This window comes from Hordeum vulgare, chromosome 7H, assembly GCF_904849725.1.
Source record: "Hordeum vulgare subsp. vulgare chromosome 7H, MorexV3_pseudomolecules_assembly, whole genome shotgun sequence".
Classification (NCBI taxonomy): Eukaryota; Viridiplantae; Streptophyta; class Magnoliopsida; order Poales; family Poaceae; genus Hordeum; species Hordeum vulgare.
This window is the reverse complement of record NC_058524.1, coordinates 444953757-445097935: the sequence shown is the minus strand read 5'-3', so window position 1 is coordinate 445097935 and position 144179 is coordinate 444953757.

Here is a 144179-nt window from a genome sequence, read left to right as displayed (position 1 = left end):
ATGTTGTTTTATATCATTTTTTAGAACTAACCTATTAACCTAGTGCCAGTTTTTCATTTTTGCGTGTTTTAGCGTTTGAGGAAATCAGTACTAAATGGATTCCAAATGCAACAAAACTTTTTGATAAAACATTTAGGAGAAAAATTAAGACATGTAAGCTTCATAAGAAGACTGGAGGTCACACGGGGTAGCGTTGAGCCATCAGGGCGCGCCGAGGGGGTGGCCATGCCCTGATCGCTTGGGACCACCTTCTCGGCCTCCTAACCTTATTCCACTCCTATAAATTATATTTTGATGGGAAGACACCATAGAGCCACCCGAAATACTTTTACTGCCGCCACAAGCTTCTGTTTTGCCTTGATCCCATCTCGAGCCCTATTTTGGTGCCCTGTTGGAGGGGGGGTTGATCATGGAGGGACTCTAAATCAAACCTTGCTGCTCCCATGGTGATCTGTGAGTAGTCTACGATAGACCTACACGTCCGTAGTTAGTACCTAGATGTATCTCTCTCTCTCTCTATGATCTTCAATGCAAAGATCACCACGATTCCCACGGTGATCTATCCTATATAATCCTGTTTGTCGTGTGCTCGTTGGGATACGACGAATTTTGCGTTTATGTTCATATTATTCATGAGAATATATTGAGTCTTTGCTGGCATTTCATATATTCATGATTAAGATAGCTTTATATTTCTCTTCGATCTATCGGATTGGTTTGTCCAACTAGACTGATGTATCTTCAGTGAGAGTGGTACATTGTGATGGGTTCAATCTTGCGGTTCTCGATCCGAGTGGCAGATGGGGACATGACACGTATTGTATTCGTGCCATTAAGGGTAATACGTTGGGGTTTATTCATATTGTGTCTGTTCCTATTGCTATTAGCCATGATAGGATCACAAGCCGACGAGATAGACTAGGACAGCATGACGAACAAGTAGCTCCATGATAAATTTCAACAAAATGATGGGCGAACAGGTGCAAGACTTGGAGACCAATCTTGGAGAGGCCATGTGTAGGATCGAAAGTATGTCTATAAGGGGGTGATTAGACTACTTGACAAGATAAAAACTTAGCCTTTTCCAATTTGTAGTGTGGCCCAATTTTAGCAATTATGACCAGTCAAGTACACCCTACACATGCATAACTAAGAGTATTGCAGCGGAAAGTAAAACATGCGAGTATAAAGTAGAGGATAAGGTAGGATCAAACGCAAAGGTTGACATGACGATTTTTGGCATGGTTCTGATAGGTGGCGCTATTGTACGTTCATGTTAGTGGAGAATTCCACCCACGGAGGGTAACGGCTGCGGGAGTCCACGGAGGGCTCCACCCACAAGGGGTCCATGAAGAAGCGGACTTGTCTATTCCACCACGGATTCCGTCCACACACGACTAGCCCCACTCATGGTAGATCTTCACGAAGTAGGCGATATGCTTGCCCTTACAAACATCTTGGTTCAACTCCACAACACAAACAGGAGGCTCCCAAGTGACACCTAACTAATCTAGGAGGCACCACCCTCCAAAAGGTAATAGATGTGGTAGAACGATGAACTCCTTGCTCCTGTGCTTCAAAAGATAGTCTCCTCAACACTCAATCAATCTCAGATGGAGCATGTGCAGGAGAGATTGATTTCGTGGAAAGCAACTTAGGGAGGCTAGAAATCAAGGTTCAAATTGTTGGAATGGAATCTCTTGATCTCAACACATGAGTAGGTGGCTCTCTCTCAGAAAAAATGGATCTCGCAAGTGTAAGTGTACTCCGAGTGCTTCCTCTACAAGTGAGAGGTAGGTGGAGGGGTATATATAGGCATCCCGCAAAATCCAACCATTACAACATTATTGCTCAACTTGGTGACACCGAACTAAATCTTAGTGGTATCGAGTTTCACTAAATGTGGCAACTTTTGAATTCTCGGTCAGACTGATATAGGAATCTCTGTGGTACCGATACAATGACCTAGATTGGTTTGCAAAACTCGGTGAGACCGATTTCAAACTCGGTGGCACCGATAGGAATGTTGGTTGTACCGAGATGGTGGGTTTGGCATAGGATATGTCTAAGTGTAAAATCGGTATGGCCAAGTAGGAAATGTTTGTGGCACCGATTTTGCATATGTGGCTTGGGACATTTATAATTTGTGGGAAGTGGCTGAGTATTTTTGGTGGCTATCTCTAAGCACTTCAGCAACCAATTCATCACAATACCTCACACCCTTTTAATAGAATTGGCTTTCCTATGGACTCAAAGTGATTTCTCACAAAGTATAAAATGAAGTGTCTTCTTGCTTGAAGCTTTAGCCAATCCTATTCCTTCCTTGCATCAAAGGGACATCTCCACACAATCCTATAGCCAAAGCATCTCTGAAATTTTCTGAAATATACTTGGATAAGATCATTAGTCCAATGATGCATATGTTGTGATTAATTACCAAAACCAAGTTAGGGAACAATTGTGCTTTCAGTCTCCCCCTTTTTGATAATTGATGAAAACATATAGACTAAAGCTTCGATGAAAGATATAATCAATGATTAGCATTGACGCTTTGAGATGTATGTGAAATTCCAGAGCTCCCCCTAAATTTGTGCATATTTTAAATTTGCGTTTGAATGCAAATGCACAATCGATTAGGATCATGGGTTACTCTTCCATGCCACATACAACTTGGTGGTGCGCATAAATGATATGAATGAATAGTAATGCACATAACACATGTCTTGTTTGGTGTTATAAGTGAATGATCATCATGTAGATAGTTCAAAGGTAATAACATGGTAGCATCAAAGAATCAAAGTGTATGATCAAACACATCTCTCAACGGATAAAGTCATCCAAAAGACCAAAAGTTTTTAAAAACCAAACGAGGGCAAATAAAGTCAACAACTCTCTCTCTCTTGAGCCCCATTGAATATACACTTCTCCCCCTTTGGCAACAAGTGCCAAAAAGTTCAAAGGTCTTGTCTAAGCATCTCTCTAGGCACGATCTCCTCTGGTAGTCGAAGGTGGAGTAGACAAGAGAGCATTGACGAATGCTTTTGCAGATGTCGTTGGAGCTGGAGATGGAGGTGTAGACACTGGAGGTGCTGGAGTAGGAGATGAAGCTCGAGTTGATGAAGATGATCTTGCTTCCGGTACTGGCACATATCCTCACCCAGTCTAGGTCTTGAACCTAGTGGTAGTATGCAGAGGCGAATCATCACCATCATTGTCATCATCATCCCTAGAGCATGGAATCAAGACCGAGTCAACTTCATGCTAAAGTTGCTCAAAAGTGCTGGTCAACTCCGTCACCTTCACATCGAGGTCATGGAATTTTGCTCCACAATCCTCTCTAGACTTTTCTGGTTCAGAAAGATCTCTGAAACTTTCTTCTCCGTCCCTTGGATGGTGCTGACCAAGAAATACATCTTCTCTCCTTTGGTTCTGAGCTAGGGTGGTTGAACTAGAGCATCTCTAGTAGCCTCTGCAGGTGTTGCCTCTACTGCCTCTCTAGAAGTAGCTGAGTTGGGATGGGTGTCATCCATGACAACTACATTGTTCTCAAATTCAGGCTGAAGTGCCAAATGAGGACGATCAAGCTAATTGCATGCTTGCCAATGTTGGCATTGATGAGCATCTGAATGTATGGTGCATATCCACATGATCTCTTCTGATCTGCAACAGTACCTGACAGTCTCAACAATCAAATCCATCACCTTGAAGCGAGTGTGGGTGTATAGATGATGCAACATATTGATGGAATAACCTCTAATCATTTTGTCATCAACTGATTTGGGCATCACGGTATGTCTCAAGATAGTGTTTGTAGTGGTTATCCCTGATTGCAAGAAAATGATAGAGCCAAGCTTGTGAGACGGCAAATAGTTATTTGGGACTGGCTTGTACATGTTATACATGGAGTTGTGATTCATCTTAGGATATGAATACACATACAAGTCTTCTCACATGCTTTGGGAGCACCAATGATACTGGCCCATTCTTCAATTATGGCTTCATATCTATGACCATCAGTCATCCACACAATTGTGCCATCTACATAGAAATGAACTGTTGAGTAGAATTGCATAATCATCTCATCATTCCATGAAGTGATCTCTCTGCCAACAAAATCTTTAATGTCAACAAGATTGAAGTTTTCTGTCGCATGGGGAAATAAATCTTCATTGGCTTTGATGTATTCCCAGTCGACATATCTCATGTCGCTGACTGCTAGACTCTTGTCAAACAAAATATTCTCATAGAAATCACGTTGTTCCCTTTTGTGAAAGCGAGGATAAACAGCAGTTCATCTCCTCACATCATATGGATCTACAGATCTCCACTTCCTCAACCCTGCATCTCTCGTCTTCTTCATATCCTCAACAATTAGCATCATGATAATGGGTGCACCCTCTTCTTCTTCCTCCGCAGCAAAGGCTCTGGAAGCAGTGCCTTTCTCTTTGACAGCTGCATGTATGTCCTATGTAGTCCTCTTGGGAGCTACATGCTTCTTAGGAGCTAAAGACTTTGGTGCAGATTTCTTGGGCATGGAATCAACCATAAGCTTCTTCTTCTTTGGAGGAGGGACCTCAGCTGGTGTTTCTTACTCCTCTTGAAACTTTCCCTTGCCCTTGTGGTCTTGTGGTAGAAGTCCATCTTGAGAGCATGTTCCCTTGGGAGCAGTAGGATAATACTTCTCCTCTTGAGGAACAAACTTGGGAATGATATATGGACCTTCTTCCCAAACATCTCTCTTGACATTGAAGTAGCCAACACCTTGCTTCTTCCGATGTCCTCCTAGCTTGCACACAATTTCTTCGAATTGCCTACTTCTGACAAGACTCTTGAAGACACCTCTCCCTATAATCCCTTTCAATAAATCGTTTTCTTGCTCAAGTGTAACTTAGCTAAGAGAATGATTAGTGGAATCAAGATATCTACTAGCAACAACATCATTTGATTTAACTTTAGAATTGTTGATACTAGATGAATAAAATTTCTTGCCTTTGTTACAAGTGTTCTTAGGTTTAACACATGGAACAAAATTAGACAAGAGTAATTGTTTGACTAGATAATAGGCACTCTTCTTTCGAAGATCATCATTGATTGCTTTTAGGGACTCATGCTCTTGCTCTAAATTTAGATTCTCGAAGTGTAGCTTCTCATGAGTTCTTACAAGTTTTCTATGATCTTCTAGAATAGTTTCATGAGCTAACTTAAGAGTGTTTAATTCTTTAGTTAGTCGTTCAATCTCTCTCTTATCATCATCATTCGATATCTCTTGATTAGTGTGATTATTAGCAAGTTCATATTCAATGTTATTACTAGTCTTATAAAAGAGCAAGTCATCTTCTCCTAAAAATTCATCCTTATCACTATCAAAGTCAAAATACTAGGGGTGTTCATACCTTGGGGCCTTTTTCCATGAAGCAGTTTCCAATCCCTTCATTTGGTGAATCAAATAAGGCGTAGGAGTTGGAGGAAACGAGTGCTATGTCGGCAACAACATCATCTTGACTATAGTCAGAGTTGGAGTGATAACTTCTCTCAGAGTGGTTGTAATTGTCCTTCTTCTCTGATTCCTTGCCTCTCTAGGAGTGCCTTCAATATTAATGATCTTATCTGCTCCTTCTATCACCGCGAGGTGACTCATCTCTTGAGATTTGTCTTCTAGGTGACTCTTCTATTCGTTTCTGGGGAGCCGTTCACTCTTTTGAAAAGTGTACGGGCTTTCCATAGTTGTAACAGTGTCAGTTAGGACTAGATGAACATTTCTCATCATGTATTGAGCTTGAGCTTCTTTCTTTGCCTCTACTCTTGTAGAACTTGTTGAATTTTCTGACCATGAGGCTCGCATCTTCATTGGTAACAAGGTTGTCATTTGAAGTAGAGGGGGCATCGCTTGAAGCTTTGTAAGCACCGCTTGACTTGTTGTGCAACTCATCTTTGTCCTTGATTAACATTTTATGAGCAACAATCCTTCCAATGACTTAAGTAGGCTTGAGATCCTTGTAGTTGGGCATCACTTGGACCAATGTGCACACGGTGTCGTATCTCCCATCCAAAGATCTATGTATCTTCTTGATGATGAATTTGTCGGTCATGTCTTCATGTACTAAGCCGGCAATCTCATTTATGATGAGAGCTAGCCTAGAATACATCTTAGCGAATCGTTCACCATCCTTCATCTTGAACTTGTCAGCCAGACTTTGAAGCACATCCAACTTATATTCTCGGATAGAATAAGTACCTTCGTGCATATCAATCAACGTATTTCCAAATTTCTTTGCATTCTCAAGCCGACTGATGTCACAGGCTTGAGCATTGAATTGCACCATCTTCAGTTCGTCTCCCTTGGCATCACGATCCGGTTCTCTTCCTTCTCCGAAGAAATCACCTTGCACACCAACACGAACGACAACCCAAACGATAGGATTATGACCAAAAATATGCATTTTCATTTTATGTTCCCAACTAGCGAAATTAGTGCCATTGAAATATGGACCTCTACGGTGATAATTTCCCTCACTCGACGCCATACTACCCTAGGTTGTGAAACCAATGCAATGGAGACCAAAGCTCTCATACCACTTGTAGGATCGAAAGTATGTCTAGATGGGGGGTGATTAGACTACTTGACAAGATAAAAACTTAGCCTTTTCCAATTTTAAGTGTGGGCCAATTTTAGCAATTATGACTAGTCAAGTACACCGTAAACATGCATAACTAAGAGTATTGCAGCGGAAAGTAAAACATGTGAGTGTAAAGTAGAGGATAAGGTAAGGGATCAAACGCAAAGGTTGACTCGGCGATTGTTGGCGTGGTTCCAATAGGTGGCGCTATCGTATGTCCATGATAGTGGAGACTTTAACCCATGGAGGGTAACGACTGCACGAGTCCACGATGGGCTCCACCAACAAGGGGTCCACGAAGAAGCGTCATTGTCTCTTCCACCACGGCTTCCGTCCACACAAGACTAGCCTCTCTGCCGGTAGATCTTCACGAAGTAGGCGATCTCCTTGCCCTTACAAACATCTTGGTTCAACCCCACAACACGAAGTAGGAGGCTCCCAAGCGACACCTAACCAATCTAAGAGGCACCGCCCTCCAAAAGGTAATAGATGTGGTAGAACGAGGAATTCCTTGCTCTTGTGTTTCAAAAAATAGTCTCCTCAACACTCAATCACTCTCTCTCAGATTTGGCATGGGTAGGAGAGATGGATTTTGTGGAAAGCAACTTGGGGAGGTTACAAATCAAGGTTCAAATGGTTGGAATGGAATCTCTTGATCTCAACACATGAGTAGGTAGATCTCTCTTAGAAAAAATGGATCTGGCAAGTGAAAGTGTGCTCTGAGTGCTTCCTCTACGAGTGAGAGGTAGGTGGAGGGGTATATATAGGCATCCCCCAAAATCCAACCGTTATAACATTATTGCTCAACTCGGTGACACCGAAATGAAACTGAGTGGTACTGAGTTTCACTAAATGCGGCAACTTTTGAATTCTCGGTGAGACCGATATAGGAATCTTGGTGGTACCGATATGATGACCTAGAATGGTTTCCAAAACTTGGCGAGACCGACTTCAAACTCGGAAACTCCAAAATTTGAAATCATCTCAACAGAATGTTGGTGACCCAATATCAGTGGCACCGATAGGAATATTGGTTGTACCGAGATAGTGGGTTGACATAGGATATCTCTAAGTATAAAATCGGTTTGGCCGAGTAGGAAATGTTGGTGGCACAGATTTTGCATATGTGGCTGGGGACAGAAATATTTTGTGGGAAAGTCACTAAGTATTTTTGCTCGCTATCTCTAAGCACTTGAGCAACCAATTCATCACAATACCTCACCCCCTTTTAATAGTATTGGCTTTCCTATCGACTCAAAGTGATTTCTCACAAAGTATAAAATGAAGAGTCTTCTTGCTTGAAGCTTTAGCCAATCCTATAGCCAAAGCATCTTTGAACTTTTCTGAAATATACTTGCATAAGATCAATAGTCGAATGATGCATATGCTGTGATTAATTACCAAAACCACCTTAGGGAGCAATTGTGCTCTCAATCTCCCCCTTTTTGGTAATTCATGACAACATATAGATCAAAGCTTTGATGAAAGATATAATCAAGGATTAACATCGACGCTTTGAGAAGTATGTGAAAAGCAAGAGCTTCCCCTATATTAGTGCATTATTTTAAATTTGCTTTGAGAAGGATCACGGGTTACTATTCCATGTCACATACAACTTGGTGGTGCGCTTAAATGATATGAATGAATAGTAATGCACATAACACATGTCTTGTTTGGTGTTATAAGTGAATGATCATCATGTAGATAGCTCAAAGTTAATAACATGGTAGCATGAAACAATCAAAGTGTATGATCAAACATATCTCGAAACGGATAAAGTCATCCAAAAGACCAAAAGTTTTGGAAAACCAAACGAGGGCAAATAAGGTCAACAACTCTCTCTCTTGAAGCCCTATTGATCTATACACTTCTCCCCCTTTGACAACATGTGCCGAAAAATTCAAAGGTCTTGTCTAAGAATATCTCTAGGTGCGATCTCCTCTGGTAGTCGAAGTTGGAGTAAACAAGAGAGCATCGACGGATGCTTTTGCAGATGTCGCTGGAGTTGGAGCTGGAGGTGTAGACACTGGAGGTGCTGGAGCAGGAGCTGAAGCTTGATTTGATGAAGATGGTCTTGCTTCCTGTATTGGCACATCTACTCACCTGGTCTAGGTCGTGAACCGAGTGGTAGTACGAAGAGGCGAATCATCATCATCATCGTCATCATCATCACTAGAGCATGGAAACTCCATCGAGTCAACTTCATGCTAAAGCTCCTCAACAGTGGTGATCAACTCCATCAGCTTCACATCCAGGACATGGAATATTGTCTCCACAATCCTCTCTCGGCTCTCCTGGTTCTGCAAGATCTCTGGAACTTTCTTCTCCATCCCTTGGATGGTTCTATCCAAGAAAGACATCTGCTCTTGTTGGTTTTGAGCTAGGGTGGTGTAGCTAGAGCATCTCTAGCAGCCTCTGCAGGTGCTGCCTCTGCTGCCTCTCTAGCAGTAGCTGAGTTGGGATGGGTGTCATCCATCACATCTTCATTGTTCTCAAATTCAGGCTGAAGTGGAAAATGAGGATGATCAAGCTGATATGCATGCTTGCTAATGTTGGCATTGCTGAGCATCTGAATGTATGGTGCATATCCACATGATCTCTTGTGATCTGCAGAAGTTCTCCTGACAGTCTCAGGAATCAAATCCATCACCTTGAAGCGAGTGTGGGTGTCTAGATGATGCAACATATTGATCGAATGATCTCTGTGTATGTCTCAAGATAGTGTATGTAGTGGTTATCCCTGCTTGCAAGAAATAGACAAAACCAAGCTTGTGAGACGGCAAATAGTCATTTGGCACTAGCTTTTACATGTTACCCATGGATTTTTGATTCATCTTAGGACCTGAATACACATCCAAGTCTTCTTCATATACTTTTGGAGCACCAACGATAGTGGCCCATTCTTCAATTATGGAAAAACAACAAAAACAACAACAACAACAACAACTTGGCTAGCATGAAGATGGTGGAGAAGCTGTCCGTCACCATCACACCACATCCTCAACCTTATTACATCCAATGGTTCAACAATAGTGGCAAGGTTAAGCTAACACGTACTGTTCGTGTGCATTTTAGCATTGCTACCTATGCTGATTATGTTGATTGTGATGTGGTACCCATGTACGCATGCTCCGTTTTTCTTGGTAGACCATGGCTATTTGATAAAAATTCTATACACCATGGTAGGAAAAATCTGTATATTGTTCTTCATGAGGATAAAAAATATTACTTTGCTTCCTCCGTCTCCTGAACATATTATGAAAGATGACATTGCTAGAGATAGTAAAGAAAAACATCAGCAAAGTAAGAGTGGAGTCAGATTGTGGCAAAGGAATTTGAGCAACACAAAAAACCTAATAAACAATTATCTATTGTTGCATATGAAATAAATTTCAAAAGTGGATGTTTACTTGCCACCAAATCTGATATTACTGATCTATATTTTACTAAATCTATTTGTTATGCTTTTCTGCGTAGGGATGTATTATTTTCATTTGAGGACATGCCTCCCTCATTGCCTCCTGCTATCACTAACATTTTGCAGGAGTTCACCGATGTCTTTTGTCAAGACGTGCCACTAGGATTACCACCTCTTAGTGGGATTGGCCATCAGATTGACTTAATTCCTGATGCATCGCTACCCTACCATGCACCATACAGTACCAATCCAGCAGAGATGAAGGAGATTATGCATCAAGTACATGAGCTGCTCGACAAAGGTTATATACGTGAATCCCTTAGTCATGTACTATTCCTATTATTCTCGTGCCGAAAAAGGATGGTACATTGTGTATGTGTGTTGATTGTAGAAGCATTAATAATATTACTATTCGTTATTGTCATCATATTCCTAGGCTCGATGTTATGCTTAATGAATTAAGTGGCTTTACCATTTTCCCTAAAGTTGATTTGTGTAGTTGATACAATCAAATTCGTATGAAATTGGGATATGAATGGAAAACAACATTTAAAACTAAGATGGATTATATGAGTGGTTAGTCATGTCTTTTGGGTTAACTAATTCACCAAGAACTTTCATGAGATTAATGAACGAGGTTTTATGTGCTTTCATTGGACGATTTGTGTTAGCCTATTTTGCTGATATAATGATTTATAGGAGATCTTTGGAGGAACACTTGGAACATTTACGTGTTGTTTTTATTGCTCTACGTGATGCACAATTGTTTTGTAACCTTGTGAAGTGCACCTTTTGCACCGATCGAGTATCTTTTCTCGGCTATGTTTCTATAGGCGTTTTGCACCTTGGTAACCCCGGGAAGTGCACTCCACGAGGATTTGAAGTTGATAAAGCCAAGATGGAAGCTATTGAGAGTAGGCCGAAACCCAAAACGACACACAAGTGGAGAGTTTTCTTGGCCTTGTTAGTTTCTATAGGCGTTTTGTGGGAGATTGCAGCACCATTGTTGCACCTCTTAATGAGTTTACAAAGAAGGATGTGCCTTTTTCTTGGGGTCTGCACAGGAATAAGCCTTCACGGTATTGAAAGATAAGTTAACACACGCTCCCTTACTCTAACTTCCTGATTTTGATAAGACTTTCGAGCTTGAACGTGATGCTAGTGGGATTGGATTAGGAGGTGTGTTATTACAAGATGGTACACCTGTTGCATATTTTTCTCAAAAATTGAGTGAGCTTAGTGTGAATTATTTGACTTATAATATGGAATTACTTGCACTTGTTCGGACTATGGAAACATGGCAACATTATTTATGGCCCAAAGAATTTGTTATACATTCTGATCATGAATTTCTGAAACATATTAAAAGCCAAGCAAAACTGAACCGTGGACATGCTAAATGGGTTGAATTCATTGAGTCTTTCCCTTATGTCATTAAACACAAGAAGGGTAAAGAAAATATTATTGTTGATGCATTGTCTCGTTGTTATACTATGCTTTCACAACTTGACTTTAAAATATTCGGCTTGGAGACCATCAAATATCAATATGTGCATGATGTTGAATTTGAGAGTGAATAGCATAAAACTACCACTTTTCGCGTTAGGGTTCCAAAAAACTACCGAAAATTTGTTTGCGACTTATACCTACCACTTTTCTCGTCAATTGTCTTAATAAACCCAAATTGCCAATTGCTAGCAATTTATACTATTTTCTAACCAAAAGGACCCGTCTGTCAGGATATGTCATCACTTCAAGTGACGGCGAGGCCGTTAACGGACGTTACCAGACCGGTGCGGTCGGACCGCACTTGCTGGACCTGTTAATTCATTGCCCCTCCCTCTAACTCACCTCCCCTGTTCACACTCCTCTCTCATCTCACTCTATGTCTCCCCTCTGGTCTTCGACGCCGGCGACAACTAGCACCATGGAAGCTCCATCGCCACCATGCCTTCCTGGAATGACAGATAAACGAGCTTAGAGGACGAATGCTCAGTGCTGCAATGATGTGCTATACAAACAGTTTTAACCCCTTTCTGTGATGGCATTTTAAACCATAGCCTAGTGAGTGTGGGCGATAGGGTTCTCGCCTTGGGATGAAACTAACCTCGGCGGAAAATTCTGGCCACTCCCGTTGTTGTCCTGCATAAGTAGTGGAAAGGCATGATAAGTACAACAACCTTAACATCAAACAAATATAGACAAGGTAAACAACATCATATCCAAATGATAAAGATAATATACTACAACAGGCTTAACAGCCACCAAATATTGTAATTCAAACTGGTATTGTTGAAAATGATTAGAACATAGCTCATGCTTAAACATTACACTGGATAAATGTGTAAAACTGAAATAAATAACATGTGTAGTATATGGTTGAAAACTGGACAAACGCTTTGTGCGAATATAGCAGGAACCAAATATAGTCAGTTGACTGGTATTGATGAAATCAAACTACACAGTTCTGACTTGCACATAATGAACATCACATTGTGAATAACTAAAATAAACAAGGCATATATGATCAGTATGAAAACCAAATATAGCCATTGAAAATTAGACAGAGGCTCACTTCAACCAACCCAACAAGCAAATACAGATAAACAGGGCATATACTTGAAAACTAGACAAATGCTCACTAGAACCAGCCTAACAAGCAAATTTATATAAAAAAGGTAGTTTCTTGAAAACTGGAGAAATGATCACTTGAACCAGCCTAACAAGCAAATACAGATAAGAGAGGCATCTGCCTGCAAACTAGATAAATGCTCACTTCAGCCAACCTAACAACTAAATACACACAAACAAGGCATCAACTCACTATAAACAAGCAAATATAGCCATTCATGAAACTGAAATGGACAATTCATAGTTAAACATTACATAGCCCTACCGAACATTACATTTTTGCATAACTAAAATAATTAAACATGGCACAGTTAAAACACTTCATGGAAAAATGTAATACAACAAAGGGTACAATTTGGCTAGTTAGAGAAAGTAAGATTTGCTGATAGGATGTTGCCTCACTTGTCATGGACGGGATCCTTCCAGTTGGAAGAGCATAGACCCATGGTGCGCTCTCTGATGCCGATGATGCACCGTTTCACCTTGGAAGACCCTTTTTGGGTGCCCTCCTCGTGGTCGTGGTCGATGAGATCTTACTTGGCAATTGGGGATCCCAAGCCGCCACCGCACAACGTGTACTTTAGAAATGACAAAATGGGCTTGATGGCGCACAAGGATTGCAAATCCTTGACCGTGTGATGGAGGATATCAGTGGCAGGGCCTTCAAAGAGATCGACGGTGGTTGAACCAGAGGGGTTGGGGATGGACCACTTAACCTGTGACATGGCCCACATGAAGTCGTCGTTGTCGATGAGCTTAATGTCGTAGCCAGTTTTCTAGAGATATAGTAATATGCTAACCTGCTGACGTGAAGCCTTCAGCATGGTAACCTAGTCAACGTCCTCGCCGTATTCCACGATGAGGTGTTGCTCCGGGATCGACATGTCGGGGCGAATGGTGGTCAGCTCGCCAACGTCCACTTGAGAGGCCATGATAAACCTCTTTTTGTCCGAACGCTCGTCAGGCTCCCTGGGATACATGGTCAGGCTTAGGCTGCGACTCTCTGGAGTAGGGGATGTGGATCTGACAGGGAGGGACACCACATGCCTCATCCAAAAACTTAGGGGGTGACAATATGGGAATCGTTGAGTAACCTAAACTTTATTATCTAAGCTCGGAGGCACATGCAGACCGACAGGGGTTGTAGGCGCTGATGATGGCGGTTCCGGTGATCTAGGGATCGAGTGGGAGGGGGTGGAACTGTCGGAGGGGCTGGGGGACTGTGAAGTAGGGGACGTGGGGTGTTGTTTCAAGATAAGACGTGACTACTAAAAATTTAAGTAATGGTGGGTGGAGATGGTGGTGGGCGAGGGAGGGCGACGGTTTAAATGCCTCAGTTATTGGAATTTTACTATATGAGCATTGACGGTGGCTCTAGGAAACCGATGGGAGAAGATGTGGGAAACCGATGGGAGGAGTGGCTGGAAACAGTACCGTGTTTGGATATATATAAAACCAATAATATGGAAAACTTAGTAAAGAAGGAAGCGCAAGCTAGCACGAAGCATGCGCACAGTGCTTACCCACGGGTGCCAGACAGCTGACCAGAACCACTCAAAGTATTCACGGTTCGTTTGGCCTTTTTTGTACATTATAATTAAGTTTTCTAAGCATTAATTTAATGTGCATAAAGCAAATTTTAACTACAAATACATGCTCCAGTGCACCAAGATGGTTACAAAAATCGTACATGTGTCCTTCGATGCTTGTTTAGGTCCCATGCGAACAATGGGAACGAAATACAACCGTCTCGGCGTCTAGCTCGGCCGCAAACATCGAGAATATCTAATTTTAAATCCCCATAAATCCAAAACTCATCTGAAAATCGTGAAACTTGGCTTGGTGTCACGACATGGCACATATCTGTCGTGGAAAAAAATTGTCCATTTTGGGACAAGCTTTATTACATGCCTCTTACAAACCGTAGTTTCTCTCTCAAGAAGCCTCGTGGTTCCGATAGGGAAACGTGTCCACCTTTTGGGTGAAACGATAACCGCTGCCTCTTCTCGCCTTGTACTTTTTCTAGAGGCAACATGGGACAACATGAGATTCGTGCTGAAATTTGAAATTATTCACAATTCGTTCAACCTTTTTTATACATTAATTGAGTTTTCTAGGCATTTAATGTCCATAATTCAAATTTGAACTATAAATACATGCTATGGTGCATTAAAATGTCTAGAAAAATCATATATGTGCCCTTAGGTTCATGTTTAAGTCCCATGCAAGGAATGAGAATGGATTACAACCATATCGGTGTCCTGGCTCGGCCTCAAATACTAACAATCTCGGTTTTTATGTCCTCGTAAATCCAAAACTCACCAGAAAAGCATGAAACTTGGTATGGTGTCACAACATGGCACATATTTGTTGTCGTAAAAGAATTGTCTAATTTGGGTCAATCTTTAATACAAACCTCTTATAAACCGGAGCTTATCGCAAGAACCCTCGGTTCTGATATGGAAATGAGACACCCTTCTCGGCGAAACGACAATTGTTGCCTCTTCTCGCATTGTATTTTTCTACACGCAACATGGGACAACATGAGATTCGTGCTGAAATTTGAAATTATGCAGGGTTCATTTGGATATTTTACACTAATTAAGTTTTCTAGGCATTTATTGCCAATAATTCAAATTTGAACTACACATACATGCTCGAGTGCATTAAAATGTCTAAAAAATGTACATGTGTCCCTGGGTGCATGTTTGGGTCCCATGCGAAGAATGAGAATGAAATAGAACCGTCTAGGTGTCTGGCTTGGCCTCGAACACTTAGAATCTCGGCTTTTGAATCCCATAAATCCAATACTCATCCTAAAATCATGAAACTTGACATTGTGTCACGACAGGACACCTATGTGTCATGAAAAAAATTGTCCATTTTGGGGCAAGATTTATGGCAAGCCTCTTGCAAGCTCACCCAAAAATCATGACACTTGGCATGGTTTCATGACATGGAGCATATATGACGTTTTAAAAAAAATCGTCCAATTTAAGATAAGGCGCACACATTAATACGCAACGTAGTCCTTTGGAACAAATAGCTCACACGATACTATCGTAAACGGTTGAATTTTGTGAACTATGTGTGTTTCTGTACCGATTTAAGTGCGGCCACGCATCCCTCTTTTTATTGGAGAGTACTACCTCAGTCCTGGTTCATTGGTCCTCTTTGTATTTTGTGCAAAAATTTAACCATAGTCTATGGCGTGCACGCATCTGTTTGATTTGAAGGGACGAGCGTGAGCAGTCCACCGCCCAGGCTCGACGGGACACGTGCGAGCAACCCGAGCCGCTGTTTAACATGCGTTTAATTAAAGCACCTGGACAAAGGGTGTTCGCTTGCGATCCCATGGCCCCGATCAACATTAAGTAGTTGCTTTTTTCGTGCCTCACTTAGAACATGATTTTAGCCTGTTTCCAACTCGTATTCTGGATAATTTAAAATTCCACATGCGGCAACGCATAATACGATGACAAAATAAAATGGCAATGGATAATACAAGGAAAAATTTACCATGTCACACATAATAATTGTATTACATATTCCTGACAATTTTAAATGCCACACACGACAAGGCACGAAAGACACACGGACAAGAGAGGAAGGAAATAACACACAACAATCTGGGTCGCTACTGTATCTACTCCTCGATGTATCCCCGCGCGACGAGTTCCTCTAGCTCCTTCTTAAAATCATCACGACTTTCCTTGACAGAAGCCATGGATTCCTCCAACTCCTGGTCGTGCTCGATGTGAGCTTCCTCAAGTCATCCATAAGTTCCTTGACAACCACTTTCATTGTCATCCCCGAGGCACTTCTCTCCTCATGCAGCTTCTTCCAGCCGGCGGCCTCCTCCTTCTACTTGGAAAGCTCCTTGAGGAGCTTTGCATTGTCATCCATGAGTCGCACAACGAGGCTAGTTGCCTTCTCAGCTGAGGCATCGCTAATCTTGGGCTTCTTCACCAATCCGTCGACCGCCTCCTCATGCCTAATTAGGCGAGCGACACTAGCATAGTGGATGGCCAAGAAATTCAGCACCGCCATTTTTTCACGTTCGTCGAAGCGGAGAGTGTGCTTGCGAGATCCCTCGCCTGCCGGTGAGACCTCGTTCTAGGGCTCCATGGCCCACCAGGACATCTTTGTTGCATCTGTCACACAGCAGCGAGACCTCTCTATTGCTTCTATAGCTTTGGTCTTTGCTCCCTAGTTATATGTACACCCGAAACTCCTCCGACCGGTCATGGTGGAACAACTTGATAGGAAAGCTATGTATAATGGGTGACAAGGAGAGGAAATGAGAAGTAATTTTCGAGTGGGTAGTTTTTATATCCCAGTGCTAAGTGTGAAGAAGTTTAGGTTTGATCGGTGTGGACAGATTTGCAATTACTTATTATGTGGTAACATGGAATGTGACGAGAAACAAGCTCAAAACTTATTGATGGTTCTGGGCTTGAAGCCCGAAACACACCTTCATATGGCTATGTTCAACTGCTATATGCAATAATTATGCATGTGCACTCGCCGTTTAGGCGGCCACGGCGCGCTCTGCTCGATGTTTAGGCACCAAGTCACGCTTAGTCGTGTCCCTCCGTGCATGCTGTACTAGCGGTTGGGGCCGGCGCACAAGCCATCTTGTTAAGTTGAACCATTTTTGTTGTGTTCCCTAAACAAAAATAGTTCTGCCGAGTGAACCGTATGACGCTCTACCAACGGTTGGGGCCTGCCCACAATCACGTTTAGGGTGCCAGATGCATGCGGTTGTGCCATGACTGTTGCCGCGTGCCGGTTTTCCAAGATGTCCGACCCCATTTATACCCACGACCATGAACTATAATTTCTTCACACTTTCAATCATTTCCCACAACACAATAATCACACCCTCGACGACGCATACAGAGAGGATATCCAGCAGTGCTGCAATGGATTTTGGCGTGCATGTTGTAGCGACCCGACTCAAGACGAGTCAAGCCTCTGGTGTTTCCGTACCATCCCAAGATCATGCTGGTACACACCCAGTACATAATGTATATATTCAAGAGTTCAATCACACAACTTTATTAATCGAAATCTCATAAAGAGTACTTTATTACAATAAAGGATTACAATAAAGTGGCTGAAGGCCAACTCATGAGATATCTAACGAAGACTAGCGGAAGCATTAGGTAGACGAGTCCATCCGACTCCAAGGGCATGTCGCTGAGCGTAGATCGTAGCCTCACTCCTGGTCGGAAAAGTACTGTGCAACATGATACGTTGCAGTCGTGTAGGTCAGCATATTGAATATGCTGCTAAGTCATCAAAGAGAGGGGTAAAAATAATAATCAACTATCTCTACATGCATTTTTGGCCGTTGGGGCTAAGTTTTGCATAAAGCCAGTTTTATCCTACAACAAGAGGGGTTGGAAGCAAAATATTACTACATTGTTTGTAGTTAACGAGATGGTTCCGCCAACCATTTCTCGTACCCGAATAGTTGTTAACACCCACATCATTATTAATTTGTGTCGATAGTTCAGGGGAAATTCAATGCCTTCGGCTCAAGTTGTCCATGACCGTGGACACGCTAATCGATTAGGTTGGGCACTCTGCAGAGTTTTGCACACGTTCCCCACAAGATTTGATCGCCTCCGGGTTTGTCCTCGCACTTCAAGGTGTTTGAAGACCGGATGATCAAAACATGGTCTTTCAACGGGTCCCTCTGAATCCCTGTCGGTGCCCATCCATTCCTACCGTTCGTCTACATCTGCTAGCACCGCCTGTCCAGAGTCGCCGCGTTGTCCAACCAAGCCAGAGCCCATAATGACTTGTGGCTGTGCAGGTAAGCTTTGAGTCTTGAAGTCTCCGTCCGTCTCTTCGAGCCTGGGTGAAGCTTTCCGCAGGATGACATGGCCTCTCCAGCATCCCGGGCATCCACTGGGTTCTCCAGGGAGCCGATCAACCGTCCTTCACCTAGGTTGCATTGCGTCCGTGGTCTTGAAAATCTTGTCTTAGCCGGTCTTGATTAATATATCAGCCTCGCATCACTCATGATATACACTCAACCGATAACCCGTCTACTCAAGCATAGCATTAAGAAATTGTCATCTCGGGGCCAAGTATCGGGGTTGTTGTGTTCCTACCACATGATACTACAACTTATACTAAAGTTTCCAAGTACCTAGGCAGCATGCAATTGGGCAAAGAAAGGTGATCTACCATGCATCGAAAACAAGGTAAAATATCATGATCGAAATGACTTGCCTTGATGATAGTTGTCTTGCTCGAGCGCTTCTAAGTAACACGCTTCGCACTCCGGATGATCTACCGATACAAAAACAAAGCACACCATAAGCACTTCAATCAAGCCACAAGTAAAAATAACATCCCAAGTAAGGATTTGCGAAAGCCTAAGCAAAAGAATTCATCACGCGCCGGTATGGCAGAAACTTGTTTCTGTTAAAAACACTAGTAAAAATACTTTCAATTTATTGAAACTTCTACCATAGTAATATTTTATCACTAGGAAGCAGTAGCAAAAAGAATCAACTCAAAATCATTTTTTAAACTCCTGGAATAGGAAAAACAAGGTTTAAACTAAATGTGCTCTAACTTATATTTGAAAATTTCAAACATAGACAAATTATATGTTTTTAAAACTACAGGAAATTTTTGAACTACTGGAAAAAGAATCAATGTCATTGGACTTCGGGATAAAAAGTTGTGGCTAAAACAAAACAGAAACTTTCTGTTTTTGCAAATAGGCAGAAAAATATAGAGCTAACTAGTACTAAAAGGAGGGTACACGTGGCATGTTGCTATTGGCTGCGGAGGGCGTTTGTTGCATGGCTAGAAGAAAACGGCCGAAGCTAAGCAAAACCTGCTGGCTAATTGAGTAAGTGAAAATAAACCGCTGGTTTTTTTCTAATCTAACCGAACAGTTATCCTAGATCTAATCTAAACCATATATCCAAGATCTAACGGTTACAAACTAAGAAAAGAGAAAGAACAGAGAGGGAAGAAGAGAGCTACCATGCTGGGGCAGTACTCCGGCGAGGGGCGTCGTCGGTGAGGGAGGGAGCTCCGGGGGGGCAGTGGAGAGTCGGGGGCGGCGGCGGCGGGGCAGTCCTCCTCCTCGGGGAGGCGCTCGGGGGGCGGAGAGGGGCCTGGGGCGCTGCTCCAGAAGGGCCGAAGGGTGGCAGCAGCTTTGCTCCGGCGGGCTAGGCTCGGGCGGCGAGGGGACGGGGCGGGGTGGCGGCGAGGGTGGGAACGGGGCTGCGGCGAGGAGGGCAGTATATATAGGCCATGGGAGGGGAGAGCTAAGGAAGGAGAGGGAGAGAATCGGGGTAAGAATCGCGAGTTTCCTGGGGAGGGCTCGGCTCGGGCAGAAACAAGGAAGGGGAGGAAGAAGGGTGACCGCTGGGGAGGGAAGGCTCGGCCAGGGGGCCCGCTGGGCAGTGAGGGAGAGGTTGGGAGGGAAGGGGCGGTCGGCCTGAATCAAAGGGATTTAATCCCTAGGGCTGGGGATCTCGGCCCAAGTCTAAAAAGCACTCGGGGGCAGTTCTAAAGAAAAAAAAAGAACTTTCCTATTTATAACTTTTTCCGAAACAGAAAACAAAAGCTAATAAAAAGGAAATAAACCAAAATATTAATATAGGGTATTATATACCAAAAAAATCAGAAAAATATTCTCTACCCGAATAACATTTTTCCAAAGCAAAAATAAAAACTTAAAAAAATGTTTTTTTTCAGAAATTCCCAAATTTGCTTTATTTCTTTTTGCAATTATTTTTGCAAATAATCCTTGGATTTTCTTGGCTCCAACATTTCAGAAATTTTCCCTCACTTTGGAGGGTCATTTCCTCCGCTCTCTCTCTTGCGTGCAAGAGAGTATTTTCTCCGGGCTTTTTCTCGTGCGAGGAAAAATGGAAATGCAAATCAAAAATACGAAAGAAATCACGTGCTAAATTTAATTCACTCAATATGCATAGATGCTTAGCTACAATGTAAAACATGCCCAATTAGGCAAATTGGGATGTTACAAACCTACCCACCTTAAGATGAATCTCGCCCTCGAGATTTGGGTTGGCTAAAAAACAGGTGCGGGTGGTCTCGATGAAGATCCTCTTCTCGTTCCCAGGTGGCTTCTTCCTCGGTGTGGTGGCTCCACAACACCTTGCAGAACTTGATGATCTTGCTGCGGGTAACTCTGTTGGCAGTCTCGAGAATCCTGACGGGTTTCTCCTCATACGTCAGATCACTGTCAAGCTGTATGGCCTGTAGGGGCACTGTATCTCTCAACGGAACATCGACCATCTCAGCGTGGCATTTCTTCAACTCGGAAACATGAAAAACATCATGAACTCCGGACAATCCTTCCGATAGTTCCAGTTTGTGTGCAACTTCGCCTCTACGTTCAAGAATTTTGTAGGGGCCAATGAAACGTGGTGCTAATTTTCCTTTCACACCGAATCTCTTGATTCCTCGAAGTGGAGACACCCGAAGATATGCTCGGTCTCCACTTCATACGTTACTTCCTTGCGTTTGCTGTCGACATAACTCTTCTGCCTGGACTGAGCTATCTTGAGTCGGTCACGAATTAGCTTGACCTTCTCTTCAGAATCTCGGATAAGGTCGGGACCAAAAAGTTGTCGGTCTCCAACTCCATCCCACATCAACGGTGTTCTGCACCTCCTTCCGTATAGAGCTTCGAAAGGGGCCATCTTCAGACTGGTCTGGTAGCTGTTGTTGTATGAGAACTCGGCATAAGGTAGATTGTCATCCCAACTAGACCCATAGTCTAGTGCAGAAGCTCTCAACATGTCCTCCAGAATCTGATTGACTCTCTCGGTCTGTCCATCTGTCTGCGGGTGAAAAGTTGTACTGAACTCCAATCTCGTTCCCAAGGTTTCATGCAGTTGGTGCCAAAATTTTGATGTGAACTGAGTCCCTCTATCGGACACAATGCTCTTCGGTACTCCGTGCAGACATACGATCCTCGTCATATATATCTTGGCCAGCTTGGCACTCGTGTAAGTAGTCTTCACCGGAATGAAGTGAGCTACCTTGGTCAAACGATCGACCACAACCCAAGTAGAATCATAGCCAGAATGGGTCCGAGGTAATCCTGTGATGAAGTCCATACCAAGGTTTTCCCATTTCCATTCGGGTATCGGCAGAGGTTGGAGCAAACCTGCTGGTTTCTGATGCTCGGCTTTTACTCGCTGACAAACATCGCATATTGCTACGAACTCGGCAATGTCTTTCTTCAATCCTCTCCACCAGAAACTTTCTTTCAGATTCAGATACATCTTGGTGTTGCCGGGGTGTATCGAGTACGGGGAATCATGGGCCTGCTGAAGTATCAACTTCCGGAGTTCGGGATCATTGGGCACATAGATGCCATCCTCAAACCATAAAGTTCCGTGTTCATCCTCACGAAAACCTTTAGCCTTCCCGTCTTCCAGTTTCTGCTTAATCTCAGCTATCTCCTTGTCTGATTTCTGTGCTTCGTGGATTTTTTCTGTCAAGGTAGACTAAATTTCCAGTGTGGCAACAAATCCTCTTGGAATTATTTCCAATTTTAGCTCTCGGAGGTCATCGACTAACTCCTGGGGCAATCCTCCAACTGTGAGCGTGTTCACATAACTCTTGCGGCTCAACGCATCGGCTACAACATTTGCCTTGCCTAGGTGATAATGCAATCTCATGTCATAGTCCTTGATCAACTCTAGCCATCGCCTCTGTCTGAGGTTCAACTCCTTCTGCGTGAAGATATATTTCAGGGTCTTGTGATCAGTGTAAACATCACAACTATTTCCGATCAGGAAATGTCTCCAGGTCTTGAGAGCGTTCACTACGACTGCTAGTTCCAAGTCATGTGTGGCATAATTCAACTCATGAGGTCTGAGCTGTCTGGATGCATAGGCTACAACTTTGCCTTCTTGCATGAGCACTCCTCCGAGTCCTTGACGAGAAGCGTCACAGTAAACCTGGAAATCCTTCCGAATGTTCGGCAATATCAGCACTAGGGCTGAAACAAGACGTTTCTTCAGCTCTTGAAAACTGGTTTCACATTCCTCAGTCCAAATATACTTGGATTCATTCTTCAACAACTTTGTCATGGGCTTGGCAATCTTTGAGAAATTCTCAATGAACCTCCGGTAATATCCGGCAAGTCCGAGGAAACTGCGGATCTCCTTGACTGAAGTGGGTGCTAACCATTCGGTGACTGCTGCGACCTTGGCAGGGTCCACTGCTATTCCTTCTCCTGAGATGACGTGTCCGAGGAATATGACTTCCTTCAACCAAAACTCACATTTGCTAAACTTTGCATATAGCTTATGCTCTCGAAGTTTCTCCAGAACTAGACACAGGTGTTCCTTGTGTTCCTCTTCGTTCTTGGAGAATATCAGTATGTCATCGATGAACACCACGACAAACTTGTCCAAGTATTCCATAAATACCTTGTTCATCAGATTCATAAAATATGCCGGAGCATTAGTCAGTCCAAATGACATGACCGTGTACTCATACAAGCCGTACCGAGTGGTGAAGGCTGTCTTGGGTATATCCTGTTCACGAATCTTCAACTGATGATACCCGGATCGAAGATCGATCTTTGAGAATACGCGAGCTCCAACTAACTGATCAAACAGATCATTGATCATCGGCAAGGGGTACTTGTTCTTGATGGTCACATCGTTCAATGCACGATAATCGACAACCATTCTCAAGGACTTGTCCTTCTTTTCAACCAAGAGCACTGGGGCTCCCCAAGGTGAAGAACTTGGGCGAATATACCCTTTGTCCAATAACTCCTTAATTTGCTTCTTGATTTCTATCAAGTCATTTGCGGGCATCCGATAAGGTCTCTTGGATATCAGGGCTGTTCCGGATAATAGCTCAATCAAGAACTCAATCTCTCTATCGGGTGGCATGCCTGGCAATTCCTCCGGAAATACATCTGGGTACTCCTGTACAATCGGTACTTCCTCCTGGACTACTCCCATGAGAGAGTTTACTCTCTTACTCCGTGTCGGGCGCTGAGACACGTACTTAATCCGCTTCTGCTCGGGGGTGGTGAGCAAAATAGACTTAAGGGCACAATCGATATTCCCTTCATACTTGGCCAACCAATCCATGCCTAGGATTACATCCAATCCTTGGGACTCTAATACGATGAGGTCGGTGGGAAAATTATGGTTCCCGATGTTGAGACTCAAAGCATGGCATCCTATCCCGGCTGTCATCATGCCTCCTGGGGAACTGACCTTAATAGGCTGGCTGAGGGTTCTAGTTGGCAAACTATACTTTTCCACAACTACCCTTGATATGAATGAATGCGTTGCACCAGAATCAAAAAGTACCAATACTGGATGTGAATTTAGCAAAAACATACCAACCACAGTATCGGGGTGATCATAGAGCTCTTCAACATCAATGTGGTTCACCTGAGCTCGAGGAAAAGGATTGGGCTTCTTTGCTGCAGAGTTGCCGTTGCCGTTTCCATTTCCCTGCTTGTTCTGGGGACATTCAGTGGCATAGTGTCCCGTCTTCTGACACTTGAAGAAGGTGATGTGAGTCAGATCCTTCTGAGCTGGAGCTGAATGCTGCTGAGTGCCAGTACCGCCATTCTTGAAGTTGCTGTTGTTGCGGTGGTTCCCATTTCCTCCATGGTTGTGGCCTCCATGGTTGTGCATCGGGTGGTTATGATGAACGTGTCCTCCAAACTTACCGGATCCAGTCCCGGTATTCCCTGGATAGGGGGTGTAGCGAGGCTTCTGCTGAGTGCCGGAGTTGAACTTTCCAACCCCATACTTTCGCTTGCGGTTCTCCATCTGCTGGTGTTTGCCCTCCAAGATGAGGGCCTTATCAACCAGCTCCTGGTAGTTGTTGAAGGTGGCTACCGTCATCTGAATTCTTAGCTCATCATTGAGTCCTTCCAAGAACATTTCCTGCTTGGCCGCATCATCGGCCACATCTCCAGGTGCATAATGGGCGAGCATGCTGAATTCATCGACATACTGAGCCACAGAGAGATTCCCCTGGCGTAAGTTGCGAAACTCACGCTTCTTCAGACTCATTGCACCAGCTGAGACATGCGCGGTGCGGAAGGCTTGCTTGAATTGCTCCCAAGTGACTCCAGCAATGGGATAAGTGGTGGTGTAGTTCTCCCACCAAGCAGCTGCAGGGCCTTCAAGTTGATGCGCGACAAAACGCACCTTCTCAGCTTCAGTACAACCAGCAGTGATAAGTTCACGCTCCATCTTGTGGAGCCAATCATCTGCCACAATGGGCTCAATGCTGCTGGAGAAAGTTGGAGGGTTCAACCTCAAGAAACGGGTGAGATTGTCGGCCTGGGGTGGGTGACGGGTGTTGTTATTGTTCTGGTTCTGGATGATCAGCTGCATCAGGGTGTTTTGTTGCTGGATCAACTGGGTGAGTTCCGGCGGAAAGTTGGACTCAGGGGCGCGTCTCGGAGGCATCTGATGTTTGTGGAGGGGCGAGATTAGCATAGAACAATGGTCTAAGAGGAATTTCACTACCCATATGAATGCAACACACAAGTATCACACCACACATTTTATTCAATATCATCACAAAGGTTCACACGAGGATACAAAATTCGATAATCCTAAACATCGGCCTAAAACGTATAACGATAAAGTAAATTTGGTGGTCTAGTCTAAGTGTCCTCCTCAGAAAAGCATGGTGACGGGTCCTTCGGTGGAGCTTTCTTCATAGTCCCCGTCGTTGCTGATCAAGGGGGCTACGTCTCCTTCGGGATGAAGGTTCTCGCCCATGTCCAGTTCCTCCTCCAGGTATGCAACTCGAGTCTTCAGCTTCTCGATCTGCTCCAGAAAGTCCTTCGCCTCTAGTTCATGTTTATAGTGGGCTTCCCGGGCTGCTTCTTCAAGTTCAAGCTCGCGGAGTGACAGTTTCTTGATCTTCCTGGCGTCCTTGATCACGTGATGCTCCAGAGTCCCGCTGTACTTCTCCAAGGTCTGAGCATAAGACAAGAGAGCGTCCTTGGTCTTGCTTGAGATGATTTCTCCGTCTTCGTTTCTCCGGGATACGGTGAAAAGGTCTGGAGAAATAGGGCAGCCTGTGTATTCTTCCTTGATACGTCCGAGGGCACAATGGATCGCCATGTCCCTTCCGAGAATCCAGTTGGGTGCGATGAACTTGAAATCCATCGGCTCAGTGCGCGGCTGGAATGTCCTTCCGGGAATATGCACCTCGATCCTGTAGCGTGAATCCTCCGGGTAAGACGAAGTTGGCTTCCCAGTGATAGTCGGCAGAGCAATCCTCAAGTCCTTGGTGATCTGCACCAGCTCCTTTCCGAACGACATAGTGGTGTCGGGCTGGCAAAACTCCGTGAACTTAACAGGGATGAAGGTGGCCATCTAAACATTGGAAAATCGGAGAGAAGTCAGAAATGATCAGAAGAGGAAATAGAAGATTTATAGACATACGAGAAAATAGTTTTCTTCCTAAGGCTTTTCCATTCCTAGAGGTTACGTCCTAAGGTCAGCGTGTTCTCTGAATACCATTTCTGTAGCGACCCGACTCAAGACGAGTCAAGCCTGTGGTGTTTCCGTACCATCCCAAGATCATGCTGGTACACACCTAGTACATAATGTATATATTCAAGAGTTCAATCACACAACTTTATTAATCGAAATCTCATAAAGAGTACTTTATTACAATAAAGGATTACAATAAAGTGGCTGAAGGCCAACTCATGAGATATCTAACGAAGACTAGCGGAAGCATCAGGTAGACGAGTCCCTCCGACTCCAAGGGCATGTCGCTGAGCGTAGATCGTAGCCTCACTCCTGGTCGGAAAAGTACTATGCAACATGATACGTTGCAGCCGTGTAGGTCAGCATATTGAATATGCTGGCAAGTCATCAAAGAGAGGGGTAAAAATAATAATCAACTATCTCTACATGCATTTTTGGCCGTTGGGGCTAAGTTTTGCATAAAGCTAGTTTTATCCTACAACAAGAGGGGTTGGAAGCAAAATATTACTACATTGTTTGTAGTTAACGAGATGGTTCCGCCAACCATTTCTCGTACCCGAATAGTTGTTAACACCCACATCATTATTAAGTTGTGTCGAGAGTTCAGGGGAAATTCAATGCCTTCGGCTCAAGTTTTCCATGACCGTGGACACGACTAATCGATTAGGTTGGGCACTCTGCAGAGTTATGCACACGTTCCCCACAAGATTTGATCGCTTCCGGGTTTGTCCTCGCACTTCAGGGTGTTTGAAGACCGGATGATCAAAACATGGTCTTTCAACGGGTCCCTCTGAATCCCTGTCGGTGCCCATCCATTCCTACCGTTCGTCTACATCTGCTAGCACCGCATGTCCAGAGTCGCCGCGTTGTCCAACCAAGCCAGAGCCCATAATGACTTGTGGCTGTGCAGGTAAGCTTTGAGTCTTGAAGTCTCCGTCCGTCTCTTCGATCCTGGGTGAAGCTTTCCGCAGGATGACATGGCCTCTCCAGCATCCCGGGCATCCACTAGGTTCTCCAGGGAGCCGACCAAACGTCCTTCACCCAGAGTTGCATTGCGTCCGAGGTCTTGAAAATCTTGTCTTAGCCGGTCTGGATTAATATATCAACCTCGCATCACTCGTGATATACACTCAACCGATGACCCGTCTACTCAAGCATAGCATTAAGAAATTGTCGTCCCGGGGCCATGTATCGGGGGTTTTGTGTTCCTACCACATGATACTACAACTTATACTAAAGTTTCCAAGTACCTAGGCAACATGCAATTGGGCAAAGAAAGGTGATCTACCATGCATCGAAAACATAGGTAAAATATCATGATCAAAATGACTTGCCTTGATGATAGTTGTCTTGCTCGAGCGCTTCTAAGTAACACGCTTCGCACTCCGGATGATCTACCGATACAAACACAAAGCACACCATAAGCACTTCAATCAAGCCACAAGTAAAAATAACATCACAAGTAAGGATTTGCGAAAGCCTAAGCAAAAGAATTCATCACGCGCCGGTATGGCAGAAACTTCTTTCTGTTGAAAACACAAGTAAAAATACTTTAAAAAATTTGAAACTTCTACCACAGTAAGATTTTATCACTAGTAAGCAGTAGCAAAAAGAATCAACTCAAAATCATTTTTTAAACTCCTGGAATAGGCAAAACAAGGTTTAAACTAAATCTGCTCTAACTTATATTTGAAAATTTCAAACATAGACAAATTATATGTTTTTCAAAACTATAGGAAATTTGTGAGCTACTGGAAAAAGAATCAATGTCATTGGACTTCGGGATAAAAAGTTGTGGCTAAAACAAAACAGAAACTTTCTGTTTTTGCCAATAGGCAGAAAAATATAGAGCTAACTAGTACTAAAAGGAGGGTACACGTGGCATGTTGCTATTGGCTGCGGAGGGCGTTTGTTGCATGGCTAGGAGAAAACGGCCGAAGCTAAGCAAAACCTGCTGGCTAATTGAGTAAGTGAAAATAAACCGCTGGTTTTTTTCTAATCTAACCGAACAGTTATCCTAGATGTAATCTAAACCATATATCCAAGATCTAACGGTTACAAACTAAGAAAAGAGAAAGAACAGAGAGGGAAGAAGAGAGCTACCGTGCTGGGGCAGTACTCCGGCGAGGGGCGTCGTCGGCGAGGGAGGGAGCTCCGTGGGGGGCAGTGGAGAGTCGGGGGCGGCGGCGGCGGGGCAGTCCTCCTCCTCGGGGAGGCGCTCGGGGGGCGGAGAGGGGCCTGGGGCGCTGCTCCAGAAGGGCCGAAGGGTGGCAGCAGCTTTGCTCCGGCGGGCTAGGCTCGGGCGGCGAGGGGACGGGGCGGGGTGGCGGCGAGGGTGGGAACGGGGCTGCGGCGAGGAGGGCAGTATATATAGGCCATGGGAGGGGAGAGCTAAGGAAGGAGAGGGAGAGAATCGGGGTAAGAATCGCGAGTTTCCTGGGGAGGGCTCGGCTCGGGCAGAAACAAGGAAGGGGAGGAAGAAGGGTGACCGCTGGGGAGGGAAGGCTCGGCCAGGGGGCCCGCTGGGCAGTGAGGGAGAGGTTGGGAGGGAAGGGGCGGTCGGCCTGAATCAAAGGGATTTAATCCCTAGGGCTGGGGATCTCGGCCCAAGTCTAAAAAGCACTCGGGGGCGGTTCTAAAGAAAAAAAAAGAACTTTCCTATTTATAACTTTTTCCGAAACAGAAAACAAAAGCTAATAAAAAGGAAATAAACCAAAATATTAATATAGGGTATTATATACCAAAAAAATCAGAAAAATATTCTCTACCCGAATAACATTTTTCCAAAGCAAAAATAAAAACTTAAAAAAATGATTTTTTTCAGAAATTCCCAAATTTGCTTTATTTCTTTTTGCAATTATTTTTGCAAATAATCCTTGGATTTTCTTGGCTCCAACATTTCAGAAATTTGCCCTCACTTTGGAGGGTCATTTCCTCCGCTCTCTCTCTTGCGTGCAAGAGAGTATTTTCTCCGGGCTTTTTCTCGTGCGAGGAAAAATGGAAATGCAAATCAAAAAGACGAAAGAAATCACGTGCTAAATTTAATTCACTAAATATGCATAGATGCTTAGCTACAATGTAAAACATTCCCAATTAGGAAAATTGGGATGTTACAAACCTACCCACCTTAAGATGAATGTCGCCCTCGAGATTTGGGTTGGCTAGAAAACAGGTGCGGGTGGTCTCGATGAAGATCCTCTTCTCGTTCCCAGGTGGCTTCTTCCTCGGTGTGGTGGCTCCACAACACCTTGCAGAACTTGATGATCTTGCTGCGGGTAACTCTGTTGGCAGTCTCGAGAATCCTGACGGGTTTCTCCTCATACGTCAGATCACTGTCAAGCTGTATGGCCTCTAGGGGCACTGTATCTCTCAACGGAACATCGACCATCTCAGCGTGGCATTTCTTCAACTGGGAAACATGAAAAACATCATGAACTCCGGACAATCCTTCCGGGAGTTCCATTTTGTATGCAACTTCGCCTCTACGTTCAAGAATTTTGTAGGTGCCAATGAAACGTGGTGCTAATTTTCCTTTCACACCGAATCTCTTGATTCCTCGAAGTGGAGACACCCGAAGATATGCTCGGTCTCCCACTTCATACGTTACTTCCTTGCGTTTGCTGTCGACATAACTCTTCTTCCTGGACTGAGCTATCTTGAGTCGGTCACGAATTAGCTTGACCGTCTCTTCAGAATCTCGGGTAAGGTCGGGACCAAAAAGTTGTCGGTCTCCAACTCCATCCCACATCAACGGTGTTCTGCACCTTCTTCCGTATAGAGTTTCGAAAGGGGCCATCTTCAGACTGGTCTGGTAGTTGTTGTTGTATGAGAACTCGGCATAAGGTAAATTGTCATCCCAACTAGACCCATAGTCTAGTGCAGAAGCTCTCAACATGTCCTCCAGAATCTGATTGACTCTTTCGGTCTGTCCATCTGTCTGCGGGTGAAAAGTTGTACTGAACTCCAATCTCGTTCCCAAGGTTTCATGCAGTTGGTGCCAAAGTTTTGATGTGAACTGAGTCCCTCTATCGGACACAATGCTCTTCGGTACTCCGTGCAGACATACGATCCTCGTCATATATATCTTGGCCAGCTTGGCACTCGTGTAAGTAGTCTTCACCGGAATGAAGTGAGCTACCTTGGTCAAACGATCGACCACAACCCAAGTAGAATCATAGCCAGAATGGGTCCGAGGTAATCCTGTGATGAAGTCCATACCAAGGTTTTCCCATTTCCATTCGGGTATCGGCAGAGGTTGGAGCAAACCTGCTGGTTTCTGATGCTCGGCTTTTACTCGCTGACAAACATCGCATATTGCTACGAACTCGGCAATGTCTTTCTTCAATCCTCTCCACCAGAAACTTTCTTTCAGATTCAGATACATCTTGGTGTTGCCGGGGTGTATCGAGTACGGGGAATCATGGGCCTGCTGAAGTATCAACTTCCGGAGTTCGGGATCATTGGGCACATAGATGCCATCCTCAAACCATAAAGTTCCGTGTTCATCCTCACGAAAACCTTTAGCCTTCCCGTCTTCCAGTTTCTGCTTAATCTCAGCTATCTCCTTGTCTGATTTCTGTGCTTCGCGGATTTTTTCTGTCAAGGTAGACTAAATTTCCAGTGTGGCAACAAATCCTCTTGGAATTATTTCCAATTTTAGCTCTCGGAGGTCATCGACTAACTCCTGGGGCAATCCTCCAACTGTGAGCGTGTTCACATAACTCTTGCGGCTCAACGCATCGGCTACAACATTTGCCTTGCCTAGGTGATAATGCAATCTCATGTCATAGTCCTTGATCAACTCTAGCCATCGCCTCTGTCTGAGGTTCAACTCCTTCTGCGTGAAGATATATTTCAGGGTCTTGTGATCAGTGTAAACATCACAACTATTTCCGATCAGGAAATGTCTCCAGGTCTTGAGAGCGTTCACTACGACTGCTAGTTCCAAGTCATGTGTGGCATAATTCAACTCATGAGGTCTGAGCTGTCTGGATGCATAGGCTACAACTTTGCCTTCTTGCATGAGCACTCCTCCGAGTCCTTGACGAGAAGCGTCACAGTAAACCTGGAAATCCTTCCGAATGTTCGGCAATATCAGCACTAGGGCTGAAACAAGACGTTTCTTCAGCTCTTGAAAACTGGTTTCACATTCCTCAGTCCAAATATACTTGGATTCATTCTTCAACAACTTTGTCATGGGCTTGGCAATCTTTGAGAAATTCTCAATGAACCTCCGGTAATATCCGGCAAGTCCGAGGAAACTGCAGATCTCCTTGACTGAAGTGGGTGCTAACCATTCGGTGACTGCTGCGACCTTGGCAGGGTCCACTGCTATTCCTTCTCCTGAGATGACGTGTCCGAGGAATCTGACTTCCTTCAACCAAAACTCACATTTGCTAAACTTTGCATATAGCTTATGCTCTCGAAGTTTCTCCAGAACTAGACACAGGTGTTCCTTGTGTTCCTCTTCGTTCTTGGAGAATATCAGTATGTCATCGATGAACACCACGACAAACTTGTCCAAGTATTCCATAAATACCTTGTTCATCAGATTCATAAAATATGCCGGAGCATTAGTCAGTCCAAATGACATGATCGTGTACTCATACAAGCCGTACCGAGTGGTGAAGGCTGTCTTGGGTATATCCTGTTCACGAATCTTCAACTGATGATACCCGGATCGAAGATCGATCTTTGAGAATACGCGAGCTCCAACTAACTGATCAAACAGATCATTGATCATCGGCAAGGGGTACTTGTTCTTGATGGTCACATCGTTCAATGCACGATAATCGACAACCATTCTCAAGGACTTGTCCTTCTTTTCAACCAAGAGCACTGGGGCTCCCCAAGGTGAAGAACTTGGGCGAATATACCCTTTGTCCAATAACTCCTTAATTTGCTTCTTGATTTCTATCAAGTCATTTGCGGGTATCCGATAAGGTCTCTTGGATATCAGGGCTGTTCCGGGTAATAGCTCAATCAAGAACTCAATCTCTCTATCGGGTGGCATGCCTGGCAATTCCTCCGGAAATACATCTGGGTACTCCTGTACAATCGGTACTTCCTCCTGGACTACTCCCATGAGAGAGTTTACTCTCTTACTCCGTGTCGGGCGCTGAGACACGTACTTAATCCGCTTCTTCTCGGGGGTGGTGAGCAAAATAGACTTAAGGGCACAATCGATATTCCCTTCATACTTGGCCAACCAATCCATGCCTAGGATTACATCCAATCCTTGGGACTCTAATACGATGAGGTCGGTGGGAAAATTATGGTTCCCGATGTTGAGACTCAAAGCATGGCATCCTATCCCGGCTGTCATCATGCCTCCTGGGGAACTGACCTTAATAGGCTGGCTGAGGGTTCTAGTTGGCAAACTATACTTTTCCACAACTACCCTTGATATGAATGAATGCGTTGCACCAGAATCAAAAAGTACCAATACTGGATGTGAATTTAGCAAAAACATACCAACCACAGTATCGGGGTGATCATAGAGCTCTTCAACATCAATGTGGTTCACCTGAGCTCGAGGAAAAGGATTGGGCTTCTTTGCTGCAGAGTTGCCGTTGCCGTTTCCATTTCCCTGCTTGTTCTGGGGACATTCAGTGGCATAGTGTCCCGTCTTCTGACACTTGAAGAAGGTGATGTGAGTCAGATCCTTCTGAGCTGGAGCTGAATGCTGCTGAGTGCCAGTACCGCCATTCTTGAAGTTGTTGTTGTTGCGGTGGTTCCCATTTCCTCCATGGTTGTGGCCTCCATGGTTGTGCACCGGGTGGTTATGATGAACGTGTCCTCCAAACTTACCGGATCCAGTCCCGGTATTCCCTGGATAGGGGGTGTAGCGAGGCTTCTGCTGAGTGCCGGAGTTGAACTTTCCAACCCCATACTTTCGCTTGCGGTTCTCCATCTGCTGGTGTTTGCCCTCCAAGATGAGGGCCTTATCAACCAGCTCCTGGTAGTTGTTGAAGGTGGCTACCGTCATCTGAATTCTTAGCTCATCATTGAGTCCTTCCAAGAACATTTCCTGCTTGGCCGCATCATCGGCCACATCTCCAGGTGCATAACGGGCGAGCATGCTGAATTCATCGACATACTGAGCCACAGAGCGATTCCCCTGGCGTAAGTTGCGAAACTCACGCTTCTTCAGACTCATTGCACCAGCTGAGACATGCGCGGTGCGGAAGGCTTGCTTGAATTGCTCCCAAGTGACTCCAGCAATGGGATAAGTGGTGGTGTAGTTCTCCCACCAAGCAGCTGCAGGGCCTTCAAGTTGATGCGCGGCAAAACGCACCTTCTCAGCTTCAGTACAACCAGCAGTGATAAGTTCACGCTCCATCTTGCGGAGCCAATCATCTGCCACAATGGGCTCAATGCTGCTGGAGAAAGTTGGAGGGTTCAACCTCAAGAAACGGGTGAGATTGTCGGCCTGGGGTGGGTGAAGGTTGTTGTTATTATTCTGGTTCTGGATGATCAGCTGCATCAGGGTGTTTTGTTGCTGGATCAACTGGGTGAGTTCCGGCGGAAAGTTGGACTCAGGGGCGCGTCTCGGAGGCATCTGATGTTTGTGGAGGGGCGAGATTAGCATAGAACAATGGTCTAAGAGGAATTTCACTACCCATATGAATGCAACACACAAGTATCACACCACACATTTTATTCAATATCATCACAAAGGTTCACACGAGGATACAAAATTCGATAATCCTAAACATCGGCCTAAAACGTATAACGATAAAGTAAATTTGGTGGTCTAGTCTAAGTGTCCTCCTCAGAAAAGCATGGTGACGGGTCCTTCGGTGGAGCTTTCTTCATAGTCCTCGTCGTTGCTGATCAAGGGGGTACGTCTCCTTCGGGATGAAGGTTCTCGCCCATGTCCAGTTCCTCCTCCAGGTATGCAACTCGAGTCTTCAGCTTCTCGATCCGCTCCAGAAAGTCCTTCGCCTCTAGTTCATGTTCATAGTGGGCTTCCCGGGCTGCTTCTTCAAGTTCAAGCTCGCGGAGTGACAGTTTCTTGATCTTCCTGGCGTCCTTGATCACGTGATGCTCCAGAGTCCCGCTGTACTTCTCCAAGGTCTGAGCATAAGACAAGAGAGCGTCCTTGGTCTTGCTTGAGATGATTTCTCCGTCTTCGTTTCTCCGGGATACGGTGAATAGGTCTAGAGAAATAGGGCAGCCTTTGTATTCTTCCTTGATACGTCCGAGGGCACAATGGATCGCCATGTCCCTTCCGAGAATCCAGTTGGGTGCGATGAACTTGAAATCCATCGGCTCAGTGTGCGGCTGGAATGTCCTTCCAGGAATATGCACCTCGATCCTGTAGCGTGAATCCTCCGGGTAAGACGAAGTTGGCTTCCCAGTGATAGTCGGCAGAGCAATCCTCAAGTCCTTGGTGATCTGCACAAGCTCCTTTCCGAACGGCATAGTGGTGTCGGGCTGGCAAAACTCCGTGAACTTAACAGGGATGAAGGTGGCCATCTAAACATTGGAAAATCGGAGAGAAGTCAGAAATGATCAGAAGAGGAAATAGAAGATTTATAGACATACGAGAAAATAGTTTTCTTCCTAAGGCTTTTCCATTCCTAGAGGTTACGTCCTAAGGTCAGCGTGTTCTCTGAATACCATTTCTGTAGCGACCCGACTCAAGACGAGTCAAGCCTGTGGTGTTTCCGTACCATCCCAAGATCATGCTGGTACACACCTAGTACATAATGTATATATTCAAGAGTTCAATCACACAACTTTATTAATCGAAATCTCATAAAGAGTACTTTATTACAATAAAGGATTACAATAAAGTGGCTGAAGGCCAACTCATGAGATATCTAACAAAGATTAGCGGAAGCATCAGGTAGACGAGTCCCTCCGACTCCAAGGGCATGTCGCTGAGCATAGATCGTAGCCTCACTCCTGGTCGGAAAAGTACTCTGCAACATGATACGTTGCAGCCGTGTAGGTCAGCATATTGAATATGCTGGCAAGTCATCAAAGAGAGGGGTAAAAATAATAATCAACTATCTCTACATGCATTTTTCGCCGTTGGGGCTAAGTTTTGCATAAAGCTAGTTTTATCCTACAACAAGAGGGGTTGGAATCAAAATATTACTACATTGTTTGTAGTTAACGAGATGGTTCCGCCAACCATTTCTCGTACCCGAATAGTTGTTAACACCCACATCATTATTAAGTTGTGTCGAGAGTTCAGGGGAAATTCAATGCCTTCGGCTCAAGTTGTCCATGACCGTGGACACGACTAATCGATTAGGTTGGGCACTCTGCAGAGTTTTGCACACGTTCCCAACAAGATTTGATCGCTTCCGGGTTTGTCCTCGCACTTCAGGGTGTTTGAAGACCGGATGATCAAAACATGGTCTTTCAACGGGTCCCTCTGAATTCCTGTCGGTGCCCATCCATTCCTACCGTTCGTCTACATCTGCTAGCACCGCATGTCCAGAGTCGCCGCGTTGTCCAACCAAGCCAGAGCCCATAATGACTTGTGGCTGTGCAGGTAAGCTTTGAGTCTTGAAGTCTCCGTCCGTCTCTTCGATCCTGGATGATGCTTTCCGCAGGATGACATGGCCTCTCCAGCATCCCGGGCATCCACTAGGTTCTCCAGGGAGCCGACCAAACGTCCTTCACCCAGAGTTGCATTGCGTCCGAGGTCTTGAAAATCTTGTCTTAGCCGGTCTGGATTAATATATCAACCTCGCATCACTCGTGATATACACTCAACCGATAACCCATCTACTCAAGCATAGCATTAAGAAATTGTCGTCCCGGGGCCATGTATCGGGGGTTTTGTGTTCCTACCACATGATACTACAACTTATACTAAAGTTTCCAAGTACCTAGGCAACATGCAATTGGGCAAAGAAAGGTGATCTACCATGCATCGAAAACATAGGTAAAATATCATGATCAAAATGACTTGCCTTGATGATAGTTGTCTTGCTCGAGCGCTTCTAAGTAACACGCTTCGCACTCCGGATGATCTACCGATACAAACACAAAGCACACCATAAGCACTTCAATCAAGCCACAAGTAAAAATAACATCACAAGTAAGGATTTGCGAAAGCCTAAGCAAAAGAATTCATCACGCGCCGGTATGGCAGAAACTTCTTTCTGTTGAAAACACAAGTAAAAATACTTTAAAAAATTTGAAACTTCTACCACAGTAAGATTTTATCACTAGTAAGCAGTAGCAAAAAGAATCAACTCAAAATCATTTTTTAAACTCCTGGAATAGGCAAAACAAGGTTTAAACTAAATCTGCTCTAACTTATATTTGAAAATTTCAAACATAGACAAATTATATGTTTTTCAAAACTATAGGAAATTTGTGAGCTACTGGAAAAAGAATCAATGTCATTGGACATCGTTATAAAAAGTCGTGCCTAAAACAATACAGAAACTTTATGTTTTTGCAAATAGGCAGAAAAATATAGAGCTAACTAGTACTAAAAGGAGGGTACACGTGGCATGTTGCTATTGGCTGCGGAGGGCGTTTGTTGCATGGCTAGGAGCAAACGGCCGAAGCTAAGCAAAACCTGCTGGCTAATTGAGTAAGTGAAAATAAACCGCTGGTTTTTTCTAATCTAACCGAACAGTTATCCAAGATCTAATCTAAACCATATATCCAAGATCTAACGGTTACAAACTAAGAAAAGAGAAAGAACAGAGAGGGAAGAAGAGAGCTACCGTGCTGGGGCAGTACTCCGGCGAGGGGCGTCGCCGGGGAGGGAGGGAGCTCCGGGGGGGCAGTGGAGAGTCGGGGGCGGCGGCGGCGGGGCAGTCCTCCTCCTCGGGGAGGCGCTCGGGGGGGCGGAGAGGGGCCTGGGGCGCTGCTCCAGAAGGGCCGAAGGGTGGCAGCAGCTTTGCTCCGACGGGCTAGGCTCGGGCGGCGAGGGGACGGGGCAGGGTGGCGGCGAGGGTGGGAACGGGGCTGCGGCGAGGAGGGCAGTATATATAGGCCATGGGAGGGGAGAGCTAAGGAAGGAGAGGGAGAGAATCGGGGTAGGAATCGCGAGTTTCCTGGGGAGGGCTCGGCTCGGGCAGAAACAAGGAATGGGAGGAAGAAGGGTGACCGCTGGGGAGGGAAGGCTCGGCCAGGGGGCCCGCTCGACAGTGAGGGAGAGGCTGGGAGGGAAGGGGCGGTCGGCCTGAATCAAAGGGATTTAATCCCAGGGGCTGGGGATCTCGGCCCAAGTCTAAAAAGCGCTCGGGGGCGGTTCTAAAGAAAAAAAAAGAACTTTCCTATTTATAACTTTTTCCGAAAGAGAAAACAAAAGCTAATAAAAAGGAAATAAACCAAAATATTAATATAGGGTATTATATACCAAAAAAATCAGAAAAATATTCTCTACCCGAATAACATTTTTCCAAAGCAAAAATAAAAACTTAAAAAAATGTTTTTTTCAGAAATTCCCAAATTTGCTTTATTTCTTTTTGCAATTATTTTTGCAAATAATCCTTGGATTTTCTTGGCTCCAACATTTCAGAAATTTGCCCTCACATTGGAGGGTCATTTCCTCCGCTCTCTCCGGGCTTTTTCTCGTGCGAGGAAAAATGGAAATGCAAATCAAAAAGACGAAAGAAATCACGTGCTAAGTTTAATTCACTCAATATGCATAGATGCTTAGCTACAATGTAAAACATTCCCAATTAGGAAAATTGGGATGTTACACATGTTTTGGAGACCCACATTAGGAAGATGGACCTCATGGTGGTGTACACCAATGACCCGGTCATGGTGGAGGACTCCGTCAACTCTGTGGAGCAGTTGCTTGCTGAGGATGACAAGTACAAAGTGGTCGGCTTCAACCTCGCTTACATCGGCGATCGTGCTGAGCATGATCAGAACGTTGCTGTCACCAAGTTTTGCATGCACCATCATGTTCTACTCTGCCACTACCGTCTGGCCATAGTGCCTTGCGAGCGTTTCACCAGGTTTGTCAATAGCCCTAACTACAGGTTCGCTATGGTGGACACCACCAACAATCGAAAGGTGCTCAAGATTTCGGGCTTGGCCTGTTAGAAGCTTGTCCACATTCACGACCACTACAAGATCTGGGGCAGCAAGAAGGACATGGACTCCATGTTGACCTGTCCAAGGCCATCATCGACCCCTACTATGAAGGCATGAAGGCTGAGTCCGAGAAGAACAAGGTTGTCTGGCACATGGCCTGGGTGAAGAGACTGGATGAACATCACCTCCAGACCATAGCCAAGGAAGCATACACACTCTACGAGATGTTCAGGTGGATCATTGACATGAGGAACTACCTCCTATGTGAATACGTCAAGGGATCGAGCCACAAGTAGAGTGGTGGCGGCAAGTGTCACAGGAAGTAGATGATGTGTTGATCATTTCCCATACTCACTCTGTGCCAAAATATTTATACTTTCAGTAGGCAAATCTTATTATGCATGCAATGGTATATTGAGATGTGTGGCAATGTTATGTCCATAGTCACTTATGTATTTCGATGATTAATTAGGTTATGCAATCATGTTGTTATTTGGATGCTTAAGTAGTTTGCATTTTGCAAAGTTTTTTCTACACAAAGAATCGCACATGAATTAACGGTAGTAACCATATGTGTTATTTTTTCTCATCGCAAATCGTTTGCGTTCTTTTGGCTCATCGCAAACATTTCATCTGTGTGAACTGTATATCGCATATCACACATATCTTGCTAAAACTGAACCGTTTCTATTGTGCTTCCTAATCAAAAATAGTTCGTCCTAGTGAACCGTATGTCGTATATCGCCCACACTTTGATCTCGCTGACCATTTCTGTTGTGTTTCTTGATCGCACACACCTTCATTTGGATGGCCGTTTCTGTTGTTCCGCCTCATCGCAAATATTTCATTGGATTGAACCGTATGCCACGCATCACACACACAACTCTAATCTGAATCGTGTTTGATGTTTGTGCCATCGCAAACAGTTTGCATCTTTTTTGACGGGTTTTTTACAGCATCGTTTGCAATTAATGCATCATAGACAGTTTCATCGAAGGGTCTCTGATTGTAGGGTCGCGTTTGGACCATCCTACAGTAGTGGCTACATCACAAGCATGGACATGGCTCTTTGGGTAAGTTTCTTTGGTCTCGTGAGCTAGGGTTAGGGTTCTTGTGAGCTAGGGTTAGGGTTCATCTTGGAGCTAGATTAGGTCTGTTGACCTAGGGTTTCTGTTTTTTATTAGTCAAGGTTATGGTTGTTGGTGGAGCTAGGTTTATGTATGCTACAAAACTAAGGTTAGGGCTAGGGTCCTTGCTGGATTGAGGAATTATGTTTTCAATATATGTGTGGTTGGTCACTTAATGTGGTTTTGTTGATGTGTGGATGAGGAGACCCCTGACACCGCTGTGGAGCCTCTCTTTAGTGGCAAGATCGAGATTTCTGAACCCACCTGCATGATTCTACACATGAGGCCAATTATGTGTGTGGCATTTGATGAAAGTTTAACTGGAAGGCATTTCTATGGTTATCCAGTACATCAGGTATAGTACCTTAAGTAGTCACAGTATCTCAAATGTTAGTAGCACATGTATTATGTAGACAAGTTGCACTTTTCAACCCATACACTATTTATAGGGATGAACTAAAATATGCCTTGTATTACGCTATTGAGAGTTACTATTTACTGTGAAATATGCTTTTGTATAGGAAGCATATATTTGTGAGTAAACTTGTACATGCATAATAGTTTTAGTTATAGTAAGGCACAATTTGAGTTATATTAAACAACATATTCAATTTAAGTAAGCCTCACTTTAAGTTACTTAATATGATGTGATACGTTATGAGATTCAGTGCACTTAGTTATGTACAAATTAATTTCCAAATGCATGATGTAGGTGTTAACTATGGTGTTACTGAGTGGGTTGACTAGATTTGGCCTCCCATTCTTCAGAATTGCTTGGTGAGGTTGTGGGAAATGTTCCCTGAACAAAATTATGGAAGGGTACTTTATAAGTAGAAATTTGAGAAGCAGTTGGCCAAGCTTAAGAGTGAAAATGATAAGTTGGCCACTTAGTACACAAAGCTTGTCCAAGATGTATCCAAGATGTTTGATTGGCAGGATGGTAAGGTAGACCACATGGAGTACCAGAATGTAGTTGAGGAGGAACAGTTTCAGAAGAGAAAGAAATATCTAGAAGAGAGTGCTAGGTTGGAGGTTCAACTAGAAAAGCTCAAACTTGCCAAAGAACATAGGTGCATTTTACAGAGTCAAGCTGACATTGTCAAGAACACCAAGAAGGAAAATCAGGAGGTTGAACATGATAGAGATTTTCTTAAGAAAGAGAAGGCAAAGCTTGATCATGTGGCGAATGAGCTGCTGAAAGATAGGTATGGAAGCAAGGAGAAGCTAGAGAAAATCAAGGCCATCCTTGATTCTCTAAGTGTGTGATATAGATGTTGAAGTACATCGAAGGCCTTTATAAGTATCTGGACTAACAATCTGACCTAAAGATATGGGGCGTACATTTTGGGGAATGTGAAGTTAATCTAGTCTATGGCAATGTTAAGAATTGCATTGTATCAAGTTAGAACCTTTAATGCTAAGTTATCAAGTATGTTGTAATGAATCTTCTGCCTGAATTTGAACCTTTTATGCTATGCTATGGAGTAAGTGATAAGCCTTGCCGATATGCTCAATTTTTTCCCTTTTAGATAATTGATGTGTGTTTGTTTCTTCTTTCTACCTGGGCTTTCTATCCCAGTTAGATTTACTAACCTAGGCCTTATAACATCACATCTATGCCTCCTCTACTGGTTGTTGTTGATCTGTTGTTCTTTGCTAGAGAGGAAATGGATGATCATGCGTTCTTGGTTGGTGAAGATGTGGTAGGCTCCCTACAACTTGTGCAGGTTGTGATGATTTGGTCCTATAACTTGCAACCAACATGCATTTTTTGTCTAGGGCCAATCAATCAGCTCCCGGGCTTTTGGAAAAAAACTAGACTCATTGTTACTTAACCCACAACACAACACCGGTGTGCCTTAGCTAGAACCTGAATTAATTACTTTGGCGCACTACGCCCATTGCTCCCTCAATCTAGACCATGCTCCTCTCCCCACTCTCTTTCTCTTCCCTTTGCTCTCTAAGCTCACCTTCCAGTTCGCCATCGTCCAGCTCGTAGCCGCCGTCTACCTCACAATGGTTTCCTGGAGTGATGCATCCAGCAGCTCCTCGACGGACAATGACTTAGTAACCAGTTTGGTGAGCTCCACTCCCTGCACCTGTGGCATGTAAGGTTAGCAAAATCCAGAAAAAATTGAGCATTTTTTGTTTTAGGCTCCTTCCACCTTTTTCTGCTCCGAATGGAGAGGCCTTGTTGCAGATCTACCATCTAGATGTGAACACCAAGCTGTATGTGAGAAGTTTGCGGCCTTTGAGTCACTAGACACTAGAAAAAGATTCCTGGTTTTTGCACAAAAGGTTAGTAGATTTTAGATCTTCAGTTAGCTGCACATTCAGTTACCATGGTAGTCTAAGGTTAGATGTAGATGCTACTACCATTTTAAGTGTACATGCTTTTGCTATTATATTGGATCCGTGCTCTGCATAAACTATTTTTTTCTTTAGTTAATTGGATGCTTGTTTCATAAGTTAACTAAATTGTTGTCAGTTAGCTACATTTTGCTTAGTTAATGGAATGTTGTGAGTTAACTAAATTTTGCTAAGTTAACTCAATGTTTCCAGTTAAATGAATTTTGCTAAGTTAACTGAATCTTGGTGAGTTAACACAATTTTAGGCTAGTTAACTGAATGTTATGTTAGTTAATTGAATTTTAGTCAGTTAAATAAATTTTTGTAACATAACTGAATTTTGGTGAGTTAACTGAATTTTAGGTTTGTTCATATTTTTTGAGTGTAATTTGTTTGTGTCGGTTAATGCTAAGAAGGACCTAAATGCAGATATGTGCATTGGGTTGATCCTGGGTGGCCTCCTCAATTGAAATGGAGTCTAGATAGGATCTGGGGCATGTATGAAGATGAGGTCATTCCAAGGCTGAGGAAAAATGTTGCCAATGCTGAAGAAAACCTCAAAACCATTGGAGAGAAGGAAAAGATGGACGGGATCTTAGGTTTTTAAAATAAGATGTTGCTAAACTGGTGGCTTACAAGGAGGATGAAATAACCCAATTGCGCAGTACACAGATTGCACTTTCTGGCCTAAAGCAAGTGTTTCAGAAGAAGAAGATGTCTGACAAATATGCAACTAACATTCATGAGGTGACCAGGGCTAAAGCAGAGTAAGAGAGAGATCAGATGATGCAAGAGAGGGATGAATTGAAGAAAGAGAAAAAGAAGCTAGAGTACATGACTGGTGAATTATTCAAGCATAAAGAAGACACAAAGTGCAAGTTAAGGAAGGTTAGGGAGATACTGGATGAATTTGAGTGATCCTTTGGTGAAGATCTATAGTAGAGTTGTTTCCTTTAGTGAAATACATTAATTATGTTAAGTTATATATGTGAACTTATTAAATTAGGTTAATCTGTAGTAACTTTTTGTCATTTATCTTAATTACTTGATGCACTTGGTTAACTGAATTGGTGTGGCTGAGAGATTGTGTCAGTTATCTGTGGTTGCCAAGGTCAAATTCACAAAATGCTTTTCTGTTATCTGCCAGTTAACTGAATGTATGAGGTGATTGCTATTTGTAGTAAACTGTACATGGTGGTGCCATCATGTTGTATCAATGAGACCACATACAGAAAGAAACAAGCAACACCTAAAATAGAAGCACACTACTCCTTCATAGCAACATCTAAAGCAAAGGAACTTAGCACCACATCATGCATAATTGAACTGAGTTTGCAAACCACTTCATTACATATAACTTATGTGTTGTTATATAGTAGCACACCTAACCAACTTTGCCAAAATAGTGTTAACTTATATGTTGCAGTATACCAGCATATCTATCTACCATTACCACCATAATTATAACTTATATGTTACACTATAACATCATACCTTACCAACTCGTGTAGAATAGAGTTGTGTCTTCAATCCTTCTTCATCAGCTTTAGGCGTTCGAAGCGGCACACCTCCCGAGCAATAGCCCTCTTCCCCACCTTCTTCTTCTTGCCTCCTCAGCCGTGAGCGCCCAATCCTCCTCCTAAACTTCCTGCTTCATGAAGAGGGCTCCACGCAAATCTGCTAGTTCAGGAAGCTCCTCAATGTCAATGGGGAGGTTCTTGTCACCCTACATGGCGGCGACGACCAACGCACGCGTATGGACTTCCGACTCATTGTTTGAGAGGATGACGACCTTGTCCACCTCCACCACCTTGTTAGATGATTCATCATTGGAGGCGTCGGTCGGCTCGATGATAGAAGGATTGTGGCGGTCCGAGTAGGCGGTGTTGACAGGCGTAGGCAGAGCAAGGACAACCATTTACGTGTTGGGTCCTCGACGCAATGTGCGTAGGATCCTTATGGGTCGGCGCCATGGTGGATGAGCGGTACATCCACCATCGCGTACGCTTCCTAGGGTCGATGTAGCACTACACCTCGTGCATTGCCAACAGGAGGATCGTCGCAGGAGGGACGTTTTTGCCACCGGGGAAAGCTCAGAGCTTTTCATCCTCCGTCATCACCTTCACAAGCTTGCGCGCGTGGTTCCTCATCATACGAACACTTGGGAATTGCTACCTCTTGAGCTTGCGTTGGTTTTTCCCTTGAAGAGGAAAGGGTGACGCAGTACAGTAGCAGTAAGTATTTCCCTCAGTTTGAGAACCAAGGCATCAATCCAGTAGGAGTATCAAGACAAGTCACCTATGTACCTGCGCAAAAACAAACAAACTTGCACCCAATGCTATAAAGGGGTTTTCAATCCCTTCACGATTATTTGCAAGGTGAGATATGAAGGTGGAAAGTGCAACAAAGTAAAAGTGTAGAGCTGAAAATATGATGTGAAGTAGACCCGGGGGCCATAGTGTTCACTAGAGGCTTCTCTCATGATAGCAAGTATTACAGTGGGTGAACGAATTACTGTCGAGCAATTGATAGAACCGCGCAAAGTCATGATGATATCTAAGGCAATGATCATACATATAGGAATCACGTCCGAGACAAGTAGAACGATACTTTCTGCATCTACTACTATTACTCCACACATCGACCGCTATCCAGCATGCATCTAGTGTATTAAGTTCATAACAAACGGAGTAACGCCTTAAGCAAGATGACATGATGTAGAGGGATAAATTCAAGCAATAGATATAAACCCCATCTTTTTAACCTTAATGGAAACAACACGATGCATGCCTCGCTACCCCTTCTGTCACTAGGTGAGGATATCGCACGGTATGAACCCAAAACCAAGCACTTCTCCCATTGCAAGAATTATAGATCAAGTTGGCCAAACGAAACCCACAACTCGAAGAGAATTACAAGGATACGAAATCATGCATATAAGAGATGAGAGGAGACTCAAATAATATTCATAGATAATCTAATCATAAATCCACAATTCATCAGATCTCGACAAACACACCGCAAAAGAAAGTTACATCGGATAGATCTCAATGAAGATCCTGGAGAACTTTGTATTGAAGATCCAAGAGAGAGAAGAAGCCATCTAGCTACTAGCTATGGACCCAAAAGTCTATGGTGAACTACTCACGCATCATCGGAGAGGCAATGGTGCTGATGAAGAAGCCCTTCGTGTCCGAATCCCCCCTCCGACAGGGCAGCAGAACATGCCCCAGATGGGATCTTGCGGAGATAGAAGCTTGCGGCTGTGGAAAAGTACTTTCGATGATCTCCTGATTTTTTCTGGAATTATTGGCAATATATAGGCCAAAGACCTAGGGCAGAGGTGGCCGAGGGGCCCCACAAGCCTGGGAGGCGCGGCCCCCCTGGCCGCGGCTAGGGGGCTTGTGGGGTCCCTGGTGGCCACCTGCCTTGGTTCTCAAGCTTCCCGATCTTCTTCTGTTTCCGAAAAAATCTTTTCGGAAGTTTTACTCCGTTTAAAATCCTCCTCTGAAAAGGGTCAAAAACACGGAAAAACAGGAACCGACACTTGGCACTGAGTTAATAGGTTAGTCCCAAAAAAGATATAAATTGCATACAAAACATCCAAAGTTTGACAGGATAATAGCATGAAACCGATACGTTGGAGACGTATCAAGCATCCCCAAGCTTAACTCCTGCTCATCCTTGAGTAGGGAAGTAATAAAGACTGAATTTTTGATGTGGAATGCTACCTAGCATAGTTCTACTTTGCAACTTCTTTCGTGTGACATGAATGTTTAGATCCGTAAGATTCAAAACAATAGTTTTCTATTGACATGAAACCAATAATACTTCAAGAAAACTAGCAAGGTAATTATGAATTTTCGAAATAACAAGGCCAAAGAAAGTTATCCCTACAAAATCATATAGTCTGGCTATGCTCCATCATCCCCACACAACTAATTTAAATCATGCACAACCCCGGTATTGGCCAAGTAATTGTTTTTGCACTCTTACTTTCTTAAACCTTTTACAACTATCACGCAATACATGAGCGTGAGCCATGGATATAACACTATAGGTGGAATAGAGTGTGGTGGTGGTTGTGAGACAAAAAAGGAGGAGATGGTCACATTGACTCATCATATCAAAAGGCTATGGAGATGCCCATTAATAGATATCAATGTGAATGAGTAGGGATTGCTATACAAAGGATGCACTAGAGCTATAAGTATGTGAAAGCTCAAAAGGAGAACTAGTGGGTGTGAATCCAACTTGCTTGCTCACGAAGACCTAGGGCAATTTTGAGTAAGCCCATCATTGGAATATACAAGCCAAGTTAGATAATGAAGATTCCCACTAGCATATGGTGGTGACGAAACGAGAGGCTCTCAATCATGAAGAACATGGTGCATTTATGAAGCACATGTGTGGAAAAAGATAGTAGCATTGCCCCTTCTCTGTTTTTTTATTATTATTTGGGCTCTTGGGCCTCTTTTTTTCTCTTTTTTTATTTGGGCTCTTTGGCCTCTTCTCTTTTTTTTTCTTTCCTCACATGGGAAAATGCTGTAATAATGATGATCATCATACTTTTATTTACTCACAACTCAAAGCTTAGAACGATTATGACTCTATAGGAAATGCCTCCGGCAGTGTACCGGGATGTGCAACGATCTAGCTTGGCATATGACGTTGAAACATCTCGCCAGCTATCTTACGATCATGCAATGGGAATATGAGAGTGACGTCACAAGTAATGAGACGGAACGGTGGGAGTTGCATGGCAATATATCTCGGAATGGCTAAGAAAATGCCATAGTAGGTAGGTATGGTGGCTGTTTTGAGGAAGGCATATGGTGGGTTTGTGCACCGGTGAGAATTGCGCGGCACTAGAGAGGCTAGCAATGGTGGAAGGTGAAAGTGCATCTATACCATGGACTCACATTAGTCATGAAGAAATCACATACTTGTTGCCAAATTTTTTATTAGTAATCGAAACAAAGTGCTAAACTCATACTCCTAGGGGAAGGGTTGGTAGGTGTTAACCATCGCGCGATCCCGACCGCAACACAATGGATGACAATCAATAAATCAATTATGCTCCGACTTCCTAACATAGCGGTTCACCATACGTGCATGCTACGGGAATCACTAACTTCAACACAAGTATTTCTAGATTCTCAAAACCCTACTAACATAACTCTTAATATAACCAAATCCACGTCTCAAAACTAATTGAGAGGAATCAAAACTTCTCTTTCTACTCAATGCACATGAAGATGGAGGTTTTTGTATCCTCTTTGGGTACCTATCACTTTTGGGACTACTTTCATAGCACAAGCCAACTACCAAGTTACGCACCGCCGTGCTCTAAAGATCTAAGTGAAGCACAATAAGCATTCTAGCAAAATCACGATGAGTGCATGTCTCTCTCAAAAGGTGTGCAACAAGGATGATTGTGACAAAACAAAAAGAAAAGACTCCCACAATACAATACGCTCTAAGCAAAACACATATCATGTGGTGAGTAAAAATATAGCACCAAGTAATGTTACCGATGGATTGAAGACGAAAGAGGGGATGCCTTCCCGGGGCATCCCCAAGCTTAGGCTTTTTGGTGTCCTTGAATTTGGCTTGGGATGCCTTGGGCATCCCCAAGCTTGAGCTCTTTCCACTCCTTATCTCTTTTCCCATGAGAACATCACCCAAAACATGAAAACTTCACAACACAAAACTTAAACAGAAACTCGTGATAAAATTAGCACAAGAAAACAAACTACCACCTCTTTAGGTACTATAGAAAACTTGTTTTCTATTTATATTGGTGTTAGATTACTGTATTCTCCCTTTTCCATGGCTAGTACCCCCCGATACAATACATAGTTTCATCAAAACAAGCAACCAACTCAACAAAAACAGAATCTGTCAAAAACAGACCAGTCTGTAGGAATGTGTATACTTCGTATACTTCTGGTACCTCACAAATTCTCAAACATTACGACTGCCTGGGAAAAAGGCATATCAACCAGCAGAAAAGAGAATCAACTCAAAAGCTCTTTGTGAATAAAAATGAAAAATAATCTCGTGAGCGAAAAGTTTCTGTCTTTTTTCAGCAGGATAAAACAACCATCACCAAGACTAGTCATAAAGGTTTTGCTTGGCCCAAACACAAAACAAAACACAAAAGACACAATCGTAACAAAATTATGATGGTGTGGACGCAACAAAACAGAAATAAAAAATAAATTCATTGTGTTTCCTCCCAACAAGCGCTATTGTTTAACGCCCTTAGCTAGGCATAAAGCGATAGAATCACGTATCGTCGTCTTTGGTGCTCAAACCATAAGTAGCCCTCATCATGGATTCATAAGTCAATCTTATTTTCTTTCTAGGAAAATGCTTCATGCCCTTATTTAAAGGAAATTGAAATCTAATATTCCCTTCCTTCATATCGATGATAGCACCGATAGTCCTTAGGAAAGGTCTACCAAGAATAATAGGGCATGTAGGATTGCAATCAATGTGAAGCACAATGAAATCCACAGGTACATAGTTCCTATTTGCAATAATAAGAACATCGTTGATCCTCCCCATGGGTTTCTTGACAGTAGAATCTGCAAGATGCAAATTAAGAGAACACTCCTCAATCTCATTAAAACCGAGAACATCACATAAAGCCTTTGGAATCGCGGAAACACTAGCACCCAAATCACACAAAGCATCGCATTCATAGTTTTTGATTTTGATTTTGATAGTAGGTTCCCACTCATCATGAAGCTTTCTAGGGATAGGGACTTACAATTCAAGTTTCTCTTCAAGAGATTATATCATAGCTTTGACGATATGATCGGTAAAGGCCTTGTTTTGGCTATAAGCGTGTGGAGAGTTTAGCATGGATTGCATCAAGGAAATGTATTCAATCAAGGAGCAACTATCATAATTCAATTCCTTGAAATCCAAAGTAGTAATTTCATTACCACTCAAAGTTTTAATATCTTCTACCCCACTTTCAATGCTTTTAGCATCAAGATACATGGACTCTGAATCATTGGGGCGTTTTTCAACCAAGGTGGATTCATATCCAGCCCCATCATCATTAGGTTTGACACAAGAATACAAAGATTCAATGGGAGTCACACCAAGCACTTTAAGATCTTCGTGATTCTTATCACGAGAACACGCCTTTTTAAGCTATTCATGTCTAGCACAAATTTGGGCGGTTCTTTCTTTGCTCTCACTCATGTAAACACGCATAGCTTTCAAAATTTCATCCATATTGATCTTGGGAGGAGCACATCTAACTTTCAAAGCATCAATATCACTAGACATTATAGCAACGCTCCTAGCCAAATCGTCAATTTTGAGTAGTTTTTCCTCTATGGACGCATTGAAAATCTTTTGTGAGTTAATAAACTCTTTGATATTACTCTCTAGATCAGAGGGTAATCTATTGTAATTTCCATGAGTATTGTTGTAGGAGTTGACAAAGTTATTAGAGCAGTTACTAGGAAAAGGCCTAGGAACATAGTTTCCACAAAAAGCGTTGTTGTTGCCAATATTATTCCTACCAACAAAATTAACGTCCAAGCTAGCGTTGCTACTCTCAATCAAGGAAGACAAGGGCATATAATAAGGATGTAAAGGAGCACTTCTACTAGCAACCAAATTCATTAACTCATCCATCTTAGCACTCAACGAGTTAATCTCTTCTATAGCGTGTAACTTCTTACTAGTACGTGACCTTTCAGTGTGCCACTGAGAGTAGTTCGTCACGATATTATCTAGGAGTTTTTTGGCTTCTTCTCACGTGATTTCCATGAACGTTCCACCGGAGGCGGAGTCTAAGATGTTTCTATAAGAGAAATTGAAGCCAGCGTAGAAGATTTGTATAATCATCCAAAGACTCAAGCCGTGAGCGGGACAATTTCTATTCATCAATTTCATCCTCTCCCAAGATTGTGCAACATGTTCATGATCAAGTTGCTTAAAATTCATGATATCATTATGGAGAGAGATAATCTTAGCCAGCGGAAAATACTTGGATATGTAAGCATCTTAGCACTTATTCCAAGAATCAATACTATTTTTGGGCAAAGACGAAAACCAAGTTTTTGCTCGATCTCGCAACGAGAAAGGAAAAGGCTTCAATTTAATCACATCATTATCCAAATATTTCTTCTTTTGCATATCGCAACGATCAATGAAGGAATTAAGATGGGATGCGGCATCTTCACTAGGAAGGCCGGAGAATTGCTCTTTCATAAGAAGATTCAGCAAAGCGGCATTGATTTCGTATGACTACGCACTAGTGGCGGGAGCAATCGGAGTACTAATAAAATCATAATTATTAGTATTCGAGAAGTCACAAAGTTTGGTGTTTTCAGTCATGGTGACATCAGCAAGCAAGCAAGCACACAAGCGAACAAAGATCGAGCGAGAGAAAAGGGTAAACGAAAAAGGCAAACGAAAAAGGCAAATATTTTTGTAAATTTTTGTTTTTCAAAAGTGGGGGAGAGGAAAACGAGAGGCAAAAAAGGTGATGCAAGAGATGAGTTTGCGACACTTACTTGGATGAGTTCTTGACTTGATCCTCCCTGGCAACGGTGCCAGAAATGCTTCTGCTACTTCTCAAACAATAGCGCCAGAAATTGACACGTTGACGGAGACTTGCTTGCGTTGGTTTTTCCCTTAAAGAGGAAAGGGTGATGTAGCACAGGAGCAGTAAGTATTTCCCCCAGTTTGAGAACCAAGGTATCAATCCAGTAGGAGAATCTCGACAAGTCCAGAGTACCTACACAAACACAAAAGAGCTTGCACCCAACGCTATAAAGGATTTGTCAATACCTTCAAGATTGATTGCAAAGTGAGATCTGAAGGCGAAAAGTGCAACGAAGAAAAAGTGTAAGGCTGAAAATATGGTGTGAAGTAGACCCGGGGGCCATAGTGTTCACTAGAGGCTTCTCTCAAAATAGCAAATATTACGGTGGGTGAACAAATTACTGTCGAGCAATTGATAGAACCGCGCAAAGTCATGACGATATCTAAGGCAATGATCATACATATAGGCATCACGTCCGAGACAAGTAGACCAATACTCTCTGCATCTACTACTATTACTCCACACATCGACCGCTATCCAGCATGCATCTAGTGTATTGAGTTCATGAAGAACAGAGTAACGCCTTAAGCAAGATGACATAATGTAGAGGGATAAACTCAAACCAATGATGAAAACCCCATCATTTTACCCTTGATGGGAACAACACGATGCGTGCCTCGCTACCCCTTCTGTCATTGGGTGAGGTCACCGCACGGTATGAATCCAAAACCAAGCACTTCTCCCATTGCAAGAATCATAGATCAAGCTGGCTAAACAAAACCCACAACTCGAAGAGAATTACAAGGATATGAAATCATGCATAAGAGAGATCAGAAGAAACTCAAATAATATTCATAGATAATCTGATCATAAATCCACAATTCATCGGATCTCGACAAACACACCGCAAAACAAGATTACATCGGATAGATCTCCATGAAGATCATGGAGAACTTTGTATTGAAGATCCAAGAGAGAGAAGAAGCCACCTAGCTACTAGCTATTGACCCGTAGGTCTATGGTGAACTACTCACGCATCATCGGAGAGGTCATGGTGTTGATGAAGAAGCGCTCCGTATACGAATCCCCCCTCCGGCAGGGCACCAGAACGTTCCCTAGATGGGATCTTGCGAAGACAGAAGCTTGCGGCGGCGGAAAAGTACATTCGATGATCTCCTGATGTTTTCTAGAATGATTGGGAATATATAGGCGAAAAACCTAGGGCAGAGGTGGCCCAGGGAGCCCAAAAGCCTGGGAGGCGCGGGCCCCCTGGTCGCGGATAGGGGGCTTGTGGGGTCCCTGGTGGCCCCCTGCCTTGGTTCTCAAGCTTCCCGATCTTCTCCTGTTTCAGAAAAAATATTTTCGTAAGTTTTATTCCTTTTGGACTCCGTTTGAAATCCTCCTCTGAAAAGGCTCAAAAACATGGAAAAAACAGGAACTGGCACTTGGCACTGAGTTAATAGGTTAGTCCCAAAAAAGATATAAAAGGCATACAAAACATCCAAAGTTTGACAGGATAATAGCATGAAACCATCAAAAATTATAGATACGTTGGAGACGTATCATGGTTGTTTAGGTGTATACCATAGGTCCTTTCTGAGCTACTTGTTACTTCCGAACTGCTTGGTCTAGCCATGTATGTATCATAGTATTTTGCTCACTTCTTGGCCTCCACCAATATCTCATAGTATGTGGGTGTGATATCCCACATACATGTCTTTGTCTTCTCCCTAATCCTCTCAAACTTGATCATGAGTTTTGTCCTTATTCCTTCAAGCATTGTCTTGATGGGATTGTTACTAACATCCAGAATCATCTTGTTGAAAACTTCACTAAGATTGTTTAGAAGAAGGCATGTCTTGCAGATAGTATCCATTCTTTGGCTGGCTCAAGTATTGACTCACTACAGGAATCTGCTTAGCAGAAGACAAAGGGCCATTCCACGGATGGCAAAGACATGTGTCGTCCGCTGGCTGGCGGCAAAATTTTAGGCACTGAAAGTCACGATAAAGTCTTTCTTTGTCGTCTGTTGGGTGGCACCGGATGGCAAAGATCTTTATCGTCGGTCTAACTAGACCAGCACACAACAAAGGGGCTAGACGACATTGGATATCTGTCAGCCCCGTTAGGTGGCTAACGACACCTTTTGTCGTCCGCTAGCTGACGGCAGCCTTTGCCGTCTGTCAGTTGACGTGACCACTAGCTCCGCGAGCCAGCTACGTGCCATGTCCTTTGTCGTCTGCCTTGGTGGTCCTTTGTCGTCTGCCTTGTTGGTCCTTTGTTGTGTGCCTTGGTGGTCCTTTGTCGTGTGGCTGACTCTAGCTGAAGGCAAAGTGACCATATGGGTTAGACCTGCTGCTCCCAGGTTGCAAAGGTAGCTGCCACGTGGCACCTTTCCTATCAGCTGGTAGAGGCAATGCATTTGTCATCAGCTGGCAGACGACAAAGGCATTTGTCGTCGGCTGGTAGACGGCAAAATGCTTGTATTGCCATTTTTTGTTTCTTTTCAGTTATTTCCCCGCATTTTCAGAATACACCTATGATATATATAATTTCAAACATCATATATAGTTTCAAACATCATAGAAGAAGCATAGGCCATGTATCCAACATCATCATGAAAATATTAAGCCAGACAACAAATAGGGTAGCTTCACATTGGTCATTGATACGTCTCCATCGTATCTACTTTTCCAAACTCTTTTGCCCTTGTTTTGGACTCTAATTTGCATGATTTGAATGGAACTAACCCGGACTAACGCTGTTTTCAGCAGAATTGCCATGGTGTTGTTTTTACGCAGAAATAAAAGTTCTCGAAATGACCTAGAAATTTACGAGGATTTTTTGTGGAACATATAAAAAATACTAGCGCAAGACTCAACCAGAGACGTGGAGCGAGGAGCCCACAAGCCCAGGAGGCGCAAGCCCCCCTAGTCGCGCCTAGCAGGCTTGTGGGGCCCACGGGGCTCCACAACCTCCAACTCCAACTCTATTTAGTCCCTTTCGCCCAGAAAAAAATCAAGGAGAAGAGTTCAACGCGTTTTACGATACGGAGGCGCCGCCGCCACCTGTTCTTCCTCTGGAGGGCAGATCTGGAGTCCGTTCTGGGCTCTGGAGAGGGGAGATCGTCACCGTCGTCATCACCAACCTTCCTTCATTGCTAATTCCATGATGCTCTTCACCGTTTGTGAGTAACCTCATCGTAGGCTTGTTGGACGGTGATGGGTTGGATGAGATCTATCATGTAATCGATTTAGTTTGGATGGGGATTGATCCCTAGTATCCACTATGTTCTGAGATTGATGTTGCTACTACTTTGCCATGCTTAATGCTTGTCATTAGGGCCCGAGTGCCTTGATTTCAGATCTGAACCTATTATATTTTCATCAATATATGTGTGTTCTTGATCCTATCTTGCAAGTTGTAGTCACCTACTATGTGTTATGACCCGGCAACCCCGGAGTGACAATAGCCGGAACCACTCCCGGAGATGACCATAGTATGAGGAGTTCATGTATTCACTAAGTGCTAATGTTTGATCCAGTTATCTATTAAAAGGAGAACCTTAATATGCCGTAGTTTCCATTAGGACCCCGCTGCCACGGGAGGGATGGACAATAGATGTCATGCAAGTTCTTTTCATAAGCACGTATGACTATATACGGAATACATGCCTACATTACATTGACGAACTGGAGCTAGTTACATATCTCCCCATGTTATAACTATTGCATGATGAATGTCATCCGGCATAATTATCCATCACCGATCCAATGCCTACGAGTTTTCCTACTGGTCCTTGCTACGTTACTTTGCCGCTACTGTTGTCACTGTTGCTACTGTTACCGTTGCTACTGTTGCTATCACACTACTTTGCTACTGAAACTTTGCTGCAGATACTAAGTCTTTCAGGTGTGGTTGAATTGACAACTCAACTGCTAATACTCGAGAATATTCTTTTTCTTCCCCTTGTGTCGAATCAACAAATTGGGGTTGAATACTCTACCCTCGAAAACTATTGCGATCCCCTATACTTGTGGGTTATCAAGACTATTTTCTGGCGCCTTTGCCGGGGAGGCCTAGCTCTATTCTCTGAGTCACTTGGGATTTACGTCTGTTGATCACTATGAGGAATCCGAGAGATCCGAAAACTAATGTCTTGCCCTCAACTACGAGGAACTTCCATCTAGCTCTGCACCTTATTCACCTTCAGTTATGAGTAAGTTTGCGACACCACCACCTGCTAGAAATTCTGATGTGTCGCGTGTGCTTGATGATACTACTTCTTCTATCCATGATGCTTATTATGATGCTTTTCTTGATACTGCTTTGCCACTAGGTGTATTCCTTGATGCACAAATTGCTAGAGTTGTTGCTGAATGTGATGATACTTCTGAAACTGCTGAGATTATTGAAGTAGAACCTGTTATTTCACCTGTTAGAACTAGCTCTCCCAGATATGAAATGCCTGATATACCTGAGGGTTATGTTATGGAGGGAGAGGTAGCTGAGGACTTTTTTCCTTGTAAGGATAGCTATGATCTTGAGAAATTACTGCGCAAGTGGAAAGAAAAATCTCTGAACACTAGAATGAAATACGATCCTAAGTTTGCTACTTCGTCTATCTTTGTGACCGATAAGGATTATGAATTCTCTGTCGATCCTGAGTTAATCACTTTGGTCGAATCTGATCCTTTTCATGGTTATGAGTCTGAAACGGTTGTAGCACATCTTACTAAGCTGCACGATATAGCCACCCTATTCATGAGTGAGGAAAAGATCCGCTACTACTATATCCTTAAGATGTTTCCTTTCTTGCTAAAGGATGATGCTAAGACTTATGATGTTTCCTTTCACTTCTCTTGCTCCTGGTTGTGTGCGTAGTCCCCAAGATATGATCTACTACTTCTCTGAGAATTATTTTCCTGCCCATAAGAAACAAGCTGCCTTGCAGGATATATATATATTTGTGCAAGTTGAAGAAGAGAGTCTCCCACAAGCTTGGGGGAGGCTTGTCCAGCTACTGAATGCTTTGCCTGATCACCCTCTTGAGAAGAATGAAATACTTGATATCTTCTATAATGGACTAACCGATGCTTCTAGGGACCACCTAGATAGTTGTGCTGGTTGTGTTTTCAGGGAATGAATTGTGGAACAAGCTGAGATTGTATTGAATAATTTTTTGTGCAATGAGAATGCTTTGACTATTCCCGAACCACCTCCGAAGCCAACTCCGAAGAAAAGAGGTATCATATTCTGCAGTCCTGAAGATATGCAAGAAGCTAAGAAATCTATGCAAGAGAAAGGCATTAAATCTGAAGATGTCAAAAATCTACCACCTATCGAAGAGGTCCATGGTCTTGATAACCCGACACAGGTAGTAGAGGTAAATTCTCTTCGTAGATTCAATGAGAGTGATATTCCTTTTGATAAACCTGCTAGCTTATGCTTAGATGAATCTGATAACTTTGTTGCCAAACAACAAAGTTTCAATGATTATGTTAGCAGACGATTGGGACAGAATGGTCGTATGCTTAGTAATTTAAGTGCTTGTGTGTATAGAAATGTCAATGACCTTAAGCTTTTGAGTAAACATGCCTCTATGGTCACTACTCAGGTAGAACAAGTACTTAAGGCTCGAAATGACTTGCTCAATGAGCAGACAAGTCTGTTAGAGTTAGCACTAGAGGTGGTAGAATGACCCAGGAACCTTTGTATCCTGAGGGTCATCCTAAGAGAATTGAACAAGATTCTCAAGGAGTTAGCACCGAGGCACGTAGTCATCGTAGGAAGAAAAAGAAAGATGATAGGAACTTGCAGGCAACCCCGTTGCTGTTACACCCGAGAATCCAAACGATATCTCTGTTTCTGATGCCGAAACACAATCTGGTGATGAACATGAGCCTAATGATAATATCTATAGTGATGTTCATGATGATGCTCAACCTAGCAATGATAAGGATGTGGAGGTTGAACTAGTTGATCTTGATAACCCACAACCTAAGAATAGGAGATACGATAAGAACAATTTCATTGCTAGGAAGCATGGTAAAGAAATGGAACCATGGGTTCAGAAAACCATGCCCTTTCCTCCCAAACCATCCAAGAAAAAGGATGATGAGGATTTTGAGCGATTTGTTGAAATGATTAGACCTGTCTTTCTGCAAATGCATTTGACAGATATGCTCAAAATGTCTCCTTATGCTAAGTACATGAAGGATATTGTTACTAATAAGAGGAGGATACCTAAGGTTGAGATTTCCACCATGCTCGCTAATTACACCTTCAAGGGTGGAACTCCTAAGAAACTACGTGATCCCGGAGTGCCCACTATACCTTGCTCCATTAAAGGAAACTACGTTAGAAGTTCCTTATGCGATCTTTGAGCCGGTGTTAGTGTTATGCCTCTCTCTCTTTATCATAGACTTGAATTGGATAAGTTGACACCCACTGAAATCTCCTTGCAAATGGCCGACAAATCAACTGCTTCCCTATCGGCATTTGCGAGGATGTGCCTGTTGTGGTTGCTAACATTACTATCTTAACGAACTTTGTTATTCTGGATATTCCCGAGGATGATGCCATGGCGGTCATCCTTGGAAGACCCTTTTTAAACACTGCGGGGGCTGTTATTGATTGCAACAAAGGCAATGTCACTTTCCATGTCAATGGTAATGAGCATACGGTGCACTTCCCAAAGAAACAATATCGAGTACATTGCATCAATGCTATTGAAAAAACTTCATCAATTCTTATTGGGAGCTTTGAATGCCCTATACCTACTGTTAAGATGAAGTATGATTTGCTTGTTGGGGATATGCACACCCCCATTGAGGTAACCTAGTGACTATTCGAGAATTCTCCGTTTTTATGCGATTCGAAAAAAGTTTGTCAAGGAGACTTGATCAACCTCATTGACGGGTTTCTTTTGATGACCATGAGATGGATGAATCTAGGAGTCACAACCCTTTGTTCCAAACTTTTACTTTCGGTTGTTTAGAAGAAAAATGATAGATCTAGCTTTAGTTTTTCCTGTTTTCTGCTTTTTGCGTCCCTTAGAAAAGTGTCCCAAAAATAAAAGTTCTTCAAATGCCCTAAAAATCAAGTATGATTTTTTCTGGAATTTTTGAAAAATTCTGATACAAAGAGCTAGTCAGGGGGATACACCAGTGGGCCACAAGCCCAGGAGGTGCGGGCACCCCCTGGCCGGGCCTACCAGGCTTGTGGGCCCCACGTGGCCCCCCTTCACTTATTCCAGCTCCCATCTCCATCTCCTACCTCCAGAAAAAATCATTCCACAGCTCAAACCCGTGTTCTTGCTCTTCTTGCTGCATTTTTCGATCTCCTTGTGCAAAGCCACATTCACCAAACTGTTTTGGGGGAACTGTTCCTTGGTATGTGACTCCTCAATTGGTCCAGTTAGTTTTTGCTCTAGTGCCTTATTCGTTGCGTATTTTTGTTGACTTGGTGACCCTATTCTTGAGCTTTGCATGCTAATTTTAGTTGGTCCCAAGTAGTTTTGATGCATGATATGGCCTCTAGGCACTTGTAGGAGTAGTTGCCATGAGTTTCGTTGAGCCTTGTTCACTTTTCCTTTGAGTCACTAAACATTTCAGAAATTTTCAGAGAAAGAAAAAGGAAAAGATGAGGAGGTTCCTAAGAGGCTCTTCAAGCCGTGACCCCAAGGATGATGAAAATGAGAAGAAGAAACCCAAGTATCCCGTCCCCTGAGTTGCAGAAGTTCGAGCATGCGAGTGGCCAAGCGATGTGTTCTTACGTGCCGCCGGTCTTTATGAGGATTTTTATTACTTGATGGAGAACATAGGCCTTACCGCATTTGTTGAAGATAAGTGTCCACAATACCTCCTCCTCACTAATATGTTCGTGCAAAGCTTTAATTTCTATCCAAGGAAGAGCCCTCCTACGGTTGAGTTCAAGTTATATGATATCCCCCAGCGCATGTCACTTCATGATTTTTGCAATGTTTGCAAATTACCTTATGTTGGGGATATTCATGAACCTCGTCCACGTGACTTGGAGGCTTTCATTGATACTATTGTTGTAGGAGAGGAGAGAGGAGTGTCTTGCGCTAGAGTTGCTAGCATACATATTCCCATGCTTCGGTACTTCTCATTATTCGTGGGAAAATGTTTGATTGGCCATGGGAAACTTGGGGTCCTTAGCTCCCCAGATTTTACGGTTTTGCGCGAAGCCCTTTATAATGATAAAACTTATAGCTTGGGCGCTATAGTGGCTCAACGGTTGAACACGAACCATACTAAAGGCGCAGTTTATGGAGGTATCTATGCTACCCGTCTTGCTAGACATTTTGACATACCTATTAGACTACACGAGGAAGAAGAGATACTTTTTCCTGAGAGATATCTAGATTATGATAGCATGGTTTGCCATGACTTTCTTAATAAAGATATAAATAAGAGGATGATTTATAACTTGGTATTTAGTCAGGGTACTCGTGAGACTATTACTTTGCCTGCTCCTTCTTTGTTCAATCTTCATCTAGGCAGGTACATTATTATGCCCTCGGACATCTACGCATATTGGGGCATAGCACCACCACAAGCACTCGTGCCCGAGCTACCAGTCGAGTACCAGACGCCAGTTTATCAATGGGAGCCAGAGGAGCTCACCCAGCAGTGGCACCCTCAGTACACTCCAGAGTACCCCGGAGATGGTTACTTCCCTCCTTGGGAGCAGACCAACTTAGGCCAAAAGCCTAAGCTTGGGGGAGTACGTGTTTCTCACCGACTTTACATTCTTGCTCACGCTTTCACTTTGTTAGTCGGTGTTCACACCTTGCCACTATATCATCCGTACTAGTTTATTTCTTTTTCTCGCTTTCTTCTCGTGTGTTTGTTTAGATTGAGAAAACCGACAAAGATTTCCCGTTCTTCTTTTGCTTGTTCGGAGCTGTCCCGTGTAAATAGTTTTTTTTTTCTTTGGGTCAAGGTTGAACACCATGGTTACAATGTTTAGTGGCTCTCGCATGCATATCTGTTTATCTGTCAAAGAGCCATATTACTTTGTCTTCTCCTTTGTGTTTGCTTGAAGATTCTAGTTCAGTCCAATGCACGAACACTCTTATTATTGTTCACATCATTCGGTCATGCAAGTGAAAAGCAATAATGACGATATATGACGAAGTGGGTGAGCCTGGAAAAGCTGGTATGAACTCGATCTATTTTATTTTTGTAAATATGACTAGCTCATCGTTCCTAATTCAGCTTTGTTGTGACAGAAACATGTTTGCAATGACAACTTAGAGATCATAGTTTCTGATGCCATGCTTAATTAGCTAGGAGCTTATAAAGGTTTGTCTTGGATGCCAACATGAATTTCAAGATGATTATGATGTAGTATGATAGGATGGTATCCTCCTTTGAATGATTCAAGTGGCTTGACTTGGCGCATTTTTACGCATGTAGTTGAAACAAAATCAACATAGCCTCTACGATATTCATGTTTATGGTGATTTATGTCCTACTCATGCTTGCACTCAATGTTGGTTAATTTCAATGCATATCGATGACTGTTATCGCTCTCTAGTTGGTCGCTTCCCAGTCTTTTGCTAGCCTTCACTTGTACTAAGCGGGAATACTGCTTCTGAATCCACTTCCATAAACCGAAGGTTGTTCCATATGAGTCCACCGTACCTACCTATATGCGGTATCTACTTGCCGTTCCAAGTAAATTTGCATGTGCCAGTCTCTAAACCTTCAAGTAATAATCTGTTTTGCATGCCCGAACCGCTCATGTGGTGAAAAGGGGCGGTCAGTATCTTCCATGTTAGGCGTGTTATCCTCGATATGTGTTTATTCACTATCACTCACGAGAAAGGGGCCGGTAATTGGAATGTCCAGTTCCATGCTCAAATCGAAAAGATAATTACAAAGAAAACCCCCTTGGATTGTTGTTGGTATGGACGGAACCTGAGGATTCGACTAGTCGTGGTGTGTGATTGATAGGTGGTGGGGGAGTCAAAACTTTACTTTTCTGTTTGGGAACCACCTATAGCATGTGTAGCATGGAAGATGATGAAAACTCTTGGTCATTGCGTTGCCAATGAAAGCATGCCACCCAAAATTATTTATCTCTGTCTTCAAAGCTTTAGCTCTGGCACCTCTGCAAATCAATGCTTCCCTCTGCGAAGGGCCTATCTATTTATGTTTCTGTTGAGTCATCCTCTTCTTATAAAAGCACCAATTAGAGAGCACCTCCGTCATTTTTTATGCTTTGCTTTTAGTTTTTATTGAGTATGACTGTGACTGGATCTTATTTGCCATGAATTACAATGTTCAGTCAGCCCTTGGTCTTTGAAGGTGCTCTGAATTTATGTTTTGCGGTCTTAGAAAGAGCTAGCGAGATACCATCTGTTCATATTGCTTCATGATTGTTTTGATTGAAGTGTTGACGTTTGAAACTTATTATTATTGCTCGCTAGTTGATTATGCCATTGATATGAGTACATCTTGAGACCTAAATGTCATTGCTTATGTGGTTAGCTTATGATCTTGCTGAAAATCTGAATATGAGTTAGACATAATTACAGCAACAAGATCAAACAGAGTTCATAAAAGTTTTTCTTTTGTCTCTTTCAGTTTGTCAACTGAATTGCTTGAGGACAAGCAAGGCTTTAAGCTTGGGGGAGTTGATACGTCTCCATCATATCTACTTTTCCAAACTCTTTTGCCCTTGTTTTGGACTCTAATTTGCATGATTTGAATGGAAGTAACCCGGACTAACGATGTTTTCAGCAGAATTGCCATGGTGTTGTTTTTGCACAGAAATAAAAGTTCTCGGAATGACCTGGAAATTTACGTGGATTTTTGTGGTATATATAAAAATACTGGCGCAAGAATCAACCGGAGACGTGGAGCGAGGAGCCCACAATCCCATTTGGCGCCCCCTGGTCGTGCCTGACAGGCTTGTGGGGCCCTCGGGGCTCCGCCGCCTCCAACTCCAGCTCTATTTAGTCCCTTTCGCCCAGAAAAAAATCAAGGAGAAGAGTTCATCACGTTTTACGATAAGGAGGCGCCACCACCACCTGTTCTTCCTCTGGAGGGCAGATCTGGAGTCCGTTCTGGGCTCCGGAGAGGGGAGATCGTCACCGTCGTCATCACCAACCTTCCTTCATTGCCAATTCCATGATGCTCTTCACCATTCATGAGTAATCTCATCATAGGCTTGCTGGACGGTGATGGGTTGGATGAGATCTATCATGTAATCGAGTTAGTTTTGATGGGGATTGATCCCTAGTATGCACTATGTTCTGAGATTGATGTTGCTACTACTTTGCCATGCTTAATGCTTGTCACTAGGGCCCGAGTGCCATGATTACAGATATGAACCTATTATATTTTCATCAATATATGTGTGTTCTTGATCCTATCTCGCAAGTTGTAGTCACCTACTATGTGTTATGACCCGGAAACCCCGGAGTGACAATAGCCGGAACCACTCCCGGAGATGACCGTAGTATGAGGAGTTCATGTATTCACGAAGTGCTAATGCTTTGTTCAGGTTCTCTATTAAAAGGAGAACCTTAATATCCCGTAGTTTCCATTAGGACCCTCTGCCACGGGAGGGATGGACATTAGATGTCATGCAAGTACTTTTCATAAGCATGTATGACTATATACGGAATACATGCCTTCATTACATTGACGAACTGGAGCTAGTTACATATCTCCCCATGTTATAACTGTTGCATGATGAATGTCATCCGGCATAATTATCCGTCACCGATCCAATGCCTACGAGTTTTTCCTACTGGTACTTGCTACGTTACTTTGCCGCTACTGTTGTCACTGCTGCTACTGTTACCGCTACTGCTGTCACTGCTGCTACTGTTACCGTTGCTACTGTTGCTATCACACTACTTTGCTACTGAAACTTTGTTGCAGATACTAAGTATTTCAGGTGTGGTTGAATTGACAACTCAACTGCTAATACTCGAGAATATTCTTTTGCTTCCCCTTGTGTCGAATCAACAAATTTGGGTTGAATACTCTACCCTCGAAAACTGTTGCGATCCCCTATACTTCTAGGTTATCAGTCATCCATATATACACATAGTTTCAAACATCACACTATTCATCCGTACAAATCGAAATAAAAATAAAACAGTAGCAGTCTGACAATGACAGCTTCCATGAAGTGAATCAAATCTACAAAATGAGAATAAGAAAGTTAGAAGAAGAAGAAAGAGAAGGAAAATAATAATAATAATAAAGAAAGAAGAAGCTCATTCTTCTTCTTATATTCTTTCTTTTCTTCTCATTCCTCTTATATTCTTTCTTTTTCTTTTTATTCCATTTTTGAGCTTAATATGTCATTTTGGAGGAAAATAAGCTAAGTATATGACATTTATGAGCTAACCAAGCTTGTTATGCCATTTTTTGACCTAACTAAGCTAATTATGTCATAAATGAACTAAATAAGCTAATTATGTTATTTTGGAGGATAATTAGCTAAGTATGTCTTTACTGGGGGAAAATAAGTAAGTATGTGGTGTAATAGGGCTAACTAGAATGTACGAAGCTAAGTGTGCATTTGTTAAGCAGAACACTAGAGAAAACTTACCCACGTCGTCATCGTGGATGTGAAGCACCGGGTTGCTTGGGTGGTTTCACCTAGAGAAGGTTTCCCTAGAGAAGGGTTGTGCGATGCGGCTCGGGAGTTATTCTGCACCAAAGATCATTTGCAATGTCTCGTTAGCATGATGACACTAAAATGTTAATACTATAACTAATGACCATTCAAATGAAACTCATGGTTCTAACCGCGGAAATGATTACCATCGGCGGAGGGGTTTGACCGGTCTTCTCGCACATAGAATGCACATCTGGTTTTGACGAGTCATTCTTATTAGTTAATACTGAAATGGACATTACATGCATGATTTGGTTAATATGGCCTTGTTAGCCGCCTCATTCTGTGCCCTCTCCTGCTCCAACAACCAAGCCGTCTTCTCCTCTACGGCTCGAGAAATCTCCGCCGCCACCAGGCCCCTCTCCTGCAGAAGCTCTTGCAGAGCAGCCTGGGTTGTCGCTCTCTCTCTCTCTCTCTCTTTGAAGATCAGCCTGCAACACCACTCATCATTACCATTGTAATCATCGATGGACACACACACACACAATGTAATGGAGGAAAGTTTTCTAATCCCGTATAACTAACCTCGATGGCGAGATCGATTGACCATGGACGAGGGCAAGAGCTCGTTTGGCGCACCTTCATCTACTGGAGAGTGAAAGGACAATGTATCAGACCATCTTCAATGGCTATCGAGCCATGGGGCCTCCCTCCACCAAATACCATCACGAGCTCTGGATCCAAAGCTTACTGGCTCGGGTTAAAGTCCTCCCCTTTCCTTGCCGTCCCCACCTCCTGTAACTCACGAGCTTGAGGTGGGAGGAGATGTTTGTGAACTTCTTTGGATGATTGAGGTCCGACTCAGAGAATGCTTTGGCCTTCTTGTAGGAGGTAGTATGGGCCATGTCATAGAGTTCATACACACCTGGCACCTCCGTCTTATTGTCATGCGCCTAAAAGAGATCAACCAAGTATTAATAAAGGGCTCAAACTAGAATGAAGAATGAATTGCATGAATCATGATGCAAATCACATACATAGTTCTCCCCGAACTGAAATAAGTTGGCGTTGCCTTGATGGTGTGACACGCCAACCATTTGGGCACGCCGGCCTTCGTATTGTCATGGACAGCTCGCCATTGGCTTGTGCACCACTCATCCACCAAGGCCTCCCAACAATCCATCTTATCTGCACACCATCTCGGGGGCACCTATAAGTTAGTAAATAGAAATTTGAGAGCTACGCCTATGAATCAAACCAAGGAAACTAAATACAAGGCCTTAAGAATAGGTAATTACCTTCATGTACCGCTCCTTCCACAGAAACTTTTCACGGCACAACGACTTGTCCTTCTTAATACTATGTGATGCCTAGTAGTCTCAAACAGCATGCACCCGAGCCTCGTGGTGTAAGTTTTGTAATAGGCGCTTGCACTCGGTATCGATAACCTTGGCCGCCACCTCCTCATATCCCTCCGCACACCTATAGAAGGTCTGCAATCAAACAGGACAACACTGATTAGTACAATAACTAGCTATATTGTTAATTTTAGATTGTGTAAAAGGAGAAATTACCCAAAATCTGTTGATCACCATGTCGTCCCTCATGTGAAACAAGGCACCATCGATCATCTCCTCCGATGGGTCAGCCTTGTAGTGCTCCCGGCTAAATCCTAGTTGAGGAAGCCGACCCTCACCCTCAACATGACAAACCCTGGGAAATTTAGCCGGCAAAGCACACCAAGGATGGTGTTCGGCTTAGTGACCCCATAGGGGTAATCCCAACCCATGCAGTATGATAAGGTCAACGCATTAGATATTTGAAGAAATGTGAAGGCAAAGGTACAAAAAGAGTAAATGCACTTACTTCTCCCCATTAGACCTAATCACCAGCCCGTGCTCGCGGGTCACCATCACGGACGGGAGACGTGTACCACCACGCTAGTACACGGTGACCCCCTCAACCACCTCTCCCTCACTATCAGTAGACTCATCCCCACCACCATCAGCATGACCACCCGGCCCCTCAGTCTAATCCAGCCAGGTACCCCATCCGGACGTCTCTTGGGACGTAGCCCCTGTATCCCGAGTCCCGTTGGCCAAAGCCTCTGGGACCGGAGTCTCTTGGGATGTAGCCCCTAGTACAGGAGTCTCGTGGGCCAAAGCCTCTAGGACTGGAGTCTCATGGGCCGAAGGCCCGTCGGCTCGAGGCTCATGGTCCGGAGTCCCCTTAGCCTCCACCTCAAAGGGTCCACCCTAGTATTCATGTGCTCGGGTGAATGAGATGGGGGTGGCGGCAATGACGGCGTAGCAGTCCGCTTACCTCTGCCGCGGCTACGTCTTATACCCTTTGCCTTATTAACTACCCGACCTCCTCTCCCGGTGGGCAACGACACCGACAAAGAAGCACAAGTGGGTGTCCCCAGACTGTCTACCAACGCTCTACGGATAGATTGGGGTGGAATGGAAGTACCCCTTGGAAAGCACAATTGCTCCCTAAGGTGGTTTTGGTAATTAATCACAACATATGCATCATTGGACTAATGAGTTTATTCAAGTATATTTCAGAAAAGTTCAAAGATGCCTTGGCAATAGGATTGTGAGGAGATGCCCCTTGATGCAAGGAAGGAATAGGATTGTCTCAAGCTTCAAGCAAGAAGACTCTACATTCTACATTTCTGAGAAATCACTTTGAGTCCATAGGAAAGACAATACTATTAAAAGGGAATGAGGTATTATGATGAATTGATTGCTCTAAGTGTTTAGAGGTAGCCACCAAAAAATATTGAGCCACTCCCCCATAAAATATCTCTGTCTAAAGCTAAACCAGCAAAATTGGTGGCACCAACAATTTCCACTCGACCCTACTGATTTTACACTTGACAGATCCTATGACAAACCCTACCATCTCGGTACCACGAACTTTCACATCTATACCATCGAGATTCAGTGACCAACTTTATGTTGAGAAGATTTCAAGAATCATAATTTCTAAGTTTGAAATCGGTCTCACCAAGATTTGGAAACTGGTCTAGGTCATCATATCGGTACCACCTAGATTCGTGTATCGTTCTCAGTGAGAATTCAAAAGCTGCCACACTTAGTGCAATTCGGTACCACCAAAATTCTTCTTCTCGGTGTCACAGAGTTGGGCAAAAATGTTGTAACTGTTGGATTTTGGGGGATGCCTATATATACCCCTCCACGTACCTCTCATTCGCAAAGGAAACACTCACAACACACTTACACTTGCTAGATCCATTTTTCTGAGAGAGAGCTACCTACTCATGTGTTGAGATCAAGATATTCCATTCCAACCATTTTAACCTTGATTTCTAACCTCCCAAGTTGCTTTCCACAAGATCAATCTCTCCTACCCCTGCCATATCTGAGAGAGAGTGATTGAGTGTTGAGGAGACTATCTTTAGAAGCAGAAGAGCAAGGAGTTCATTCTACCACGTCTATTACCATTTGGAGGGTGGTGCATCCTAGATTGGTTAGGTGTTTCTTGTGAGTCTCCTACTTCGTGTTGTGGAGTTGAACCAAGATGTTTGTAAGGGCAAGGAGATCGCCTACTTCGTGAAGATCTACCGTGTGGGAGGCAAGTCCTGTGTGGACAGAAGCCGTAGTGGAATAGACAAGGACGCTTCTTCGTGCACCCCCTTGTGGGGTCGATCCCTTCGTGTCCTCTCACGGTCGTTACCCTCCGTGGGTTGAAGTATCCACTAACATGGATGTAGGGTAGCGCGACCTATCGAAACCATGCCATAAATCACCGTGTCAACATTTTCGTTTGATCTCCATACCTAACCCTCTAATTTACATTTCGATGTCTTACTTTCCGCTGCTATACTGTTAGATGTGCATGTGTAGGGTGTACTTGACTAGTCATAATTGCTAAAACTGGCCCACAACTAATATTAGGAAAAGGCTAAGTTTTTATCTTGTCAAGTAGTCTAATAACCCCCTCTAGACATACTTTCGATCCTACAAGTGGTATCAGAGCTTTAGTCTCCATTGCATTGTTTTCACAACCTAGGACGATATGACGTATAGTGAGGGAAATTATCACTGTAGAGGTCCATATAGCGATGGTACTAATTTTGCTAGTGGGAAGCATAAGATGAAACTGCATATTCTTGGTCACAATCCAGCCGTTTGTGTTGTTGTTCGTATTGGTGTGCAAGGTGATTTCTTTGGAGAAGGAAAATAACGAGATCGTGATGCAACAACGGATGAGGTAAAGATGTTGCAATACAATGCTCAATCCTGTGATATCCTATTCAACTCCTTGTGTCCCGAAGAATTCAAAGAAAATCAGTGGCCTTGAGAATGCAAAGTTAATTTGGGATACTTTTGTTGATATGCACGAAGGTATCAATTCTGTCAGGGAATGTAAGTTGTATGTTCTTAAAAGTCATCTTAAGAAGTTCAAGATGAAGGATGGTGAAGGAGTGGTTAAGATGTATTCTAGGCTAGCTCTCATCACAAATGAGATTGCATGCTTAGGAAGTGAAGAGATGACCAACAAATTCATCATCAAGAAGATACTTAGATCCTTGGATGGAAGATACGACACCGTGTGCACATTAATCCAAATGATGCCAAACTATGAGGATATCAAGCCAACTGAAGTCATTAGAAGGATGGTTGCTCATGAAATGTATCTCAAGTACAAAGATGAGTTGCACAACAAGTCAAGCGGTGCTTACAAAGCCTCAAGTGATACTCCTACTACTTCAAGTGACAACCTTGTTATCAATAAAGAGGTCATCCTCATGGTCAGAAAATTTAACAAGTTCTACAAGAGTAGAGGCGAAGAAAGAAACTCAAACTCAAGATATGATGAGAAGCGTCTGTCTAGTCACGACCGAAACTGCTACAACTATGGAAAACCCATACACTTTTCCAATGAGTGCTCGGCTCTCCACAAATGAAGAGAAGAGTCACCTAGAAGATGAAGCTCAAGAGATGAGTCACCTCACAGAGAGAGAAGGAGTAGAGAAGATCATTATGAATTAAGACACTCTCGGAGAGGCAAAGAATCGGAGAGGAAGGACAAGTACATGAAGAGCAGTTCCAGAAGAAGACATCAAGCTCACGTTGATGAATGGGTTTCTGGCTCCGAGTGTGACAACCTATCCGAGAGAAGTCATCACTCCAACTCCGACTACGGTCAAAATGAAGGTGTTGCCGGTCTTGCACTCGTTTCCTCAAACTCCGACAACTTATTTGATTCACCAAATGAAGGGATTGGAAACTGATTCATGGCAAAAGGCCCCAAGGTATCACAGATCGAGTACATTGACTTTGATAGTGATGAGGATGACTTGTTAGGGGAAGATGACTTTCTCTTTGATAAGACTAGTGATAAGATTGAAAATGAACTTGAAAGTAATTATGCTAGTCAATAAAAATCGAATTATGATGAAAAGAAAGAGATTGAACGACTAACTAAAGGATTAAAAACTCTTAAGTTAGCTCATGAAACTACTCTAGAAGATCACAAAGAGCTTGCAGGAACTCATGAGAAGCTACGCTCCGAGAAGCTAAATATATAGCAAGAGCATGAGTTCCTGAAAGCAATCAATGACGATCTTCGAAAGAAGAGTTCCTCTTATCTAGCCAAACAATTACTCTTGTCTACCTTTGTCCCACAAGTTAAACCTAAGAACACTAGTAACAAGGGCAAGAAAGTTTCTTCGTCTAGTAACAACAATGCTAAAGCTAGATAAAATTATTTTGTTTCTAGTAGCTCTCTTGATTCCACTAATGATTCTCTTAGCCAAGTTACACTTGAGCAAGAAAATGATTTATTGAAATGGATTATAGAGGGAGGTGTCTACAAGAGTCTTGCCGGAAGTAAGCAATTCGAGGAAATTGTGAGCAAGCAAGGAGGACATCGAAAGAAGCAAGGAGCTGGCTACTTCAACGTCAACGGAGATGTTTGAGAAGAAGGTCCATATCCCATTCCCAAGTTTGTTCCGCAAGAGGAGAAGTATGATCCTGCTCCCCCAAGGGAACAAGCCCTCAATATGGCCTTCTACCACAAGACCACAAGGGCAAGGGCAAGCTTCAATAGGAGATTGACTCATTTGAGGAAGAACCCCAAGCCAAGGTCGAGTTGGTTCCCAAGGACACTTCTAGTACTACCTCATCTAGTGCTACCACAACTCCAAGGATCCCCATCAAGGTGATGTGGGTCCCCAAGAGGAAGAACTAGAAAGTTATTGAGGGGTGACTCCGCCAATGAAATTCACACTTATTTATTTTGGCAAGAATTATATGGAATCAACTCCAACCACATGAATTAGTTCAAGGATTCACACATGTTGGGGAACGACCCATGGGAAACAAAATAAAACTCCTACGCGCACATAAGATCTATCCATGGTGATGACCATCTACGAGAGGGGGAGAGAGCATCTACATACCCTTGTAGATCGCTAAGCGGAAGCGTATATGACGTGGTTGATGTAGTCGAACATGTTCGCGATCCAAATCGCAATCTGTCCTGCGATCCTATTAGGATCAGTCCCACGAACTCGTCACGATCCGTCCCGCGATCTCATCACGATCCATCCTGATCTAGTGCCGAACGGACGGCACCTCCGCGTTCAGCACACGTATAACTCGATGACGATCTCCACCTTCTTGATCCAGCAAGAGGGAGCGGAGAGGTAGCTGAGTTCTCCGACAGCCTAACGGCGTGGCGGCGATGGTGGTGGAGCCAATCCTGCACGGCTTCGTCGTGCACTGCAGAATCTATTCTAGAGGAAGAATGAACTAGAGGGAGGGAGAGGGGCTGCGCCTTGGAATAAGGTGTTGGCTGCCCTCTCTCCCCTCTAGTATATATAGGAGGAAAAGCAATGGTTGGCGCACCAAGAGAGGAGGAGTCCTCCTCCACTAAGGGAGGTGGAATCCTACAACTAGTAGGATTCCTTCCCACTTGGCCTTCCTCCCACCTCCTTGGCGCAAGGGCTTTAGGGGCTGGCTGTCTGATGACCCACAAGTATAGGGGATCAATCGTAGTCCTTTCGATAAGTAAGAGTGTCGAACCCAACGAGGAGCAGAAGCCTCTGATGCATGGATTTCAGCAAGGTAATAACTGCAAGCACTGAAAGTAGCGGTAACAAGTGATTGTGTAGCGAGGTGAAACGTAGCAAGCAAAGAGTAACAAGTAACAAGTAGTAGCAACGGTGCAGCAAGTGGTCCAATCCCTTTTGTAGCAAGGGACAAGCCTGAACAAAGTCTTATAGGAGGAAAAACGCTCCCGAGGACACACGGGAATTTCTGTCATGCTAGTTTCATCATGTTCATATGATTCACGTTTGTTACTTTGATAGTTTGATATGTGGGTGTACCAGCGCTTGTGTACTGCCCTTACTTGGACAAGCATCCCACTTATGATTAACCTCTCTTGCAAGAATCCGCAACTACAAAAGAAGAATTAAGACAAAGTCTAACCATAGCATTAAGCTAGTGGATCCAAATCAGCCCCTCACGAAGCAACGCATAAACTAGGGTTTAAGCTTCTGTCACTCCGGCAACCCATCATCTACTTACTACTTCCCAATGCCTTCCTCTAGGCCCAAATATGGTGAAGTGTTATGTAGTCGACGTTCACATAACACCACTAGAGGAAAAACAACATACATCATATCAAAATACCGAACGAATATCAAATTCACATGACTATTATCAGCATGACTTATCCCATGTCCTCAGGAACAAAAGTAACTACTCACAAGACATAATCATAATCATGACCAGAGGTGTAATGAATAGCATCAAGGATCTGAACATAAACTCTTCCACCAAATAATCCAACAAGCATCAACTACAAACAGTAATCAACACTACTAGCAACCTTACAAGTACCAATCGGAGTTGCGAGACAGAGATTGGTTACAAGAGATGAACTAGGGATTGGAGAGGAGATGGTGCTGATGAAGATTTTGATGAAGATGCCTCCCCTCCGACGAGAGGAGTGTTGGTGATGACGATGGCGACGATTCCCCCCTCCAGGAGGGAAATTTCCCCGGCAGGATCGTCCTGCCGGAGCTCTAGATTGGATCTGCTCAAGTTCCGCCCCGTGGCGGCGGCGAAACCACGAAAAAACTCCCGTATGATTTTTCCAGGTCAGGACGCATCATATAGCAAAAGAGGGGGGCTAGTGGGCCTTCGGGCAGCCCACAAGCTTGCCCACCGCCACCAGGGGGTGGTGGCGGAGTGGGGGCTTGTGGGGCCCTAGTGGCCCCCCTCCGGTAGTTTTTTGCCCAGTATTTTGAATATATTCCAGAAAAAATCCATGTAAATTTTCACGGCATTTGGAGATGTGTAGAATAGTGGACTAGGATTTGCTCCTTTTCCAGTCCAGAATTCCAGCTGCCTGAATTCTCCCTCTTCAAATAATCCTTGCAAAATAAGAGAGAAAAGGCATAAATATGGTACCACAAGTAATATAACAGCCCAAAAAGCAATAAATATCAACTTGTAAGAATGATGCAAAATGGACGTATCAACTCCCCAAGCTTAGACCTCGCTTGTCCTCAAGCGAAAACCAAGTTCCATAAACATGTCCACATGTTTGGGGACGAAGGTGTCGATAAAACATAATACGGACATGAGGGCATCATGATCACACATAGAACAACAATATATCGTAAAGATTCTTATGGGAAAGTAACAATTCCTTCACAAAGCAAAGCATGAAGCAAAAACAATACGGAGAAGTAAACAACAATATTCCATAGTCATTGAAGCAATTGCGATTTATCACAACATCAGAAAGAGTCAAATAAGAGCTTGTAAGGCAAACCCACATACTCAATCATCTCTTTTGTTTTCCACAATTGTTATAACTCACGTGGTACTCATGGTGTCAAAGTTTCAGCTACACACAAAGGAAGATAGGGGCTTATAGTTTTGCCTCCCAACGGTTTACCTCAAGGGTAAAGTCAACAACAATGAAGCATGAGTACTCAACCCCAAGTTGATATATGAATATAGATCTTTCCTAAACATGTGACGGTAGCCAAGACAAAGGCAAAAAGGGAACTGGTGATGATCACCATGACTCTTACAAGGGTAAAAAGTAAAGGTACAAGGTAGGCCCTTTGCAGAGGGAAGCAGAGGTTGTCATGCGCTTTTGAGGTTTGAATGCGTGTCCTATTAGTGCGGAGGAACGTCACTTTATATTGCCTCCTGTGATAAAGAACTTTATTATGCAATCTGTCGCTTTTATGTCTTCCTCACCACATGTTCGTACAAAGCTTATTTTCCACACACTAATAGATCATACATATTAGAGAGCATTTTTTATTGCTTGCACCGATACAACTTACTTGAAGGATCTTATTCAATCTATAGGTAGTTATGGTGGACTCTCATGGCAAAACTGGTTGGAGGTTTATGGATGCACAAGTAGTATCTCTACTTGGTGCGGGAGTTTTGGCTAATATGAGGTGGAAGCAATCGTCACATGCTAAGGGATCTCTAATCATATAACATTGTTTGGAACTAAGCAAACACAATTCATTATGTTGTCTTCCTTGTCCAACATCTACTCCTAGGCATGTAATAGTTTGGTGAGTGCTCCCAATTGTAAAAAGTGTCTAAGATGATATATTTATATGTGAACCTCTCTTTCCTTATCACTTCTTATTAATTGCCACAATTACTAATGTCTATGTTGATTTATTCTCAACAAGTTTCAATAATCATACGTGTCCCAAGTGAAGTTATCACTTTCCATAAGATCGTCTCATGATCTTTCATGCTATCGTTCTTTTCATACTATTGATCATGGCACAAAGCAAAGCCCTTGACTAAGACACTCTTTATTATATAGCTCGTAAGCTCGAATACATCGGGGGAGAGACAAAAGCAAAAGACTCAAACTAAAAACTAAAGACTTATTCCTCTAAAAGAAGAAATAAAAACTGAAAAGGAAAGAACTAAAACAAAGGTAAAAGCAAAATACAAAAAGGTGATACGATACCAGGACAACTCCCCCAAGCTTGGCAGAAGCCAAGGGGATTGCCCATAGCAATGCTTAGTTGTCTTCCTTTGGTGGTGATGGTGTTGTTGTCGCCTTTGATTCCAAGAGAGCTATCAACCTTTGATTTATACCTCTGAGATCTGTGACATGGTTTTCCAGCAAGACAACTTCACGAGAAAGAGAAATATTGCGAGCACGAGTTGTTTCGCAAAACCTCAAGACTTCAATCAAGGATGGAGACAGCATGTGGAGGAAGGGTTGGAGAAAGTCTATTCCTTCAACGTCTTCAACGTTGAACATAGGTTGAACTTCCTCCTTAGCTTGGGTTTTCTCTTTAGCTTGGTCCCTGGCTTCCGTAACTTCTACTCTTTTCAGACCAGCATCTACTTCCTCATGAACTTGGTGAAGATCATTCTCCCCAACAGATTCTTGAGACATTTCCTCTAAATCTGCGGCAGACAACAAGCTCGAACGAAAATAGAGGAAAACTACACGATACGGAGATCAAAACCTTCGGGCGATTATTTATTGATTTTTTTGGGCCAGAAGGAGTCCTCCGCAAGAAAACGGAGTCCGGGAGGCACACGAGGTGCCAACAAGCTTGCCCACCGCCACCGGGGGGTGGTGGCGGAGTGGGCCCTTGTGGCTTCCTCGTTTGCTCTCCGGACTGCTTTTTATTTTTCTAATTTTCCAAAAATTCCAAAACTGAGGAAATTTCCTATTGGAAAAGTATCGGAGTCCAATTTCTTGCCGAAACAGATACATGTTCGTTTTCAAGGTCTGAAACAGGCTGATAAACATCCCTTATGTACTCCTCTGGAGTTATGACATTGATGATATTGGTCTCAACATTTATGGGAGTACCAGAGATGTAATGCTTGATTCTTTGCCCATTTACCACTCTAGGAAAATTTCCTTCCGTGTTATTGATTTTGATGGCACCGGAATGATATACTTCCTCGACAACATAGGGACCTTCCCATTTAGAGAGAAGCTTGCCTGCAAAGAATCTCAAACGAGAATTGTATAGCAAGACATAATCACCTACATTGAACTCTCGTTTCTGTATCCGTTTGTCGTGCCATCTCTTAACCTTTTCCTTGAACAACCTGGCATTCTCATATGCGTGGGCTCTCCATTCATCTAACGAGCTGATATCAAACAACCGCTTCTCACCGGCAAGTTTGAAATCAAAGTTGAGCTCTTTGATTGCCCAATAAGCTTTGTGTTCCAGCTCAAGAGGTCAATGACAGGCCTTACCGTAAACCATTTTATATGGTGACATGCTCATGGGATTCTTATAAGGAGTTCTATAAGCCCATAGTGCATCGTCAAGTTTGCTAGACCAGTTCTTTCGAGATCTATTGACGGTCTTTTGTAGGATCAACTTGATCTCCATATTACTCAACTCCACTTGACCACTGGACTGAGGATGATAAGGAGATGCAACTCTATGGTTGACATCATACTTAGCTAGCATCTTGCGGAAAACACCATGAATGAAGTGTGAACCGCCATCAGTCATCAAGTATCTAGGGACTCCAAATCTTGGGAATATGACTTCTTTAAGCATCTTAATAGAGGTGTGGTGATCAGCATTTTTAGTGGGGATAGCTTCTACCCACTTAGTAACATAATCCACAGCAACTAAGATGTGAGTGTACCCATTGGAACTCGGGAAGGGTCCCATATAATCAAAGCCCCAGACATCAAATGGTTCAATGACAAGTGAATAGTTCATAGGCATCTCTTGACGCTTACTGATGTTCCCTATCCTTTGGCATTCGTCACAAGACAAGACAAACTTGCGAGCATCCCTGAAGAGAGTGGGCCAATAGAAACCTGATTGCAATACCATATGGGCAGTTCTATCTCCAGCATGGTGTCCTCCGTCGGCTTTGGAATGACACTTCTGCAGGATCTGTCCGTGTTCATGTTCAGGCACACAATGTCTAATAACACCATCTACTCCTTCCTTATAAAGGTGAGGATCATCCCAAAAGTAGTGTCTCAAATCAACGAAGAATTTCCTCTTTTGTTGATAGGTGAAACTGGGTGGTATGTATTTGGCTACGATATAGTTTGCATAATCGGCATACCACGGTGCACTAAGTGAAGTGCGGATGACATTTAATTTCTCATCAAGAAAGCTGTCATCAATTGGTAGTGGGTCATCAAGGACATTCTCTAGCCTAGACAAGTTATCTGCTACAGGGTTATCAGCACCCTTTCGGTCAACGATGTGCAAATCAAATTCCTGTAGCAGGAGATCCCATCTGATCAGCCTAGGCTTAGCATCCTTCTACTGCATAAGGTACTTAATAGCAGCATGATCAGAGTGAATAGTGACTTTGGAGTCAACTATGTAAGATCTGAACTTTTCACATGCAAACACGACGTCTAAAAATTCCTTCTCCGTAGTGGCGTAGTTTCTTTGGGCAGTGTTGAGAGTTTTACTAGCGTAGTGAATGACATTCAACTTCTTGTCAACTCTTTGTCCTAGAACAGCACAAACAGCATAATCACTAGCGTCACACATGATTTCAAAGGGCATGTTCCAGTCAGGTGGTTGAACAATAGGTGCAGTTATCAAAGCCTTCTTAAGTATTTCGAAAGCTTCCTCACAATCCTCATCAAAAACAAAAGGAACATCCTTCTGCAAGAGGTTGGTAAGAGGCCTAGAAATCTTAGAGAAGTCTTTAATGAACCTTCTATAGAAACCAGCATGACCTAGGAAACTTCGTATACCTCTGATATCTGTGGGGCCAGGCATTTTCTCAATTGCATCAACCTTAGCCTTATCAACTTCAATGCCTCTCTCAGAAATTTGGTGTCCTAAGAGAATACCTTCATTAACCATAAAGTGGCACTTCTCGCAATTCAAGACGAGGTTGGTTTCTTCGCATCTGTGTAAGACTTGATAAAGGTTGCTGAGGCAATCATCAAAGGAAGACCCATAAACGGAGAAGTCATCCATGAAAACCTCGACAATCTTTTCACAAAAGTCAGAGAATATAGCCATCATACATCTTTGGAAGATGGCAGGTGCATTACATAAGCCAAAAGGCATACGTCTATAGGCAAAGGTACCGAAAGGGCAGGTGAAAGTGGTTTTCTCTTAATCAGATTGTGCAACAGGTATTTGCGAGAAACCTGAATAACCGTCTAGAAAGCAGAAGTGAGTGTGCTTTGATAGCCTTTCTAGCATTTGGTCGATGAACGACAAAGGATAATGATCTTTCCTGGTTGCCTTGTTCAGTTTTCGGAAGTCTATCACCATTCTATAGCCGGTAATAATCCTTTGTGGGATTAGTTCATCCTTATCATTAGGAACGACGGTGATACCTCCCTTCTTAGGTACGCAATGTACTGGACTTACCCAATCACTATGAGCAACATGATAAATGATTCATGCTTCCAGAAGCTTTAATATTTCTTTTCTAACGACCTCTTTCATCTTAGGATTTAATCTCCTTTGATGATCAGCAACTGGTTTAAAGTCAGGATCGGTTTTAATCTTGTGCTGACATAGAGTAGGACTAATACCCTTAAGATCATCAAGGGTATATCCAATAATAGCGCGGTTCTTCCTCAGAGTTTTTAGTAACTTCTTCTCTTCGCGCTCTGAGAGGAGAGCACTAATAATGACAGGATATATCTCCTTCTCATCAAGATAGGCATACTTAAGAGTACCAGGCAACTGTTTAAGCTCGGACACAGGATCACCCTTTGGTGGGGGAGGATCCCCAAGCAGTTCAACAGGCAGATTATTCTTGAGAATAGGATGTTGTTCTAACACAATTCTATCTATATCATCTCTCTCCTCCATATGCATATCATTTTCATGCTCAAGCAGATATTGCTCTAAAGGGTCCGTAGGAGGTACGGCCATAGAGGCAAGAGCAATGATTTCATCTCTACTAGACGACTCTCTTTCATGGGGTTGTCTTCCAAACTTGGAGAAGTTAAATTCATGAGACACACCCTCGAAACTTACTATGACAGTCTGCTTAATGCAATCAATGTGAGCATTGACAGTGTTGAGAAAGGGTCTACCGAATATGATGGGACAAAAGCTACCTTGTGCAGTACCAAGGACGAGGAAATCAGTAGGATACTTCGTCTTACCACACAGGACTTCTACGTCTCTCACAATTCTAGAGGGCAGATAATGTCTCTATTAGCTAGCGTGATAGTGACATCAATGGGTTCTATCTCAGCAGGTGCAATGTCATCTTTGATTTCATCATAGAGAGAACGGGGTATTGCACTAACACTAGCTCCCATATCACATAAACCATGGTAATAGTGATCTCCTATCTTAACAGAAACAACGGGCAGGCCAACTATAGGTATGTGTTTGTCTTTCGCGTGAGATTTAGCAATTCTAGTGGAGTCCTCACAGAATTTAATAACATGCCCGTCTATGTCTTCGGCTAAGAGATCTTTGATAATAGCAACACTAGGTTCAACTCTAATCTCCTGAGGGGGTGCAAGTGGTCTAATGTAACCCCTACGTATCATAGTTGGAGCTTTAGAATAATCCTTCATTCTAGCAGGGTATGGTGGTTTCTCAGTGTAAGCACAAGAAACAATAGGATCACTAAAAGCTATGATTTTCTCCTCAACTAGATTGGTTTTGGCTATGTTTCTTTCTACTGGAGGATGATATTTAGACCACTTCTCTCTGGGAAGTTCAACATGAGCAGAAAAAGATTCAGATAGAGAAGCTACTATCTAAGAGTCAAGTCCATACTTAGCGCTAAAATCTCTAGAAGTGTTTGTCTCAACAAAAGATTTAACGCAATCAAACTGGAAATTCATACCTGAGTCCTTACCTTCCTCCAGCTCCCAATCTTCAGAGTTGTGTTTGATTCTCTCCAATAGATTCCACTTGTGATCAATATCCTTCTTCATAAAAGAACCGGCACAAGAAGTGTCAAGCATGGTACGATCTTCATGAGAAAGCCGAGCATAAAAGTTTTGAGTGATGATTTCTCTCGAGAGCTCATGATTGGGGCATGAATATAGCATTGATTTAAGCCTCCCCCAAGCTTGAGCTATGCTTACCCTGTGATGAGGCCAAAAGTGATAAATAAAGTTCCGATCACGATGTACTAAATGCATAGGATAGAACTTTTGATGAAATTCCAATTTCAACCGATTGTAGCCCCATGATCCAGCATCATCGCATAGCCTATACCATGTCAACGCCTTATCCTTAAAAGATAAAGGAAAGACTTTCTTATTTACCTCATCCTCGCGCAAACCTGCAAGCTTAAATAAACCACAAACTTCATCTACATAGATTAGATGAAAGTCTGGATGTGAAGATCCATCTCCTGTAAAAGGATTAGCTAACAGTTTCTCAAGCATACCCAAAGGAATTTCATAAAAGATATTTTCAGTAGGTACCTCAGGTCGAGGAGCAACACCTCATGCTTCCATTCGTGGTGAAGATACCCCGAACAAACTCCTCAAAGGAAGAGTTTCCATAGTAACAAGTGCCAATAAATTGCAGCACAGTATAAAAATGTTTCCTTACCAATTACCACTTACCAAAGGCGCTTCACTCCCCGGCAACGGCGCCAGAAAAGAGTCTTGATGACCCACAAGTATAGGGGATCAATCATAGTCCTTTCGATAAGTAAGAGTGTCGAACCCAATGAGGAGCAGAAGGCTCTGATAGATGGATTTCACCAAACTGCAAGCACTGAAAGTAGCGGTAACAAGTGATTGTGTAGCGAGCTGAAACGTAGCAAGCAAAGAGTAACAAGTAACAAGTAGTAGCAACGGTGCAGCAAGTGGCCCAATCCCTTTTGTAGAAAGGGACAAGCTTGAACATAGTCTTATAGGAGGAAAAACGCTCCCGAGGACACACGGCAATTTCTGTCATGCTAGTTTCATCATGTTCATATGATCCGCGTTCGTTACTTTGATAGTTTGATATGTGGGTGGACCGGTGCTTGGGTACTGCCCTTACTTGGACAAGCATCCCACTTATGATTAACCTCTGTTGGAAGAATCCGCAACTACAAAAGAATAATTAAGACAAAGTCTAACCATAGCATTAAACTAGTGGATCCAAACCAGCCCCTCACGAAGCAACGCATAAACTGGGTTTTAAGCTTTTGTCACTCCAGCAACCCATCATCTACTTACTACTTCCCAATGCCTTCCTCTAGGCCCAAATATGGTGAAGTGTTAGGTAGTCCACATTCACATAACACCACTAGAGGAAAAACAACATACATCGTATCAAAATACCGAACGAATATCAAATTCACATGACTATTATTAGCATGACTTATCCCATGTGCTCGGGAACAAAAGTAACTACTCACAAGACATAATCATAATCATGACCAGAGCTGTAATGAATAGCATCAAGGATCTGAACATAAACTCTTCCACCAAATAATCCAACAAGCATCAACTACAAAGAGTAATCAACACTACTAGCAACCTTACAAGTACCAATCGGAGTTGCGAGACGGAGATTGCTTACAAGAGATGAACTAGGGATTGGAGAGGAGATGGTGCTGATGAAGATGTTGATGAAGATGCCTCCCCTCTGATGAGAGGATTGCTGGTGATGACGATGGCGACGATTCCCCCCTCCGGGAGGGAAATTTCCCCGGCAGGATCGTCCTGCCGGAGCTCTAGATTGGATCTGCTCAAGTTTCGCCCCGTGGCGGCGGCAAAACCACGAAAAAGCTCCCGTATGATTTTTTTTCCAGGTCAGGACGCATCATATAGCAAAAGAGGGGGGCTAGTGGTCCTTCAGGCAGCCCACAAGCTTGCCCACCGCCACCAGGGGGGTGGTGGCGGAGTGGGGGCTTGTGGGGCCCTGGTGGCCCCCCTCCAGTAGTTCTTTCGCCCAATATTTTTAATATATTCCAGAAAAAATCCACGTAAATTTTGAGGGCATTTGGAGATGTGTAGAATAGTGGACTAGGATTTGCTCCTTTTTAGTTGCCTGAATTCTCCCTCTTCAAATAATACTTGCAAAATAAGAGAGAAAAGGCAAAAATATGGTACCACAAGTAATATAACAGCCCAATAAGCAATAAATATCAACATGAAAGCATGATGCAAAATTGACGTATCACTGCCCAGCCCACTAAGGGCTGGTGCACCACGTCTTAGGCCCATGTGGCCCGTGGGGTGGGTGGACTTCTCTCGATGGACCCCCTGAACCCATTCGCCATTCCTGGTACACTACCGGAAATACCCGAAACCATTCCAGAGTTTAAATACCCTCTTCCTATATATCAATCTTCATCTCCGGACCATTCTGGAACTCCTCGCGACGTCCATGATCTCAACCGGGACTCCGAACAATCTTCGGTCCCAAACATACATAACTCAACTATATCGAAACATCACCACACCTTAAGTGTGCAGACCCTGCGGGTTCGAGAACTATGCAGACATGACCGAGACACTCTCCGGTCAATAACCAATAGCGGGGCCTGGATGCCCGTAATGGCTTCTACATATTCTACGAAGATCTTTATCGATTGAACCTCTATGTCAAGGATATAGCTAATCCCGTATACTATTCTCGTTGTCCATCGATATGTTACTTGCCCGAGATTCGATCATCGGTATCTCTATACCTACTTCAATCTCGTTATCGAAAAGTCTCTTTACTCGTTCCATAATGCAAAATCTTGTGACTAACTCTTTAGTCACATTGCTTGCAAGGCTTTTTGTGATGTTGCATTACCGAGTGGACCCCGTGATACCTCTCCGTCAGACGGAGTGACAAATCCCAGTCTTGATCCATGCCAACCCAACAGACACCTTCGAAGATACCTGTAGAGCACCTTTATAGACACCAGTTACATCGTGACATTTGATACAAACAAGGTATTGCTCCGGTGTCCGGGAGTTGCTTGATCGCATGGTCATAGGAACAGATACTTTGACATGCAGAAAACAGTAGCAATAAACTGACACGGTCATATGCTACATTCATAATTTGGGTCTTGTCCATCACATCATTCTCCTAATGACTTGATCCCGTTATCAAACGACATCTCATGTCTATGTCCAGGAAACTTGACCATCTTTGATCAACGAGCTAGTCCTTCAGAGGCTCACTAGGGACGATGTGTTGTCCATGTATCCACACATGTATTTGAGTTTCCAATCTATAAAATTCTAGCATGGATAATAAATGATTATCATGAAATAGGAAATATTATAATAACCAATTTATTATTGCCTCTAGTGCATATTTCCAACAGTCTCCCACTTACACTAGAGTCATTAATCTAGTTCAATCACTATGTCATTGTAATGAATCTAACACCCATGCAGTTCTGGGGTTTGATCATGTCTTGCTTGCGATAGAGGTTTTTAGTCAATGGGTCTGAAACATTCAGATCCATGTGTACTTTACAAATCTCTATGTCATACTGCAGATGCTTCTATCACGCTTCACTTGGAACAATTCCAAACAACTGCTCCACTATATGAATTCGGTTTACTACTCAGTGTTATCCGGATTTGTGTCAAAGCTTGCATCGACATAACTATTTATGACGAACTCTTTTATCACCTCCATAATTGAGAAAAATTCCTTAGTCCACTAGTTACTAAGGATAACTTTGACCGATGTTCAGTGATTCATTCATGGATCACTCTTTGTACACCTTGACAAACCCATGGCAAGGCACACATTAGGTGCGGTACACAGCATGGCATACTATAGAGCCTACGGCTAAAGCATACGGGGCGAACTTCGTCCATTCTCATTCTTCTACCATGGTCGGGTGATGTCCCACAAGCGTATGGGATCGCAGAAGTTTTCGAGGGTAGAGTATTCAACCCAAATTTATTGATTCGCCAATCCGGGAAGAGAAAGAATATTCTCAAGTATTAGCAGCTGAATGTGTCAGATTCAACCACACCTGAAAGATTAGTGTCTGCAAGCAAAGTATCAGTAGCAAGGTAGTATGATAGCAACGGTGCCTGAAACGATCTGGTGACAAGGCAGACTATTCCTAACTGTTGTATCAATGGCGCCAGCACGTTGACGGGGGAATACTCTTGAGAAGAATACTTCCCCGGCTATGGCTCCAACAAAGTCCTGCAACAAGTAACAGCGAAGTAGCAAGCAACAGCAGTAGCAGCAGCAGCAAAGTAGCAAGTAACAGCAGTAGCAAAGTGGCCCAATCCCTTTGTAGCAAGGGACAAGCCTAGGCAAAGTAACATAGTGAGGACCAGTAGTAAAAGACTCGTAGGCAGTGGATCGGTGATGGATGACTATGACGGATGTGATTCATCATGTAATAGCTATAACACGGAGAGATATGTAACTAGCTCCCGTTCGTCAATCTAATGTAGGCATGTATTTCGTATGTAGTCATACGTGCTTAGGGAAAATAACTTGCATGACGTCTATTGTCCATCCCTCCCGTGGCAGCGGGGTCCTAATGGAAACTATGGGATGTTAAGGTTCTCCTTTTAATAAAGAACCGGACCAATGCATTAATACGCGGTGAATACATGAACTCCTCATACTATGGTCATGTCCGGGAGTGGTTCCGGCTATTGTCACTCCGGGGTTGCCGGGTCATAACACATAGTGGGTGACTACAACTTGCAAGATAGGATCTAAAACACAGATATATTAGCGACAACATAATAGGTTCAGATCTGAAATCTTGGCACTCGGGCCCTAGTGACAAGCGTTAAGCATAGCCAAGTACTAGCAACATCAATCTAGAACATAGTGGATACTAGGGATCAATCCCCGTCAAGAACTAACTCGAGTACATGATAGATCTCATCCAACTCATCACCGTCCAACAAGCCTACGATGAGATTACTCACGAACGATGAAGAGCATCATGGAATTGTCGATGGAGAAAGGTTGATGATGACGATGGCGACGATTTCCCCTCTCAGGAGCCCGAAACGGACTCCAGATCTGCCCTCCAGATGAAGAACAGGATGTGGCGGCGCCTCCGTTTCCCAAAACATGATGAAACCTTCTCTCTGATTTCCGGGCAAAACGGAAGATATAGAGCTGAGTTTGGGGGCGGTGGAGCCACGTGGGCCCCACAAGCCTGCACGGCGCGGTCATACGTCCATTTTGCATCATGTTTTCATGTTGATATCTATCGCTTCTTTGGTTGTTATTTCACTTCACGGTACTATTCTTATGCATTTTCTCTCTTATTTTGCAAGGTTTACATGAAGAGGGAGAATACCGGCAACTGCAATTCTGGCCTGAAAGCAAAGTTGAGATACCTATTCTACGCAACTCCAAACGCCGTGAAAATCAACGGGGATTTTTTCCCAATTTATCAAAAATACTAGGCCGAAGAAGTGCCAAAGGGGCACCAGGGGGTGCCCACAAGCCTGCAGGGTGCGGCCACCCCCCAGGCCGCGCCATGGGGGCTTGTGGGCAACCCACTAGCCCACTGCCCCCCCTCTTTTGCTATATGGAGGGTTTCGTCCAGGAAAAATCAGAGAGGAGCTTTTTCGTGGTTTCACCGCTGCCATGAGGCGGAACTTGAGCAGAACCAATCTAGAGCTCTGGCAGGACGATCCTGTCGGGGAAACTTCCCTCCCGGAGGGGGAAATAGTCGCCATCGTCATCACCAACACTCCTCTCATCGGAGGGCACTCATCACCATCAACATCTTCATCAGCACCATCTCACCTCCAAACCCTAGTTCCTCACTTGTAACCAATCTCCGTCTCGCGACTCCGATTGGTACTTGTAAGGTTGCTAGTAGTGTTGATTACTCTTTGTAGTTGATACTAGTTGGATTATTTGGTGGAAGAGTTTATGTTCAGATTCTTTATGCTACTCATTACCTCTCTAATCATGAGTATGATTATGCTTTGTGAGTAGTTACTTTTGTTCCTGAGGACATGGGATAAGTCATGCTAATAGTAGTCATGTGAATTTGGTATTCGTTCGGTAATTTGATATGTTGTATGTTGTTTTTCCTCTAGTGGTGTTATGTGAACGTCGACTACATAACACTTCACCATTATTTGGGCCTAGAGGAAGGCATTGGGAAGTAGTAAGTAGATGATGGGTTGCTAGAGTGACAGAAGCTTAAACCCTAGTTTATGTGTTACTTCGTAAGGGGCTGATTTGGATCCGCTAGTTTAATGCTATGGTTAGACTTTGTCTTAATTCTTCTTTCGTAGTTGCGGATGCTTGCGAGAGGGGTTAATCATAAGTGGGATTCTTGTCCAAGTAACGGCAGTACCCAAGCGCCGGTCCACCCACATATCAAACTATCAAAGTAACAAACATGAATCATATGAACATGATGAAACTAGCATGACAGAAATTCCCGTGTATCCTCGGGAGCGTTTTTCCTCCTGTAAGACTTTGTCCAGGCTTGTCCCTTGCTACAAAAGGGATTGGGCCACTTTTCTGCATCGTTTCTAGTTTTATTACTTGTTGCTTGCTACGAATCATCTCACCACACAATCACTTGTTACCGACAATTTCAGTGCTTGCAGATTTTACCTTGCTGAAAACCACTTGTCAGATCCTTCTGCTCCTCGTTGGGTTCGACACTCTTACTTATCGAAACTACTACGATTGATCCCCTATACTTGTGGGCCATCAAGACTCTTTTTTGGCGCCGTTGCCGGGGAGTGAAGCGCCTTTGGTAAGTGGAACTTGGTAAGGAAACATTCATATAGTGTGCTGAAATTTATTGTCACTTGTCACTATGGATACTAATCCTTTGAGGGGCTTGTTCGGGGTATCTTCACCTCGAGCGGAAGAACGAATGGTTGCACCTCAACCCGCTGCACCTACTAAAAATATTTGCTTTGAAATTCCTTCGGGTATGCTTGAGAAACTGCTGGCTAATCCTTTTACAGGAGATGGAACATCACATCCAGACTTGCATCCAATCTATGTAGATGAAGTTTGTGGTTTATTTATGCTTGCAGGTGTGCCCGAGGATGAGGTCAAGAAGAAGGTCTTTCCTTTATATTTGAAGCATAAGGCATTGACATGGTATAGGCTATGTCATGATACTGGATCATGGGACTACAATCGGTTGAAATTGGAATTTCATCAAACGTTTTATCCTATGCGTTTAGTATATCATGGTCGGAATTATATTTACAATTTTTGGCCTCGTGAAAGAGAAAGCATCGGTCAAGCTTGGGGGAGGCTTAAATCAATGCTATATTCATGCCCCAATCATGAGCTCTCGAGAGAAATTATCATTCAGAACTTCTATGCTCGGCTTTCTCGTGATGATCGCACCATGCTTGACACTTCTTGTACCGGTTCTTTTATGAAGAGAGATATTGACTTCAAATGGAATTTATTGGAGAGAATTAAACGCAACTCTAAAGATTGGGAGCTTGAAGAAGTTAAGGAGTCAGGTATGAATTTCACGTTTGATTGCGTTAAATCCTTTGTTCAGACAAATACCTTTAGTAATTTTACCGCTAAGTATGGACTTGACTCTGAGATAGTAGCTTCATTGTGTGAATACTTTGCTGCTCATATTGATCTCCCCGAAGAGAAGTGGTTTAAATAACATCCTCCTTTAGAAGTCAATGTAGTTAAACCCACTCCAGTTGAAGAGAAAGTCACTGCCTATAGTGATCCTGTTGTTCCCAGTGCTTACATTGAGAAACCACCTTTTCCTTTTAGGATAAAGGATCATTCTAAAGCTTCAACTGTGATACGTAGAGGCTATATTAGAACACCTACACCCCTGAGAAAATTAGAGTTGAACCTAGTGTTGCTATTATCAAAGATCTTCTGTCTGAAGAAGTTGAGGGACATAATATTCACTTCTGTGAAGACGCTGCTAGAATTGCTAAACATCACGCTAGAGACAAACATAAGCCTGTTGTTGGCATGCGTGTGGTTTCTGTTAAGATAGGAGATCACTGTTATCATGGCTTATGTGACGTAGGTGCTAGTGTTAGTGCAATACCTCAATCCTTATATGATGAAATCAAAGATGAGATTGCACCTCTTGAGATAGAGCCAATTGATGTCACTATTTAGCTTGCCAATAGAGATACTATCTGCCCTGTGGGAATTGTTAGGAATGTTGAAGTCTTGTGTGGTAAAACGAAGTATCCTGCTGATTTCCTCGTTCTTGCTACCGCATAAGATAGCTTTTGTCCCATCATATTTGGCAGACCCTTCCTCAATACTGTCAATGCTCATATTGATTGTAAGAAGCAAACTGTCACTGTTGGCTTTGAAGGTGTGTCACATGAGTTCAATTTCTCTAAGTTTGGTAGACAACCTCATGAAAAGGAGTTGCCTAGTAGGGATGAAACTATTGCCTTAGCCTATATTGTCGTGCCTCCTACTGATCCCTTAGAGCAATACTTGCTTGGGCATGAAAATGATATGCATATGGATGAAAGGGATGAGATAGATAGAGTTGTCTTAGAACAATATCCTATTCTTAAGAACAACTTGTCTGTTGAACTGCTTGGGGATCCACCCCCACCAAAGGGTGATCATGTGTTCGAGCTTAAACAGTTGTCTGATACTCTTAAGTATGCCTATCTTGATGAAAAGGAGATATATCCTGTTATAATTAGTGTTAGCCTCTCAGAGCATGAAGAAAAGAATTTACTAAAAACTCTGAGGAAGCACCGTGCTGCTATAGGATATACTCTTGATGATCTTAAGGGCATCAGTCCTACTCTGTGTCAGCACAAGATTAAAACTGATCCTGATTTCAACCCAGTTGCTGATCATCAAAGGAGATTAAATCTTAAGATGAAAGAAGTAGTGAGAAAAGGAATACTAAAGCTCCTGGAAGCAAGTATCATTTATCCTGTTGCTCATAGCGATTGGGTGAGTCCGGTGCATTCCGTTCCTAAGAAGGGAGGCATTACCGTTGTCCCTAATGATAAGGATGAATTGATCCCCCAGAGGATTATCAGTGGCTATAGGATGGTGATCGATTTTAGGAAATTGAATAAAGCCACTAGGAAACATCATTACCCTTTGCGTTTTATCGACCAAATGCTAGAAAGGTTGTCCAAACACACACACTTCTGCTTTCTAGACGGTTATTCTGGTTTCTCCCAAATACCAGTTGCACAATCTGATCAGGAGAAAACCACTTTCACCTGCCCTTTCGGTACCTTTGCCTATAGACGTGTGCCTTTTGGCTTATGTAATGCACCTGCCACCTTTCAAAGATGTATGATGGCTATATTCTCTGACTTTTGTGAAAAGATTGTTGAGTTTTTCATGGATGACTTCTCCGTTTACAGGTCTTCCTTTGATGATTGCATCAGCAACCTTGATCGAGTCTTGTAGAGATGTAAAGACACCAATCTTGTCTTGAATTGGGAGAAGTGCCACTTTATGGTTAATGAAGGCATCGTCTTAGGACATAAAATTTCTGAAAGAGGTATTGAAGTCGATAAGGCCAAGGTTGATGCAATTGAGAAGATGCCATACCCCACAGATATCAAAGGGATAAGAAGTTTCCTTGGTCATGCCAGTTTCTATAGAAGGTTCATTAAAGACTTCTCTAAGATTTCTAGGCCTCTTACCAACCTCTTGCAAAAGGATATTCCTTTTGTCTTTGACGAGGATTGCGAGGAAGCGTTCAAAATACTTAAGAGGGCTTTGATAACTGCACCTATTGTTCAACCACCTGATTGGAACTTACCTTTTGAAATCATGTGTGATGCTAGAGATTATGCTATTGCTGCTGTTCTAGGGCAAAGCGTTGACAAGAAGTTGAATGTTATTCACTATGCTAGTAAAACTCTAGACAGTGCCTAGAGAAACTATGCCACTACGAAGAAGGAATTTTTAGGAGTCGTGTTTGCATGTGAAAAGTTCAGGTCTTACATAGTTGATTACAAAGTCACTATTCACACTGATCATGCTGCTATTAAGTACCTCATGGAGAAGAAGGACGCTAAACCTAGACTTATCAGATGGGTCCTCTTGCTACAAGAATTTGATTTGCACGTTGTCGACGGAAAGGGTGCTGATAACCCAGTAGCAGATAACTTGTCTAGGTTGGAGAACGTTCTTGATGACCCACAACCTATTGATGATAGCTTTCCCGATGAGAAACTGAATGTCATCAATACTTCACGTAGTGCACCGTGGTATGCTGATTATGCGAACTATATCGTTGCCAAATACATACCACCTAGTTTCACGTACCAGCAAAAGAAGAAATTCTTCTTTGACTTGACACATTACTTTTGGGATGATCCTCACCGTTATAAGGAAGGAGTAGATGGTGTTATTAGACGTTGTGTACCTGAACATGAACAGGGACAGATCCTACAGAAGTGTCACTCCGAGACCTAAGGAGGACAGCATGCGGGAGATAGAACTGCACACAAGGTATTGCAATCAGGTTTCTATTGGCCCACTCTCTTCAAGGATGCCCGTAAGTTTGTCTTGTCTTGTGACGAATGTCAAAGAATAGGTAATATTAGCAAAAGTCAGGAAATGCCTATGAACTATTCAGTTGTCATTGAACCATTTGATGTTTGGGGCTTTGATTATATGGGACCTTTTCCAAAATCCAATGGGTATACTCACATCTTAGTTGCTGTTGATTACGTCACTAAATGTGTAGAAGCTATCCCCAGTAGTAGTGTTGATCACAACACTTCTATCAAGATGCTGAAAGAAGTTATCTTCCCTAGATTTGGAGTCCCTAGATATCTAATGACCGACGGTGGTTCACACTTCATTCATGGTGCTTTCCGTAAAACACTTGCTAAGTAGGATATCAACCATAGAATTGCGTATCCCTATCACCCTCAGTCCAGTGGTCAAGTAGAGCTAAGCAATAGAGAGATTAAACTGATTCTACAAAAGATTGTCAACAGGTCTAGAAAGAATTGGTCTAAGAAGCTCGATGATGCACTGTGGGCTTATAGAACTGCCTATAAGAATCCCATGGGCATGTCTCCGTACAAAATGGTGTATGGGAAAGCATGTCATTTACCTCTTGAGCTAGAGCATAAAGCTTATTGGTCCATCAAAGAGCTCAACTTTGATTTCAAACTTGCCGGTGAGAAGAGGTTATTCGACATTAGCTCGCTTGATGAGTGGAGAACTCAGGCATATGATAATGCCAAGTTGTTGAAAGAGAAGGTTAAGAGGTGGCATGATAAGAGGATACAAAAGCGCAAGTTTAATGTAGGTGATTATGTCTTGATATATAACTCTCGTTTAAGATTCTTTGCAGGCAAGCTTCTCTCTAAATGGGAAGGTCCCTATGTTGTTGAGGAAGTATATTGTTCCGGTGCTATCAAGATCAACAACACGGAAGGTAATTGTCCGAGTGTGGTAAATGGGCAGAGAATCAAGCATTATATCTCAGGTAGTCCCATAAATGTTGAAAGCAATATCATCAATACCATAACTCCGGAAGAATACCTAAGGGACATTTAGCAGCCTGTTTCAGACTCCGAAAACGAAGAGGTGTGTGATTCGGTGAGAAAACAGAGTCCAAAACTTTCCCAATAGGAAATTTTCTCCGTTTTGCAATATTTGAGAAAAATACAAAAATTGGAAGTAGTCCGGAAAGTGCGCGAGGAGGCGACAAGCCTGCACGGCGCGGGCCCACCCTCTGGCTGCACCGTGAGGGCTTGTGGCCACCTCGTGCACCTCCCGGACTCCGTTTTCGTGCACGGGACTCCTTCTGGTCTGGAAAAAATCATTATATATACTTCCGTTTGGTCTGACCCCTGCATCATGCAGATTTCCTCTGTTTTTCGTTTCGAGCCTGTTTTCTGCCACAGATCTAGGTCAAGATGTCGTCCCAGGAATCTGTGGGGGAGAACAACCTCTGTCAAATCTATGGAGAAGTTCATGCTGATCTGAAAAGGATGGAGGTCATGGAGGCTAAGGAGAGGCTACCTAAAGAAATCAAGGGCAAGGCTAAGGAGAAGGATCAGGCATGGGACGAAGTGCAATATGTGCTCAACAAGGAAGAAGTTGAAGAAGTGGATTTCCTCCAACCTTACCTCCACCTACTGTCTCCATCTTTGATTGAACTCTTGAGGTTTTGTGAAACAACTCATGCTCGCAATACTTGTCTCACTCGTGAAGTTGTTTTGCTGGAGAAACATATCATAGATCTCCAAAGTATAAATCGAAGACTGATGGCCCTCTTGGAATCAAAGGTTGCAACAACTTCATCACCATCACCACCAAAGGAAGGCAACTGAGCATTGGTATGGGCAATCCCCTTGGCTTTTGCCAAGCTTGGGGGAGTTGCCCCGGTATCGTATCACCATCACATCTTTTGCCTTTACCTTTGTTCTAGTTTTCCTTTTCATTTTTCTCTTTCTCTAGTAGTTTAAAAGTCTTAGTGTTTTAGTCTTGAGTTTTGCTTTGTGTCAGCCCCAATGTATTCTTGCTCGTGAGCCTTATAATAAAGAGTGTCTTAGTTGAAGGGCTTTGCCTCTTGCCATGATCAAAAGAGTGAGAATAGAACAAAAGCATGAAAGATCATGTAATGATCTTATGGGAAGTGATGGCTTCACATATAAAAAGAATGAGGATTGAAACTTGTTGAGGGTAGGCAAACGTAGCCCTTGGTCATTGTTGCAATTAATAGGAAGTGATAAAGAAGGAGAGGTTCACATATAAATATATCATCTCTGACACCATCTATGATTGTGAACACTCACCAAACTATTGCATGCCTAGAAGTAGATGTTGGACAAGGAAGACAGCATAACGAATTGTGTTTGCTTGGCTTTGAACAATTTTATATGATTAGATATCCCTTAGCATGTGACGATTTCTTAAACCTCATATTAGCCAAAAACTCCCGCACCAAGTAGAGATACTACTTGTGCATCCATAAACCTTCAACCCATTTTTGCCATGAGTGTCCACCATGCCTACCTATGGGTTGAATAAGATCCCTCAAGTAAGTTGTCATCGGTGCAAGCAATAAAAATTGCTCTCTAATATGTATGATCTATTACTGTGTGGAAAATAATCTTTGTATGAACCTGTGATGAGGAAGACATAAAAGCGATAGAATGCATAATAAAGTTCTTTATCACGGGGGGTAATATAAAGTGACGTTCCTCCGCACTAAGAGGACACGCATCCAAACCTCAAAATTGCATGACAACCTCTGCTTCCCTCTACAAAGGGCCTATCTTGCACCTTTACTTTTTATCCTTGAAAGAGTCATGGTGATCTTCACCAATTCCTTATTTTGCCTTTGTCTTGGCTACCGTCACATGCTTGGGAAAGATCTATATTCATATGTCAACTTGGAGGTAAGTATTCATGAATTATTATTGTTCACATTACCCTTGAGGTAAGCAGTTGGGACGCAAAACTATAAGCCCCTATCTTTCTCTGTGTCCAGCTGAAACTTTGATCTCATGACTACCACGTGAGTTGTAGCAATTGTAGAGAACGAAAGAATGATTGAGTATGTGGATTAGCTTTACAAGCTCTTATTTGACTCTTTCTGATGTTGTGATAAATTGCAATTGCTTCAATGACTAAAGGCTATCGGTTGTTACTTCTCGGTAAGGTTCTTGATCCATGCTTTACTTTGTGAAGGAATTATCACTTTAGCACGAGAGATTATATGTTGGTATTGGTGTTCTGATCTTGATCATGATGCATGCATGTTCGTATCTTGTTTTGTCGACACCTTTCTCCCTAAACATGTGGACATATTTATGGAGCTAGGCTTTCGCTTGAGGACAAGTGAGGTCTAAGCTTGGGGAGTTGATACGTCCATTCTTCATCATGTTTTCATGTTGATATTTATCGCTTCTTTGGTTGTTATTGCACTTCACGGTACTATTATTATGCCTTTTCTCTCTTATTTTGCAAGGTTTACATGAAGAGGGAGAATACCGGCAATTGGAATTCTGGCCTGAAAATGGAGCAAAGTTGAGATACCTATTCTATGCAACTCCAAACGCCGTGAAAATCAACGGAGTTTTTTACCCAATTTATCAAAAATATTGGGCCGAAGAAGTGCCAGAGGGGCACCAGGGGGTGCCCACAAGCCTGCACGGCGCGGCTACCCCCCCCAGGCCGTGCTATGGGGGCTTGTGGGAAGCCCAGTGTCCCACTGGCCCCCCTCTTTTGCTATACGGAGGGTTTCGTCCAGGAAAAAATCAGAGAGGAGCTTTTTCGTGGTTTCACCGCCGCCACGAGGCGGAACTTGAGGAGAACCAATCTAGAGCTCCGACGGGACAATCCGGCCGGGGAAACTTCCCTCCCAGAGGGGGAAATCGTTGCCATCGTCATCACCAACACTCCTCTCATCGGAGGGGACTCGTCACCATCAACATCTTCATCAGCACCATCTCATCTCCAAACCCTAGTTCATCACTTGTAACCAATCTCCGTCTCGCGACTCCGATTGGTACTTGTAAGGTTGCTAGTAGTGTTGATTACTCTTTGTAGTTGATGCTAGTTGGATTATTTGGTGGAAGAGTTTATGTTCAGATCCTTGATGCTACTCATTACCTCTCTAATCATGAGTGTTGGGGATATTATTTGTTGTGTGACCCGCCCTAGTTGGGCCGGGTCACCAAGCGGGCGACTCATCCTTTGGCGAGTCAAGCTTTGGCCCAATAAGCCCAGGAGCTGGATGGCGGTTCCAGATCCTCGTGGAGAATCAGTCATTGGGAAGATCTCCAAGTCTTGGAAAGCACGACGACTTAGAGATATAAAGAATCATGACTTGCGTAATGGCAAGGATTCTTGTAAACCCTAAGGGCTTGACCTGTATATAAAGGCGAGTCCCAGGGGAGGAGAGCGTAGGTTAGAAATCATCGAGAGCTAGGTCAGGCGAGTTACGCCCTCCTTGTAATCGAATCATTATCAATACAGCACAAAGCAGAACGTAGGCTTTTACCTCTGCAAGGGTGGACGAACCTGGGTAAATCTGAGTCCCGCTCCCGTTCAACCCCTTTGAGTCGCCACCAAGGTGCGATTGCTCCAACACTAAGTCCTTTCACGACGACATCTGCCGTGACAAAACCACGACAGTTGGCGCCCACCATGGGGCCTACGCACGGTGGAGTTGTGTTCTCAAAGGGAGCCACACCAGGGTCAGGGAGCTACTCGGCTGGGCTCATGACCCGGAGTCGCCGCGGAAAGTACTACATCAACAACTCGCTGTGGGGGCCCGAGGCCGATTCAATCGAATTCGGCTACAGAGTCCCCTTCGGCAAGATCAACATCTTCGTCGGCATGGTTGGATCACCCGTGCCTGAGCCGGACATCTCCACCGACATCGTCGAGCCGGCCAGGTACGTCCGCTCTGTCGCGATGCCAAACCTGACGCGCCCGGTCTTCGTTGGCTTCACGCAGGGATTTGATGAACCAGAGCGATCGGCGACTCAAGAGACTACGCCGGTCAACACTGATGACGAGTCATCCATGGGCGACACAGATTCAATTCAGTCTCTGCACGAGGGCCGCCTCGGAGATCTGTCGCTGGCGATGGATCCCGATGTCCTCGACCGGCCCACCGCCAGATTGCCATGTATGTGGCGGGGGCGACACAGTCCCAGCAAAATCCCGCAGGCAACAACGAGGCTGGCGAACCATCCAAGGGCCCAGCTGCCGTCCTGGTGGACCTGACGGCGGAGATAGCAAGGATCATGGCGACCCCAGTAACGGCAGAAAACCAAGGAATGATAAACGTCGAGTTGGCAAAGCTGCGAGATGAGTTGGCAAAAGCCGAGTGAGACGCAGAGGCAGAGGCCGCCAAAATCGTGACTCGCCAAGCTCAGATCACCGCTGAGACGGCCTGCTTGAACACCGAGAACTAGCGACTGGTAAGACATCAGCGCGCGTCCGACGCTGTCCATCAGAGGAGGCACCAGGGGCGTTTACCCCCTGATCTGAACCCTACCCGCCTTTTCGACACTCCGCGTACCCCCGGGGCCGGAACCATTCCGGGAGGAGGGCCGGCTCACCCACCAAACCCGCCGCTTCAGCCAGCAGATAATCACGTCCCCCGTTTCCATATGCCTCATGGCCACTTTTCCAACCCCGTGGACAACGTGCTTGCCACAACTCGCCACCTAGAATCCCTTCCGATTTATGGCAACACTCCGGCAGAGATTGAAGCAAGGAACGCCATTGAGATGTTGAAAACAACGGTGGTTCAGAACACGCAATTCTTACACAGCCTCGATCGACTGCATTCCACCCCCAGGCGAGTCGCACCAGAAGCCGGCCTGAGGACCAACCCGCCATAACCAGCGGACCGCGACACCTACCTCACCGTAACCCGCCCGACCAGCGGGACCCGCCTTGCCAGGACCACCAGGACATCCAAACCCGCCCAGCGCCACTTAGCGGAGACGGCAGGCAAGTAGGGGTGCCATGTTTGGCCCCTGCCCTACGCAACGAGCGGATGCCGAAGGACTTTAAAGGACAGAGGAAGGTGCCCAACTACACACCGGACCTTGAGCCGGCATCATGGTTAGAGAGTTACGAACTCGCAATGGACATGCTCGACGTAAGTGAAGCGGTCTGTGCCAGATACTTCACAATGATGCTCGAAGGGATGGCGCGCACTTGGTTGAAAAACCTGCCACCCAATTCCATCCAGACTTGGGCTGAACTGAAGGAACGATTCATCAAAAACTTCCGGGGAACTTGCAAACGGTCGATGACGATCGTCGACTTACAGCACTGCGTTTAGCGTCCTGATGAGTCGGCCACCACTGGACGCGGCGGGTCATGGAAATCATTCACTCATCAGATGGCATCACGGCGGCTCAAGCCGTGCTAATCCTGGAGCAGAACTGCCACTATGAGCCCTTGGTACAGAAGCTGGGGCGACTCAAGCGCAAGGTCCAGGATATGGGCGAATTGATGGACACCCTCACTCGGTACGCCGAAGCTCACTATACCAAAGATCCAGGAGAGGACGACAGCAAGGCCAACTCGCCGAGGAAAGGTGAGTCATCCAAGAATCACTCCCATTTTCAGGGACACGCCCACCATAATCATAGTGGAAACGGCAAGAGAACGCAGCAGGAAGGATCAACGGACTTCATCGCCAACACCAATGCTAACGACGGCAATTAGCGCCAGAAGAAGAGGGGTTAAAGCGGCAAGAAGCCGCGCAACTACAACGAGATACTTAAGGGCCCCTGCCCACACCACGCCATGGCGGACGGACCGGCGACTCACTCTTGGGAAGACTGTTACGTAATGCAGGAATTTCGGGTGGAGGCAATCAAGAAGGGCCAAACCGGCGACCAGGGCCAACGGCAGGAATAGCTCGGTGCGCCTAATCAACGTCAGAATCCGTTCGGCGGCTTTCCCGAACCAGGGGCCCAGGGCGGCCCGCAACCAAGCAGTGGCTAGTACCCTGTGCATAACCAGCAGCGATATAACCCGCCCGGATTGTTTCAACAGCCACCCCTGCAGGGGCTCCGCAGGGGCAAGATGATAATGGCAGATTCCGCAGCAATCCCAAACAGTTAAGCAGCGGACAATACCATGTTTTTACCACCAGCGCCTTTAAGCGAGACAAGAAGGTGAAGAACCAGACGTATAGCGTGTCCGAGCCGGCACTCCCCAGGTATCTCCACTGGTCTGAGCGGACTATCTCGTGGAGTAGGGAGGATCACCCGCCCAAAATCGACAATCTCGGCGACTTGGCATTGGTCGTGGCCCCCCAAGTCGGGGGATATACCCTTTCGAAGGTTCTTATGGATGGTGGCAGCAGCATCAACATATTATATTTCGACACCTTTCGAAGGATGAACCTTTCGGAGAAAGACCTAATGCCGCCTACCACGGTATTCCACGGTATCGTCCCAGGTAAGTCGGCATATCCAATTGGGCGGGTCAAACTTAATGTGGCTTTTGGTACAACATCCAATCAGAGGAGCGAGTCGCTTTTATTTGAGGTGGTCAAGCTAAAGAGCCCTTATCATGCGTTGTTCGGGCGGCCGGCTTACGCTCGGTTCATGGCTCGCCCCTGTTATGTCTACCTTAAACTCAAGATGCCTAGCCCTAAGGGACCCATCACGGTTGATGGTGACAGGAGGATAGCAAAGGAGTGCGAAGAAGGAGGCGCGGCTTATGCGGAAATCGCCTGTGCTGCAGAAGAGCTCAAGTATCACCAAGCCAACGTTGACCCGGCAGACATGTCACCCCTCAAGAAGCCAACAACTGATGTCGAACCACCCCTCAAATTTAAGCCGACCGATGACACCAAGATGGTGGACTTCACGCCCGGCGATTCATCCCAGCAGTTCACCATTGGGGCGGGTTTGGATCCCAAATAGGAAAGTGCGCTCATCGAATTCATCCGTGAGAATCGGGACATCTTCGCATGGAAACCTTCTGACATGCCTAGTGTACTGAGAGAATTCGCTGAGCAACATCTTAATGTTGACCCTAAAGCAAAGCCGATTCAGCAATATCTTCGCAGGTTCAATGAGGAGCGACGCAGGGCGATCGGAGAGGAAGTCGCCCATCTTTTGGCCGCCGGATTCATCGTGGAGGTTTTCCACCCTAAGTGGTTGGCTAACCCAATCCTGGTGCTCAAAAAGAATGGCAGTTTCCACATGTGCATCGACTACACCGACCTCAACAAGGCTTCCCCAAAGGATCCTTTCGCCCTTCCCCGCATTGATCAAATCATTGATTCGGTGGCGGGCTGCGAGCGTTTGTGTTTCCTGGACGCCTATTCCGGATATCACCAAATCAGGATGGCTGTAGAAGATCAGGAGAAGACAGCTTTCATAACCCTGTTTGGGGCTTTTTGCTACCTATCCATGCCGTTCGGGCTCAAGAGCGCTGGGGCGACTTACCAACGCTGTATCCAAAACTGCCTCCGCGGCCAAATCGGACGTAACATTCATGCTTACGTCGATGACATCGTAGTTAAAACTCGCAAGAAGGAGACGCTCTTGGAGGATCTCAAGTAAACTTTTGACAATATGCGGGTATATCAGATGAAGCTTAATCCCGCCAAATGTGTCTTCGGCATTCCCGCAGGAAAGCTGTTGGGTTTCTTGGTGTCTGAACGTGTCATTGAAGCCAACCCGGACAAAATCAAGGCAATTACTTCGCTCGGGAAACCAGCAAATATTAATCAAGTTCAACGCATGGCGGGTCGCATTGCGGCCTTGAGTCGCTTCATAAGCCGCCTGGATGAGAAAGCAATTCCCCTCTACCAGTTGCTCAAAAAGGCCGATCGTTTTGTTTGGACTAACGAAGCCAACGAAGCCTTTGAAGCTCTCAAGCAGCAGTTGGTCAACCCGCCGGTTCTGGCCGCCCCGACTAAAAAGGAGCCTATGCTTTTATCCATCGCGATGAATTCCAAAGCGGTGAGCATGGCAGTGGCTGTCGAACGGAAGGAAGAAGGAAAGGAATACCCGGTGCAGCGTCCGGTGTATTTTATCAGTGAGGTGCTGACCCTCTCAAAACAACGTTACCCGCACTCGCAGAAGTTCGTTTACGGGGTCTTTATGGCAAGTCGGAAGCTCAAACACTATTTACAAGAACATCCTATCACGATGGTTAGCTCCGCTCCTCTTGGGGACATCATCCAGAACCGAGAAGCAACGGGGCGAATCGCCAAATGGGCGATTGAGCTTGGGCCGCACCACGTGCGGTATACACCTCGCACGGCCATCAAGTCCCAGGCATTGGTCGACTTCATCAATGATTGGACCGAGTTGCAGATTCCGGAAGACAGACCCGACCTCACGAACTGGACTATTTATTTTGATGGGTCTAGGCAATTGGAAGGCTCAGGGGCTGGCGTGGTGTTGATTTCACCCCAGGGAGACAAATTCTGTTATGTTCTCCGACTCATGTTCCCGTGTACCAATAACGCCGCAGAATATGAAGCCTTGCTTCATGGTTTGCGACTCGCCAAGGAGATGAACCTCACACGCGTCAGATGTCTTGTCGATTCTGATCTGGTGGCTCAACAAGTTTCAGGTACATGGGATTCCCGGGACCCCTTGATGGAGGCTTACAGAAGGGTCGTGTCTGATGTGGCGGGTCATTTCCACGGCTACCAAGTTGATCATATCGATCGGCGACTTAACGAAGTAGCTGATGCCCTCTCACGTCTCGGCTCGCAACGTAAGTCGGTTCCTCCTAGTGTTTTTCTGGATATTTTGCATAATCCTTCCATGAGGTTGCCCTCAGAAGAGGAGTTGGCGATACCAGATCCTGAGTCCCAGTTTGTGGCGGCTCTCCGTGTTACGCCGGATTGGGTTCTTCCTTATTTGGCATACCTTACACGAGGCGAGTTACCTTCGGATGAGGTGTTGGCTCGCCAAATCGTTCGTCGGAGCAAATCCATGGTCATCATCAACGGCGAATTATATAAGTGAAGTACTTCTGGGGTATTCCAACGATGCGTTTCTTTCGATGAAGGGTGCGTAATTCTGAACGACATCCATGCCAGAGATTGTGGGCATCATGCGAGTCACGTTCCTTGGTCTCAAAGGCGTTCCGACATGGATTATTTTGGTTGACGGCTCATGCGGATGCAGAAGAGATAGTTCGTCGATGTGATGGCTGTCAACGTTACGGACGACAGGCTCATGTGCCGGCTCAAGAACTAAGGATGATACCTATCACTTGGTCTTTCGCGGCCTGGGTGTTAGACATGGTTGGCCCCTTTAAGATGTCATCCAATAAAAACACTCATCTACTGGTGGCGGTTGATAAATTCACCAAGTGGGTCGAAGTAGAATCTGTTGGCACCTGTGATGTAGAAACAACAGTCAAGTTCTTGAAAAAGTTGAGCTTCCGGTTTGGATATCCAAACAGCATTATCACTGATAATGGTACCAATCTATCACAAGGAGCGATGCAGGAGTTTTGCCATCGTGAGCACATCCGGCTTGATGTATCTGCGATCGCTCATCCACAATGTAATGGGCAGGTTGGGCGGGCGAATGAGGAAGTACTGCGAGGAATCAAGCCCCGACTTATGGATCCCCTAGAGCGCACCCCAGGGTGTTGAGTTGAGGAGTTGCCTTCAGTATTATGGAGCATCCGAACCACCCCAAACCGTTCTACGGGTTTTACTCCCTTTTTCCTGGTGTACGGAGCAGAAGTCGTTCTTCCCAGCGACATTAGGCATGACTCGCCCAGAGTCGCTGCTTATGTGGAACAGGACAACGAGTTGGCACGTCAGGATTCTTTGGACGCTTTGGAGGAAGCACACGATTTGGTTGCCTCCCGATCGGCTATCTATCACAAGGACTTGCGCGTTATCATAGCCGCCGGGTCAAGAGCTGAGCTTTTCAGGAGGGCGACTTAGTGTTCCGTTTGATCCAAGATCGCAGTGGCATGCATAAGTTGTCACCACCATGGGAAGGACCGTTCGTCGTCAGCAAAAACCTTCGCAACGGGTCATACTATTTGGTGGATCTTCGGCCTGATCGGCCAACCACGGAGGCTGGGTCAACTCGCCCCTGGAACATAGCCCACATGCGGCCTTACTACACTTGAGCTTTTGGCTCCGTTTTATCTTTTCTCTCTCATCTTTTAAGCTTGTAAGTCTTTCATTTATATAAAGAAATAAAGTTGATACCCAAGAAATTCTAGGTCTTTCCTGCCACTTCATCTTCTTGAAAGCATGGATCTTTATTGCTCTTCGATAAAGTCGCCCAAGCATGGACGCTATCAATACCAAAGAGCATAAGTCGCCATGCTGCACTTATTACAACACTGGGTATCGATAAGCCAAAGAGGATCAAGTTGCTACAAGCGCACGATTCAAACATGGGCGCCTTATATGATTTTGAGGATTAGGCGGGCTTACTTGGGGGCTATCAGCTCCCGAGTCGTTTTGTGGTAAGAGTGTATACGCTTCTACAATCCTATGACCGGCCTTTCCCCTAATCATTGGTCACTTGGGGGCTTCCTCTCACTGAGATCAGCCTAACTACCCATTTGGCTAGCGAAAAATTACCGCATTACAAATGGTTATACTAGACTGTGTGTTGGCCGAATCGCCATATGGACCCATGAACTCTTGGCGAGTCAATCCGCTCTATGGACCCTGAACTCACCTTGGTTAAAACATGTATGGTACCGGCTAGCGCCCCACATGGAAAATAGAGAAACCATTGGTTCATTGTACCTGCTTCACTGAAGCTTGACTCGCGCATGATCAGCCGGTCTAAATACTTGAACTTTTTTACACAAAAAAAGTCTCCCTCGGGTAGCACTTGAGTTTATCTAACTCGTCCTATCCTGTCGCGACTTGAACGAGCCGACGAAATTCTTACTCTCACCTTCCTGGCACTGCCACGAGGTTTCATAAATTATTATGACTCGTCGGATCTTTTTGAACCAGGCTCTTGTGCATATAATTCGACAGAACACCTTGAGTCGGTTATTATTTATCATCCATTACTCATTGAGATGGTTTGATGTATATTTTTAGCCCAACAGGTCAATGATCAAAATCTCTACTGACATGGCGGGTCAAGCAGCATAAGGCACCCCAAGGGCGACATAAGGTTTAAAAAAAAGATCGCCAGAAGGGATTTGTTTTCTACCATAACCTATTACATCGCTCGGATGGCCAATTCCGTAAAGATTTACTCTGCTGGTGCCTCCGGGTCAGCTTGCCCTAAGCTCTGGCCGACTTCAAGTTGTAAGTCGCCAAACACCCAATTGCACTTGGATAGAGCGGCGAATTCATCTTCATCATTGAAGAATGTTGAGAGGTCTGCCTCCAAATGAAAAGGGTTCTTGGGCCGACGAGGAGTCAAGCAGGTTCTCACAAAGGTTGGCGGGTTTACTTTCTTGTTCTTGTCATCATAAGCAGCTTGGTACTTTGAGAAATCCAAGCTTGCTGCCAGCTGAGTCGCCGCCGAGTGTGATTCTCTGACAACACGCTGATAATCGTCTTGAGTAAATTCTGACTCGTCGTCCTTGAGCTGTGGAAAGCCTGGTGCTACTTCTTCGGGTTTCAGCTCTGGAGCATATGCTAAACACCGACTCAGCGTAGTCAGCACCCCTTTTCGGGCGGCTGATCGGGTTAGCTCACCTATCTGAGGCGGAAGGGTAGATAAGCAGCCACGCATCTTTTTGATTGATGTTATGGTTTCCTTGGCGCCCATCACTGCCTTCACGGTTAGCACACTTCCAGTATACAGCTACTCCGTCAATGTGTAAATCGCCTTTAACCTCAAGATGCAGTCGTCCTGAAGGTTGGCGGCTCTCGGACCTGTATAAGGGACAATAATGGTCAGTCATTTCTTCACACTAAGTTTTTCTTTTACAAAATACAAGATCATGGATTCCTTGTTACCAAAGATAGCATGTGCCATGTTGGAGATATGTTGCTTTAAGCCGGCCAACTCTTGTTGCATGGCCTCCAATTTTGTTTCAGCTTTTTCCGCTCGCTGTAGTACGTCGGCTTGATCAGCTTGAGCCTTCTTGTTGGCGGCCTTCAGCTTTTCCATCTCAGATAAGATCACCTGATATTTTTCTTCCTCTTTAGCCCGCGCGTCTTGCTGGTCGGCTAAACTTTTCTTTAAGTCGCCCAACGTCGACTCATCTTGGGCAAGAGATTCATGTCAAACATATTATCAAGGGGCAAGTCTCAGAATTATTGCAAGCAACACCCCTGACACTTGGGGGCTAATGTATAATTTTTTAGACAAAATTATACCACATCAAGACCCGGCTCATCTTTCAAAAGATGACCCGGCCCTTGGGGGTTAGAGGTCAAAAGTTTTTCTAACATCAAGACCCGGCTCATCTTTCAAAAGATGACCCGGCCCGTGGGGGTTACAGGTCGAAATTTTTTCTAACATCAAGACCTGGCTCATCTTTCAAAAGATGACCCAGCCCTTGGGGGTTATAGGTCTAAAGTTTTTCTAACATCAAGACTCGGTTCATCTTTCAAAAGATGACCCAGCCCTTGGGGGTTACAGGTCGAAAGTTTTTCTAACATCAAAACTCGGCTCATCTTTCAAAAGATGACCCGACCCTTGGGGGTTACAGGTCGAAAGTTTTTCTAACATCAAGACCCGGCTCATCTTTTAAAAGATGACCCGGCCCTTGGGGGTTACAGGTCGAATGTTTTTCTAACATCAAGACCCGGCTCATCTTTCAAAAGATGACCCGGCCCTTGGGGGTTAATGAGGAGGATATGTATTAAGGCGTACCTCATGTTTATTCTTCATCATAAGGAGCAGATTCTTCTCCATTTCATAACTTGTCTCCAGGCGATTTGCGAAGCCGGAGCAGAGCTCTTTAAATTCAAGATTCTCATACTGAGAAAGTTTGGCCTTGGAAATTTCATGTCCAGTAGAAGGCTGGGATGATGTTGATACATGCTTCGACAAGACTGCCGAAGCCGGCTTAGAGAAGCCAGTACCAGTGATGATTACAGCATCCGGATCTTCAGCTGTTTTCAACGGACTTGGCGGGTTGGGCGTTTCCGTGCCTTCCTTGGGAGAACTTGGGAGGCCCGCCTGGTCATCAAGTTTATCCTTTACCGGGTTAGCATTAGCCGGCGCCGGCTTTTCTTTAGGCTCTAGAGCTAGAGTGGAAGTTGATCCGCCAGTTTTCCTCTTCTTCGCTTGTGCTCCAAAAAGAGAAAGGATTATGCTTAAAAGCAAGCATCATCATCATCAAGACAAGTGTAAGTATTATAAGGACCTACCCTTGAACGCGAATCGTTGGCGGAAGGGCTGACATTAGTGAGTCGCCCGGCGAAGGGGGAGAATTCTGCAAAAGTAATATCTCAAAATATGAGAAAGTTACAAGCATGATCCAAAAGAAAACAAAGGGGGGCGTTGCTAAAGGATACCTCATTCTGCCGTTTCTTGGTAGGAGTTTTCGTTGGTAACCCGGATACCAACTCTCCTGAGTGGCTCCGAGTCTTCCGATAGGAAGCGTGTTGCGCCTTCTTCAAAAGGAAATTAGGATCCAGACAAGCATTCGGGTGAGACATGGGAACTTTCCCACAAACCCGCCTGGCCGGCTTAGGCGGAGGAGAAGATGAGTCAGAAGAAATAGAAATTACCTCTATGGTGTCATCTTGGCTTTCGTTACCATCATTCTATACATAAGAGATGCAGAGATGTAAGCACAAATTGGAGCAACAGATGTCAAGACAAAGAAGATAGAATTTTTACCTCTCAAGACGCATCGCCGACTTGGGATTCGTCCACATCGGACGATTCGGTGATGACTGCTTTGTTCTTCCCCTTGGTTTTCCTCTTTGGAGGTGGTCTGGTTTGCTTCAGGGCCATCTTTTTCGGCCTCTTTGACCAGAATCGGTCACCTTTCTGAGGAGGAATTTTCCGTATGCAAGTCAGAATCTGAATAAGTCGGAAGGAATGAACCAAGGGCGGGTTAAATTATTTACCTTGGGTGCCGGGTTAATCTTGCAGAACGGCTACAGCCCTATCTGGCTGCACTTGGCCAAAGGCTCGCCGGTTAACTTCTTGATGATGAGCACAATGTATTCTTCTGTAAGTGTTGTGCGGAAGTAACATTGGGGGTGGTCCAAAGTCCCATCAAACTCGCACATCAAGCCGTCTCGGCGACTCAAGGGAAGGATGCGCCACTCCACCCAGCAGCGGATCAAGTCAACTCTAGTAAGACCGTTGTTTGTTAAGGATCGTAACTCGGATAGCACTGGGATAAAATCCGCCTCATCCTCTTCACTAAGCTTGTCTGGGAGTTTGAAGTTGGTGGGAAGACGTTGTTTCCTATAGCCAAGGAGTTTGTTCTCACCCGGAGGGGAAGTTTCCTGGCAGTAAAACCAAGACTCGCCCCAGCCTTTGGGATGGCTAAGCATGGCGAGTGATGGGAATGAGTTGTCCCTGCGGCGTTGAACGTTGACCCCTCCAAGTTTTAAGCTAGGGCCATTGACAAATTCGGTATGGCGATTCAAATGTAAGAAATACCAAAAGAAAGGGACCGATGGTTCCATCCGCAAGTAGCCTTCACAGAATACTTGGAACTGGCATATGTTGCTGATCGAGTTGGGGCCCAGGTCTTGGAGGCGGACGTTCATGAAGGCCATAGCATCTCTGAGGAATTTTGATCCTGGCGGCTTAGAACCCCGTTCGAGGTGCTCAGCAAGAACAACTATCTCCCCTTCCTTTGGGTTGGGGATTTCCTCGCCTAATCCGGATCGCCACCCGATAACTTCTTTCGGGTCAAGATTCCCCGTTTTCACACAGTCATTGAGGAAGGCGTCGTCAACTTTTGTCGGGAGCCAATCAGCCTTGAACACAGTGCCCATAGCTACAGAGGAAAGGTTCACTGGTAAATTAACTCGCCGAACACCTGTTGGGCGGCTAAGAGGATCTATTAACCCGCTAAATACTTATTGAGTGGCTAAGAAGATCTATTAACCCGCCAAATATTTGTTGAGTGGCTAAAGGAGTTTGTTAACTCACCAATAAAGGACCAGATCTGGGCACAGGGGCGTCTTAAGAATTTCCTATGGTTTAGAGAAGACATCTCAGGGCATCAGGATTAATAAACAGGTTTCTACACGATAGGCAGCAAAATATAGATCTACGAGCAAGTTAAAATGAATGGAAAAAGACCTGGATAAGGTGAAACAGTCTATGGCTAGGATAAAAACATTGAAGGGGATTTGACAGAAGCCTTTTTAGATCCTCAAACAGGGGCTAATCGACTGAGGATGTGGTCGATGCTACTGTGCCTATTACTGTTATTGCGAACCAATCGGCGTCAATGGGGGCATTCAGGTGTTCTAAGGAACCGGCAGGCGATGAACATCGAGGAGCTAAGATCTGTCTCTAATGGCGAAGGACTGGCCTGATGATGGCGTCCGGAGGCGACCGAGGAAGATCCGCGGCGAGTGTTGCGCACTTGGTCGGCCTGGAGATGCGTCGGACGCGGTGGCCGAAGACGGAGGTCCTCGGGTGGCAATGGAGTTCTTGGTGCTGTCGCGAGGAAGAAGGGGCCGACGAAATGGGTAGGTGGGGATGTTCGAGCCTATTTATTGGGTCGGGTGCTGGAATCAAGGCGCCTCGCGCGGGAACTGAAGACAGGATAAAGATTCACTATAATAGCGCCAAGATTTTCGGGATATCTATGTCGAAAGATCCGCTGGGGATTGCGTCATCATTTCTTCCGAGATTAAAGGGATAAGATGGTGTCAACAAGAAACGGTTCGGTGACTTGGATATTTCCATGAAGGGTGGCGGATTAAGCGTATGATGCGTAAAAAGAGCAGAGTGAGTCGCCCCTAACTAGGTAAGAGTTAGCGTGAACGGGTTCAAGTCAATCTGGGGCCTAATGTTGGGGATATTATCTGTTGTGTGACCCGGCCTAGTTGGGCCGGGTCACCAAGCGGGCTACTTATCCTTTGGCGAGTCAAGCTTTGGCCCAATAAGCCTAGGAGCTGGATGGCGGTTCAAGATCCTTGTGGAGAATCAGTCATTGGGAAGATCTCCAAGTCTTGGAAAGCACGGCGAATTAGAGATAGAAAGAATCATGACTTGCGTAATGGCAAGGACTCTTGTAAACCCTAAGGGCTCGACCTGTATATAAAGGCGAGTCCCAGGGGAGGAGAGCGCAGGTTAGAAATCATCGAGAGCTAGGTCAGGCGAGTTACGCCCTCCTTGTAATCGAATCATCATCAATACAGCACAAAGCAGGACGTAGGCTTTTACCTCCTCACGAGGGGCCGAACCTGGGTAAACCTGAGTCCCGCTCCCGTTCAACCCCTTTGAGTCGCCACCAAGGTGTGATGGATCCAACACTAAGTCCTTTCACGAGGACATCTGCCGTGACAAAACCACGACAATGAGTATGATTATGCTTTGTGAGTAGTTACTTTTGTTCCTAAGGACATGAGATAAGTCATGGTAACAGTAGTCATGTGAATTTGGTATTCGTTCGGTAATTTGATATGTTGTATGTTGTTTTTCCTCTAGTGGTGTTATGTGAACGTCGACTACATAACACTTCACCATTATTTGGGCCTAGAGGAAGGCATTGGGAAGTAGTAAGTAGATGATGGGTTGCTAGAGTGACAGAAGCTTAAACGCTAGTTTATGCGTTACTTCGTAAGGGGCTGATTTGGATCCACTAGTTTAATGCTATGGTTAGATGATACGTCCATTGTGCATCACGCTTTCGTGTTGATATTTATCGCTTTATGGACTATTATTATACTTTGTGGTACCATACTTATGCCTTTTCTCTCTTATTTTGCAAGGTTTATTTGAAGAGGGAGAATACCGGGAGCTGGAATACTGGACTGGGAAAGGAGCAACTCTGAGTCCTCTATTATGTGCAACTCCAAATGTCTTGAAAATCAACGTGGAATATTTTGGGAATATATAAATAATACTGGGCGAAAGAAGTGCCAGAGGGGAGCTGCCAGGGGCCCACAAACCTGGTAGCCGCGGCCTCCCCCCCTGGCCGCGGCTACAGGGCTTGTGGGCACCCTGGTGTCCTACTGGCCCCCTATTCTGCTATATGAAGGGTTTCGTCCGTAAAAAAATCTAGGCGGAACTTTTTCGAGGAGGCGCCGCCGCCACGAGGCGGAACTTGAGTAGAACCAATCTAGAGCTCTCGCAGGACGATCCTGCCGAGGAAACTTCCCTCCCGGAGGGGGAAATCGTCATCACCAACACTCCTCTCATCGGAGGGGACTCGTCACCATCTACATCTTCATCAGCACCACGTCATCTCCAAACCCTAGTTCATCACTTGTAACCAATCTCCATCTGGCGACTCCGATTGGTACTTGTAACGTTGCTAGTAGTGTTGATTACTCTTTGTAGTTGATGCCAGTTGGATTATTTGGTGGAAGAGTTTATGTTCAGATCCTTGATGCTACTCATTACCTCTCTGATCATGAATATGATTATGCTTTGTGAGTAGTTACTTTTGTTCCTGAGGACATGGGATAAGTCATGCTAATAGTAGTCATGTGAATTTGGTATTCGTTCGGTATATTGATATGTTGTATGTTGTTTTTCCTCTACTGGTGTTATGTGAACGTCGACTACATAACACTTCACCATTGGGCAGTACCCAAGCGCCGGTCCACCCACATATCAAACTATCAAAGTAACGAACGTAAATCATATGAACATGATGAAACTAGCATGACAGAAATTCCCGTGTGTCCTCGGGAGCTCTTTACTTCCTATAAGACTTTGTTCAGGCTTGTCCCTTGCTACAAAAGGGATTGGGCCACTTTGCTGCAGCGTTGCTATTACTTGTTACTTGTTACTTTTCACATGCTACGTTTCACCTCACTACATCATCACTTGTTACCGCCACTTTCAGTGCTTGCAGTTATTACCTTGCTGAAAACCGTTTATCAGAGCCTTCTGCTCCACGTTGGGTTCAACACTCTTACTTATTGAAAGGACTACGATTGATCCCCTATACTTGTGGGTCATCAAGACTCTTTTCTGGCGCCGTTGCCGGGGAGTGAAGCGCCTTTGGTAAGTGGAATTTGGTAAGGAAACATTTATATACTATGCTGAAATTTATTGTCACTTGTCACTATGGAAACTGTTCCTTTGAGGAATTTGTTCGGCATATCTTCACCATGAACGGAAGCACGAGGAGTTACTCCTCAACCTAAGGTACCTACTGAAAATATCTTTTATGAAATTCCTTCGGTTATGCTTGAGAAACTGCTGGCTAATCCTTTTACGGGAGATGGATCATCACATCCAGACTTGCATCTAATCTATGTAGATGAAGTTTGTGGTTTATTTAAGCTTGCAGGTTTGCCCGAGGATGAGGTAAAGAAGAAAGTCTTTCCTTTATCTTTGAAGGATAATGCGTTGACATGGTATAGGCTATGTGATGATACTGGATCATGGGACTACAATCGGTTGAAATTGGAATTTCATCAAAAGTTTTATCCTATGCATTTAGTACATCGTGATCGGAATTATATTTATAACTTTTCGCCTTGTGATAGGGAAAGCATAGCTCAAGCTTGGGGGAGGCTTAAATCAATACTATATTCATGCCCCAATCATGAGCTCTCGAGAGAAATTATCACTCAAAACTTTTATGCTCGGCTTTCTCATGAAGATCATACCATGCTTGACACTTCTTGTACCGGTTCTTTTATGAAGAAGGATATTGACCACAAGTGGAATTTATTGGAAAGAATCAAACGTAACTCTGAAGATTTGGAGCTTTAAGAAGGTAAGGAGTAAGGTATGAATTTCCAGTTTGATTGCGTTAAATCTTTTGTTGAAACAAACACTTCTAGAGATTTTAGCGCTAAGTATGGACTTGACTCTCAGATAGTAGCTTCTCTATGTGAATCTTTTGCTGCTCATATTGATCTTCCCAAAGAGAAGTGGTTTAAGTATCATCCTCCCGTATAAGTCAACATAGTTAAACCCAATCTAGTTGAAGAGAAAGTCATTGCGTATAATGATCCTATTGTTCCTTCTGCCTACACTGAGAAACCACCTTACCTTGCTAGGAAAAAGGATTATTCTAAAGCTCCAACCGTAATACGTAGGGGTTACATTAGACCACTTGCACCCTTTGAGGAAATTAGAGTTGAACCTAGTGTTGCTATTATCAAAGATCTCTTAGCCGAAGACATAGACGGGCATGTTATCAAATTCTGTGAGGACTCCGCTAGAATTGCTAAACCTCACGCGAAAGAAAAATACGGACATGTAGTTGGCATGCCTGTTGTTTCCGTCAAGATAGGAGATCACTATTATCGTGGCTTATGTGATATGGGTGCTATTGTTAGTGCAATACCCCGGTACCTATATGATGAAATCAAAGATGAGATTGCACCTACTGAGTTAGAACCCATTGATGTCACTATTACGCTAGCTAATAGAGACACTATCTGTCGTGTGGGAATTGTGAGAGACGTAGAAGTCATGTGTGGTAAGACGAAGTATCCTACTGATTTCCTCGTGCTTGCTACTGCACAAGATAGCTTTTGTCCCATCATATTTGGTAGACCCTTTCTCAACACTGTCAATGCTCATATTGGTTGTATTAAACAGACTTCCACTGTTAGTTTCGAGGGTGTGTCTCATGAATTTAACTTCTCCAAGTTTGGAAGACAACCCCTTGAAAAAGAGTCGTCTGGTAGGGATGAAATCATTGCTCTTGCCTCTATTGTCGTGCCTCCTACGGATCCTTTAGAGCCATATCTTCTTGAGCATGAAAATGATATGCATATGGATGAAAGAGATGAGATAGATAAAATTGTTTTAGAACAATATCCTATTCTTAAGAATAATCTGCCTGTTGAACTGCTTGGGGATCCTCCCCCACCAAAGGGTGATCCTCTGTTCGAGCTAAAACAGTTACCAGATACACTTAAGTATGCCTATCTTGATGAGAAGGAGATATATCATGTTATTGTTAGTGCTCACCTCTCGAATCACGAAGAGAAGAAGTTATTAAAAACTTTGAGGAAGCACCGTGCTGCTATTGGATATACTCTTGATGATCTTAAGGGTGTTAGTCCCACTCTATGTCAGCACAAGATTAAAACCGATCTTGATTCTAAGCCAGTCGCTGATCATCATCGTAGGTTAAATCATAGGATGAAAGAGGTCATGAGAAAAGAAATATTAAAGCTTCTGGAAGCAGGAATCATTTATCATGTTGCTCATAGTGATTGGGTAAGTCCAGTACATTGCGTACCTAAGAAGGGAGGTATCACCATGGTTCCTAATGATAAGAATGAACTAATCCCACAGAGTATTATTACTGGCTATAGGATGGTGATAGACTTCCGGAAACCGAACAAGGCAACCAGGAAAGACCATTATCCTTTGTCATTTATCGACCAAATGCTAGAAAGGCTATCTAAACACACACTTCTGCTTTCTAGACGGTTATTCAGGTTTCTCGCAAATACCTGTTGCACAATCTTATCAGGAGAAAACCACTTTCACCTGCCCCTTGGGTACCTTTTCTTATAGACGTATGCCTTTTGGCTTATGCAATGCACCTTCCACCTTTCCAAGATGTATGATGGCAATATTCTCTCACTTTTGTGAATAGATTGTTGAGGTTTTCATGGATGATTTCTCCGTTTATGGTTCTTCCTTTGACGATTGCCTCAGCAACCTTGATTGAGTCTTACAGAGATGCAAAGATACCAACCTCGTCTTGAACTGGGAGAAGTGCCACTTCATGGTTAATGAAGGCATCGTCTTAGGACACAAAATCTCTGAGAAAGGCATTGAAGTTGATAAGGCTAAGGTTGATGCAATTGAGAAAATGCCTTGCCCCACAGATATCAGAGGTATACGAAGTTTCCTAGGTCATGCTCGTTTCTATAGAAGGTTCATTAAAGACTTCTCTAAGATTTCTAGGCCTCTTACCAACCTCTTGCAGAAGGATGTTCCTTTTGTTTTTGATGAGGATTGTGAGGAAGCTTTCGAAATACTTAAGAAGCCCTTGATAACTGCACCTATTGTTCAACCACCTAATTGGAACTTGCCCTTTGAAATCATGTGCGACGCTAGTGATTATGTTGTTGGTGCTGTTCTAGGACAAAGAGTTGACAAGAAGTTGAATGGCATTCACTACGCTAGTAAAACTCTAGACAGTGCCCAAAGAAACTATGCCACTACGGAGAAGGAATTTTTAGCAGTCGTGTTTGCATGTGAAAAGTTCAGATCTTACATAGTTGACTCCGAAGTCATTATTCACTCTGATCATGCTGCTATTAAGTACATTATGGAGAAGAAGGACACTAAGCCTAGGCTAATCAGATGGGTTCTCCTGCTACAGGAATTTGATTTGCACGTTGTTGACCGAAAGGGTGCTGATAACCCTGTAGTAGATAACTTGTCCAGGCTAGAGAATTTCCTTGATGACCCACGGCCTATTGATGACAACTTTCCCGATGAGCAATTGAATGTCATCCACACTTCACATAGTGCACCGTGGTATGCTGATTACGCAAACTATATCGTAGCCAAATACATACCACCCAGTTTCACCTACCAGCAAAAGAAGAAATTCTTCTTTGATTTGAGACACTACTTTTGGGATGATCCTCACCTTTATAAGGAAGGAGTAGATGGTGTTATTAGACGTTGTGTGCATGAACATGAACACGGACAGATCCTGCAGAAGTGTCATTCCGAAGCCTACGAAGGACACCATGCTGGAGATAGAAGTGCTCATAAGGTATTGCAATCAGGTTTCTATTGGACCACTCTCTTCAAGGATGCCCGTAAGTTTGTCTTGTCTTGTGACGAATGCCAAAGAATAGGGAACATCAGTAAACATCAGGAAATGCCTATGAACTATTCACTTGTGATTGAACCATTTGATGTCTGGGGCTTTGATTATATGGGACCCTTCCCAAGTTCCAATGGGTATACTCACATCTTAGTTGCTGTTGATTAATTCACTAAGTGGGTAGAAGCTATCCCCACTAGAAATGCTGATCACCACACCTCTATTAAGATGCTTAAAGAAGTCATTTTCCCAAGATTTGGAGTCCCTAGATATCTGATGATTGATGGCGGTTCACACTTCATTCATGGTGTTTTCCGCAAGACGCTTGCTAAGTATGATGTCAACCATAGAGTTGCATCTCCTTATCATCCTCGGTCTAGTGGTCAAGTAGAGTTGAGTAATAGGGAGATCAAATTGATCCTACAAAAGACTGTCAATAGATCTCGAAAGGATTGGTCTAGCAAACTTGATGATGCACTATGGGCTTATAGGACTGCTTATAAGAATCCCATGGGCATGTCGCCGTATAAAATGGTTTACGGTAAGGCCTGTCATTTACCTCTTGAGCTAGAACACAAAGCTTATTGGGCAATCAAAGAGCTCAACTTCGATTTCAAACTTGCCGGTGAGAAGCGGTTGTTTGATATCAGCTCATTAGATGAATGGAGGGCCGAGGCATATGAGAATGCCAAGTTGTTCAAGGAAAAGGTTAAGAGATGGCACGATAAAAGAATACAAAAACGTGAGTTCAATGTAGGTGATTATGTCCTCCTATACAAATCTCGCTTAAGATTCTTCGCAGGCAAGCTTCTCTCTAAATGGGAAGGTGCCTACGTTGTCGAGGAAGTATATCGTTCCGCTGCCATCAAAATCAACAACACGGAAGGTAATTTTCCGAGAGTGGTAAATGGGCAAAGAATCAAGCATTATATCTGTGGTACTCCCATAAATGTTGACACCAATATCATCAATATCATAACTCCACATGAGTACATTAGGGATGTTTATCAGCATCTTTCAGACTCTAAAAACGAGGAGGTATGTGTTTCGGTAAGTAACTGGACTCCAAAACTTTTCTAGTAGGAAATTTTCTCTGTTTTGGAATTTATGGAAAATTAGAAAAATAAAAAGCAGTCCGGAGAGCGCACGAGGCGGCCACAAGCTTGGTAGCCGCGGCCTCCCCCTGGCCGCGGCTACAGGGCTTGTGGGCACCTCGTGTGCCTCCCGGACTCCGTTTTCTTGCGGAGCACTCCTTCTGGTCCAGAAAAAATCATTATATATACGCTCGAGGGTTTTGATCTCCGTATCGGGCAGTTTTCCTCTGTTTTCGTTTCGAGCCTGTTGTCTGCCATAGATTTAGAGCAAAGATGTCTCAGGAATCTGTTGGGGAGAATAATCTCCCTCAAGTTCATGAAGAAGTAGATGCTGATCTGAAAAGAGTAAAAGTCACGGAAGCCAGGGACAAAGCTAAGGAGAAAACCCAAGCTAGGGAGGAAGTTCAACCTATGTTCAACATTGAAGACCTTGAAGGAGTGGATTTTCTCCAACCCTTCCTCCACATGCTGTCTCCATCCTTGATTGAACTCTTGAGGTTTTGCGAAACAACTCGTGCTCGCAATATTTCCCTTTCTCGTGAAGTTGTTTTGCTGGAGAATCATGTCGCAGATCTCCAAGGTATAAATAAAAGATTGATAGCTCCCTTGGAATCAAAGGGAAAGACTCCACCACCATCACCACCAAAGGAATACAACTAAGCATTGGTATGGGCAACTCCCTTGGCTTGTGCCAAGCTTGGGGGAGTTGCCCTGGTATCGTATCACCTTTATATCTTTTGCTTTTACCTTTGTTTTGGTTCTTTCCTTCTCAGTTTTTATTTCTTCTCTTAGTGGGATAAGTCTTTAGTGTTTAGTTTGAGTCTTTTGCCTTGTGTCTCCCCCGATCTATTCGAGCTTGCGAACTATATAATAAAGAGTATCTTAGTCAAGGGCTTTGTTTTGTGCCGTGATCAAAAGTATGAAAAGAACGATAGCATGAAAGATCATGAGATGATCTTATGGAAAGTGATAGCTTCACATATAACAAGTATGATGATTGAAACTTATTGATAATAGACCAACATAGACCCCAGTCATTGTTGCAATTAATAAGAAGTAATAAGGAAAGAGAGGTTCACATATAAATTTATTATCTTAGACACTTTCTATAATTGTGAGCACTCACCAAACTATTACATGCTTAGAAGTAGATGTTGGACAAGGAAGACAACATAATGAATTGTGTTTGCTTGATTCCAAACAATGTTATATGTCTAGAGATCCCTTAGCATGTGACGATTGCTTCCACCTCATATTAGCCAAAACTTCCGTACTAAGTAGAAATACTACCTGTGCATCCATAAACCTTGAACCCAGTTTTGCCACGAGAGTCCACCATACCTACCTATGGATTGAGTAAGATCCTTCAAGTAAGTTGTCATCGGTGCAAGCAATAAAAAGTTGCTACCTAAAGTATGTATGATTTATTAGTGTGTGGAATATAAGCTTTGTACGAACCTGTGATGAGGAAGACATAAAAGCGACAGACTGCATAATAAAGTTCTTTATCATAGGGGGCAATATAAAATGACGTTCCTTTATACTAAGAGGTCGTATATCCAAACCTTAAAAGCGCATGACAACCTCTGCTTCCCTCTGCGAAGGGCTTATCTTGTACATTTACTCTTGTCCTTGTGAAAGTCATGGTGATCAACACCAATTCCCTATTCCGTCTTCATCTTGGGGAACGTCATATGCTAGGGAAAGATCTATATTCATATTTCAACTTGGAGATGAGTACTTATGCTTTATTATTGTTGACTTTACCCTTGAGGTAAATGGTTGGGAGGCAAAACTATAAGCCCCTATCTTTCTCTGTGTCCAGCTGAAACTTTGATACCATGAGTACCACGTGAGTTGTAACAATTGTGGAAAACAAAAGAGATGATTGATTATGTGGATTTGCTTTACAAGCTCTTATTTGACTCTTTCTGATGTTATGATAAATTGCAATTGCTTCAATGACTATGGACTGTTGTTGGCTACTTCTCGGTAAGGTTTTTGATTCATACTTTGCTTTGTGAAGGAATTGTTACTTTCCCAGAAAAATCTTGATGATGTATTGTTGTTCTATGTGTGATCATGATGCCCTCATGTCCGTATTATGTTTTATCGACACCTTCATCCCTAAACATGTGGACATGTTTATGGGTCTTGGTTTTCGCTTGAGGACAAGCGAGGTCTAAGCTTGGGGGAGTTGATACGTCCATTTTGCATCATGCTTTCATGTTGATATTTATCGCTTTATGGACTGTTATTATACTTTGTGGTACCATACTTATGCCTTTTCTCTCTTATTTTCCAAGGTTTATTTGAAGAGGGAGAATACCGGCAGCAAGAATTCTGGACTGGGAAAGGACCAACTCTGAGTCCTCTATTCCGCGCAACTCCAAATGCCCAGAAAATCAACGTGGAATTTTTTGGGAATATATAAAAAATACTGGGCGAAAGAAGTGCCAGAGGGGAGCTGCCAGGGGGCCACAAGCCTGGTAGCCGCGGCCTGCCCCCCTGGTCGCGGCTACAGGGCTTGTGGGCACCCTGGTGGCCCACTGGCCCCCCTCTTCTGCTATATGAAGGGATTCGTCTGGAAAAAATCAAGGCGGAGCTTTTTCGAGGAGGCGCCGCCGCCACGAGGCCGAACTTGAGCATAACCAATCTAGAGCTCCGGCAGGACGATCCTGCCGGGGAAACTTCCCTCCCGGAGGGGGAAATCGTCGCCATTGTCATCACCAACACTCCTCTCATCGGAGGGGACTCGTCACCATCAACATCTTCATCAGCACCATCTCATCTCCAAACCCTAGTTCATCACTTGTAACCAATCTCCGTCTCGCGACTCCGATTGGTACTTGTAAGGTTGCTAGTAGTGTTGATTACTCTTTGTAGTTGATTCTAGTTGGATTATTTGGTGGAAGAGTTTATGTTCAGATCCTTGATGCTACTCATTACCTCTCTGATCATGAATATTATTATGCTTTGTGAGTAGTTACTTTTGTTCCTGAGGACATGGGATAAGTCATGCTAATAGTAGTCATGTGAATTTGGTATTCGTTCGGTATTTTGATATGTTGTATGTTGTTTTTCCTCTAGTGGTTTTATGTGAACGTCGACTACATAACACTTCACCATTATTTGGGCCTAGAGGAAGGCATTGGGAAGTAGTAAGTAGATGATGGGTTGCTAGAGTGACAGAAGCTTAAACCCTAGTTTATGCGTTGCTTCGTAAGGGGCTGATTTGGATCCACTAGTTTAATGCTATGGTTAGACGTTGTCTTAATTCTTCTTTCGTAGTTGCGGATGCTTGCGAGAGGGGTTAATCATAAGTGGGATGCTTGTCCAAGTAAGGGCAGTACCCAAGCGCCGGTCCACCCACATATCAAACTATCAAAGTAACGAATGTGAATCATATGAACATGATGAAACTAGCATGACAGAAATTCCCGTGTGTCCTCGGGAGCGCTTTACTTCCTATAAGACTTTGTTCAGGCTTGTCCCTTGCTACAAAAGGGATTGGGCCACTTTGCTGCACCGTTGCTATTACTTTTTACTTGTTACTTTTCACCTGCTACGTTTCACCTCACTACACCATCACTTGTTACCGCTACTTTCAGTGCTTGCAGTTATTACCTTGCTGAAAACTGTTTATCAGAGCCTTCTGCTCCTCGTTGGGTTCGACACTCTTACTTATCGAAAGGACTACGATTGATCCCCTATACTTGTGGGTCATCATTAGACTTTGTCTTAATTCTTCTTTCGTAGTTGCGGATGCTTGCGAAAGGGGTTAATCATAAGTGGGCTGCTTGTCCAAGTAAGGGCAGTAACAAAGCGTTGGTCCACCCAAATATCAAACTATCAAAGTAACAAACGCGAATCATATGAACATGATGAAACTAGCATCACAGAAATTCCCATGTGTCCTGGGGAGCGTTTTTCCTCCTATAAGACTTTGTCCAGGCTTGTCCCTTGCTACAGAAGGGATTGGGCCACTTTGCTGCATCGTTGTTACTTTTGATACTTCTTGCTTGCTACGAATCATCTCACCACACAATCACTTGTTACCGACAATTTCAGTGCATGCACATTTTACCTTGCTGAAAACCATTTGTCAGATCCTTCTGCTCCTCATTGGGTTCGACACTCTTACTTATCGAAAGGACTACGATTGATCCCCTATACTTGTGGGTCATCACGCGGCCAGGGGGGTGGCCGCGGCCTGTGGGCTTGTGGCCCACTGGTCCACCTCCTCCGGTCGATCTTTGCGCAGGTATTTTTCTTTTATTCCAGAAAAAATCTCTGTAAATTTTTAGGACATTCGGAGAACTTTTATTTCTGCACAAAAACAACACCATGGCAATTCTCCTGAAAACAACGTCAGTCCAGGTTAGTTCCATTCAAATCATGCAAATTAGAGTCCAAAACAAGGGCAAAAGAGTTTGGAAAAGTAGATACGACGAAGACGTATCAACTCCCCCAAGTTTAAAGCCTTGCTTGTCCTCAAGCAATTCAGTTGACAAACTGAAAGAGACAAAAGAAAAACTTTGACAAACTCTGTTTGATCTTGTTGTTGCAACTATGTCTAACTCATAAACAGAATTTCAGCAAGATCACAAGCAAACCACATAAGGAAATGACATCTAGGTCTCATGGTAAACTCATATCAATGGCATAATCAACTAGCAAGCAAATAATAATAAGCCTCAAATGTCAACACTTTAATCAAAACAACATGAAGCAGTACGAATAGATGGTATCTCGCTAGCTCTTTCTGAGACCGCAAAACATAAATGCAGAGCACCTTCAAAGACCAAGGGCTAACTAAACTTTGTAATTCATTGCAATGAAGATCCAATCATAGTCATACTCAACACAGTTAAAAGCAACGCATAAAAATGACATAGGTGCTCTCTAATTGGTGCTTTTGTAAGAGGAGGATGAATCAACAAGAACATAAATAGACAGGCCCTTCGCAGAGGGAAGCATTGATTTGCAGAGGTGCCAGAGCTCAAGCTTTGAAAACAGAGATAATAATTTTGGGTGGCATGCTTTCATTGTCAACGCAATGACTAAGATTTTTCAACATCTTCCACGCTACACATGCTATAGGCGGTTCCCAAACAGAAAAGTAAAGTTTTGACTCCCCCACCACCAATCAATCACACTCCACGGCTAGCCGAATCCTCGGGTACCGTCCATACCAACATCAATCCTGGGGGAGTTTTGTTTGCAATTATCTTTTCGATTTGAGCATGGAACTGGGAATTCCAATTACCGGCCCCTTTCTCGTGAATGATAGTGAATAAACACATATCGAGGATAACACGCCTAGGATGGAAGACACCAATAGCCCCCTGTCACCACATGAGCGGTTCGGGCATGCAAAACAGATTATTTCTTGAAGATTTAGAGAGTGGCACATGCAAATTTACTTGGAACGGCAGGTTGATACCGCACATAGGTAGGTATGGTGGACTCGTATGGCACAACTTTGGGTTTATGGAAGTGGATGCACAAGCAGTATTCCCTCTTAGTACAAGTGAAGGCTAGCAAAAGACTAGGAAGCGACCAACTAGAGAGCGACAACAGTCATCAAAATGCATTGAGATTAACTAACATTGAGTGCAAGAATGAGTAGGACATAAATCACCATGAACATGAACATCATAGAGGCTATGTTGATTTTGTTTCAACTACATGCGTGAACATGCGCCAAGTCAACCCACTTGAATCATTCAAAGGAGGATACCATCCTATCACACTACATCATAGTCATCTCAACATTCATGTGGGCATCCAAGACAAACCATCATAAGCTCCTAGCTAAGTAAGCATGGCATAAGCAACTATGATCTCTAAGTTGTCATTGCAAACATGTTTCTCTCACGAAAAAGTTGAACTAGGAACAGTGAGCTAGTCATATTTACAAAAACAAAATAGATCGAGTTCATACCAGCTTTTCCAAGCTCAGTCACTTCATCATATATCGTCATTATTGCCTTTCACTTGCACGACCGAACGATGTGAACAATAATAAGAGTGCTCGTGCATTGGACTACGCTGGAATCTGCAGGCAAACACAAAGGAGAAGACAAAGTAATATGGCTCTTTGAAAGCTAAACAGGTATGCATGCAAGAGACACTAAACATTGTAACCAATATCTTCTACCTTGACCCAAAGAAAAAGAAAACTATCTACACGGGAAAGCTCCCAACAAGCAAAAGAAGAAAGGAAAATCTTTTTGGTTTTCTCAAACTAGACATACACACGAAAAGAAAACGAGAAAAAGAAAATAAACTAGCATGGATGATATAGTGGCAAAGTGTGAACACCGGCTAACAAAGTGAAAGCATAAGCAAGAATGTAAAGTTGGTGAGAAACACATATTCCCCCAAGCTTAGGCTTTTGGCCTAAGTTTGTCTACTCCCAAGGAGGGAAATAACCAGCTCCGGGGTACTCCATAGTGGACTGAGGATGCCACTGTTGTGTGAGCTCCTCTCGCTCCCACTGATAAACCAGCGTCTGGTACTCGACTCGCGGCTCGGGCACGGGCACCTGTGGTTGGGGTAAGCCCCAATATGCGTAGATGTCCGAGGGCATAATAGTGTACCTGCCTGCATGAAGATTGAACAAAGAAGGAGCAGGCAAAGTAATAGTCTCACGAGTACCCTGACTAAATACCAAGTTATAAATCATCCTTCTATTTATGTCTCTATCAAGAAAGTCATGGCGAACCATGCTATCGTAATCTAGATATCTCTCGGGAAGAAGAATCTCTTCTTCCTCATCCATTCTAATAGTTATCTCAAAGTGTCTAGCAAGACGAGTAGAATAGATACCTCCATAGACAATGCCCTTAGAACGGTTCGTGTTCAACTGTTGATCTACTATAGCGCCTAAGCTATAAGTTTTATCGTTATAAAGGGCTTCGCGCAGGACCGCAAGATCTGGGGAACTAAGTGACTCATCTTTCCCATGGCCAATCAAACATTTTCCCACAAATAGTGAGAAGTACCGAAGCACGAGAAAATGAATGCTAGCAGCTCTAGCGCAAGACACTCCTCTCTCCTCTCCTACAGCAATTGTATCGATGAAAGCTTCCAAGTCTCGTGGACGAGGTTCATGAATATCCCCAACAAAAGGTAATTTGCAAAAATTGCAAAAATCCTGGAGTGATATGCGCTGGGGGATATCATAAAGTTAAAACTCAACCATAGGAGGATTCTTCCTCGGATAGAAGTTAAAGCTTTGTACGAAGATATTAGTGAGGAGGAGGTATTGCGGACACTTATCTACAACAAAGGCGGTAAGGCCTGCGTTCTCCACCAAGTGATAAAAGTCCTCATAAATTCCAGCGGCGCGTAAGAACACGTCGCTTGGCCACTCACACGCTCGAACTTCTGCGACTCGAGGGACCAAATACTTGGGCTTCTTCTCACTCCCATCATCCTTGGGGTCACGGCTTGACGAGCCTCTTAAGAACCTCCTCATCTTTTCCCTTTTCTATCTCTGAAAATTTCTGAATTTCTTAGTGATTCTAAGGAAAACTGAATAAGGCTCAACAAAACTCATAGCAACTGCACCCACAAGTGCCTAGAGGCCATATTACGCATCAAAACTACTTGGGACCAACTAGAATTAGCATGCAAAGCTCAAGAATAGGGTCACCAAGGTAGCAAAAATACGCGGAGTATAAGGCACTAGAGCAAAAACTAATTGGATCAATGGAGGAGTCACTTACCAAGGAGTAATTTCCCAAAAACAGTTTGGATAACGGTGATTTGAGCAAAGAGATCGAAAATCCCAGCAAGAGGAGCAAGAACACGCGTTTGAGCTGCGAAATGATTTTTTCTGGAGGAAGGAGAACCAGATGAGAGCAAGAATGAGTGGAGGGGGTGCCTGTGGGCCCCACAAGCCTGGGTGGTGCGGCCAGGGGGGTGCCCGTGCCCCTAGGGCTTGTGGCCCACTGGTGTGGCCCCCAGACAGACTCTTTGTCCCAGTATTTTTCAAAAAAATCCAGAAAAAATCATACTTGATTTTCACAGCGTTCGGAGAACTTTTATTTTCGGGGTACTTTTCTACGGGACGCTAAAACAGATAACAGGGAAAACTAAACTAAATCTATCATTTTTATTCTAAGCAACCTAAAGTGAAAGCTTGGAACAGAGGTTTGTGACTCCTTGATTCATCCATCTCATGGTCATTGAAACAATTCCATCAATGGGGTTGATCAAATCCCCTCGACAAAACTTTCTCGAATCGCAAAAGAAGACAGAGAATTTTAGAATAGTCACTAGGTCACCTCAATGGGGATGTGTATCTCGCCAACAAGCAAATCATACTTCATCTTGTCACGAGGAATAGGGCATTCAAAGCTCCCAATAAGAATCGATGAAGTTTTTTCGATAGCATTGATGCAATGTACTCGATATTGTTTCTTCGGAAAGTGCACCGTATGCTCATTACCATTGACATGGAAAGTGGCATTGCCTTTGTTGCAATCTATAACAGCTCCTGCAGTGTTTAAAAAGCGTCTTCCGAGGATGACAGCCATGGCATCGTCCTCGGGAATATTCAAGATAACAAAGTCTGTTAAGATAGTGATGTTAGCAACCACAACAGGCACATCCTCGCAAATGCCGATAGGGAAAGCAGTTGATTTGCCGGCCATTTGCAGAGAGATTTTAGTGGGTGTCAACTTATCCAGTTCAAGCCTACGATAAAGAGAGAGAGGCATAACACTAACACCGGCTCCAAGATCTCATAACGCAGTTCTAACGTAGTTGCATTTAATGGAGCAAGGTATAGTGGGCACACCGGGATCACCTAGTTTCTTAGGAGTTCCACCTTTGAAGGTATAATTAGCGAGCATGGTGGAAATCTCAACCTCGGGTATCCTCCTCTTATTAGTCACAATATCTTTCATGTACTTAGAATACGGAGACATCTTGAGCTTATCCGTCAAACGCATTTGCAGGAAGACAGGTGTGATCATTTCAACGAATCGCTCAAAATCCTCATCATCCTTTTTCTTGGATGGTTTGGGAGGAAAGGGCATGGGTTTCTGAACCCACGGTTCCCTTTCTTTACTGTGCTTCCTAGCAGCGAAGTCATTCTTATCGTATCTCCTATTCTTAGGTTGTGGGTTATCAAGATCAGGTTCAATCTCCACATCCTTTTCATTGCTAGGTTGAGCATCTTCATGAACATCACTAGTGATATTATCATTAGGCTCATGTTCATCACCAGATTGTGTTTCATCATCAGAGACAGAGGCATCGTTCGGACTCTCATGTGTAGCAGCAACAGGGTTGCTAGCGTGCAGGTTCCTATCATCTTTCTTCTTCTTTCTAGGATGATTAGGTGCATCAGTGCTAACTCCTTGAGAATCTTGTTCAATTCTCTTCGGATGACCCTCGGGATACAAAGGTTCCTGAGTCACTCTACCGCCTCTAGTGACGACTCTGACGGAATTGTCATTCAACTCATTGAGCAAGTCATTTTGAGCTTTAAGTACTTGTTCTACCTGAGTAGTAACCATAGAAGCATGTTTACTCAGAAGTTTAAGATCATTGACATTTCTGTCTACACAAGCACTTAAATGACTAAGCATACGAGCATTCTTTTCCAATTGTCTGCTAACATAATCATTGAAACTCTGTTGTTTGGCAACGAAGTTATCAAATTCATCCAAGCATAAGCTAGCAGGTTTATCAAAAGGAATATCACTCTCATCAAACCTACGCAGAGAATTTACTTCTACTACCTGTATCGGGTTATCGAGACCATGGATCTCTTCGATAGGTGGTAGATTTTTGACATGTTCAGATTTAATGCCTTTCTCTCGCATAGATTTCTTGGCTTCTTGCATATCTTCAGGACTGAGGAATAGAATACCTCTTTTCTTCGGAGTTGGCTTAGGAGGTGGTTCGGGAATAGTCCAAGCATTCTCATTGCACAAGATGTTGTTCAACAGAATCTCAGCTTGTTCTACGGTTCGTTCCCTAAAAACACTACCGGCACAACTATCTAAGTGGTATTTAGAAGCATCGGTAAGTCCATTATAGAAGATATCAAGTATTTCATTCTTCTCAAGAGGGTGATCAGGCAAAGCATTCAGTAGTTGGATAAGCCTCCCCCAAGCTTGTGGGAGACTCTCTTCTTCAGCTTGAGCAAAGTTGTATATTTCCTACAAGGCAGCTTGCTTCTTATGGGCAGGGAAATATTTTTCAGAGAAGTAGTAGACCATATCATGGGGGCTACTCACACAACCAGGATCAAGAGAAGTGAACCAAGTCTAAGCATCATCCTTTAGCGAGAAAAGAAATAGCTTGAGCATATAGTAGTGGCGGATCTTTTCCTAACTAGTGAATAGGGTGGCTATATCGTGCAGTTTGGTAAGATGGGCTACAACCATTTCAGACTCATAACCATCAAAAGGATCAGATTCAACTAGAGTGATTAACTCAGGATCGAAAGGAATTCATAATCCTTATCGGTCACAAAGATAGGCGAAGTGGCAAACTTCGGGTCGTATTTCATCCTAGCGTTCAGAGATTTTTCTTTCCACTTGTGCAGTAATTTCTCAACATCATAGCTATCCTTACACGCAAGAAAATCCTCAGCTATCTCTCCGTCCATAACATAACGCGTATCAGGCATAACAGGCAATTCAGGCATAGTAGCAGGTTCTACTTCAATAGTATCAGCAGTTTCAGAAGTATCATCACATCTAGCAGCAATTCTAGCAATATGTGCATCAAGGGCACCTAGTGGCAAAGCAGTATCAGGCATAGTATCAAGTATAGCATCATCAGGCATAGTATCAAGCATAGCATTATCAGGTATAGTATCAAGCATAGCATCATCAGGCATAATATCAAGCATAGGATCATCAGGCATAGGCGACATATCAAGATTTCTAGCAGGAGGCGATGTCGCAAACTTACTCAAAACTGAAGGTGAACCAAGTGCAGAGCTAGATGGCAGTTCCTTACCTCTCGTCGTTGTGGAAGGCAAGATTTTAGTTCTTGGATATTTCGGATTCCTCATAGTGATCAGTAGACATCAATCCCAAGTGACTCAGAGAATATAGTTGTGCTTCCCCGGCAACGGCGCCAGAAATAGCCTTGATAACCCACAGGTGTAGGGGATCGCAACAGTTTTCGAGGGTAGAGTATTCAACCCAAATTTGTTGGTTCTCCAAGGGAAGCGAAAGAATATTCTCAAGTATTAGCACCTGAAAGATTAGTGTCTGCAAGCAAAGTGTCAGTAGCAAAGTAGTATGATAAAAACGGTGCCAGAAACGATCTGTTAACGACAGACTATTCCAATGGCGCCAGTAAGTTGCCCGTGGACGAGTAACTATTCTTCCCCGACAATAGTGTCGGAAAAGATCTTGCAACAAGTAACATCGGAGTAGGAAGGAACAACAGTAGCACCAGCAGCAAAGTAACAGCAATAGCAACAGTAGCAGCAAAGTGGTAGCAGTAGCAACAGTAGCAGCAAAGTGGCCCAATCCCTTTTGTAGCAAGGGACAAGCCTAGACAAAGTAACGTAGCGAGGACCAGTAGTAAAAGACTCGTAGGAAGTGGATCGGTGATGGATGAGTGTGGCGGATGTGATTCATCATGTAACAGCTATAACACGGAGAGATATGTAACTAGCTCCCGTTCGTCAATCTAATGTAGGCATGTATTCCGTATGTAGTCATACGTGCTTAGGGAAAAGAACTTGCATGAGATATATTGTCCATCCCTCCCGTGGAAGCGGGGTCCTAATGGAAACTACGGGATATTAAGGTTCTCCTTTTAATAAAGAACCGGACCAACGCATTAACACTTGGTGAATACATGAACTCCTCATACTATGGTCATCTCCGGGAGTGGTTCCGGCTATTGTCACTCTGGGGTTGCCGGGTCATAACACATAGTAGGTGACTACAACTTGCAAGATAGGATCTAAAACACACATATATTGGCAACAACATAATAGGTTCAGATCTGAAATCATGGCACTCGGGTCCTAGTGACAAGCATTAAGCATAGCCAAGTAGTAGCAACATCAATCTAGAACATAGTGGATACTAGGGATCAATCCCCGTCAAGAACTAACTCGATTACATGATAGATCTCATCCAACTCATCACTGTCCAGCAAGCCTACGATGAGATTACTCACGAACGATGAAGAGCATCATGGAATTGTCGATGGAGAAAGGTTGATGATGACGATGGCGACGATTTCCCCTCTCTGGAGCCCGAAACGAACTCTAGAACTGCCCTCCAGATGAAGAACAGGATGTGGAGGCGCCTCCATATCGCAAAACGTGACGAAACCTTCTCTCTGATTTTTTTTCGGGCGAAACGGAAGATATAGAGATGAGTTTGGGGGCGGTGGAGCCACGTGGACCCCACAAGCCCTCACGGCGCGGCCGGGGGGGTGGCCGCGGCCTGTGGGCTTGTGGCCCACTAGTCCACCTCCGCCGGTGGATCTTTGCGTAGGTATTTTTCTTTTATTCCAAAAAAAATCTCTGTAAATTTTTAGGACATTCCGAGAACTTTTATTTCTGCACAAAAACAACACCATGGCAATTCTGCGTTGGTTTGATGAATACTAGTTGATTGCTCCCCCATACTCACTATGGGTGAGCCACTCTTCAACACATCTTCACAAGTCCATTGCCACCACAATGGACGGCAAGCTTCAAGCATGATATCTTCGTGATGCTCCACTTGAACTTGCACACCGCAATCTTGATGAAGATCACCACTTGATGTCATCCTTCATAGGTTGAATGAGATCTCTCTCTTGACGCAAACCTATGGAAACATACCTGACCCCACATAGAACTCTCACGAAGACCATGGGTTAGTACACACAAGCGTTATGGACAATGCTTGCCATACCATGTGATTGTTGGAAATATCCCCTAGAGGCAATAATAAATTAGTTATTATTATATTTCTTTGTTCGTAATAATCGTTTATTATCCATGGTATAATTGTATTGTTAGGAAACTCAAATACATGTGTGGATACATAGACAAAACACTGTCCCTAGTAAGACTCTAGTTGACTAGCTCCTTGATCAAAGATGGTCAAGGTTTCCTGACCATAGACAAGTGTTGTCGCTTGATAACGGGATCACATCATTAGGAGAATCATGTGATGGACTAGACCCAAACTATGAACGTAGCATGTGATCGTGTCATTTTGTTGCTATTGTTTTCTGCGTGTCAAGTATTCATTCCTATGACCATGGGATCATGTAACTCACTGACACCGGAGGAATACCTTGTGTGTATAAAACGTCACAACATTATTGGGTGACTATAAAGGTGCTCTACAGGTATCTCCGAAGGTATCCGTTGAGTTAGCATGGATCAAGACTGGGATTTGTCACTCCGTGTGACGGAGAGGTATCTCGGGGCCCACTCGGTAATACAACATCACATATAAGCCTTGCAAGCAATGTGACTCAAGTGTGAGTCACGGTATCTTGTATTACGGAATGAGTAAAGAGACTTGTCGGTAACGAGATTGAAATAGGTATAGGGATACCGACGATCAAATCTCGGGCAAGTAACATACTGAAGGACAAAGGGAATGTTATACGGGATTATATGAATCCTTGGCACAGAGGTTCAACCGATAAGATCTTTGTAGAATATGTAGGATCCAATATGGACATCTAGGTCCCACTATTGGATATTGACCGAGGAGTGCCTCGGGTCATGTCTACATAGTTCTCGAACTCGTAGGGTCTGCACACTTAAGGTTCGATGATGTTTTTAGTATAGTTGAGTTATATGTGTTGGTGAGCGAAGGTTGTTTGGAGTCCCAGATGAGATCGCAGATGTCACTAGGGTTTCCGGAATGGTCCGGAAACGAAGATTGATATATAGGAAGTTGGTGTTTGGATTCCGGAAAGTTTTCGGGCATTGCCGGCAGTGTACCGAGAGTGACGAATGGGTTCCGGGGGCCCACTGGGTGGGCCCACTACGCCCCAAGGGGTCCACGTGGATTTATTGGATGCACAATAAGGTATAATGGGCTGACAAAGTCATCCAAGGAAAGCCCATGAGGAAAAAGTGGAAAATCCAAAAGAGGTGGGAAAATAAGGAAGGAGTCCTAATCCAAGTGGGATTGGAGAAGGACTCCTCCCTTCCCACTTCGGTCGACCCAAGGAGGGCCTCTTTGGCCGGCGCCCTAAGGGGTTGCCTATGATAGTCTCGCTTATTAGGGATGATAGACTACTCATATCAATAAGGTATTCCTTCTTTTTTGGGAGCCCATTCGAACAGAACTCCCAGGTTAAGCATGCTCAGCTTGGAGTAGTTCTAGGATGGGTGACCGACCGGGAAGTTGATCCCAGGTGCGCATGAGTGAGCACAAAGTGCACAGAAAAGACTAGTATTGATATGTGAGGCCAGTCTAGATCCTGCCAGGAGTAACGACCACCAGCGGGTGTGTCCGGGGCGTTACAAGTTGGTATCAGAGCTAGACGACCATATGAGCATTTGTGTGATCGAACTTGGCCAAGTCGATTCTAGTAAAATGTTTTGAGTCTTAGTTATATCGGAGAGTAGGTTTCTTTTTTTCTCCTCTTTTATGCTCTCATGAGGTTCTCGACGTAGGAAATCTTGATTCTACTCCTCTTCTCGCTCAAAAAAAATTTAGGATCACACGGGTATTTTGAAATCTATATGATATCGATGTGACGGAGTTCTGTCTTGGTGCCTCCTGTCTAACTTGATTTCTTCCGGGGAGTTGAGCTCGAGGGGATTCTTGTGCACATCGCCATCATTCAAATTTCTTAGTATCTCACGTCGGAGGATGTTCGTAATTGCTTTAATACTAGTTGTGACGAGAGGAGACCGGCTTCCCCAGTACTGGTGCAGAGAGTTCCGGAGGTATCGCCACACTGTGTATCGTTGTGATCACGAGGGTCTGTAGTAGACGAAGGTCCGAGATTCTGGTTATGTGTTGACGGATGTGATACACTGGACGGGTTAGTATAGGAGTTGTGTGAAATATTACTCCTTGTATCCGTATACCAGATTGCATGACCAGATATTTCAGGAATTCGTAGGTGGGATATCAAGTAGTGACTTATAGGACAATCTTCCTACAGATGCATGATGTGAGGTTGGGATTCGACATTCAGTTGGTACATTTGTTCATGGTCGTTTTACAGTGGTTCTCGTTGTGTCTTAAAGAGTCCTTGTAGCTTGCTACGACTCGGGGACGCTTCGTAAGTCGTGTGCACTGCCTTGCACAGGATGGCTACTGTAAATTCGATACGGTGCGATCATATCCACGAAGATATCGGATGGAATCTCGATCATACGTTTGTTCCGAGAAGTTCTAGCTCATACTTGGTTTGCAAGTGGTCTTTAATCAGAATTTTGTCGACAGTCACTTTGAGGAAGCATACTTACTATTTTGTTCGAGTGCAATTGCTAATATTCTTGTTCAGATATTCCTGCCTTTTTATTCAGCTTTACCTTCAATATTATTCTCTGGTCTAATGTGTTGTCCGTCTTCAGGATGGCTCCACCAACTCATCTGAATCCGGGTCGTGAGGGTGTTGAAATGCCGCCACCACCCCTTGTATCCGTATACCAGATTGCATGACTAGATATTTCGGGAATTCATAGGTGGGATATCAAGTAATGACTTATAGGACAATCTTCCTACAGATGCATGATGAGATGTTGGGATTCGACATTCAGTGGGTACGTTTGTTCGCGGTCGTTTTACAGCGGTTCTCGTTGTGTCTTAAAGAGTCCTTGTAGCTTGCTACGACTCGAGGATGCTTCATAAGTCGTGTGCACTGCCTTGCACAGGATGGCTACTGTAAATTCGAGCCTGTGCGATCATATCCACGAAGATATCGGATGGAATCTCGATCATACGTTTGTTCCGAGCAGTTCTAGCTCATACTTGGATTGCAAGTGGTCTTTAATCAGAATTTTGTCGACAGTCACTTTGAGGAAGCATTCTTACTATTTTGTTCGAGTGCAATTGCTAATATTCTTGTTCAGATATTCCTGCCTTTTGATTCAGCTTTACCTTCAATATTATTCTCTGGTCTAATGTGTTGTCCGTCTTCAGGATGGCTCCACCAACTCATTAGAATCTGTGTCGTGAGGGTGTTGAAATGCCGCCACCACCCCCTCTGCCTCCTCCTCCTCCACCGCCTCCTCTTGCAGAGGCTTGGCAAGCGGTGATGGCTGCAACAAATGCTAACACTCATATGTTAATCCAGCTATTGCAAGAGAGGACAAATTAGCAGCAGGGCAATTTCGACCATGGTGGTAATTAGTTTGCATCTCTGAGTCAATTCCTCGCAAACCAGCCGAAGACCTTCACATCGTGTGATCAGTCGTTTGACGCTCAGGCTTGGATTCGGGACATGAACAAACACTTTGAGTGCAGCAATGTCCGTCCAGAGGACTTCGTCTAGTTTGCAACGTTTTAGCTCAAGGGGCACGCAGCAGTTTGGTGGCAGCAGTTGAAGGACTCCAAGGGTGCCAGATTGATCAGTTGGGATGAGTTCTGTAGAGATTTCAGGTCCCACTATATCCCGTCTAGCTTTGTGGAAGAGATGCGTGAGAAGTTCAGACGCTTGAAGCAAGGTGGTTCCTCCATGTACAAGTACAACGTCGAGTTCCACGAGCTGGCTCAATATGCCTTGCAGGACATTCCCGATCAGAAGAGCAAGATCTATTAGTTCAGAGGTGGTTTGAAAGAGGACTTGCAGCTGGCCCTCCCCTTGCATGATCCTGATGAGTTTGATAAGTTCTATAACTTGGCTCTCAGGGCTGAGGCAGCTTTGCTCAGGGTGGAGAATTCGAAGAAGCGTTTCAGAGAGTCCAGTTCGTCGCACTCTACTCACGTGGTCCAAAAGCAGCAGAAATACTGGGTGTCTCCTCCTCGTCGGCACACTCAGCAGTTCAAGAAATCAGGTGGTCGTGGTTCCTCCCACCCACCCAACCCAGCTTTTCAGCAAAGGTTTCAGCAGTGGAAGCAAGGGAATCCTCAGACGCAGTTCCCTCAGCCAGCAGATGTTACTTGTCACAAGTGTGGGAAGAAGGGTCACAAGCCAACAAGTGCACCTCTCACCTGCGCCTTCCGCCTCCTCCTCGAGGCAAGCCTCCAAGCGATTCTATAGTGAAGTTCAACCCCACGTTTGCGAGAGTCAATATGGTGAATGCAGCTGAAGCAGAGAACTCCTCGGACGTGATTATGGGTAATCTCCTCGTTAATGATATTCCTGCTAAGGTTCTGTTTGATTCTGGTGCTTCTCATTCATTCATGTCTAGAATGTTCTTTTCTGAGCATGATTTTGATTTTGAGTATTTGAGCAAGGTTTTGCGTGTGGTGTCTCCCGGCACTCTTATGAGCGCCAACAAAGTGGTTCGGGGTGTCACTATCAAGATGGGTGATTATGCCTTTCTGGCTTCTCCTATTGTCCTTAGGAATTCTGATATTGATTTGATCCTTGGGATGGATTGGTTGGCTATGAACAAGGCATCTATTGATTGTGAAGCTAAATAAGTGAAGCTAACTCATTCTTCGGAGGACGTGATTATCTTCACAGCGCGTGATGACACGGTCCGTCTGTTTTCCTTGAATGATAAGGGTGAGATATCTCCAATTTCGCAAGTCCCAGTGGTCTGCGAATATGAAGATGTTTTTCTGGAAGAACTGCCAGGAATGCCTCCGAACCGAGAAGTTGAGTTCGTAATTGAGCTTGAACCGGGTACTGAGCATGTGTGCAAATGGCCGTACAAATTGGGTCCAGAAGAGCTGAAGGAGCTGAAGAAACAACTTGATGAGCAAGAGCGTCTGGGCTTGATCAGACCAAGCTCATCTCCGTGGGGCTGTGGAGTTCTTTTTGTCAAGAAGAAGGATGGTACGGAACGACTCTGTGTCGATTACCGCCCATTGAATAAGAAGACGATTAAAAGCAAGTATCCACTTCCTAACATCAATGAGTTGTTCGAGCAATTGAAAGGGGCTAAGATCTTCTCGAAGCTTGATCTCAGGATGGGTTATCATCCGATTCACATTCGTGAAGAGGACATTCCAAAGACTGCTTTCAGAACAAGCTTTGGCTCGTATGAGTATACAGTGATGTCTTTCGGGCTGGCCAATGCTCCACCGACCTTTTGTCGGATGATGAATTATATCTTCTTCCCATTCAAGAATGAATTCGTCTTGTTGTATGTTGATGATATGTTGGTCTTTTTGGAAACTGAGGAAGAGCATGAAGAACATATCAGGCTTGTGCTTGATAAGCTAAGGGAGCATAAGTTCTATGCTAAGTTTTCCAAATGTGAGTTCTGGTTGAAAGAAGTTGTCTACCTTGGGTACATCATCTCTGCCGAGGGCATCAAAGTTGATCGGTCGAAGGTGCAGGCCATTGTTGAGTGGGAGCCTCCGCAAAATGTGAAGCAGCTTCGAAGCTTTCTCGGGCTTGCAAGCTATTGTAGAAGATTCGTTGTGAATTTCTCCAAGATTGCTAAGCCTCTCTCAATTCTTCTTCAGAAGGGTGTGAAGTATGTCTGGTCTCCAGAGTGTCAGTTGGCTTTCGACACACTCAAAGAGAAGCTCACTTCTACTCCAGTCTTGGTTCCTCCTGATGACTCCAAACCTTATCAAGTGTTCTGCGACGCCTCTCTTCAAGGTCTTGGTGTAGTGTTCATGCAAGACAAGAAAGTGGTAGCTTATACCTCGAGGAAGTTGAAGCCAAGTGAGAAGAATTACCCCACTCATGTTCTTGAGTTGCCAGCAGTGGTACATGCTCTGATGACTTGGAGACGCCTCTTGTTGGAAATAAATGTTGAAGTGTTCACCGATCACAAGAGTCTCAAGTACATCTTCACCCAGCCTAACCTCAATCTTCGGCAAACTCGTTGGGTGGAAATGCTCCAAGATTTTAATCTGAGCGTTGAGTACACTCAAGGCAAAGCTAATGTCGTGGCAGATGCTTTGAGCAGGAAGGCTTACTACAATAGTCTGATACTGAAGCCTCTCCAGCCTGACCTTTGTGAATCTTTCAGAAAGCTCAACCTTCAGTTAGTACCTCAGGGATTTCTTGCAAATCTTCAGATTTCTCCTACCTTGGAAGACCAGGTCCGACAAGCTCAACCTCTTGATGCAATGGTGAAGAAATTTAAGATTGGCTTGGCAAAGGGAGTCCCCAAATATAAGTGCTTCAGTGTTGATAACAGAGATACATTATTCTTTGAGGATTGTCTTGTCATTCCGAAAGGGGATCTCAGAAAGGTTATCATGGAAGAAGCTCATAACTCTCTTCTCTCCATACATCCAGGGAGTTCCAAGATGTATCAGGATTTGAAACAGACCTTCTGGTGGACTCGCATGAAGCGTGAGATTGCTCAGTTCGTAAATGAATGTGATGTATGTCGAAGGGTGAAAGCAGAGCATCAACATCCAGCAGGTCTTTTGCATCCATTTTCCATTCCCGAGTGGAAGTTCTACCATATTGAGATGGATTTCGTCACCGGGTTTCCGAAGTCCAAGAAGGGTAACGATGCCATCTTCGTCGTCATCGACAAGTTGAGAAAAGTTGCTCATTTCCTTCTAGTCAAGGAGTCTATCTCGGCAGCTCAGCTTGCAGAGTTGTACACTTCGAGGATAGTCTCTTTGCATGGCGTTCCAATGTTGATTTCTTCAGATCGCGGAAGCATCTTCACTTCCAAGTTTTGGGGCTCATTTCAGTCTGCGATGGGTACTAAGATTCGATTCAGCACAGCCTTTCATCCTTAGACTAGTGGGCAAGTTGAGAGAGTCAATCAGGTCCTCGAGGATATGCTAAGAGCATGTGTCTTTTCCTTTGGCATGAAGTGGGAAGACTGCCTACCTTTTGCTGAGTTTTCTTATAACAACAGCTATCATGCAAGTTCAGGCAAAGCTCCATTTGAGATTCTCTATGGCAGTAAGTGTCGTACCCCGCTCAACTGGTCAGAGACTGGCGAGCGACAGATTCTTCGGAATGACTTGATTGAAGAAGCAGAAGAAATGTGTCGGGTCATTCGGGATAATCTCAGAGCAGCGCAGTCCCGTCATAAGAGCTACTATGAGAGCAAGCATCGTGACATGTCTTATGAGCTCGATGACTTCGTCTATCTCAAAGTGTCTCCTATGAAGGGCACTCAGCGTTTTGGCATCAAAGGCAAGCTTGCTCCTCATTTTGTTGGGACTTTTAGAATTGTTGGCAAGAGAGGCGACCTTGCGTATCAACTAGAGCTCCCTTCAAACTTCGCAAATGTGCATGACGTGTTCCATGTCTCTCAGCTCCGGAGATGCTTCAAGACTCCCGAGCGCACAGTTGATCTTCTGGATATCGACCTTCAACTCGACCTATCCTATCGTGAGCATCCAGTTGCAGTTCTTGAGACGACTGAGCGCAAGACCCGTAATAAGTCAATCAAGTTTCTCAAGGTGCAGTGTTCACATCATTCCGATAAATAGGCCACTTGGGAGCGCGAGGATCACCTCCGTTCTGAATTTCCAGAGTTCTTTCAGTCCTAGATCTCAGGTCGAGATCTTCTTGTAGTGTGGGAGAGTTTGTAATGCCCTAGATGTAACCCTTGCCATATTTGGAACCCTTTCCTATTTTCAATCATGATGTCATTGCTATAAGAGTTATCATTTCATGTGGTCATTTCATGTGGCTTAGTTTTGTCTCATCACCTTTGCATCATGGCATTCATTGCATCCATGTCAATTCCATTGTGATGATGTTGTTACTTGATCCATCATGAGTGGAGTGTGTTGTGTTTGATGTGGTGATGTTTTCAAAACATTGTTGCTTTCAACTAGGTTTCAAATAACCCCTTCTCCACTATTTAATTGAGCTCATATTTGACTTGCTCAAAACCTGTTTTAAAAATGTTGTTATTTTAGTGTGCTATCTTGTGCATGAGGGGTACTGTTTGGGGGTTTTTAAACTTAAATGAATGGGAGTTTAAATACAAAAACAGCATAGGAATTCTGTTTTTGCATTTAAAATAGTTGCTCCAAAAATCAGTGTTTTACTTTATTTAAATAGGTCATAATTCTCCTATGCCGTAGATATTTTTAGGTTGTTTTCTTCAAACCCTTGTAGGGCTGTGTGAATTTTGTTTTGAGGTGTGTATTTAAAAAAAGAGACAAAACCATTTTTTGTTTTACTATTTGGTGCCAGGTTGGTTGGCTCCCTCCTTTTCCTCCTGGCCCATCCCTTCTCCTCTCCCCCACGCAGCCCATCTCCCTCTCCTTCTTCTCTGACGGCGTTATGTTTCTCCCGTCAGACAGAGTGAGAGCGAGAGAGAGAGATCGGCGCCCGACGCCGTGAGTACCCGGATGTCGAGGGCTATTTAACCTCGGTGTGCATGCCCCTTCTGCCTAGGGTTCCACGTTCCCCTCCTCGCCGCCGCCACCTCTTTCTTTTCCCCTGTTCCCCTCGGTAGTCAGATCAGAGAAAGGGGAGGTAAGTTCAGAGAAGTGCAGCCACGCGCCGTCGCCTCGCCGTTGTTCTTCCTCGTCGCCGGCGCTTCCTCGATGTTCTGCGCGCACACGGAGGAGGGCGGATCCTCCCTCGTTCCATTCCCGGAGCTAGGAGGGCAGATCCCCTCCTCTGCTGCCCCCTCCACGATGGCTTCGTCAGGCAGGAGCGGAGCAGAGCCGCTGAGTCGCCTCGTCCTTTCTTCCTCGCCATCGAGCGCGCCTACAAGCCTCTCTGGGTGAGCAGCTCCCTCTCCTCTTCTTCCCGCGCTTAGTTCCCCCTCTCTGAGCTCGTACGTCGCCAGCATCGAGCTCCATCTGTTCCGTAGCCACCGCTCCATCGCGCCGCCATCACGGGCCATCTCCGATGGAGTTTGGCGTGGGAATGAGTTCCCCCATTCTCCCGTGCACCGCGCCATAGTAGTCGTAGGGTTAGAGTCACCGGAGTGTCGTCCGGAGGTCTCCCCTGTTCCGGCCGCCGCATGTGTGCATTAGGAGCAGAGAGAGATGCTCAAAAGAGCACCTTCCCCCTCCCTGTCAAGCCTCTGTTCGTAGCCCAACTGGTTTGTGTGTGTGTGTTGGTGCCACAGGTCGTGGGTTCGATCCCTGTAGACCCCCTTTTGTTTTATTTTGTTTTAGGACAGTGGTAGATCGACAGAGTTAGATCACCTATTCTGCTGCCCCTACTAGTGCAGTAGTCGAGTGCTAGCAGGGTGGTAGCAGGTGGGTTGTGCCACAAGGGGGTCCTGGATTCGAATCCAGCAACCCCCCTTTTTTATTTTTGTTCCTTTGTTATTTTGGCTCTATTTATTTTCTTGGGCAGCAAGCATGATTGTTTTTCTTTTATATAGAGTTTTGGTGAGTATTATTTACTTCCTAGGACCATGTATGTGTGTGTGCAAGTGCTAGTGTATGCACTAGTGTGTGTAGGTGGAGTGTGCATGAGTGTGTCTATGTGTGTGGTTGTGTATGTGTGTGCACATGAGTGAGATGTGCACACATGTGCATCTGAGTGTGTGTATGTGTGTGTGAATGTGGTGGCACATGCATATGTGCAAGAGGGCCTAGCCACTTCTGATACACCTCTTGTAGTGTGTGTGTGTGTGTGAGCACCTATATTTGTGTGTATGTGTTCATGCGTGTGTGTGTGTGGGCATGGGTGCACATATGCACTTGTGCATGAGGGCTAACCCCTCATGCTTGCCAATATGGTGATGTGGTGGTGGTGTATGGGCCTTGTGTGTGTGCATATGTAGGAGTAGTGGATACTACAAGTGCTAAGTTACATGTGATAATGTTCCTAGTTGGTCATATTGATTTCTAGGTTGTTTTTCGAGCTAGCTTTGTGCCTACATGTTACATGCAAGTACCCATGTATTATATATGCTTTTGGGGTAGAATCATCCCAAGAATCCAGTGGTGAAATCAGATTTCACTTTAGAGCAACTTCATAAACTGTCATTTTCTGTCTTGACGCCATGTTTAGAGCTTTGTATTATGTAGTGCTTTGACCCTATTAGGATGAATCCTAGATGTAGGAGTAGTGGGTGAACCCCTCTACAGCATGGGGTCTTTCTTTTGTTCATAGGAATTTGTATGTACTTGTTGTGCCTTGTCAAAGTTGACACTTGGCTGAAACTGACAGCTTTGTGAAAATCTGTGATTTTCACGAAGTCTAAGAATCTGTTGTTATTTTCTTCCCTTGTTGATGTGGTTGCACAAGCTCACGTTTTGGGAATCAGCCCATGCAACAAACTAAGGTTTGTGAGCTTTTGTGTTTGTCTAGCTCCCTGTTAAATTTCATGCTTATACACTTCCTGTAGATATCATTTTGGAGGCTGCCAAAATGCTTCAAAGCATAAGCAGCTGGTGAAAATCTGAGATTTTCACTAAGTCCCAGAATCTGTAATGTTTTGTCCATTTTGGTGCCTATAGATCTGCTCATGTGTGACTCCTATGTATAAAATTCTTTCACAGGCTTGTAGAGCTTTTGAATGGCTTTGGCCTCATATCTTGTTTGGCTCATTTGGGTGGTTGTAGGTACTTTAAATGTTGTGGACAAACTGCTATGATGATGTTAAAAACAGATTGCATGTTTTAGTAGTTTTGAAGCTTGTGTGGGCATTGTTGATGGTGTGGGGTGTTTCCATGCACCACCCCACTTGTATTTGATTGTTTGATCATGTGGCAACCTCGTAGCACCACGTGAGTTCCATTGGAGTGTGCTTGTGGTGGATTTGAACCGTAGGTCTTCATATCTTGTTTCGTAGTTTCCGGTTGATCCGTAGCTCCGTTCACTACGTTATTTATATGTTTTTGCTTCGTTTTCTCGTGATGCACATGTTCATGCCATCATCATGCATGTCAAGGTAACTTAATATGAAGTTCTGTCCAGAAGTTTATTAACTCAACTAATGCATATGAAAGTGACTAGAATAGTGATGCATGCTTCCTTCTTCACTTATGCATCATATTGTTTGTTGCGTCATGTTGTGTTGGTGTTCATTGGATGTTATTTTTATCTTGGGTAGATTAGGGATCGGAGAGCGAGTACGTGGATTCTGGAGAGTACGTGCAGGAAGATCAAGAGTAGTTCCAAGCTGAAGAATTCACAGGCAAGATGATCGTGGCCTTGATACCGTATCTAGCTTTGTTATGCTTAGAATCACGTTACCTTCGATATATGCTCGCTGCCTACCACTTGATAAAAATTCCACATGTCATTGCCATGAAACCCAAACACCTTCCCCTCCTAGCTAATGTTGTTTGGCTAAGTAGGCTTGCTCAACATCTAATGGATAGCTTTGCTAGTTGTAGGTGCCAGCTATCTCATGAGATAACATGAGTAATATTGATATCATTATGTTTAAACTACTATTTAGTTAATCCACCTATATACTTGGTAAATGACGGAAGGCCTAGCCTTTTGCCGGGTGATTTGTTCCGGTATTGCCACCTTAGTTTCGATAACCGGTGTTTGATTCCATAACTGAACGCTCCTGTGGCCCGACGAGGACGTCAGTTCCTTTGAGTGGTGGTGTATGTGATAGCCTGCCTTATTAGGGATAATAGACTACTCATATCAATAAGGAATTCCTTCTTTTACAGGAGCCCATTCGAACAGAACTCGCAGGTTAAGCGTGCTCAGCTTGGAGTAGTTCTAGGATGGGTGACCGACCGGGAAGTTGATCACGGGTGCGCATGAGTGAGGACAAAGTGCACAGAAAAGACTAGTATTGATATGTGAGGCCAGTCTAGATCCTGCCAGGAGTAACGACCGCCGGCGGGTGTGTCCGGGGTGTTACATTGCCCCACCCCTTGACTCCTCCTATATATACTTGAGGTTTAGGGTTGTTTGAGACACAACTTTGCCACATGCAACTCAAACCTACACCTCGTAGTTCTTCCTCTAGATCGGATTTATGCGGAGCCCTGCAGGAATAGATCATCACCAATACCAACGCGACGTCACGCTGTCGGAGAACTCATCTACTTCTCCGTCTCTCTTGCTGGATCAAGAAGGCCGAGATCGTCATCGAGCTGTACGTGTACATTGCCCCACCCCTTGACTCCTCCTATATATACTTGAGGTTTAGGGTTGTTTGAGACACAACTTTGCCACATGCAACTCAACCCTACACCTCGTAATTCTTCCTCTAGATCGGATTTATGCGGAGCACGGGCGGAGCCCGGCAGGAATAGATCATCACCAACACCAGCGCGACGTCACGCTGTCGGAGAACTCATCTAGTTCTCCGTCTCTCTTGCTCGATCAAGAAGGCCGAGATCGTCATTGAGCTGTACGTGTGCTGAACGCGGAGGTGTCGTCCGTTCGGCGCTAGATCGGAACGGATCGTGGGACGACGGTGATTTGAATCACGAAGTTGTACCACTACATCAACCGCGTTTCTTAACACTTCCCGATGAGCGGTCTACAAGGGTATGTCGATCTAATCTCCTCTCGTAGATAAACATCACCATGATAGGTCTTCGTGTGCGTAGGAAAAATTTTGTTTCCCATTCAATGTTCCCCAACAGTGGCATCATGAGCTAGGTTCATACGTAGATGTTATCTCGAGTAGAACACAAAAGATTTTTTGGGCGTTGATGTTTGATTTTCTTCCCTCCTTAGTCTTTTCTCGATTCAGCGGTATTGTTGGATTGAAGCGGCCCGGACCGACATTACTCGTACGCTTACGAGAGACTGGTTACATCAACTAACATGCAACACGTTGCATAAAGATGACTGGCGGGTGCTTGTTTCTTCAACTTTAGTTGAATTGGATTTGACCGAGGCGGTCCTTGGAGAGAGGTTAAATAGAAATTTGCACATCACCATTGTGGTGTTTGCGTAAGTAAGATGCGATCATACTAGATACCCATAGCAACCATGTAAAACTTGCAACAACAAATTAGAAGACGTCTAACTTGTTTTTGCACGGTATGCTTGTGATGTGATATGGCCAAAGACATGATGTGATATATTGGATGTATGAGATGATCATGTTGTAATAGTTAATATCGACTTGCACATCGATGCTACGGCAACCGGCAGGAGCCATAGGGTTGTCTTTAAACTAACGTTTGTGTTTGCAGATGCGTTTACTATATTGCTAGGTTGTAGCTTTAGTAGTAATAGCATAGATAGCACGACAACCTCGATGGCGGCACGATGATGGAGATCATGGTGTGGCGCCGGTGACGATGAAGATCATGTCGGTGCTTTGCTGATGGAGATCAAGAAGCACAAGATCATGGCCATATCATGTCACTTATGAATTGCATGTGATGGTAATCCTTTTAGGCACCTTATTTTGCTTAGAACGACGGTAGCCTTATAAGGTGATCCCTCACTAAAATTTCAAGATGAAATTGTGTTCTCCCTGACTGTTCACCGTTGTGACAGTTCATCGTTTCGAGACACCACGTGGTGATCGGGTGTGATAGACTCAACGTTCACATACAACGGGTGCAAAACAGTTGCACACGCGGAACACTCGGGTTAAACTTGACAAGGCTCGCATGTGCAGACATGGCCTCGGAACTTAAGAGACCGAAAGGTCGAGCATGAATCGTATAGTTGATATGATTAGCATAGAGATGTTTACCACTGAAACTATACTCAACTCACGTGATGATCGGACTTGAGTTAGTGAATTTGGATCATGCACCGCTCAAATGGCTAGAGGGATGTACTTTTTGAGTGGGAGTTTATTAAGTAATTTGATTAGTTAAACTCTAATTATCATGAACATAGTCAAAATATTTTTGCGAATTATGTTGTAGCTTGCGTTGTAGCTCTACTGTTTCTATATGTTCCTAGAGAAATTTAGTTGAAAGACGATAGTAGCAACTTTGCGGACTGAGTCCGTAAACTGAGGGTTGTCCTCATTGCTGCATAAAAGGCTTATGTCCTTAATGCACCGCTCGGTGTGCTGCACCTCGAGCGTCGTCTGTAGATGTTGCGGACATCTGACATACACATTTTTGATGACTACGTGATAGTTCAGTGCGTAATACTTAACGGCTTAGAAGCAAGGCGCCGAAGACGTTTTCAACGTCACGGGACATAAGAGATGTTCTAAGAAATGAAATTGAGATCTTATGCTCGTGCCCTTGTTGAGAGGTATGAGACCTCGGACAAGATTCTTTGTCTACAAAGTAAAAGAGAAAAAACTCAATCGTTGAGCATGTGCTCAGATTGTCTGAGTACAACAGTCGCTTGAATCAAGTGGGAGTTAATCTTCTAGATGAGATAGTGATGGTTCTCCAAAGTCACTCCCACCAAGCTGCTAGAGCTTAGTGATGAACTATAAACATGTCAAGGATAGATATGATGATCCTTGAGCGATTCGCAATGTTTGACACCGCGAAATTAGAAATCAAGAAGGAGCATTAATTGTTGATGGTTAGTAAAACCACTAGTTTCAAGAAGAGCAAGGGCTAGAAGGGATAATTCATGAAACGGCAAACCAGTTGCTGCTCTAATGAAGAAACCCAAGATTGAACCCAAACCCGAGACTAAGTGCTTTTGTTATGAGGGGAACGGTCACTAAGGTGGAGCTATCCTAGATACTTGGTAGATGAGAAGGCTGGCAAAGTCGACAGAAGTATATTTGATATACATGATATTGATGTGTAGTTTACTAGTATTCCTAGTAGCACGAGGATATTAGATACTACTTAGGTTGCTAAGTGATTAGTACCTCGAAATAAAAGCTACGGAATAAATGGAGACTAGCTAAAGGCGAGGTGACGATAAGTGTTGGAAGTGTTTCCAAGGTTCATGTGATCAAACATAGCACACTCCCTCTACCATCGGGATTGGTGTTAAACCTAAATAATTGTTATTTGGTGTTTGCGTTGAACATGAACATGATTGGATTGTGTTTATTGCAATACGATTATTCATTTAAAGAGAATAATGGTTGTTCTATTTTCTTGAATATTTACCTTCAATGGTTTATTGGATCTCGATCGTAGTGCTACACATGTTCGTAGTATTGGTGCCAAAATATACAAAGTAATAATGATATTACCACTTACTTGTGGCACTGTCACTTGAGTCGTGTTGCTGTAAAATGCATGAAGAAGCTCCATGTTGATGGATCTTTGTACTCACTCATTTTTGAAACGTTTGAGACATGCAAACCATACATGTTGGTATAAACGCATGAAGAAACTCCATGCGGATGGATCGTTTGGATTCACTTGATTTTGAATCACTTGAGACATGCAAAATCATACCACATGGAACAAGAAAGTAGCTTTTTGGAAGCAATGAGTGCCGAGGCGCGCAGTGGATATCATTATGTTCTTACTTCACTCACAAATTGAGTAAGATACAGGAGTATTTACTTGATGAATCACAAAGTCTAAAATATTCAAAAGTTCAAAGCTATTTCAGAGTGAAGATCATTGTGACAAGAGGATAAACTGTCTACGATATGATCATAGAGATGAATATCTGAGTTGCGAGTTTGGTACATAGTTAAGACAATGTGGAAATTGTTTCGCAATTCATGCCACCTAGAAAACCATAGTGTGATGGTGTGTCCGAACGTCATAGTCGCGTCCTATTTGATATGGTGCATACTATGATGTCTCTTATCGAATTACCACTATCGTTTATGGGTTATGCATTAGAGACAACCGCATTCACTTTAAATAGGGTTTGGAGAAACCTAAGTTGTCGTTTCTTAAAAGCTTGGGGCTGCGACGCTTATGTGAAAAAGTTTCAGTCTGATAATCTCGAACCCAAAGCGAATAAATGCATCTTCATAAGATATCCAAAACAGTTGGGTACATCTCCGATCTCAGATCCGGAAGCAAAGTGTTTGTTTCTAGAAATGGGTCCTTTATTGAGGAAAGGTTTCTCTCGAAAGAATTGAGTGGAAGGGTGGTGGACCTTGATGAGGTTATTGAACCGTCACTTCAACCAGTGTGTAGCAGGGCGCAGGAAGTTGTTCCTGTGGTGCCTACACCAATTGAAGTGGAAGCTGATGATTGTGATCATTAAGCTTCGAATCAAGTTACTACAAACCTGTAGGTCGAAAAAGTCGCGTACTATTACAGAGTGGTACGGTAACGCTGCCTTTGAGGTCATGTTATTGAACAACAATGAACCTACGAGCTATGGAGAAGCGATGGTGGGCCCGAATTCCGGCAAATGGCTGGAGGCTATGAAATCCGAGAGAGAATCCATGTATGAGAACAAAGTGTAGACTTTGGAAGAACTACTTGATGGTCGTAAGACTGTTGAGTAAAGATGGATCTTTAAAAGGAAGACAGACGATGATGGTGAAAAGTCACCATTAAGAAAAGCTCGACTTATCGCAAAGATGTTTTCGACAAGTTCAAAGAGTTGACTATGATGAGACTTTCTCAGTCGTAGCGATGCTAAAAGTCTGTTGGAATTGTGTTAGCAGTTGCTGCATTATTTATGAAATATTGCACATACGATGTAAAAACATTGTTTCATCAACGGTTTCCTTAAGGAAAGGTTGTATGTGATACAACCAGAAGGTTTTTTCGATCCTAAGGATACTAACAAGTATGCAAGCTCCAGCGATCCTCCTATGGACTGGCGCAAGCATCTCGGAGTTGGTATATACGCTTTGATGAGATGATCAAAGCTTTTTGGTTTATACAAGGTTTATGAGAAACTTTTCGATCACAGCTCCATCCGAGAATTTGGCGACGTGTCTACTGTATCAAATATCTGGGAATAAGAGCATTTCAAAGAAACTAGAAGTTGCCGAAAAAAGTACCGAGAATTTACTCGATGTACAACCTCACTTATGTCAGGTTGATGAAGATATACAACGAAATGGCCTGCCATTCTTCGACATCAGATGCTATTGGTTTGGAAGCACCGGCTGGTCCGAGCTTCCTTTGAATAGGTTGAGGATGGGTCCACCTTTTTTAGGGTCGCCATCATTGTACCGAGGCTTTCGATTATGCAAATGATGATTTCTGGCTTGGTAGTGTGATGTCATAAAGTTTGCCACCTCCTAAATAATGAATGCATCAGCCATTGATGCTTCAATTCTACGTTTATTTTTACATTTTACTCAAAGCATCTTCTGCATCCTCTCAGTTGCAAAGCACCAACGATTTTGCACGCCCCCCAATCTTGCCTCGGTCAGGAGATGTAAAATTAAATTCTGCATTTGGAGTAAAGAAGCCCGATGATAAGATCTTCTCTAACTTGCAGAGGAACTCCAGCGCCAACTCCTCCATGCCATCTACCACGCGAGGTGATTGTTCTTTTGCATGAAGAACACGGAATAAATAGCTCAGCTCTGCCAGTACTAGCCATTCATCTTGAGGAATAAAGCCATGCAACATCACCGGCATTACCCGCTCAAGCCATATGTGCCAATCATGACTCTTGAGACCAAATATTTTCAATTTTTCAAGACTCGCTCCCCTCTTTAGATTAGCTACATAACCATCGGGGAACATCAACTGCATATTGACCCACAAGATAATTTCCCTCATAGATCCCCTTTTTAGGTTGAACCGGGCCTTTGCCTTTGATCAGTTATGCTTTCCTTTCAATTGTCGCATGTTTTGTAATGGTCTATCACATAGAGTGTGCTGATCAACTCTAGCCTTAGGATTATCCTTTGGCCTCTCCTCTATGTCGAACAATGTACCACAAATGCCCTCTCCGGTATTCTTTTGAGTGTGCATCATGTCGATGTTGTGTGGAAGAAGGAGGTATTTTAAGTAAGGCAGATCCCACAAGCATGTCTTGTGAGTCCACGTGTGTTCCGAATTATACCCGTTGAAATACCGTGGACGCTCTCGATAAGGGCTCGAGAGTGTTTAACTGATCCAGGATCTGTTGGCCTATCGACGCAGGTGGTGCTGAGTTTCCGACAACTTTACCTTTGATAAATTTCTACTTGTCTTTTCCAAACTGATGGCAAGGATCCAGGAACTCTCTATGCAATTCGAAGCAAGAATACTTCCGACCCGCCTGCAGCCAATGAAACTGAAGATCTGCCTTGCATGTGGGGCACAGGAACCTTCCATGCACACACCAACCAGCGAATAGCGCATACGCCGGCAAGTCATTGATCGAGTACATGTACGAGACATGCATTTTGAAAAAAAAATTGTAGCGGTGTCGTATGTCTTAAACCCATTGTCCCAAGCTTGTTGCAATTCATTCTTAAGTGGATCCATGTACACATTCATATTCTTCCCCATATAGTTGGGCCCTGGAATTATCAACGTCGGGAATATATTCTTTCTTTGCATAATCTATCTGGGGGAGATTGAGTGGATTGAAAAATACAGGCCAACTACTGTATTGGGTTGTCGTCATACCAAAGGGATTGAACCCATCCTTGCCGACGCAGACTCGAGGATTACTTGGATCTGCCGCTTTATCCAAATGTAATGCATCGAAGTGCGTCCACACAAAAGCATCTGATGTGCGTACCAACATCTTATTCCCATCTACATCTAGTTCGGTTCTTTTGCCCAATTTTTGCCATGTCATTTGTCTGGCCGTCTATTTGACCATGAATGAAGTCTTAGTATGATTGGCATATACCAAAGAACATTAACTGGGCTTTTGGTCCGCCTCTTCTCACCCATACCGTTCTCTACCACAACATACCTCGAAGACTTGAAAATGGGACAATAGTTCAAGTCCGCATACTCAAGCCTAAATAAGGCACATCCTTTCTCACAAGCATCTATCTTCTCATAGGGGATCTTAAGTACATAGAATATTTTGTCCAACTGGTAAAGGTTTGCAGGCATGACTTGGCCTTTGTGTAGTAAGCGTCCAAATAGTGTCATCATCACCTCGTAGCATTCTCTACCCAAGTTGGATTGAGCCTTCAGAGCCATTACTTGTGTGATTGCATCCAGCTGACAAAGGTCAGTGTGCTCATGGGGAAGACATTTTGAAGACTCCAACATTTCATAGAAGGCCTTTGCAGATTCCTCCATGTCATCGTTCGAATCTCGAGCATCA